General features: G+C 36.4%; 1 protein-coding gene and 1 pseudogene across 4 annotated transcripts, besides 5 other annotated features; both read right to left on the reverse strand.

Moving 5' to 3' along the window:
* Positions 15,752-16,252: an enhancer, noted in NCBI's record as "H3K4me1 hESC enhancer chr3:112590118-112590618 (GRCh37/hg19 assembly coordinates)". NCBI's record gives its function as "activates a minimal SCP1, AML or CMV promoter by ChIP-STARR-seq in primed H9 embryonic stem cells {active_cell/tissue: H9 hESC(primed)}" and the evidence as "EXISTENCE:reporter gene assay evidence [ECO:0000049][PMID:30033119]".
* Positions 29,068-29,658: an enhancer, noted in NCBI's record as "H3K27ac-H3K4me1 hESC enhancer chr3:112603434-112604024 (GRCh37/hg19 assembly coordinates)". NCBI's record gives its function as "activates a minimal SCP1, AML or CMV promoter by ChIP-STARR-seq in primed H9 embryonic stem cells {active_cell/tissue: H9 hESC(primed)}" and the evidence as "EXISTENCE:reporter gene assay evidence [ECO:0000049][PMID:30033119]".
* Positions 29,659-30,249: an enhancer, noted in NCBI's record as "H3K27ac-H3K4me1 hESC enhancer chr3:112604025-112604615 (GRCh37/hg19 assembly coordinates)". NCBI's record gives its function as "activates a minimal SCP1, AML or CMV promoter by ChIP-STARR-seq in primed H9 embryonic stem cells {active_cell/tissue: H9 hESC(primed)}" and the evidence as "EXISTENCE:reporter gene assay evidence [ECO:0000049][PMID:30033119]".
* Positions 38,475-39,674: an enhancer, noted in NCBI's record as "MED14-independent group 3 enhancer chr3:112612841-112614040 (GRCh37/hg19 assembly coordinates)". NCBI's record gives its function as "activates an origin of replication core promoter dependent on BRD2, BRD4, P300/CBP and CDK7 cofactors, and independent of MED14, by STARR-seq in HCT116 cells {active_cell/tissue: HCT116}" and the evidence as "EXISTENCE:reporter gene assay evidence [ECO:0000049][PMID:35650434]".
* On the reverse strand, positions 41,112-41,943 carry CD200R1P1 (CD200R1 pseudogene 1; annotated as a pseudogene).
* On the reverse strand, positions 65,686-119,584 carry CD200R1 (CD200 receptor 1). Of its 4 annotated transcripts, NM_138806.4 has the most exons (8): positions 119,272-119,584; positions 92,337-92,405; positions 75,587-75,652; positions 73,671-73,988; positions 73,297-73,545; positions 69,566-69,674; positions 68,971-69,016; positions 65,686-68,280 (listed from the first exon to the last, which is right to left on the reverse strand). In NM_138806.4, the coding sequence occupies exons 1-8, from the start codon at positions 119,336-119,338 to the stop codon at positions 68,158-68,160; spliced, it is 1,047 nt and encodes a 348-aa protein (NP_620161.1). In that variant the 5' UTR covers positions 119,339-119,584; the 3' UTR covers positions 65,686-68,157. The 4 variants fall into 4 exon arrangements, with proteins under 4 accessions (NP_620161.1, NP_740750.1, NP_620385.1 ...); NM_170780.3 differs by lacking the exon at positions 92,337-92,405; NM_138939.3 differs by lacking the exons at positions 65,686-68,280; positions 68,971-69,016; positions 69,566-69,674 and having other exon boundaries at positions 73,399-73,988.
* Positions 78,119-78,288: an enhancer, noted in NCBI's record as "experimental_64462 CRE fragment used in MPRA reporter constructs". NCBI's record gives its function as "activates a minimal promoter by MPRAs in K562 erythroleukemia cells, with activity observed for the non-introgressed 3:112652570 variant allele {active_cell/tissue: K562}" and the evidence as "EXISTENCE:reporter gene assay evidence [ECO:0000049][PMID:34662402]".
* Positions 119,585-121,896: the final 2,312 nt, after the last annotated feature.

Below are 121,896 nucleotides of genomic sequence, written 5' to 3' on the forward strand. Positions count from 1 at the left end.
AATAACTATTAAATATTAAGCTTAGTATCTGGATAATGAAATAATCTGCACAACACACCCTCATTGCATGAGTTTTCCTATATAACAAAACTGCACACATACTCCTTAGCCTAAAATAAAAGTTAAAAAGAAAGATTTTCAATCATATGGTCTGATTTGTGTGCACGTTTTTAATAGAGGACAGGTTGTTTGCTAATTAAAGTATCTGTGCCTGAGATTGGAGCTCCAGACTGTAGTGACACCCTTCCATTTAGCCAGTTACTGTGGGCCCTTTGCCTCAGTTTTCAGTTTGGTTGGTGATGGGCAAGCCGGTGAGGTTTTGGGGCTACAGGGTTTGCATTAGCCAAACTCAGTGGCATGTAGGCCTCAGTATTTGTCTTGTTTGGTTGAAACAATAGCTTACTTGAAGGGTTTAGGTCTTTTCATTACCAAAAGCACCAAACCAGTATTAACAGACCAACAGTCAACAGAATGGTGTGCAGCTGCCCTTGAAAGTCTTTTGTTGTCTGATTTTAATTTTTTCAGCATGTTTTATCATGAAGGAGGGGTTGTCTGGTTTTATAATTATAGGATATGGTTAATTTTATTACTATCTCCAGATGTGATTTTTATTTACTAACTAGAGTTTTCTATCTCCCTTCTTGGCAATGCACACTGTCAGAATGACCTTGGAAACTAGTATCAGTTCCCTGAAGGGAAAGAGACAAAGAGCCAAGATTAATTACCTCTTATGACCCAAATATTAAGGAAGGTTTTTTGGGTGATGGAAGTTCAGGCATAAATGGGTCCCCTATCAGATGCGTAGGTACCTGACCCTTGGGGCAATCTATGATTAATAGGCCCCAGGAGAGTATATGTCTTCCATCTGGCTTCCAGCCCTTATGGGATGTGGACAGGATCAAAAATCCCTAAAGACAGAGGCGGGGAAGACATTATTAAAGGGTCTCAGATATAATGAGTCATCATATACTAGGATATGAGACATAGCCCCATTAAATATAGGAAAGGGTGATTGAAAACTTTTTAAAAATTGGTATGAGGTATACATTGGCTAAGGAGACTTGAATTAAGGAAGATTAAAGTCTGAGGCAAGACAGACCCATCTAGGGGTTTATTTGCCAGAAAGGACTTTTAAAAAGTTGTTTAAGGAAACCATTATGTCTGTCAATTAAACAGACTGTCTGGGGAGATAATGGCCATGGATATGACAGCCCAGATAAAGGAAGTGGTTGAGGTTTGGCCTCATTTGGGTGCTCAAGAAGGGGAACTTTCTGGCATGTAGCCAACCAGGACCTCTAAACTGAATCAAGACAGCATTAAAAACAGCAATAACAACTATATTAACAGTTCTCAGAATGAACTAGCCCTGCTGATGCCTTGATCTTAGACTTCTAGCCTCCAAAACAGTGAAACAATACATTTATGTTGCTTAAGCCATTTAGTTTGGTAGCACTCTTTATTACAGTGGCCCTAGCAAACTAATACACTTCCAAACTAGCAATGCCATTTTTCATACCCATTAGTTGCAGAGGGCAGGTTTTACCACACTGTCACCACATCTCCCACCCCAGTTCTCCAAATTTCTGACTGCAGTTATGATTATCCTCATTTTAAGCGGTCAATAGCCCTTGTGATTAGTGCTAATATGTTAGTCACCACCATTCCATTAATAGAGCATAGTTCATTTGTATGGTCATTATGATGCTCTAAAATTTTCTGATAATATATATTTTTCAAAAGATAAAGTGTTTAATCCTTTCTCAGACCTTGAGAATATTACCAAAGGTTATTCTAAATTATTTTTCATCATTTAATTTTAAATGATATGCAACTTATAACACAGCCATCAAACTATACACAAGTTTCTCATTCTTCTGTATTATTTACTCAAATTTTCCAGTAGAGCTTAAATAAGCTGCTACACCGTAACTTTGATAACAACATGGAAAACAAAAGATGAAAATTTTATTATGTGATTTGTCAGTTTCCCTAATGATTATTCTTTTTTTTTCTCTCTTAAATGTTACAAGTCACTAAAATGCATTTATCAACTGCATAGAAAAATCATTTGACAAAATTCAACACCAATTTTCTTATTCTGCCCAGGCTGCCATAAAATACCACAAACTGTGTAGTTTATAAACAACAGAAGTTGATTTCTCACAGTTCTACAGGCCAGAAGATCAATATCAAGTTTCCACCAGGGGTGGTTTCTGGTGAGGTTCCTCTTCTTGGCTTATGAAGAGAGAAGGTGATCTCTAATGCCTCTTCCTTCTCTTATAAGAAAACCAGTCCTACAGAATTAGAGTTTCACCTTTATAACCTCATTTAATCTTAATTACTTCCTTAAAAGCTTTATCTCCCAAAATGGTTATGTTTGGGATTCAAGCTTTAACATATGGATTTTAAGAGGACACAATTCAGTCCATAACACCAATTCATAATGAAAACCCACAGAAAAATAGGAATAGAAAGGGAACATCTCCAACTTGATAAAGAGCACCTGTAAAAACCTATAGATGACATTGTACTTAATGGTGAAAAATTGAATGCTTTTCCCTTAAATAGTGAACAGGGCAAGAATGTCAGGTCTCACAACTCTTATTCAATGAAGTATTGAAGATTCTAGCCAGTGCAATAAAGTAAGAAAAGGAAATAAGAGACATACCAGTGAGAACAAAAGAAAGAAAACTGTTCCTACTTGGAGATTACATGATGGAAATGTTACCAGGAAGTGTGGGGGTGCTCGGTTCTTGTTTTACTTCAGAGAAAGAATTCAGCCAAGAGACAATTTAGCAAAGAGAGCAGAGAATTTACTGAAGGTAAATAAAGTACACTCCAAGGAAAAAGTGGGCTGGTCTGGCTGGAAAACAGCAGCAGTAGCAGCAAAGTTTAAGTAGTAACAGAGTTTATTTAAAGAGGCAGTACACCCTCAAATATGAGGCAGAGCAGGCTGCTGAAAGAGAATTGAGTCATCAGCCCCCAGACTTCTGCATTGTGGTTTTTATTATGTTGGACTCGCTTAAAGTTCCTCCTCTGTCTCAAGTCTCCACTTTTGTCTATATCCAGTTTTCCACTTCTGTGTTAAGTCTCCACCTTCCCCCTACCCCTCAATGCTGAGATCCTACCCCAGGTTTGTGGGATTCCCCCTTACAGTCAGTGGATGCACATGTGCAGGACTGATAATCAATACAAATCCTACCTAATGGTGCATTGCTCATGACTGCCACTCCAGGAAGGTTGTAGTGTGGTTAAATCTGAACTTACTGCATCTGCATATCTCTCAGGAATTTCCCCTTTGTGCTTTTTTTCTTCTTATTAGCATGGAGCTAGCTATATTCTGACAGTTTAACAGCAGAATGAGCAATTACTGGGTGTCTTAAGGGGCGTTTCTTTCTGCATAGGTATCTCTCTTCCTTTCTACTCACATTTGACTAATTGCCCACCCACTCCAGCATTAGAGATGTTATTAGTATGCAGATTTGTGGTAATCCCTGGATGGGTGAGGCTTCCTAGATCTCCCTTTCTCACAGGCTCCCCCTCCTGCTATCTGCCTACTCTAACAGAAATGTTTTCTATCTTAACTGTGTCAATGTCAGTATCTTGATTGTGTTATTGTTCTAAAGTTTTGCAAAATGTTAGCACTGGAGGAAACTGAGTGAAGGGTACATAGAATCACTCTATAGTACTTCTTACAATTACCTGTGACTCTACAATCATCTCAAAATAAAAAGCTTAATTTGAAAAATTAAAGTTAAAAACAAATTCCATTAGCTGTCACTTGTAAGTGTTCATAAAGATTTTTTTCCAACAACAAAAAAAAATTAACTAGGCATGGTGGTGTATGCCTGTATTCCCGGCTACTCAGGAGACTAAGGTGGGAAGATCACCTGAGCCCAGAAGTTTAAGGCTGCAGTGAGCTATCATCACACCACTGTACACTAGCCTGAGCAACAGAGCAAGGGCCTGTCTCTTAAAAAATAATAAGATTATTTTTCCACCCTAGATATTACAAATAACTAAGGTGTATTTTTTATTACAGAAAATACATGTAACAGAAACTTTACTATTTTACTCATTTTAAATAGTACGATTCACTGACATTTCATACATTCACAATGCTGTACAACCATCACCACTACCAAGTTCTAGAAGATTTTCATCACCCTGAAAAGAAAACTCGTACCCATTAGATAGTCACTCCCCATTCCTCCTAACCCAGGCCTTTGTAGACAGGAATCTGCTTTCTATCACTATGGATTTTCCTATTCTGGGTATTTCACACAAGTGGAATCATATACCACTTAGCTTTTCTGTCTGGTTTCTTTCACATGGCATAATGTTTTAAAGGTTCATCCATGTCGTAGTGAGTATCAGTATTTCATCCCTCTTCATGTTTGAATAAATTCAGTTGTGTGAATATATCACATTTTGTTTATACACATATCACCTGATGGATTTGGGGGTTGTTTCTGACTTTGGCTGTTGTAAACAGTGCTGCTATGAACATTAGTGTGCATATTTTCAATTATTTTGACTATATAGTGAACTTGCTATACCACGTTGTAATTCCATATTTAATTTATTGAAACTGTGATTCACAGTGGCTCCATCATTGTACATTCCCACCAGCAATATATGAGGTTTCCAATTTCTCCACATCCTTGCCAATACTTTTTATTTTTCAATTTAAAAATTATTATTATTGGATGGGCGCAGTGGCTCATGCCTGTAATCCCAGCACTTTGGGAGGCCAAGGCAGGTGGATCACCTAAGGTTGGGAGTTTGAGACCAGCCTGACCAACATGGAGAAATCCCGTATCTACTAAAAATACAAAATTAGCTCGGCGTGGTGGCGCATGCCTGTAATCCCAGCTACTTGGAAGGCTGAGGCAGGAGAATTGCTTGAACCCAGGAGGCGGAGGTTGCAATGAGCCAAGATGGCGCCATTGCACTCCAGCCTGGGCAACAAGAGTGAAACTTTGTCTCAAAAAAAAAAAAAAGTATTATTATGGCAACCCTCGTTGGTGTGAAGTTGTATTTCATTGTGGTTTGTTTTGCATTTCCCTAATGACTAATCACAATGACCATCTTATGCTTGTTGGCCATTTCTATGTCTTCTTTGGAGAAATGTCTATTCAAATCTTTTACCTATATTTTAACTGGATTGTTTGGTTTTGAATAGTATGAGTTCTTCATATATTCTGGACACTAGAACATTATTGGATATATAATTTGCAAATATATTTTCACATTAAATGTGTTGTCTTACACTCTCTTGGTGGGCACATTTTGATGTACAAATGCTTTAATTTTGATAAAGTCTATTTCTTTATGTTTTCTTTCGATGTAATATAGTTTGGATACTTGTCCCTGCTCACATTTCATGTTGAAATGTAATCCCCAGTGTTGGAAGTGGGGCCTGGTGGGAGGTGTTTGGATCATAGGAGCAGATCCCTTATGAATGCCTTGGGCCATCTGCTTGATGATAAGTGATCTCTCACTCTGAGTTCACATGAGATCTGGTCATTTAAAAGTGTGGGCCCCTCCCCCTCCACTCTCTCTTGCTTGCTTCTGCTTTTGCCATGTGAAGTGTGTCTGCTCCTGCTTCACCTTCTGCCATAATAAAATCTCCCTGGGGCCTCCCCAGAAGCTGAGCAGATGCCAGCACCACACCACCTTTACAGCCTGCAGAGCCATGAATCAATTAAACCTTTTTTATTTATAAATTACCCAGTCTCAGGTATTTCTGCATAGCAAAGCAAGAATGGCCTAATACTTTGATGCACAAATGGTTTAATTTTGATAAGCCCATTTCTTTATGTTTTCTTTGGATGCTTGTGCTTTGGGTGTCATTTAAAAATCACTGCTAAATCCAGAAAAGAGTAGATGTTTCCTTCTAAGAGTTTTATAGTTTTAGTTCTCATACTTAAGTCTTTAGTCCATTTTACATTAATTTTTGTATATGGTGTGAGGTAAGAATCTAACTTCCTTCCTTCACATATGGTGATCCATTTGTACCAGCACCACTTGTTGAAGAGACTGTTCTTCCCCGATTGAATGGTCTTAGCATATTTTTAGGAAATGAATGGGCCATACGTGTATAGGCTTATTGCTGAACTCTCGATTTTATCCCATTTGTCCATGTGCCTATTATTTTGCCAGTATCAAACTGTTTTGATTACTATAGCTTTGTAGGAAATTTTGAAATCAGGAATGTGAGTCTTCCAACTGTGTTCTTTTTTCTTAATTGATACCATAATACTTGTACATATTTATGGGGTATATGTGATATTTTGTTACATGCATAGAATGTGTAATGAATGATCAAGTCAGAGTATTAAAAATATTTATTATCTCAAACATTTATCATTCCTACTTGTTAGGAATATTTCAAATCCTCTCATAGCTATTTTGAAATATATAATATATTGTTGTTAACTATAGTCACCCTACTGTGCTGTCAACAATTAGAACTTACTCCTTCTGTCTAACTGTATGTTTATACCATTATCCTCCACCGCCACCCCCACCTTCCCACCATTCCCCCACCACACACAGACACATACACTTCCCAGCCTCTGGTAATTATCATTCTACTCTCTACCTCCATGAGAACAATTGTTTTTAGCTCTCACATTTGATTGAGAACATGTGTTATTTTTGTTTTACTATGCCTGGCTTATTTTACTTAACATAATATCCTCCATTTCCATCCATGTTGCTGAAAATGACAGTATTTTATTATTTTATGGCTGAACAGTATTCCATTGTGCATATATATCATATTATTTTTATCCATTCATTCACTGATTGACGTTTAGGTTGATTAGGTTATTGTGACTAGCGCTGCAATAAACATGGGGGGGTGCAGGTATCCCTTTGATACACTGATATCGTTTCCTGTGTATAAACACCTAGTAGTGGGATTGCTGGAGCATATAGTCCTATTTTTAGTTTTTTGAGAAATCTCTGTACTGTTGTCCATAATAGCTGTATTAATTTATATTCCCACCAGCAGTGTATAAGAGCTTCACTTTTGGCTGGGCATGGTGGCTCATGCCTGTACTCCCAGCACTTTGGGAGGCCAAGGCAGATGGATCACTTGAGGTCAGGAGTTCGAGACTAGCCTGGTCAACATAGTGAAACCCCATCTCTACTAAAAATACAAAAATTAGCCAAGTGTAGTGGCAGGCACCTGTAATCCCAGCTACTTGGGAGGCTGAGGCAGGAGAATTGCTTGAACCCGGGAGGCGGAGGTTGCAGTGAACCAAGATCATACCACTGTACTCCAGCCTGGGCAACAGAGCGAGACTCCATCTCAGAAAAAAAAAAAAAAGAGTTTTGCTTTCTCCTCATCTTCACCAACATCAATTATTTTTTGTCTTTTTGATAACAGCCATTCTAACTTGGGTAAGATAATACGTCTCTGTGATTTTGACTGGCATTTCCCCAATGATTAGTGATGTTGAACATTTTTATATGCCTATTGGCCATTTGTATGTCTTGTTTTCAGATATAAGTATTCAGATGCTTTACCCACTGTTTAATGGGATTCTTTGCTTTTTTTGCTCTTATCTGAGTTCCTTGTATATTCTGCATATTAGTCCCTTGTCAAATGGATATTTTGCAAATATTTTCTCCCATTCCATAGGTTGTCTTCATTCTGTTGATTGTTTCCTTTGCTATGCAGAAGCTTTTTAGTTTAATATAGTCCCATTTTTCTACTTTTGTTTGTGTTACTTGTGCTTTTGATGTCTTAGCCATAAAATCTTTGCCTAGACCAATGCCCTGGAGTGCTTCCTCTATGTTTTCTTCTAGTAATTTTATAGTTTCAGGTCTTACGTACAACTTTAATTTCAATCTATTTTGAGTTGATATTTTTAAATGATGAGAGTTAGGAACCTAGTTTCACTCCTCTGTATCCAGTTTTCCTAGCACCACTGATTAAAGAGAATGTCTTTTCCCCAGTGTATGTTCTTGACACCTTTGTCAGTTGGCTGTAAATATGTGTATTTATATCTGGGTTCCTTATTCTGTTCCAATTGGTATATATGTCTGTTTTCATACCAATAACACGCTGCTTTTGTTATTATAGCCTTGTAATAGATTTTCAAGTCAGGTAGAGTGATGCCTTCAGCTGTGTTTTTTTTTACTCAGGTTTGCCTTGACTCTTCAGGCTCTTCTTTTGGTCCATACAATTTTAAGATTGTTTCTATTTCTGTGAAAAATGTCATTGGTATTTTGAGAGAGATTGTGTTGAATCTGTGGATTTTGGGGGGTAATATGGTCATTTTAACAACATTAAATATTTCAGTCTACGAGCATACAATGTCTTTTTATTTGTTCCCTCTTCAATTTTTTTCATCAGTGTTTTGTACTTTTTCTCGTAAGGGTCTTTTACCTCCTTGGCTAAATTTATTCTTAGAGTTTTTTCTTTGTACAGATTTTAAATGAGATTGCTTTATTGGTTTCCTTTTTAGCTAGTTTGTTATTGGTATATAGAAATGCTACTAATTTTTGTATGTTGATTTTGTATCTTGCCACTCTACTGAATTTATCAGATCTAAGAGGCTTTTGGTGGAGTCTTCAGGTTTTTCTAGATATAACTTCACGTCCTCTGCAAAGAGGGACAATTTAAATTCCTCTTTATCAATTTGGGTACCTTTCATTTCTTTCTGTTGCCTGACTGCTCTGGCTAGGACTTCTAATACTAGACTGAATAAGAGTGGTGAAAATGGGCATTCTTATCTTATTTCAACTCTTCGAGAAAAGGCTTTCAGCTTTTTCCCATTCAGTATGATATTAGCTGGAGGTTTGTCATCTATGGCATTTATTACATTGAGTATGTTCTTTCTTTGCCTAGTTTGTTGAGTGTTTATCATGAAGAGATGCTGAATTTTATCAAATGATTTTTCTGCATCTATTGAAATGATCATGAAGTTTTAGTCCTTCATTCTGTTGATGTATGTATTACAGTTATTGATTTGCATACATTGAACCATTCATGTATTCCTGGGATAAATCCCACTAGATAAATCCCACCTGATCATAGTGTATTATCTTTGTATTGTTGGATTTAGTTTGCTAGTATTTTGTTGAGAATTTTTGTGTCTATGTTGATCAGTGATACTGGCCTGTAGTTTTCTCTTTTTGGTTTGTCCTTGTGTAGTTTTGGTATTAGGGCAGTTCTGGCATCATAAAATCAGTTAGGAATAATTCCTTCACCTTCAATTTTTTGAAATAGTTTGGTAAGAACTGGTGTTCGTTATTCCTTATAAGTTTGGCAACATTCAGCAATAAAGCCATATAGTCCTGGACTTTTTTTTTCCTATGAAACTTTTTATTACTGATTCAATCTCATTACTCATTATTGGTCACTTCAGGTTTTTTATTTTTTTCTGATCCAATCTTGGTAGGATGTGTGTGTTCAAGAATTCATTTATTTCCTCTAGGTAACCAAGTTTGTTAGCATATAGTTGTTCATAATAGTCTCTGATGATGTTTTGTATTTCTGTGGTATCAGTTATAACATCTCATTTTCTGTTCTTAATTTTGTTTATTTGGGTCTTCTCTCTTTTCTTTCGTGGTTAATATAACTAGCAGCTTATCAGCTTTATTTCTCTATTTAAGAAACAACTTTTCATTTCACTCATCATCTATATTTTTTGAGTCTCCATTTCATTCAGCTCTGCTTTGATCTTTATTATTTCCTTTCTTCTACTAATTTTGGCTGTGGCTTATTATTGCTTTTCTAGTTCCTTGAGGTGTATCATTAAGTTGCTTATTTGAAATCTTTCTGTTTTTTAAATTTCGGGGTTTTTTTTGAGGTAAAATATACATATTAATTTTATCATCTTTACCATGTTTTTAATGTTTAATTTTTGTGAGCACATATGAGGTGTATATGTTTATGGGGTATAAGGGATATTTTGATATAGGCATGCAATGTGTAACCATCACATCGGGGTAAGTGGGGTATCCATCATCTCAAGAATTATTCTGTGTGTTACAAACAATCTAATTATACTCTTGTAGTTACCTTTAAATGCACAACGGGTGACAACGGTCACCCTGTTATGCTATCAATTACTACATCTTATTCATTCTTTTTAACTTTGTACCCATTAACTATCCCCACTTCCCTTCCACCTCCCCCCACACTACCCTTGCCAGCCTGTGGTAACCATTATTCTACTCTCTATCATCTTGAGTTCAGTTATTTTAATTTTTAGCTCCAACAAATAAGTGAGAACATGAAAAGTTTGTCTTTTTGTGCCTGTCTTATTTCACTTAACATAATGACCTCCAGTTCCATTCATGTTGTTGCAAATGACAGGATATCATTTTTGGTGGCTGAATAGTATTCCATTGTTTATACATTCCACATTTTCTTTATTCATTATCTGTTGACAGATGTTTGGTTGCTTTCCAAATCTTGACTATTGTGAACAGTGCTTCAATAAACATGGGAGTGCAGATATCTCCTTGATATACTGACTTCCCTTTTTTAGGGTATATACCTAGCAGTGGGATGGCTGATCATATGGTAGCTCTATTTTTAGTTTTTTGAAGATCCTCCGAACCATTCTCCATATATACAAATTGACGTTCCCACCAACAGTGTATGAAGATTCTATTTGATCCACATCCTTGCCAGCATTTGCCTTTTTTTTTGGATAAAAGCCATTTTGACTGGGGTGAGATGATACCTCATTGTAGTTTTTATTTGCATTTGTCTGATGATCAATGCTGTTGAGCACATTTTCATATACCTATTTGCCATATGTATGCCTTCTTTTGAAAAATGTCTATTCAGATCTTTTGCCTATTTTTGAATTGAAATATTAGATTTTTCCTTTAGAATTGTTTGAGCTCCTTATGTATTCCAGTTATTAATCCTTTGTTAGATGAATAGTTTGTTAATATTTTCTCCCATTCTGTTAGGTGTCTTTTCACATTTTTCACTGTTTCTTTTGCTGTGCAGAAGCTTTTTAACTAGATATGATACCATTTGTCCATTTTTGCTTTGGTTGCCTGTGCTTATGAGGTATTACTCAAGAAATCATTGCCCAATCCAATGTCCTGGAGAGTTTCTCCAGTGTTTTAGTAGTTTTATATTTTAAGGTCTTAAAGTATTTAATCCATTTTGATTTGATTTTTGTATGTGGTGAGAGATAGGGATCTAGTTTCATTCTTCTATATATGGATATCCAGGTTTCCAGCACCATTTAGTGAAGAGGCTGTCTTTTCTTCGGTGTATGTTTTTGGCACCTTTGTGGAAAATGAGTTCACTCTATATGTTTAGATTTCTTTCCGCATTCTCTGTTCTGTTCCATTGGTCTATGTGTCTGCTTTTATGCCAGTACCATGCTGTTTTGGTTACTATAGCTCTGTAGTAAATTTTGAAGTCAGATTGTGTGATGCCTCCAGCTTTGTTCCTTTTGTTCAGTATTGCTTTGGCTATTCAGGGTCTTTTGAGGTTTTATATAAATTTTAGGATATTTTTCTATTTATGTGAAGAGTGTCATTGGATTTTGATAGGGATCATATTGAATCTTTTAATTGCTTTTGGTGGTATGGACATTTTGATTCTTCCAATCCATGAACATAAAATCTTTTTGTATTTCTGTGTGTGTCCTCTCAATTTCTTTTATCAGAGTTTTCTAGTTTTCCTTATATAGAATTTTCACTTCTTTGATTACATTGATAGCAGCATATTTTAGATTTTTTGTAGCTCTTATAAATGGAATTGCTCTCTTCATTTCTTTTTCAGATTGTTCACTGTTGTTCACTGTTGGCAAATGCTACTGATTTTTCTGTGTTGATTTTGTATCCTGCAACTTTACTCGATTTATTTATCAGTTCCAACAGTTTCTTGGTAGAGTCTTTAGTTTTTTCTAGTTATAAGATCATGTTGTCTGCAAACAAAGCTAATTTGACTACTTCCTTTCCTATCTCTATGTTATTTCTTTTTCTTTCCTAATTGCTTTCTACAGGACTTCCAGTGTTACAGCAAATAAAAATGTTGAAAATGGGCATCCTTGTCTTGGTCCACTCGAGAGAAAAAGCCTTCATTTTTTTCCCCATTCGGTACAATGTTAGCTGTGGTTTTGTCATATATAGCTTTTATTACTTTGAGGTATGTTTCTTCTGTACCTATTTTGATGGGGGTATTTATCATAAAGGGATGTTGAATTTTATCAAGTGCCTTCTCAACATCTATTGAAATAGTCATTTTTTTTTCCTTGGTTCTGTTAAGGCGATGTATCACATTTATTGATTTGTGTACGTTGAACCATCCCTGCTTCCCTAGGATGAATCTTACTTGATCACGGTGACTGATCTTTTTAATGTGGTGCTGAATCCAGTAATATTTTGTTGAGGATTTTTGCATCTATGCTCATCAGTGATGTTAGCCAATAGTTTTCTTTTTTGTGTTACATCTTTATGTGGTTTGGTATCAGGGTAATGCTGGCCTCATAAAATGGGTTAGGAAGGATTTCCTCGCCTTCAAGTTTTTGGAATAGTTTGATTAGAATTGGAGTTCATTCTTCTTCATAAGTTTGATAGAATTCAGCATCGAAGCCATCAAGGCCTGGGCTTTCCTTTGATAAAAGGGTTTTTGTTACAGTTTTGATCTCATTACTCATTATTGGCTTGTTTAAGTTTTCTATTTGTTCTCTCTTATTTAGCCTAGCTAAAGACTTGCTAATTTTATCTTTCAAAACACCAACTTTTCATTTCATTAATCTTTTGTATTTTTTTAGTCACTATTTTATTTAGTTATGCTCTCATCTTTATTCTTCTCTTCTACAAATTTTGGATTTGGTTTGTTCTTGCTTTTTTTTTGTTCCTTGAGGTTCATTGTTAGGTTGTTCATTTGAAGTCTTTTTACTTTGTTAATGTAGTCTTTATTGCTATAAACTTCTCTCTTAGCACAGCTTTTGATGTTTCTCAGAAGTTTTGGTAGGTCAGGTTTTCATTTTCATTTGTTTAAAGAAATTTTTTATTTCCTTCTTAATGCCTTCATTGATGGAATGGCCACGCAGGAATGTGTTGTTTCATTTTCATGTATTCGAAACTTTGCAAATTTCCTCATTATTGATTTCTAGTTTTATACCACTGTGGTTTCAGAAGTTAGTTAATATGATTTTGATTTTTAAAATTTGTTCAGACTTGTTTTGTGACCTAACACATGATCTATTCTGGAGAAGATTCCATGTGCTGATAAGAAAAATGTGTATTCTGAAGTTGTTGGATAAAATGTTCTGTAAATGTCTTTTAAGTCCATTTGGTCTGTGATATAGTTTAGATCCAATGTTTATTTGTTGATTTTTTGTGTAAATAATCTGTCTAAGTCTGAGAGTGGGGTTTGAAGTCCCAAATCTTTTTGTATTGTAGTTTATCTCTCTCTTTAGGTCTAATAATATTTGCCTTATATATCTGGGTGCTCTAGTTTTGGGTGCATATATATTTAGAATTGTTATATGCTCTTGCTGAATTGACTCCTTTATCTATAATTGTATAATGACATCTTTGTCTCTTTTTATTATTTTTGGCTTGAAGTCTGCTTTATCTGATATAAGAATAGTTATTCCCACTCACTTTTGGTTTCCATTTGCCTGGAAATGTTCTATTCATTCATTCTGTATCTTTTCAGGTGAAGTGATTTTTTTATAAGCAGCATAGATTTGTTTTTTTTAATTCAGTCAGTCCATATATTTTAAGTATTTAATCCATTTACATTCAAGATTACTATTCATATATGAGGACTTATTCCTGTCATTTTCTTTTTTTTTTTTTTTTTTTTTGAGACGGAGTCTCGCTCTGTCGCCCAGGCTGGAGTGCAGTGGCGGGATCTCGGCTCACTGCAAGCTCCGCCTCCCAGGTTCACGCCATTCTCCTGCCTCAGCCTCCCAAGTAGCTGGGACTACAGGCGCCCACCACTACGCCCGGCTAATTTTTTGTATTTTTAGTAGAGACGGGGTTTCACCGTTTTAGCCGGGATGGTCTCGATCTCCTGACCTCGTGATCCGCCCGCCTCGGCCTCCCAAAGTGCTGGGATTACAGGCGTGAGCCACCGCGCCCGGCCCCTGTCATTTTCTTAATTGTTTTCTGGTTCTTTTATATATCCTTTGTTCCTATCTTTCTCTTGTGTTGTTTATTATTGTGGTTTGGTGGTCTTCTATAGTGGTAACATTGGAGCTCTCTTTCTTATTTATGTGTGTGCTCTACCAGTGAGTTTTCTACTTTCACATGTTTTCATGTTGGTAAAAATCATTATTTTGCTTCCAGGTGTAAAACTGCCTTAAACATTTATTGTAGAGCTGATCTAGTGGTAATAAATTTTCTCAGTTTTTTGTGTGTCTGGGAAAAACTTTATTTTTTCTTCATTTCTAAAGGATAACTGCTGGGTATAATGTTCTTAATTGGCAGGGTTTTTTTCTTTAAGCCCTTTGAATATATCAGTCCAGTCTCACCTGGCCTGTAAGGTTCTACTGAGAAATTCACTGTTGGTCTAATGGGGATTACATTATATGTGACTTGACACTTTTTTCTTGCTGTTTTTACAATTCTCTTTCTCTTTGACTTTTGATAGTTTGAGTATAAGGTGCCTTGGAGGAAAACTTTTTGGGTTGTATTTATTTGGGAATCTAAGAGCCTACTGTATCTGGATGTCTAAATCTTGCAAGACTTGGGAAGTTTTCTCCTATTATTTTGTTAAGTGGGTTTTCTATAACTTTGCCTTTCTCTTCTTCTGGAACACCCACAATTCAAATTGTTTTTATGGTGTCCCATATACCACAAAGGCTTCCTTCATTTTTTTTTCTTTTCTTCTTTTTTGTCTGACTGAGTTATTCCAAAAGACCTGTTTTCAAGTTCTGAAATTGTTTCTTCTGCTTGGTATAATCTATTGTTGAAGCTCTTGATTGTATATTTCATTCATTGAATTCTTCAGTTCCAAGATTTCTGTTTTTATATCTATCAGTTTGCTGAACTTCTCATTCATATCCTGAATTGTTTTTCTGATTTCTTTGGGTTGCTTATTTGTGCTTTCTTGTATCTCACGGTGTTAGGTTGTTCATGCGTTGCTGTAAAGAAATACCTGAGGCTGGATAATTTATAAAAAAGAAACTTAATTGGCTCCTGGTTCTGCAGGCTGTACAGAAAGCATGGTGCTGACATCTGCTCAGCTTCTGGGGAAGTCTCAGGGAGCTTTTACTCATGGTGGAAGGTGAAAGGAGAGCAGTTACGAAGTGCCACACACTTTGTAACAACCAGATCTCACAAGAACTCACTCATTGTCACAAGGACAGCACCAAGGCGATGATGCTAAATCATCCACGAGAAATCTGTCCCTGTGATTTAATCACCACCCATGTGGCCCGATCTCCAACACTGGGGATTTCAATTAAACATGAGATTTAGAGGGGGTACATATCCAATTGTATCACTCACTGAGCTTCTTTACTATTATTTTTAATTTTTTTCAAGCATTTTATAATTTTTTCTTCACTGGAATCTATTGCTAGAGAATTATTTTTTCCTTTGGAGGTGTCACATTTCTTTCCTTTTTTATGTTTCTTGTGTCCTTGCATTGATATCTACGCCTCTGATATACTAGTTCCTTCTTCCAATATTTTGGATTGGCTTTTGTAGGGGAAGACTTTTTCCTGTAATTGTATCTATGGTGTCTGTTGGCATGTAAGCTTTTATTCTGAGTGTGTGCAGTAATGTAGTCTTCATATGATTTCTCTGGTTGTAAATGGTCTCAGTGGTGTCTGTGATTTCCTCAGTGGCTTAGGCTATGTTTGTTATGGAGGCTGTGCTTGGCATAAAGACACCAGGTGGGCCAATTCTCAGGCCTCATTGGTGGCAGCAGCTGGCTGAGTGTGCTTGTCCTTGGGCCCCCAGGCAGCCAGTATTACATGGACACCAATGTTAGTGGGTCCAGGCAGGCCAATTCACAGGGCTCCAAGTGGCTTGCTCCAGCATGTAGCAGTGGCAACATGGGATGGGTAGGTAGGCAGGCCCTTCGTCAACATGTGTGACATGGGCAACGATAGTATTCATCATAGGAAAACCCTCTGGCTCCCAGGAAGCTCCTGCTGGTGTTAGTGGTGGTAACAAAGGGCTGGGGAGGCCCATCCCCAGATACCCAGGTGGAACATGCAGGTGAATGTCAATGGTGGTGATGGTGACAGGCTGGGAAGGCTCATCCTCCGGCCCCCAGAACTGCATGGATGCCAGAAGTAGTGGATGATGTGCAGCAGACAACACAGCACAATCCCCAGGCCCCCAGGCAATGCGCTCAAGCACTAGGAGGGACAGCACCAGGCAGAACCTGCCTGTCCTTAGGCCTGCACAGATGCAGGCTGTAGTGGGTGGATCAGAGGAATCCCCATGACCCCTTTGGCATGCTCAAGTGGCAGCAGCAGTGTCAGCATTGGTTGGGGAGAGCCTGTTCTCAGGAGCATGTGAGTGTGCTGAGGCCCTGCTGTTAAGGAGAGTTTCTGTTTAGTGGCAGCTACCCCAGGCAGGCAGCTTTCAGGCTCTGGAGCGTATGCCCTTCCATTCCCTTTGTCCTGGAGGCAGCCTCTCTGGTGAGACCCAAGTAGCTGGGGATACTACTGGGGATCTCTCTGTTGCCTTTTTCTGCACAAGGAGTCTTTCTGGGATCCCTGCCTATCCCAGCCAGGCTGGCTGCTTCATTTCTCTCTTTTTTCATGCCTTATTTCTGTTACTTCCCTCCTAAGTTTCAGTGATCTCTCTTAGATTCTCTACTTGAAGTGTGATTATCTACTTGCTGCTTTGGTTCTTCTTAGTGGAGGAAAAGTGTCAGGTGCCTCTACCTAGCCATTGAAGATCATCTCCTGTCCTTCTTTTTCAATATTGTTTTAACTATTTGAAGTCTCTTGCAATTCCACATGCAGTTGAGGATTTCCCATTTCTGCAGAAAAGGCCATTGGGATTTTAATAAGGATTGCATTGAATATGTAGATCTCTTTGAGGAGTATTACCGTCTTGAGAATATTAAGTCTCTATTCCATGCACAGAGAATGTCTTTCCATTTATTTATACTTTCTTCAATTTCTTTTAGTACCATTTTGTAGTTTTCAGTGTAGAGGTCTTGCTCCTTACTTGAATTTATTCCTAAGTATTTTATTATTTTTGATGCTATTATAAATGTAATTGTTTCCTCAATTTCCTTTTAAGATTGTTCATTGCTGATATATAGAAATACAACTCATTTTTGCATGTTTTTGTATCCTGTAACTTTGCTGAATTTGTTTATTAGCCCTAAGGAGTTTGGGATCTTGTTGTGGTATGTTTAGGATGTACATCATATGTGAATAGAGATCATTTTACTTCTTTCTCTCCAGTTTGGATATTTTTTATTTATTTTTATTTTCCTTGACTAATTATCCTGGGTAAAACTTCCAGTATAATGGTGAATAGAAGTGGTGAAAGTGGGCATTCTTGCCTTGTTGTGCTAATAGAGGGGAGCTTCCAGTCTTCCAAAAATTAGCATGCTCTCAGCTTTGAGTTTTTTAATAAATTCCCTTTCTTGTGTTGAGGAAGTTCCCTTCCGTTCCTAGTTTTTTTGAGAATTTTTATCATGGCAGAATGTAAGATTTTTGTCAAATGCTTTTTCTCCATCAATTGAGATCATGTGACTTTTTTCTTCATTCTATTAATGTGGTTTATTACATAGATTGATTTTCATATGTGGAACCAATTTTGCATTCTTAGGATAAATCCCACTTTTACGTGATGTCTAATCCTTTTAATATGCTACTGGATTTAGTTTGCTGGTATTTTGTTGAGGATTTTTGCATCTATATTCAAAAGGAATATTGGTCTGTAGTTTTCTTTTCTTGTGATTTCTTTGTCTGGGTTTGGCATCAGGATAATGTTGGTCTCATAGAATGAGTTAGGAAGTGTTCCTTTTTCTTCTATTTATTGAAGAAACTTGAGAAGAATCAGTGTTAACCCTTGTTTAAATGTTTAATACACTGTATTCACCAATAAAGTCATCTGGTCCTGGGCCCTTTTTTGTTAGATTTTTTTATTACAGATTCAAACTCTTTACTAGTTATACACCTCTTCAGATTTTCTGTTTCTTCTTGGGTCAGTTTTGGTACTTTGTGTGTTTTAGGAACTTTTCCATTTTATCTAGGTTATCTAGTTTATTAGTGTACAAATGCTCATAGTGTTCTTTTATAATGCTTTTTATTTCTATAAGGTCAGTAATGTCCCCACTTTCATTTCTGATTTTAGTTTAGTAATTCAAGCTCTCTCTTGGGTTTCGTTTCCTCTTCTTTTTTAGTTCCTTAACTTAGGTTATTAATTTGAGACTTTGATCTTTTTAATGTAGGCACTAGCTGCTATAAATGTCCTTCTGAGCACCGCTTTTACTATATCCCATAAGTTTTGGTATGTTTGTTTTCATTTTCATTTATCTCAATGTATTTTCTAATTTCCTTGTGATTTTTTCTTTGACCCATTAGTTATTTAATGTCCATGTATTTGTGAACTTCTCAACTTTCCTTCTGTTGCTGATTTTTAGTTTTATTCCATTATGATTACAGAAGATGTTTCTTACAATTTTAATCTTTTTAAACATATAGGGACTTGTTTAGTCTATTCTGGAGAATGTACCATGTGCACTTAAGAATAATGTGTATTCTGCTGTTTTGGGGTGAAGGGTTCTGCATGCATCTGTTAGGTCTAGTTGGTTTATAATGTTATTCGAGTCTTTTGTATATAGATAGATAGATTATCTGTCTAGTTGTTCCACCTCATTATTGGAAGTGGGACATTAGGCCAGGTGTGCTGGCTCATGCCTGTAATCCCAGCACTTTCAGAGGCCGAGGCGGGCGGATCACCTGAAGTCAGGAGATCGAGTCCATAGTGAAAACCCCAACTCTACCAAAAATACAAAAATCAGCCAGGTATGGTGGCACATGCCTGTAATCCCAGCTACTCGGGCAGCTGAAGCAGGAGAATCACTTAAACTGGGGAGGCGAAGGTTACAGTCAGCCGAGATTGCACCACTGCACTCCAGCCTGGGCGACAGAATGAGATTCCATCTCAAAAAGAAAAAAAAAGAAAAAAAGAAAGTGGGACATTGAAGTCTCTAACTATTACCGTAGAACTGTTGATTTCTACTTTCATTTCTGGCAATTTTTGCTTCATATATTTTGATGCTCTGTAGTTAGTTGTGTATATTATCATTATATCATCTGTTGTATCCTCCAGATTGACTCTTTATCAATATGTAATGCACTTTTGTATTTTATAATAATTTTTACTTAAAGTTTATTTTGTCTGATATTGGTGTAGCCAACCTTGTGCTCTTTTGGTTTCTATTTACATGAATATCACTTCCCATCCTTTTACTTTCAACCTATGTGTCTTTAGATCTAAAGTTAGTCTCTCATAGGCAGTATATTGATGAATCATGTTTGTTTCCCCCTTTCTGCTAATCTTTGCCTTTTAATTGAAAGTTTAATCCATTTCCATATAACACAATAAAGAAGGACTAAACATTTTACCATTTGTTTTCTCTATGTCATTCATCTTTCTGTTCCTCAGTTCCTTATTAGTGCCTTCTTTTTTATTTGATTTTTCTAGTATAACGTTTGGTTTCTGTCTCATTTCTGTTTTGTATATATTTTGGTTATCTTCTTTGTGGTTATATTAGAGATTATAATTCAATCTATAAATTTATAACCACCTAGTTAAAAAGAAACTCTACCCTTCTACGATTTGAGCCTTTGGTGCTTTTCTCTTTAATTGCTATTGTCACAAATTACATCTTTAAATATGTGTGCCTATTTAACACAGATTCATAGTTGTTGTCTTATGAATGTGTCTTTTAAATCATATAGGGAAAAATTACAAATCAAAATAAAATAATACTGGCTTTTATATTTACCTATGTAGCTACCTTTACTGGCATTCCTTGTTTCTTCATATGGCTATGAGTTACTGTCTAGTGTTCTTTTATTTCAGTCTAAAGGATTTCCTTCAACATATCTTATAGGGCAGGTCTACAGAGAATAAACTCCCTCAGCTTTTGTTTATTTGGAAATGTCTTGATTTCTTCTTCCTTTTTGAAGGATACTTTTGTCAGATTGGAGATTATTGTTTACAATTTTTTTCAGCACTCTAAATATGTCATCCCACTACCTTCTGGGCTCTAAGGCTTCTGACGAGTAATTGGCCAATACTCTTATTAAGGAGCCCATGTATATGATGAGTCACTTCTTGCTGCTCTCAAAATTTTCTTTGGCTTTGTCTTTTGACAGTTTGATTGTAATGTGTGGATCTCTTTGAGTTTATCCTACTTGAAGTTCATTCAACTCTTGGGTGTGTAGATTAATGCCTTTCGTCCAACTTAGGGATTTTTCTTTTTTTTTTTTTTCTTTGCTGTTTTTGAGATGGACTCTTGCTCTGTCACCCAGGCTGGAGTGCAGTGGCGCAATCTCGGCTCACTGCAAACTTCACCTCCCAGGTTCAAGCAATTCTGCCTCAGTCCCCCAAGTAGCTGGGATTACAGGCACGTGCCACCATGCCCAGCTAATTTTTTGTATTTTTAGTAGAGATGGGATTTCACCATGCTGGCCAGGCTGGTCTCAAACTCCTGACCTCGTGATCCACCTGCCTTGGCCTTCCAAAGTGCTGAGATTACAGGTGTGAGCCACTACGCCTGGCCTAATTTAGGGATTTTTCAACCATTATTTCTTCAAATATTCTTTCTGCTTTCTCCCTCTCCTCTCCTCCTTGGACTCTCATTATACATAGTAGTATACTTGATAGTGTTTCACAAGCCTCTCTATTCATTTTACTTTATTCTTTTTTCTTTCTGGTCTTCAGACTGGATAATCTCATTGATCTATCTCAAGGTAGCTTTTTTTCTTCTTCTTACTGTTCAAATCTCCTGTTGAAACCCTATAGTAAATGTTTTATTTCAGTTTTTATATTTCTCAGCTCCATAATTTCCACTCAGTTTCTTTCTTACATTTTAATCTCTTTGTTGGTATTCTCTATTTGGTAAGATTGTGTTTGGGTTTTCTTTAGTTCTTTCCACATGGTTTTCCTTAGCTTTTGAGCTGGGGTGTAGGGGTTGGTAGCCAGGTATGTTAACATATGGTCAATAGATTGCAAAATTTTTCTCCCATTCTGTAGGTTGCCTGTTCACTCTGATGATAGTTTCTTTTGCTGTGCAGAAGCTCTTTAGTTGAATTAGATCCCATTTGTCAATTGCGGCTTTTGTTGCCATTGCTTTTGGTGTTTTAATCACAAAGTCTTTACCCATGCCTGTGTCCTGAATGGTATTGCCTAGGTTTTCTTCTAGGGTTTTTGTGGTTTTAGGTATTACATTTAAGTCTTTAATCCATCTTGAGTTAATTTTTGTATAACGTGTAAAGAAGGCGTCCAGTTTCAGTTTTCTGCATATGGCTAGCCAGTTTTCCCAACACCATTTTTTAAATAGGGAATCCTTTCCCCATTGGTTGCTTTTGTCAGATTTGTCAAAGATCAGATGTTGTAGATGTATTATTTCTGAGATGGCATTATTTCTGAGGCCTCTGTTCTGTTCCATTGGTCTACATATCTGTTTTGGTACCAGTACCATCTGTTTTGGTTACTGTAGCCTTGTAGTATAGTTTGAAGTCAGGCAGCACGATGGCTCCAGCTTTGTTCTTTTTGCTTAGGATTGTCTTGGCTGTACAGGCTCTTTTTTGGTTCCATATGAAATTTAAAGTACTTTTTCCTAATTCCATGAGAAAGTCAATGGTAGCTTGATGGGGATAGCATTGAATCTATAAATTACTTAGGGCAGTATGGCCATTTTCACAATATTGAGTCTTCCTATCCATGAGCATGGAATGTTTTTCCATTTGTTTGCGTCCTGTCTGATTTCCTTGAGCTGTAGTTTGTAGTTCTCCTTGAAGAGCTCCTTCACATCCATCTGACAAACGGCCAATATCGAGAATCTACAAGGAACTTAAGCAAATTTACAAGAAAAAAACAAACAACCCCATCAAAAAGTGGGCAAAGGATATAACAGACACTTCTCAAAAGAAGACATTTATGTGGCCAACAAACATATGAAAAAAAGCTCATCATCACTGGTCATTAGAGAAATGCAAATCAAAATACAATGAGATACCATCTCATGCCTATTAGAATGGCCATCATTAAAGTCAGGAAACAACAGATGCTGGAGAGGATGTGGAGAAATAGGAACGCTTTTACAATGTTGGTGGGAGTGTAAATTAGTTCAACCATTGTGGAAGACAGTGTGGTGATTCCTCAAGGATCTAGAACCAGAAATATCATTTGACCCAGCAGTCCCATTACTGGGTATATACCCAAAGGATTATAAATCATTCTACTATAAAGACACATGCACTCGTATGTTTATTGCAGCACTGTTCACAATAGCAAAGATTTGGAACCAACCCAAATGCCCATCAATGATAGACTGGATAAAGAAAATGTGGCACATATATACCATGGAATACTATGCAGCCATAAAAAAGGATGAGTTCATGTCCTTTGCAGGGACATGGAAGAAGCTGGAAACCATCATTCTCAGCAAACTAACACAAGAACAGAAAAACCAAACATCACATGTTCTTACTTATAAGTGGGAATTGAACAATGACAACAGATGGACACAGGGAGGGGAACATCACGCACCACCAGGGCCTGTTGGAGGGTAGGGGGCTAGGGGAGGGATAGCATTGGGAGAAATACCTAATGTAGATGACTGGTTGATGGGTGCAGCAAACCACCATGGCACATGTATACCTACATAACAAACCTGCACGTTCTGCACATGTACCCCAGAACTTAAAGTATATTAAAAAAAAAAATGCTGTGTTACTCTCCTGCTGAAGTTTAACAGCTTTTCTCTTCATAAGCATTCCCTTGGTGTCGTGAATTTTTAAAATTTGATTTCAGAGCTCCAAAAAAGTTGATTCTGACACTTTATGCCAGATTAATTCTTGCTTTAGTGGAAGAACAGAGCTTTGGAGTGCACTACTCTCTCATTTTTCATTGGTGTCACTAAATATATTTGCTTTTAAATGGTGTCTGACCATTTCTATGTGACAGTTTATAATTACTTTTCGCAGTTTCTGAACACTTGGAACCTTGTTCTCAAAAGTTATACATTTTCATTTTCATTAGAGATAGCCTAGTTCCTGTATGCCAAAATGTGTTTACTTGTATGGCCACTCTTAGAGATCTTACAGGCTTTCACTGAATATAGCTTCATCTGCTTCTGCTTGAACATGTTGGGGTGTACAGGAACACCATCTACAACTAGTTTGCTTCACCATCCCCAAGTGCTCCGGGTAGCCATTTTCCCACTTCTCCTCCATCTACCTCTCAAAAATGAATATTTAACACTGAAATGACTACCCAAAAAAAATTACCTGTTCAGACTGATGTTATCACAGACATTTCAACCATAATACAAATATTTTATTTAATAGCTTTAATTGAACAAATGCAAATATAGCCAATACACACAAACCAACATTAGGTTCTCACAATGTGGTCAATTGCGGTTGTTTTAAGCATCATAGCTTAGAATACACTGTCTTTTGTTTATGTCTCATCTAACCACAGGCAAGGTGGTTTGAATGCTACAGCTTTTATACTTGCTCTAACATTTTAGAAATATATTGTTCCATCATTGGTCTCCAAATAGATTTATTTTTTTCCTTCCATCTTCTATTTTAGGTTCAGAGGGTACATACACAAGTTTGTTACATTGGTAAATTGCATGTTGCTGGAGTTTGGTGTGCAAATTATTTCATCACCCATGTAGACAGCATATCAACTAATAGGTTGTTTATCCAGTCTCACCCTCCTCTCACTTTTCATCCTCAAGTAGGCCTCGGTATTTACTGTTCCCTTCTTTGTGTCCACATGTACGCAATGCTTAGGTCGCATTTATAAGTGAGAACATTTAAGTATTTGACTTTCTGTGCCTGCATTAATTTACTTAAGATAATGGCCTCCTAAGCTCCATCCATGTTGCTGCAAAGAAAATGATTTCATTCGGTTTTATGGCTGCATAGTATTTCATGATGTATATGTGCCACATTTTCTTTATCCAGTCCACCGTTGATGGGCACCTCTGCTCATTCCATGTCTTTGCTATAGTCAATAGTGCTGTGACGAACATACATGTAAATTTTTGGTAAAACGATCTCATTCCTTTGGACGTATAGCCAGTAATGGAATTGTTGGGTTGAATGGTGGTTCTAAGTTCTTTGAGAAATCTCCAAACTGCTTTCTAGAGTTGCTGAACTAACTTACATTCCCACCAGTGGTGTATAAGCATTCCCTTTTCTTCACAGCCTCACCAGTGTTCTTTTTTGTCTTTTTCTATTAATAGTCATTCTAATTGGTATGAAATGGTACCTCATTGTGGTTTTCATTCGCATTTCCCTAATGATTAGTGGTATTGACCATTTTTTTTCATATGCTTGCAGCCAGATGTATGTTTTCTTTTGAGAAGTGATTGTTCATGCTCTTTGCCCATTTTTAAACGGGATTGTTTGGTTTTGTGGTTGTTGACTTTTTAAAGTTCCTTATAGACTCGTATATTAGACCTTTGTCAGATGCATAGCTTGCAAATATTTTCTACCCATCTGTAGGTTGTCTGTTTACTCTGTTGATAGTTTTATTTGTTTGTTTTTTTGTTTTGTTTGTGTGTGTGTGTGTGTGTGTGTGTGTGTGTGCAGAAGCTCTTTAGTTTAATTAGGTCTCACTTGTCAATTTTTGATGTTGCTGCCATTGCTTTTGGCATCTTCATCAGGAAATTTGCCAGTTCTTAAGTCCAGAATGGCACTTTCTAAGTTTTATAGTTTGAGAGCTTACATATAAGTCATTAATTCACCTTGAGATAATGTTTATATATGGTGTAAGGAAGGGGTCTAGTTTTAATCTTCTGCATATGGCTAGCCAGTTATCCCAGCACTGCTTATTTAATAGGGGGTCCTTTCACAGTTGCCTGTAATTGTTGACTTTGCGAAAGATCAGGTGGTTGTAGGTGTTCAGCTTAATTTCTGGGTTCTCTAATCTGTTCCATTGGTTTATGTGTCTGTTTTTGTGCCAGCACAGTGCTGTTTTGTGTACTGTAATCTTGTAGTATAGTTTAAAGTGGTGCAGTGTGATGCCTCTAGCTTTGCTCTTTTTGCTTAGGATTGATTTGGCTATTCAGGCTCTTTAGTTGTTGTTGTTGTTCCATATGAATTTTAAAACAGCTTTTTTCTAATTCTATGAAGAATTGCATTGGTAGTTTGATAAAAATAAAATTGAATCCATAAATGTTTCTCCATTTGTTTGTGTCATCTCTCATTTCTTTCAGCAGTTTTTTTGTAATTCTCCTTGTAGAGATTTTTCACCTCCCTGAGTAGCTGTATTCCTAGGTATTTTATTCTCTTTGTGGCTATTCTGAATGGGATTGCATTCTTGGTTTGACTCTCAACTTGGACATGTTGGTGTATAGAAACACTCCTGATTTTTGTAAAATTATTTTGCATCCTGAAACTTTACTGAAGCTGTTTATCAGTTCTAGGAGCCTTTGGGCAGAGACTATGGTGTTTTCTAGGTATAGAATCAATTGAATCTGTGAAGAAAAATAGTTTGACTTCTCTTCCAATTTGAATACCTTTTATATGTTTCTCTTTCCTGATTGCTCTGCTTAGCACTTCCAGTACTATGTTGAACAGGAGTGGTGAGAGTGAGCATCTTTGTCTTGTTCCAGTTCTCAAAGGGAATGTTTCAAGCCTTTGCCCATCCAGTATGATGTTTGTTTTAAGTTTTTCATAGATGGCTCTTATTATTTTAAGATATGTTCCTTTGATGCCCAGTTTCCTTTGGGTTTTTAACATGAAGTGGTGTTGAATTGTATTGAAAGTCTTTTTTGCATCTATTGGGATGATCATGTACTTTTTGTTTTTAGTTCTGTTTCAGTGATAAATCACACTTACTGATTTATGTATGTTGAATCAACCTTGCATCCTAGGAATAAAGCCCACTTGATTATGGTAAGTCAGATGTTTTATGTGCTAAATTTGGTTTGCTAGTATTTTGTCCAGGAATTTTGCATTTATGTTCATCAAGGATACTGGCCTGAACTTTTCTTTTCTTATTTTATCTCTGCCAGGTTTTTGTATCAGAATGATGCTGGTCTCATAGAATGAGTTAGGGAGCAGCCCCTTTTCCTCAATTTTTTGGAATAGTTTCAATAGGATTGGTACCAGCTCTTCTTTACATGTCTGGTAGAAATAAGCTGTGAATCTTCTGGTCCAGAGCTTTTTCTGGTTAGTAGGCTTCTTAATACTGATTCAATTTCAGTGCTTGCTATTGGTCTGTTCAGGGTTTCGATTTCTTCCTAGTCTAATCCTAGAAGGTTTTATTTTTCCAGGAATTTATTCATCTTTTCTAGGTATTCTAATTTGTGTGCATAGAGGTGTTCATAATAGTCTCAGGGATTTTTGGTATTTCCGTGAGTTTGACGGTAATGTCCCCTTTGTCATTTCTGACTGTCTTTATTTGCATCTCTCTTTTCCTTTATTAGTCTGGCTAGCAGTCTGTCAATCTTATTTTTTCTTTCCAAAAACAAACTTCTGGTTTCATTGATCCATTGTACGAATTTTTGCATCTAATTTCATTCTGTTCACATCTGATTTTGGTTATTTCTTTTCTACTGCTGGTTTTGTGGGTGATTTGCTCTTGTTTTTTTTAACTCCTCTAGCTGTAATGTTAGATTGTGTTTTTTTTGTTTTTTGTTTTTTTTCGAGACAGAGTCTCATTCTGTCACCCAGGCTGGAGTGCAGTGGTGCAATCTTGGCTCACTGCAACCTCTGCCTCCCAGGTTCGAGCAGTTCTTGTGCCTCAGCCTCCTGAGTAGCTGGGACTACAGGGACCCACCACTACACGCAGCTAATTTTTGTATTTTTGGTAGGACAAGGTTTCACCATGTTGGCCAGACTGGTCTCGAATTCCTGATCTCAGATGATCCACCCGCCTTGGCCTCCCAAAGTGCTGGGATTACGGGTATGAGCCACTGCACCCAGCCTAGATTGTTAATTTGAGATCGTTATAACCTTTGTTGTGGGTATTTAGTGCTACAAACTTTCCTCCTAACACTGATTTAGCTGTGTTCCAGAGATTCTGATATGTTGTATCTGTGTTTTTATTAGTTTCAAATACTTCCTTGTTTTTTGCTTTAATTTCATTGTTTACCCAAAAGTCATTCAGAAGCAGATTGTTTGATTTCCATGTAATTGTATGGTTTTGAAGGATCTTCTTGGTATTGATTTCTATTTTTAGTGCACTATGTTTTGACAGTGTGGTGGATATGATTTTATTGCTTTTAAATTTATTATGAATTTCTTTATGGCTGAGCATGCAGTCAATTTTAGTGTATGTGCCATATGAAAATGAGAAAAATGCATATTCTGTTGTTGGCTAAAGTGCTCTGTTGATGTCTTTCAAGTCCATTTGGTCAAGCATTGAGTTTAGTTCCAAAATATCTTTGTTAGTTTTATGCTTTGATGATCTGTCTAATATTGTCAGTGGGGTGTTGAAGTATCCCACTATTATTATGTGGTTATCTACATCTCTTTGTAGGTCTCTAAGAACTTGTTTTATGAATCTGGGTGCTCCAGTGTTGGGTGCATATATATTTAGAATAGTTAAGACTTCTTGTTTAATTGAACCCTTAATCATTATGTAGTGCCCTTCTTTGTCCTTTTTAATCATTGTTGGTTTAAACTCTTTTTTGTTTGAAATTAGTACAACAACTCCTATTCTTTTTTGTTTTCTGATGCCTTATAGATTTTTCTCCATTCCTTTATTTTAAGACTATAACTGTCATTGCATGTGAGATGGCTCTCTTGAAGGCAGCATAGAGTTAGGTCTTTCTTCTTTATCCAACTTGCCATTCTGTGCCTTTTAAGTGGGGCATTTAGCCCATTTTACATTCAGTATTAATATTGATATTTAAGGATTTCATCCTGCCATTGTGTTGTTAGCTGGTTGTTATGTAGACTTGATTGTGTAATTGCTTTATGGTGTCAATGGTCTATGTACTTATGTGTGTTTTTGTGGTGGTCAGTAGTGGTCTTTTGTTTCCATGTTTAGCACTCCATTAAGGAGCTCTTTTAAGGAAGGTGGTAATAACTTCCCTTAACATTTGCTTGTCTGAAAAGGATTTTATTTCTCCTCTGCTCATGAAGCTTAGTTTGGCTGGATGTGAAATTATTGGTTGGAATTTATTATGTAAACATGCTGAACATAGGCCCTCAACCTCTTCTGGCTTGTAGGGTTTATGCTGAAACGTCCGCTGTTATCCTGACATGGTTCCATTTGTAGGTGATCTGCCTCTTCTCTATAGCTGCCTTTAATATTTTTTCTTTCACATTGACCTTTGAGAATCTGATGGCTTTTTGTTCTTGGGGATGGTAATCTTGTATAGCATCTCACAGGGTTTCTCTGCATTTCCTAAGTTTGAATATTGATCTCTCTAGCAAGGCTGGGAAAAATTTCATGGACAATATCCTCAACTTTGTTTTTCAAGCTTGTTCTCTTTCCCTGTCTTTCAGGGATGCCAATGGGTCATAGATTTGGCTCTTTACATAGTCCCATATTTCTCAGAAGTTTGGTTCATTTTTTAAAATTCTTTTTTCATTAACTTTGTCTGATTGAGTTGATTCAAAGAACTGGTATTCCAGCTCAGAGATTCTTTCTTAAGCTTGGCCTATCCTGCTAGCAATACGTCCAATAGTATTATGAAGTTTTTGTAGTGAGTTTTTCAGCACTATCAGATCAGTTTGGTTCTTTCTTAAAATGGCTATTTCATCTTTCAGTTCTTGAATAATTTTACTGGATTCCTTAGATTCCTTAGACTGGGTTCAACTTTCTCCTGAATCTCAGTGATCTGCATTGCTATCCAGATTCTGAATTCTATGTCAGTCATTTCAGCTCTTTCAGTCTGGTTAAGAACCATTGCTGGGAATCTAGTGCAGTCATTTGTAGGTAAGAAGACACCCTGTCTTTTAGAGTTATTGGAGTCCTTGCAATGGCTTTTTCTCATCTGTGTGACATGATGTTTCTTTCATCTTTGAAGTTGCTGTTCTTTGGATGGGTCTTTTTCCTTTTATATTCTTTGATGCCCTTGAGGGTTTCGCTGTGGCATAAGTTGTGTTTAGTCAACTGGCTTTGTTTCTGGATGATTTCAGGGGGCCAAACGTCAGCTTAGCACTCTTGGGCTACATGCTGTAACCCTGGGGATCCCCTTCAGGCCCATGACTTTTCTCTCTGGCTCCTTGAGGTTAAGCACCTGGTGCACTAAAGGGACTGAGGTATTCTCAGTCCATTGACAGCAACACTCTTATGTGGGGTCCTGGCAAAAGTACTTAATCAGGGTGGTGGGGTCCACACTTGCATGCACATGCTGGCAGCAGCAGGGCAGCAAGGTCTGCACTCACACAGAGGCTGGTCGGGTTGGGGGCAACATGAGCTCCACGCATGCATGCACCAGCAAAGTGGTGGGGGGTGGCTGCAGGCAGGTGTGTGCTGGCAGTGGCCCTCTGCAAAAAACTCTCTGATGGCTAGGCAGGGTCTGCCAGTGAAAGAGCTATGGAGGTGGCCACTGGGAAACACCCTAGTTGGGCATCTGAGGATGCACTGCCAGTGGGTGCAGGCAGGAAAGGATCCTGGGAGAAGATGGAAGACAGCGAGGCACTCAGATCTGAATGGTCCCATCCCACAGGCAAGATAGTTCTGGTCTGTCTAGATCCAACAATCAACAAAAGCCAAAGCCAGCTAAGGGAACATGGCAAGCTTTGAGGGATGGATGTCCCTTGCTGTGTTCCACTGCAGCCATTCCCATGCCAAACCCTCTGGGCTTCACACAGGCTGGAGTGTTGGGAACAGGCCCCCATATCTGGCCATAAACAGGCCCCCAAACTGGCCATAAACAAAATCTCTGCAGCACTGTGACATGCTCATGATAGCTACGATGCCCACGCTGAAGGTTGTTGGTTTACAGGAAAGAGGGTAAGGAACACCTGGCCCACCCAGGGCGGAAAACCACTTAAGGTGTTCCTGAACCACAAACAATAGATGAGTGATCTGTGCCTTAAGGACATGTTCCTGCTGCGGATAACTAGCCAGAGTCCATCCGTTTGTTTCCCGTTTTAATCTATAATCTATGGAAACAATGCTTATCACTGGCTTGCTGTCAATAAATATGTGGGTAAAACTCTGTTCATGGCTCTCAGCTCTGAAGGCTGTCAGCCCCTTGATTCCCACTCTGCACTCTATATTTCTGTGTGTGTGTCTTTAATTCCTCTAGTGCCACTGGGTTAGGGTCTCCACGACTGAGCTGGTCTCGGCACTGGAGTCCTAGTCCCTGCCAATTCTCCAAGCAGCTCTTCCTGCCAGCTCAAATGTTCATGAGGGTCATGGGGTGTCCTGCATCTAGGATTCTGGAGGTCCATGGTGAGAGTGGGCCACTCCATAGCTACTTAACTCACCCCTTCCTTACGAACCACTTGGGCCCAGGAATGAGTCCCAGTGCTCAACAACCCTGTGTAAAGTTCCCAGCTTCCTCTCTTCTTAGCCCAGGGTCTGCATCCTCCCTCCATCCACTCTCAAAGCCTTCCTTCCAGAGATCTGCTCAAAGTGTGCTGGTCTTCTTGATGGTTTTGTCTGTCAGTAAGAGAAGCTCTTCCTGGCTGCATCTATTCAACCATCTTGGCTCCTCTCCCAAATAACTTTAATAATAAGTTAGAATTTGTTTTGCTTTGCTCCTGAGGCCTTTTTTTTTTTATCTCTCAGAATGAAAACCTGTCCTGCTAAATAACTCGTATTTATATTGTCAGATAAATCCTACTACATATTCAATTCACAGAGAGAAATAGACATTCTGGACTAGAGTGAGCTATAATGGGTTGTATTTCATCTTACCTGTAGATCTGTAGCAAAGAAGACAAGAGATAATTAAAACACAGATATAAACCCTTGTCTTTTTTTTTTAACACGTTATCGTCCGTCTTATATTTCTCTAGTTGTAAAACAAATGACAAAGTACTAGATAGTGATATTCCATCAACCAAGAGATAAAATAAGAAACTATGATTGGACATTTAAATATATAGTTAAGACTAAACATGTGAAGGAATTATTACTAAAGAACAGAATGTAGATGCTTTAAACTTTCAAGATGTGAAAATAATATATAATTAAAATCAGAAAGTGATAAGAAAGGAGGTTTGGAGAAATATAAAATCATTACGATCTCTTATCTTTCATGACATAGAGTCAACATGTACTGTGTTACAGTGAAAATATTGTATCTAAAATGTACAGTTACATTATTCTGTTAATAGTGCTCACAATCTTTTTGTTTTTTACTTAGAAGACTCTTTTAGAGGTTAGTATCTCAACTGATAAGGACATCTTTTTTTCCTATGTGTAGGGGGCAATAGTCCAAACCCATTGGAATAGACACTTATGCAGATTTTCTTTTCCTCTTTGGCTTGTTTTTTTAAGTTGACATTTTTATGGAAAGCCAGAAAATGCAGCTGAACAGAAGCTCATTTTTCAATATAGACAGTTGACCCTTGAACGTGTGGTGGTTAGGGGCACTGAAACCCTGCTCAGCTAAAAATGTATGTATAACTTTCTATTCCTCCAAAACTTTACTAATAGTCTACCACTATTAACCAGAAGCCTTACTGATAACATAAACAGTTGATTAATATATATTTTGAATTTGTATTATATGTTTTATTCTTAAAGTAAGCTAGAGAAAAGAAAATGTTATTGAGAAAGTAATAAGGGAAAGAAAATATATTCACTATTCATTAAGTGGAAGTGGATCATCATGAAGTTCTTCATTCTTGTTGTCTTTGCATTGAATAGGCTGAGGAGGAGGAAGAAAAGGAAAGATTGGTCCCGCTGTCTCAAGGCTGGCAGAGACAGGAGAAAATTCACATATAAGGGACACTATTCAAACCTGCGTTGTTCAAGTGTCAACTGTACAGTCTTTTCTTTTTAGATAAGCTTTAGGTTCACAGCAAAATAGAGTAGAAAGTAGAAAGCATTCTCATATACCCCCTCCCCACACACATGCACAGCCTCCCCCACCATCAATGTTCTCCACCAGCATGGTACATTTGCTATAATCAATGAACCTACACTGACACATGATTGTCATTCAAAGTCTATAATTTACATTTGATTTCACTCTTGGTGTTGTATATGGTGAAGACATTTTTATCTCAAGTTCAGTAATTGTTTCAGTTTCTTTCTCTAATTTAAATCAAGTAACAATAATGTAATATTTTTATTTAAAGTAACATGTTTATATAAGAGCATTTTTGTGAAATGTCTTCTATCTTTTTTTTTTTTTTTTTTTTTTGAGATGGAGTCTCGCTTTGTCACCCAGGCTGGAGTGCAGTGGCACGATCTCAGCTCATTGCAAGCTCCGCCTCCCGGGTTCACACCATTTTCCTGCCTCAGCCTCCCGAGTAGCTGGGACTACAGGTGCCCGCCACTACGACTGGCTAATTTTTTTTTGTATTTTTAGTAGAGACACCAGAAGTGCCTTCTATCTTTACTTATTTTTATATATATTCATAGAAGAGTTTTTAGCTAATCCTAACAATGGTTGTTTCTGGGTGGTGGAATTTTAACCATTTATGTTATCCTGTATTGCCTGAACTTCTTAAAATAAATATGTTTCATTTTTATCAAAATAAATTGTCATAGTTTTTTCAAAAACTTAGAAGAAAAATATATGTCTAAGGGATCACTAATAAATATTTTCACAGTAAATGTTAATTCTGATGTATAACATTTGGCATAATCATCTTAGAAAGATAGCTTGGAAACCAGTAAGAGTCTTGACAAATCCTAAAAGAATCCTAAGCATGCAAAATTGAGAGCACAGGAGTGGGATAAGTGGAATAATTTAATTGTTTCAATTGTTTACTTAAGCCAAAATTAGTAAAGTATATCCATCAAATATGACACATATTTAAAGTAGGTTAGACAAAACTTCATCTTGTACTAGTCTTTTGCAGCTGCCATAACAAAATACCAGAGACTGGGTGGATTATGTACATGGTGTTTGTCCAAAAGGCAGATAGTGAAGGGTTGGAAGGTGTGTGAGTTAATAACCAACAAAAACCAAACGTTTTGTTGTATTAATTTTTTTTTAAGTCCCCACATTACTTTATAAAATAAGACAAAAACAGAACAAAAGAAAGCATACTCTGCAGCCAAAGAATGAGGCTGAGGCTTCACCACCAGAATTTGCATGCACCTTTTTATAACTCTAAAAGCAGAGACCCACAGGCGGGAACTTTATAGCCAATTAGGGTAAACCAAAGACACAATTTATAAATTTTTATTAATCTTTTCACATATAACAACATATTGTAACTTTATAAAATGTTTAATGTTTCCCAAAGTGAAAACTAATTCAATCCTTAGTAATCCTAACATGTTTTTCTTTTTTTTTTCCATTACGTTAGTGGGGTACAGGTGGTTTTTGGTTACATGAGTAAGTTCCTTAGTGGTGATTTTTGAGATTTTGGTGCACCCATTACCCGAACAGTTTACACTGCACCATATTTGTAGTCTTTTATCCCTCTCCCACCTCCTACTCTTCCCGCCCAAGTTCCCAAAGTCCATTGTATCATTCTCATGCCTTTGCATCCTCATAGCTTAGCTCCCACAAATCAGTGAGAACATCTGAAGTTTGGTTTTCCATTCCTGAGTTACTTCACTTAGAATAATAGTCTTCAATCTCACTCAGGTCACTGCAAATGCTGTTAATTCATTCCTTTTTATGGAGTCTGCACACCAGATTAGTGCCCTCCCCCGAGTTCTGGCCAGGAGGCTTCTCACTCCATTCAAATTATTACAAAGTTCAGCTAGAGATTTCCTTCTCCCTGTGGAGTTTTACCCCCTGCTCCTCTGGCCGCCCTCCCAGTGGATCCCTGTGGTGCTAGGCAGGAATGTGCTGCTGGGGGACCCAGTGAGCTTCCAGGGCCTTTTTCATTGCTTCTCTACCCCTGTGTTTCACTTGGCTCTCTAAATTGACTCAGCTCCAGGTAAAGTCGGAAACTTCTCCAGGAAACAGACCTTCAGTTTCTCCAGTGGGGGTGTGTGTTTGGGAGAGGAGGGTCTCTCCCACTTCCACAGTTGGGGCACTCACAGTATTTGGCTTGTCTCCGGAGTCCTACAGAAGCAGTCTGCTTCCTTCAGCGTGTCTATGGGTCCTCTTGGTATTTATTGCTGGTTTGTTCTTGCAGTTGATCTGGAGCTGAAATTCACAATGCGAGCCTCTGCATACTGCTCTGTCGGGTGCTGCAATCTAGTCTTGCCTCCCATCCACCATGATGATCCCGATCCCTAACATGTGTTTCTTATCAGCTAGAACAGCAATTCTCAGATTTTTTTGGTCTAAGGATCTTTTATACTGTTCAAATGTATTGACGATTCCAAAGAATGTACTTTAGAAAAATCTAGAAAACACAGAACTACACAAGTACTCATTCCACAAACCATCAAAGCAGTAATATAAACATCTGCAATGTAGCATCTAGAAAACTCCATTGTGCACTCATGAGAGAATGTAAATGCAAAAAGCATATCACATCTTAGTATTACTATGAAAATAAAAGTAACTTTGAAGACTTCCTGCAAAAATCACCCCAATTCCAATTATTGCACCCCACCCCACTTATAACAAAGGTGCTATAATTTTGCCAAATTCTAATTTTTTCTGTGTTTTTATTCATTTTTAATTACTTAATATATAATATTTTGTATCTGCTATTTTTTTTTTATTAATCTACTAGCATATCTCCATGTTTGGATCAGATCTTTGTAAATAGTAATGTAATTTTGCATAGGGTGGCATCATTAAGAAATAATCTGTTTACATATGTTTTTAGAGAAAACTGGCAGCTCAAGCAAGCTCAGCCCCACCTGGAAGAGATGATCAAAACTTGTGGGTTTGAATGAGTTTTCATGATAATTTTTTAAATATTACACCACATATACTTGTGACCCAAATAGGGATGATATTCATGGAATTTGGATGGAGACAATTATGTAAGAGGCTGAATTAGACATCTTTTGATGCCCTTTCCCACTCTAGAATTTTGTGATTCAATATTCATTGATTACCAATTTCATTTTACTTCTTCTGGTCTGCCCTTAAAGGAACTGCTATTTAAAATAATCGAAGAGCAAAAAATAAAACTCTTGAAACCAGACACCTTCTTTATAGGAATTTTTTCACTTTTTTCCAGCTTTATTGAGTATAGTTGACAAATAAAAATTGTATATATGTAAGGTGTACAACTTGATGTTTTGATATACATTGTGAAATGAAAACCACAATCAAGCTAATTAACATATCTATTACATCACATAGTTACCTTTATTTTTAATTTCTGGTGAGAACCCTTACAATCTACTCTTTTAACAAATTTCAAGTATAAAATATAGTATTGTTAGCTATAGTCACCATATTGTACATTAGATCTCAAAATGTATTCATCCTGTCTAACTGAAACTTTGTACCATTTAACCAAGATCTTCCCATTTCCCTCTCCCTGCAGTCCCTGGCAACCACCATTCTATTCTGCTTCAATGAGAATGACTATTTTAGATTCCACATATAAATGAGATCATGTCGTATTTGCCTCTCTGAGTCTGAATTATCACCATATGATTCAGCTATGCCACTTCTGGTTATATAACCAAAAAAAATGAAATCAGTGACTCAAAGAAACGTCTGCACTCCTATGTGCACTGCAGCATTATTCAAAATAGAGAAGCTATAGAAACAACCTATATATCTCTTGATGAATGAATGGATAAAGAGATAAAGAAAATGAATGTGGTGTGTGAAATATTATTCAGCTTTGAAAAGAAGAAAATCCTGCCATTTGAGAAAATGTGGATGAACGTAGGGGATATTATGCTAAATGAAATAATCCAGACTTCATGACAATTTGGGGTGACTCTGAGTCATTATGCTACAAGGACTTCTCTGATAAAACAGAGATGTTATTGTTTAATGGGTACAGAGTTTCAGTTCAAGAAGATAAAAAAATTCTTGAGATAGATGGTAATGGTTACAAAACAATGAAGATGTACTTAATGCCACTAACTGTATGCTCAAAATTTGTTAAAATGATCAATTTTATGTTACATATGTTTATGCAATAAAATTTGTAATTACTAAACAATCAAAGAAACCAGAAAATAAAATCCATAATGCAGGGGAAAACCAATCAATCAAAACAAACCTAGAATTGACACAAATGCAAGAATTAGCAGGCAAGAACCTTGAACAATCATTGTAATATAGTCAAGACATGGAAGACGGAAAATAAGACCCAAATCAAATTTCTAAAGATGAAAACCTGCAGAAAATGAGGTGAAAAATGCACTAAATGAAATTAACATCAGATTATACATTTCAGAAGAAAACATATATAGAACTTGATAAAGTAGAAACTATCCAAAAAAAGAAACAGAAAAAAGAGAACATTAAAATGTAATCATATTTAAAAACTAACAATAAAAAGATTATCTCAGTAGATACAGAACGAGCTTTGACAAAATCTAACATCCATTCCTGTTAAAAACCCTAAAAAATTTAGACTAAAAAGAGACCTCAGCAACCCAATGAAGGGCACCTACAAACAAACCAACAAAAAACAGCTAACATCATATTAATGGTGAAAGTCTGAATGTTTTCCTCCTAAGACCAGGAGTAAGACAAGGATGTCCATTTTCGCTAGTTCTAATCACCCATATACTAGAGGTTTTAGCCAATGCAATAAGTAAGTAAAACAAATAACAGTCATCCAAATTGGAAAGGAAAAACTAAAACTGTCTTCATTCACAGAGGTTGTGATCGTCTATGTAGAGAATCTGAGAGAGTCTTCAAAAAAAATTATTAGAATCAGTTAATCCGTTCAACAAAGTTGCAGGATATAAGGTCAATATGTAAAATGCAATTGTAGTTTTATATAATGTCAAGGAAAAAATAGAAATTGAAATTTTAAGAAATGAGACCAGACACAGTGGCTCATGCCTGTAATCCTAGCACTTTGAGAGGCTGAGGTAGGAGGATCACTTGTGGTCAAGGGTTCGAGGCCAGCCAGGCCAACATGGTGAAACCCCATCTCTACAAAAAATACAAAAATTTGCCAGGCATGGTGGCGGGAGCCTGTAATCCCAGCTATTTGGGAGGCTGAGGCATGAGAATCACTTGAACCCGGGAGGCAGAGGTTGCAGTGAGCCGATATCGTGCTGCTGCACTCCAGCCTCGGTGATAGAGTGAGACTGTCTCAAAAAACAAACAAAATGATACAATGTACAATAACATCAAAGAATATGAAATATAATATTTACGGATAAATCTGACAAAAGATGTGCAAGAGCTGTACATAAAAAGGTATAAAATAATATTACAGAGAGAAATTAAAGATCTAAGTAAATGGGAGATCTACTATGCTCATGGATTAGAAAACTCAATATCGCTAAGATATCAATTCCCCTCAAATTGATATATGCTTCAAGACACTTCAGTCAAAATACAAGCAGACATTCTTGCAGACATTGACAAACTGATTCTAGGATTCATGTGGAAATGCAAAGCCAGTATAGCCTAAACTATTTTGAAAAAGTATAAAGTTGAAGGGTTAACACTATCTAATTTTAAGACATATAAAGCTACAAAATGGTGTGACATTGGCATAAAAACAAACAAATTGTTCAATAAGACAAAGCAGAAAGTCCACAAATAGACCTATAAATAGAGGTACATGTAATTTTCAACAAAGACTAAAAGGTAATTTAGTGGTGTTGGGATATCCATATTGATACTTGTATGCAAAAAACCGTTAAATCCATATTTCATACCATGTATAAAGATTACTTCAAAATGGATCGTAGACCAAAGTGTATAACCTAAAACTATAAAACTTCTATAATAAAAACATAAGATTACATTCGTGATCTTGGGTTAGGGAAACATTTCTCAGATGTTATACTAAAAGCACAGTCCAAAAAAAGGAAAACAAAAGGATAAATTGCTCTTTATCAAAATCAAAAACATCTCTTCTTCAAAGGACACTCTATCTTGAATGAAAGGAACTTGTATTCAGAATATATGAAGAATTCTCAAAAGTCAATTAAGAAATAAACTAAACAATTCTTTAATTGACAGTTAAATTTTAATTTGTATGGCAAGATGGTCCACATCATTAGTCTTTTGGGACATACACATTAAAACCACAATGAGATAGTAACATATGTTTATCAAAATGTCTAAAATTAAAAACACTGACTATATCAAGGGTTGGTAAGAATATGAAAGAGCTAGAAGTCTCATAAACTGGTGGGGAGAATGTAAAATTGTACAACCACAGAGAAAAACAGTTAGGCAATTTCTTTAAAAGTTAAACATCCACTTACCGTATGATCCAGCCAATTCGCTCATCAGGATTGACAGAAGCATATGTCAAAAAACACTTACACAAGAATGTGTATAGCATCTTTTTCTTCCTAATAAAATCAAACTGGACACAACTCAAATGTCCATTAACAGGTGAACGAATAAACAAACTGGTTTATCTATACAATTAAATACTATTTAGCAATAAATCGAATGAAGTATTCATGTGTGAATGTATCTCAAGATAATTATACTGCTGCCTTGAAGAAAAGGACCCAGTCCTAGCAAGATTCATCGCCTGCTGACTAAACAGCTCTTGGGCCCTGAATAATTCACGATGGTAGCCAGGCAGTACTTGCTGTGGGGCCTGGGTGAGACTGAGAAGCACTGGCTTCAGGTGTGACTCAGCACATTCCCAGCTGTGGTGGCTACAAGGAGAGACTCCTTCTGCTTGAGAAAAGGAGAGGAAGAGTGACGGGGATTTTGTTTTGCAGTTTAGGTACCAGCTTGGCCGAAGTAGGTTAGAGTACCAAGCAGACTCTTGGGGTCCCCATTTCCTGGCCTTGGCACTTGGACAGCATTTCTAGACCTGCCCTAGGCCAGAAGGGAAACCATCCGCTCCTGAAGGGAGAGTTCCAGGTCTGGCAGCATTCACCTCAAGCTCAATAGTATAATTTGAAGTCTGGTAATGTGATTCTTCCAGTTTTGTTCTTTTTGCTCAGGTTAGCTTTGGCTATTCTGAGTCTTTCATGGTTCCATATAAATTTCAGGATCTTTTTTTCTACGTCTGTGAAGACTGTCATTGGTATTTTGATACGGATTGCTTTGAATCTGTAGATTGCTTTAGATAGTATGAACATTTTAATAATATTAATTATTCTAATCTATGAACACGGAATAGCTTTTCATTTTTTTGTATTCTCGTTCCATTTCTTTCATCAGTGTTTTAAAATTTTCATCATAGAGACCTTTCACTTCTTTGGATAAATTAATTCCTACAAATTTTATCTATAGTGATTGTATATGGAATAACAGTTTCTGTTATTTCTTTTTTCAGTTTGTTGATTTCTTTTTCAGTTGTTCACTGTTGGTGTATAGTGCAGTGGTACTAGCATAAAAACAGACACATAAACCAATGGAACCAAATAGAGACCCAGAAACAAAACCATACATCTGCAGTGAACTCATTTTCTACGAAGTTGCCAAGAACTCGCAATGAGGAAAGGATTGTCTCTTCAAAATAAATGGTGCTGGGAAAACTGGATGTCTATATGTAGAAGAATGAAACTAGATCCTTTTTTCTTGAGTGCCTCTTTGAGTGGTATGAAGTTAAAACCAGGTACTGTGATCACTCATTTGATTTTTGATTCTTATGAAGATGCTTTTTTGTGTGAATATTTGTTCCATTTGGTGTTCCTGCAGAGAGGATGATTAGTAAAGGCTTCTATTGGGCCATCTTGCTCCCAAATAATATAATTTTTATTTTAATCTTCTGTCATACTAGCTAACTGGTTAATTAAAAAGGAAAAACTGGAACTATGGAAGTGGGAATTGCACAAATATTAAAATAAGTGTACAGAGAAAGGCACATTCAAGCAATGCTGGAGGGAATGTAAACTGACACAATTTGACATATCTAAGATAATACACAAATGTATTTTTGTGCCTTTATTATCATAGATATGATAGTATCTGTGATATTATCATAGACATCATGATAATGTCATAATATTATCAAACCTGGCAATTCCTCTCAAGAAAATTATCCTAAAAATATACTTAAACAAATACAAAGAGACATGTCCACAAGAAACATTCTATGTGGTATTTTTTATACCACAAACAAAACTTACTGTAAATGTCCATCACTAGGGTTGTGTTAATTAAATTATGACACAAACATACAATAGAATTTTAAGTAGCCACTAAAAAGAATGATGTAGCACTGCTGTGTTGATACAAAAAGATCTATTATGTTATTAGGTATAAAATTAGGTATGAAATATATATATTTTTAATATCTTATCATAAGATGAAAATGTCTATTATATTATTAGCTTTTTATAAGGACTGAACAGCATTACAGGATGCTCCCATTGGTACCATGGCATATACATCATGGATAGATAGGTAGATAGATAGACAGATAGATAGACATATAAATGCACACATATACCATAGGCATATAGACATGTCAATATAAATATAATTTTTCTGTAAAGAAACATAAGAAACTGTTGATTGTTCCTTCTGCAGAGTTATTTCTTGAGGAAATTCTTTACCTTATATATTGTACTGCACAATTTAAGTACTTGATCATGAGCATGTATTTTCTTTGTTTTAATAATATCAGTTCTTCAGAGAACTAGCTGGTAGTGGCTAAGAATCCAAAATTTCAATTATGCAAGAATCTGAATGAAAATCCATTAGGATGTTTTTGGCTTCTAAGCACCTTTAAAAAACTAAATTCAATATGAGTCTTTCATTCTATAAATGTAAGAAAATCAAAGTAATAATTGTAATGTATCCTGATTCATTTCTCCTGGTGTTAGATTACAATAACTTATACAATATGGAGGTCTGTGCTATCAACTTCACTTTATAACGCCTGAGACATCTTCACCTTGTTTCTAGTATCATAGTGTACTGTTCTTCTCTGTGTAGCTGGTGTAGGGTTGCATTTCATCCTAAGAAAAAAAATCAAAGTCAAAATCAGTTCAAAAAGGGCAGAAATCATTATGGAAACTACCTGTTTTTTATAATAGGTGTCCACAGCTTTTGGTATCAACCAAGAGTGCTTATATTTGTGTTTCTGGGCTCACGTGAATATAAGAGCAAGGCTTTGTTCTAATATTTGTTAATTACTTAAGTCTCTGTGAGAGATGATGGTTGCATGAAAGTAGGAATAGAGATGAATGAAGTGGTATGAGAAGTATTCCAAAGGAGAGAGCCAAAGACATAGTAAGCTACTGGCATAAGAGATTCCAGGGCAGGATATGTTTTAAGCTAGGGTAAGAGGAAAACGATGATGGTATTGAAAAATAGAAGTCAAGGTTCAGAGATGCTTTCCTGTAAATGGAAATGCCAATTCAGTTTCTCCAAAGATTACAGTTCAAAAGAGATAAACATCACGTGTATTAGGACATGGTTCATGAAATGAAAATGTGGATCTGGGTGGTCTATACATAGTACTTGATAGGTAATTAACAAAATAATTGCATCTATTTGCATTGTAAATCAGAACTGTTTGTTTTTCAACTAAAACACTAATATTGCTACACATTACAAATTATGTTACTATATTTTCACACTATTGACTTAAAAGTTTGTAAATATTCTTTTTAATCTTATCTTACCTCCTCAACAACTAGAGTAGCTTCTGTTTTATTCAATTTATATTTTCTATAAAAATAAAATAAGCTGGAGTTGCTGGGTGCTGTGGCTCATGCCTGTAATGCCAGCACTCTGGGAGGCCAAGGCGGGCAGATTGCCTTAGCTCAGGAGTTTGTGACCAGCCTGGGCAACACGGTGAAACCCAGTCTTACTAAAATACAAAAAATTAGCCGGGCATGGTGGCATGTGCCTGTAGTCCCAGCCACTCGGGAGGCTGAGGCAGGCGAATTGCTTGAACCCAAGAGGTGTAGGTTGCAGTGACCTGAGATGACACCACTGCACTCCAGCCTGGGTGACAGAGCGAGACTCCGTCTCAAAAAAGAGAGAGGAAAAAAAAAAAGCTGGAGTAAGTGGAGGTAATATTATTTAGATTGAAAATTGAAAGAAGTGTACTATTGACAATTGTGGTTCATTTTGATAGAAGCCATAATAAATCAGAAAGAAACTACCAGAAATGAGTGAAGGATACTGCTTGTAGCTACTACACTCATAGAAGAAAAGTCTAGATTTTGAAAAAAGAAGTGAAATTATGCAATAGGAGCTTGATGCAATTGAACATATGTAACACCTCCTCTTTGGTACAAGAAAAGAATTGTAATTATCTATCCAAATTAAAAAATCAGCATGCACTATCTCTCCCAAGATCCTGCCCTAAATGGCCTAATTCGCCATGCTTGCATGCCAAAGCAACCTAGGAAAATCACTCACATCTGTCAAGGTAGTTCAAATCCAACATCTTCAGGATATTCTGTGATTATGAGAGATTTGATGTTAGAATTCTAATTGGTCAGTCAATTCCATATTTCTGGCCCTTTTCTAGTGCAATAAAGCTAAAGAAGAAAAAACATTCATCAATCAATACCTGCAGCCACTGATTTTCAAAACCCAAAGCAATCCCACAATGATCAAAATAAAACTCATAAAAATAATAGAGTGAATACATAGTTTTACTGATGTTTTGGTACCTGTAATTATAAACAAAAATATATGTTTCAAATGTGGTGTATTCCAACAATGAAATATTATTTGGTGCTAAAATAAAATGTCTGAACTATCAAGCTGTGAAAGGACATGAAGGAAACTTAAATGCATACTACTAAGTGAAAGAAGCCAATCTGAAGAGGCTACATACTGTGTGATGCCAACATATGATGTTATGAAAAAGGCAAAACTAAGGAGACAGTAAAAAGATCAGTGGTTGCCAACTGAGAAAGAGGGAGGGAAGGATGAATAGAGCATAGAGGATTTTTAGGGCAGTGATTCTATTCTGTGGGATACTATCATGGCACATGCATGTCATTATACACGTGTGAAAACTCATAGAATGTCTAACACCAGAGTGAATCCTGAAGTAAATTATGGCCTTTGGCTGACGATGATGTGTCAATGAAGGTTCATCAATAGTAACTAATTTAACACTGTGTTGCAGGATACGCAAGTGGGAGAGGTTGTACTTGGGTACAGGCAGGGATTATGTGGAAACTTTCTGTGCTTTGCACTTAATTTTGCCATGAACCTAAAACTGCTTTAAAACATAAAATCTATTAAAAATTAAAAGTTTTATATATATATATGTATATACATAAAATTCATTTCTATAATTTTACTTTAAACAATTCTGACCCATTAATAGTTTGAGAATTCTTAAAATAAAATTGCTTTATCCAGAAACTCTAAAGCTTTATCCAGACTTGAGAGTTTTCAGCAAGACATTACATTACTTCAAGATTTCATTGCTTTAAGCATTCATGAGCGGTGAATTCCTATACAAGAGATGTGAAACTTAGATCTCTCTATTACAGCAGAGTGTTTCTGACCTCCAACACTCACAAGTATATGAGTAATTATAAGGAAAGTTGTTGGAAAAGTAATCCTAATTCCAAAATAACCTTTCTTCCAAGGCACTGAAACTAAAATGAATGCATAGCAGCATCCTTATTTATTAGCTGCTGGAGCAATATAAAGCTCTATCTGATAACTGTGCAAATCAGCAAAGTAATTTCCAGCTGTAAGGGGAAACAGTTTACAAATGTGCTCCTGGTCTTGCATACGTATGGCTCAGGGGAAGCAGAAGGAGGTACTATAGAGACTGAGCAGACTAGCATCTGGTCCTTACACTATCCTCCCACAGTTGATGTTTTTAAATATTGGATTTCTCCATATGTTTGCTTGAAAAATAAAAATTTGTGTTTTTTCTTTAAAAAAATTTTTTTCAAAACTCTCCCTGTCAAACTAATGAGCTCTCTTGCACTGGACCTGTACTGGCAGAGGCTGAAGGTTCACTGTGCAAGGAAGACACAGAGGAGATCCCTGCACTAATGGGAATTTGGATGAGAAGATCCACTCAGTTCTAGATGCTATAAATAAGACATATTTTAATACCAGATGGTGAGATTTCATACATAATCAAGCACAATTATTATTTTTAGTAAATACTGCTTAACTCTTTTTTTCAAAAGACAATATCACTTTAAGAATGGATATTGAAAAATCTGTTGGAAACGGTGGTTTCAAAATATGAGATTTTCTCTTCTTTCTTAAAACTTACTAAAATGTTAGTAAAGCAATGTTTTAAAGTATAAGCCTGCAAAGATAAAGAGAATAGAGATGAAGACGAGAACAGATGAAAGACTTTTCAACTTCTTTGGGGTGAAAAATGAACTGTAGAATGGCAAATGATTTATAAACTAGAATAAGTAAAAATCTTAGTACCCACAAAACTCCAGGAAGACTCTAGAGTGGGAAGTATCCATAGAAAAAGGAGTATGTGGAGGGCTGAAGTGTAGGCGTAAAAGTTGGGAGCTTCCTTGAAAGTCTGTCTTGAAAACAGATAGTTTGCCAAGTCTCCCGCTCCACTCTGTGCAGCACAGCTTCCCCAGCCAGCAGAAAAAAATTATTGGCAGATTGGTCTAGGAAACATTTCTGGAGAGATGCTAGAGTCAAGGATTCAGACATCATGCAGGGTGGGAATAAAGTGCTACACTGAAGAGAGGTACTAAAGGAAACTCTCAGTTCTCAACAGCGGCACACTTACACACATACACACACTCCTCTTTCCCTTCCCAGAACACTGGTGATCAGGCTTATCTCTCCAAGGCAAGAGACTGGTGAGTTATTTGCTGCAGACTCTAAACATTCCCAGAGAACGGGCCTTTAGATACATGACAAATTCCCAATTATAAAAAATCACTTAGCTCCTTTTCACTATATTGAAGCTAACTAGTTGAAAACCTTCATCATCAGCAAGTAGAGCTTCTAATAAGTCCACTAGTGCTCACTTTAAAATGAATCCATACAACAACAGGAGTGTTAATATGCCTTCTGTTACTGGGTAAAGGGTGGAAGGGATCTGAACTCTTTATTCACTCACAGTGTTTTCTGTGATAGCTATTTCTCACTGTGTGTGCACTTTCTGTTCTTCGTGTCTTCACATCACATGCTGTTGCATCTTAAAGCATTTTCATAGTATGTGGTTTAAGGCAGTTTCATGGTAAAATATAAAATAAAATAAAATAAAATAAATTCATACCCAGGAATTACCAAAGAGTTAATAAAACTCTTACATATCCAAGAAAGAGACTAAAATAAACAAATGTCTGGAAAGCAGATGAAAGTCAGATTAAACAAGCACAGAATCAAGCAAAGGATAAAGGCAAAGAGAATGTCCATGACAATACTGTGTAGCAAGTATAGTGACCAACCAGGACAGATTAGACAAAAGCATGAAAAAGTGCAAGAAGTGATGTCTTAAGAAAATGGAACTCATAGATTATATAACAAATCTGACCATGTGAAAAATAATACTAAGGGGTTCTCCATTAACAAGTGGGTAAGGGACATGAACAGACATGTCTCAAAAGATATACATGCAGCCAACAAATACATGAAAAAAAAAAGCTCAACATCACTGATCACTAGAGAAAAGCAAATCAAAACCACAATGAGATACCATCTCATGCCAGTCAGAATAGCTATTATTAAAAAATAAAAAAGTAACAGAATCTGGTGAGGTTGCAGAGAAAAGGGAATGCTTATACACTGTTGATGAGATTGTAAATTAGTTCAATCATTACAGAAAGCAGTGTGGTGATTCATCAAAAAGCTAAAAACAGAATTACCATTCAAAGCAGCAATCCCATTACTGGGTATATACCAAGAGAAATATAAATTATTCTATTATAAAGATACATACATGCGTATGTTCATTGCAGCACTATTCACAACAGCAAAGACATGGAATCAACCCAAATGCCCATCAGTGATAGACTGGATAAAGAAAATGTGGTACATACACACCATGGGATACTATGCAGCCATAAAAAGGAACAAGAACATGTCATTTGCAGGGACATGGATGGAGCTGGAAATCATTATCCTCAGCAAACTAATCCAGGTACAGAAAACCATGCACCACATATTTTTACTTGTAAGTGGGAGCTTGTATGTAAATGATGAAAACACATGGACACATTGTGGGGAACAAAGTGCACTGGGGCCTGTCGGGGGTGGTAGTGGGATAGGGAGAGCATCAGGAAGAATAGCTAATGGATACTGGGTTTAATTCCTAGGTGATGTGTTGATCTGTGCAGCAAACCACCATGGCACATGTTTACTTATGTAACAAACCTGCACATCCTGCACATGTGGTACTTTTAAGTACCCCAGAACTTAAAAGTTGAAGAAAAAAATAGTAAGGGGTTCTCTAGTTTTGTCAATGAGCTTAGTGATAATTCACAATAGGTACATTCGTTTTTAAGGAAAAAAGAAATAAAGCAATTATAAAATCAAAAACTAAAAGATTATTCAAAAAAGAAAGTATGAATTTATTTATTGATTCAGTACTTAATAATACTTATAAGTATCAAGTAAAATGTATTTCAAATATTTATTTATTCAAAATAATGGGGAGACAGACTGTCTTGTGTAATGAAAAATTTCTGTGTCATAGCACATGAAGGATGAGGGAAGGAAAGAAGGATGAGGGAAGGAAAGAAGATAATGTAGAATCCTCATCCACCATAAAAGGAAGTAGGACCCAGTGGCGTGGGTTCGCGAGTGGAATCTTCTGATCTGTGGGTTGCACAGTTCCATGGAAAAAGCACGGTTTCCCCAGCTGGGTAGCATGCTCACTCACTGCCTCCCTTGGCTCGGGGGTGAGGGCTTCCCTCCCCCATGTGGCTCTCGGGTGGGCCGACAAACCACACAGCATGCTCTTCCTTCCTATCTGTAGATCACGCCAGCCTCCTAGTCAGTTCTGATGAGAGAACCTGGATATCTTGGTTGCCAGTGAAGGATTCACATGCTTATTACTGTTTTTTTTGATGGGAGGCTCAGATCATCGCTGTTTCTAGTCGACCATCTTCCCTTTGTTTTCTTATCTAGAAAACTCTACCTGAAGGGATGGACTAAATCAGTGGTTCTCAGAATTGTTCCAGATCAGCAGCATCTACACCAATCTCGTTCCTTTTTATGGCTGCATGGTATTCCATGGCATATATGTACCACATTTTCTTTATGTGGTCTATCATTGATGGACATTGGGGTTGATTCCATGTCTTTGCTATTGTGAATAGCGCTGCAATGAACATATGTGTGTATGTATCTTCATAATGGAATGATTTATATTCCTTTGAGTATATACCCAGTAAGGGGATTGCTGGGTCAGATGGTATTTCAGTTCTAAATCTTTGAGGAATAGCCACACTGTCTTCCACAATGGCTGAATTAATTTACACTCCCACCAACAGTGTAAAAGTGTTCCTATTTCTCTGCAACCTCATCAGCATCTTTTGTTTCTGGACTTTTTAATAATCACCATTCTGACTGGCATGAGATGGTATCTCATTGCAATTTTGATAAGCATTTTTTTAATGATCAGTGATGTTGAGCTTTTTTTCATATGTTTGTTGGCTACATGTATGCCTTCTTTGAGAAGCATCTGTTCATTTCCTTTGCCCACTTTTTAACGAGATTGTTTGCTTTTTCTTGTAAGTTTGCTCAAGTTCTTTGTAGATTCTGGATATTAGAACTTTGTCAAATGGATAGATCGCAAAACTTTTCTCTCATTCTGTAGGTTTTCTGATTGCTCTGATGATAGTTTCTTTTGCTGTGCGGAAGCTCTTTAGTATAATTATATCCCATTTGTCAATTTTGGCTCTTGTTGCAATTGCTTTGGGCAATTTCATCACAAAAGTTTGCCCATGCCTATGTCCTGAATGGTATTGCCTAGATTTTCTTCTAGGGTTCTTATAGTTTTGGGGGTTACATTTAAGTCTTTAATCTATCTTGAGTTAATTTTTGTATATGGTTAGCCAGTACTTCCAGCCCCATTTGCTAAATACAGAATCCTTTCCCCATTGCTTGTTTTTGTCAGGTTTGTTGAAGATCAGATGGTTGTAGATGTGTGGTTTTATCTCTGAGTTCTCTATTTTGTTCCATTGGTCTCTGTGCCTGTTTTTGTACCAGTACCATGTTGTTTTGGTTACTGTAGCTTTGTAGTATAGTTTCAAGTTGGGTAGCATGATGCTACCAGCTTTATTCTTTTTGTTTAGGATTGTCCTGGCTATATGAGCTTTTTTTAGGTTCCATATGAATTTTAAAATAGTCTTTTCTAATTCTTGAAGAATGTCAATGGTAGTTTAATGGGAATGGCATTGAATGTATAAATTGCTTTGGGGCAGTATGGCCATTTTCACAATGTTGATTCTTTCTATCCATGAGCATGGACTGTTTTTCCATCTACTTGTGCCCTCTCTGATTTCCTTGAGCAGTTCTCCTTGAAGAGGCCCTTCACTTCCTTGTTAGCTATATTCCTAGGTATTTTATTATTTTTGTGGCAATTGTGAATGGGAGTTCATTCATAATTTGATTCTCTGCTTGTCTGTTGTTGGTGTGTAGGAATGTTTATGACTCCTGCACATTGATTTTGTATATTTAAATTTTGCTGAAGTTCCTTATAAGTTTAAGAAGCTCTTGGGCTGAGTCAATGGGGTTTTCTAGATATAGGATCATGTCATCTGCAAACAAAGATAATTTGACTTCCTCTCTTACTATTTGAATACGCTTTATTTTTCTCTCTTGCCTGATTGCTCTGGCCAGAACTTCCAATATTATGTTGAATAAGAGTGGTGAGAGAGGGCACCCTTGTCTTGTGCCAGTTAAGGGGAACGCTTCCACCTTTTGCCCATTCAGTATGTTATTGGCTATGGGTTTGTCGTAAATGGCTCTTATTATTTTGAGGTATGTTCCTTCAATACCTAGTTTATTGAGAGTTTTTGACATAAAGAGATGTTGAATTTTATTGAAGGTCTTTTCTGCATCTTTTGAGATAATCATGTGGTTTTTGTCTTTAGTTCTGTTTAGGTGATGAATTACATTTATTGATTTGCATATGTTGAACCAGCCTCGCATCCTGGGAATGAAGCCAACGTCCTTTTTTCAGTGGTGCAGTGGAGCGAATTCAGTGGAGCGAATTCTTAATTCGCTCTAAGAATTATCACAAAGTCACAAGACTCTCTTTTCAAATAACAAGACTTCCTTAAAGTCTTGCTATTTCAAGTGTGCTTGGCAGATCATCAGTAGCAGCAACAGCATCACGTGGAAGCTTGTTAGAAATGCAGAACACTAGGCCCCCACCCAATGACTATTCTAAACTTCTTAGCCACGAAAACAAGAAAGAGAAGGATAAAATTGAGCATTTTATTTTTTTCTTTTTAAAATTTTTTATTTTCGTAGGTTTCTGAAAAAACAGGTGGTATTTGTTTACATGAGTAAGTTCTTTGGTGGTGACTTGTGGGATTTCAGTGCACCCATCACCTGAACAGTATACACTGAACCCAATTTGTAGTCTTTTATTCCTCACCCCCCTTCCCACACTTTCTCCCAAGTCCCCAAAGTCCATTGTATCATTCTTATGCCTTTGCATCCTGATAAATTAGCTCCCACTTATGAGTGAGAATATACGATGTTTGTTTTCCAATCCTGAGTTACTTCATTGAGGATAATAGTCTCCAGTTTCATCCAGATTACTGCAAATGCCATTAATTCATTCCTTTTTATGGCTGAGTAGTATTCCATGGTGTGTGTGTATATATATGTCACAGTTTCCTTATCCAATCATTGATTGATGTGCGTTTAGACTGGTTCCATATTTTTGCAATTGCAGTGTGAAGATTCCTTAAAGAACTAAAAGTAGAACTATGATTTGATCCAGGAATCTCACTACTGTGTATCTACCCAGAAAAAAGAAGTCATTCTTCGAAAAATTATTCTTACATGATATATGTACAACTAGCTTGTATAATTTTCCCTGTAGTTTACCATTTTCTATGTACTAACATCCCTAAACAAATTTTTAAAAATCAATTAAATATATATTGAGCAGCCACTTTGTTCAAGGACAGCTTTGCCATAAGGTACATAATAAAAGAACAGTTATAAGTCAATCAATGATTGAGTAAAATTTTAATTTTTCAGTATCAATTGCTTTATAGGAATGAGCATATATACACAGCTAATTTAAGCCCACTATGCATGAAACTAAACTAAAAAAGTATGAAAAGTGGAGCAAATTTAATGATGTTTATATATCACCAAGAGTTGATTCAGTGAAAAAACAAAATAGCAACAATTGTTTGGTATCTAAAACCTGAAATTTTGTCTATGTAAATAGTATATAGAGACAATCTATCTCTCTAAAATAATAGAAATATTGCCAAAGTACCACTATACTAGCTGTTGGTGTGTGGGAAATTCTTTTGGTTACTTGTTTCTGTGTTTAATTTTTTAAATATTAATTATTTCTATTATACATCAACTATTTATCATTACCTTATTTTTGTATCAACATGGTACCTTTTTTAAGGAACAAGGTCTCACTATGTCATCTAGGCTTTAGTGGAGTGGCACAATCATAGCTCATGTAACCTTCAACTCCTGGTTTCAAGCAATCCTCTCACCTCAGCCTCCCAAGTAACTAGGCTACAGGTATGGTAGCCATTATGCTCAGCTAATTCTTTTATTTTTATTTTTTTATTTTAATTCTTTTATTTTTATTTTTTATAAAGATGGGGTCTTGTTATGTTGCCCAGGCTGGTCTCAAACACCTGGCCTCAAGCAATCCATTGGTCCTGGCCTTCCAAAATGTTGAGATTACAGATGTGAGCCAATGTACCCAGCCCAATATGATACATCTTAATTAACACAATGTTATCTATCCTTTCTCCTTTCTTTGCTTCCTGTACTAGATGCAGACAAGTTCAGAGATGAAGGCAGGTATTCAAGTGGAGGATTTTAAAAGAAATTCACTATAAAATTCTGGGAGTTACAGGTACAAGAATTAGTAAGCTAATCATGGTCTTGTTTTTACTCTGACAGCTTTGCTACAGTCACTGCGTTCTCCACAAATGGAACTATGTACAGAATTTATGACAACTAAAGTGAATTTCCTGAGAAATGTAATTTTGGAGAAATTGAAGGATTTATGAAGAGATGATACTAACAGAGGCATAGCAATGTTGCATTTGAACTGATATAACAAGCTGATTATGAAGAGGCATAGTGGAAGAAAATGATATTCAGGGGAATAATAAAAAGTCATCTGTGACCAACTAAGTTGGTCTGAGTTCCACTTTAAATTTATTTCCAGAAATCTTTACTCTCCTGCTCCAATCCTGACTGGTTGCTTCCTATTTCCATTTTATGATTTCTTATTCTGGCACTTTCTTTTGATATTTACCTGGGAAATCTCCTCAGCTGTCTTCTCTATTGAAGCCCATGTTTCCAGAATCCTAGCTTCTTTACTGGTTTTCTCCTTATTTGAGAGTTTACATGCCTGAAATTTTCTTTGAATCTGTAGCATATTCGCAAGGGTCATTCAGTTTCTGCCTTGAAAGTTGCTCAAAATCTTGTCCCAAGAGGTATGTGTGCCTATCTGGGGTATTTGGGGACCTGGACAGGGAATGAGGGCTGGCAGGGATTGGGGGTGTATTTCTCTGGTAAATATATAGATTCCACTTAATCCACCTATTTTCAGCCCCATATCTCCTCTTGAATCTTTCTGTTCCCATTGTCTGTAAGACTAAATTCTTTGTGATTCATGTTCTATAGGGAATAAATCTAAAATCTGAGAATTTGGAAGGGAATGTTGAGACTTTTCAGGGTCTAACCACCTCTTACACAGAATTTCAAACAATTCTCTTAATTCCAGACCTGGGCTTTGCACTCACTTTCTGCAAAACCCAATTCTTGAGCCTTTGCAGCTTGGTTCTGTTTCCTCCTGAAGAAACACGTTCAGCTTCCTCTATTCTCCTGGGTGATCAAGCTTTCCATCCTCCAAAATACGTTAATGTTTCCTAACCCCCTGTGTCTTCTCTCCTGACATTTTGATTCCTTTAGGCCTATATGTTTTAAATATTATTATTGTCATATTAATAGCCATTCAGGAGAGAATAGACACGATACATCTATTCAATTCACCATGTCAAACTAGAAATCTCCATTTTTATTTAAAATCCTGTGGCATTTTTTTATTTTTTTATTAAGAAATGTTTTTTCAAAGATAATTTTGGCAGAAATATAAGTAATTAAGACATTATCTTTCTTTTTTAAAACATAGTGATTAAAATAAAGTAGCATTTTCACTCTTTGAGCTATTTTAAACTGAGCATTTTAAAGGACTAGTGGAAAAGCTCTAGTGGAAAAATATTCTAATGTATTTTTCTAATTATGGTTTCCTCTCTACTTCGCCCAATACCCCTCAGCATCCCCGCAACTTGGCCAACAGACTCACCAGCTATGAAAAAAAATGTGAACAGTATCCCAAAAGCTGAAGCCATCTTCCAAAGGGAGTTATTTCTATTTTTTTTTTCTTATCTTTGCCTCTATGTTTTCTTCCACTGTATAATAGGCCTAGTTATGGTATTTTACTTCTCTTGCTCTGCTCCATTAGCACTGGTGAGAAATCCCCTGCTCTCTTAGATGGTTGTATTTTTGGCTCATGAGCAACTTAAATAGAAGCATTTCCTGTTTGCACAGTTGAGGTGATAATGACTGAATTTTCTGGTTTGTGCTTTTATACATTTACTTATTTCAAGAGAAGCATGTATATTTGACCCAGGATTCAGATCCAATTGTAATTGATTGAGCTATGTCCCAGATACTGTCAGAATGATTCTTATGAGGCATGTATAGTTATATTTATTTTTATAGATAAGGAAGTAGAGATTCGAAAAGGTTAAGAAACTTATCCTAAGTCAATTAATGATACGGTAGAAGAATAACCAGCATAGAAAGAAAGACCTTTTCATAAGTAATTTTCCTTATCTTCTACTGCATTTTGTATGTGTGTCTATGTATATTTTTTGGTATTTTGTTGTGTGGCTTATGAGAGGAGTTACACACAATCTCTCCTTCCAGGGATATGCACTTTAACATAGAAATCACTGAGGCAGAAAGTATTTAAAAGTAACATGCTCAAAAAGATCATAATACAAATAATTCTTCACCTAAATTATTGTATTAGCCTCTTCTACTTCATAATATTTACTTAATATCTCTTTTCATCTCTGTTCAGTTTGTTTTTTTTGGCTAAAGCAATTTAGGATATGCTCTTTCCTTCTGCAAACTCAGGGTTGCTACATGGGTTGCAAAGGTAAAGATAAAGAGTGCTGACCAGTAGGCTGAAGTTTCTGCCCATAAATTCTCCTTACATCTTCCTGACCACACAATAATCCTGCCCTTGGATTTTCCTGTGCGTTCTCCCCACCCACTTCCAGTGGTTCATACTGGTTTCAGTTTGGCTAGACAAAAAGAATGGTTAGTGATAACTTTGTATGAAAAAGATGGATATAATTGTGCACATTTGTTAACTTTCTATACTACAGAGTTATCACCAGGATCAGATTCTTGTCTCCAGATAGATAATTCCTCAACACATTTGAAGGTGAATTTGGGATTTTTAGTGAAATAACAAAGAAATTCTATCCTCTATTTCTTGCCCACCCTCTATTTTGAGTTGATTTTTGTGTAGGCCATAAGATAGGGCCCAATTTTATTCTTTTGCCTAGGGTTATTCAGTTTCCCCAATATCAATTGTCAAAGAGACTGTTCTGTCCCCATTGTGTATTTTTGGAATCCTAGTTGAAGATCAGTTGACTATATATGCATGAATTTATTTCTGGGATCTCTATTCTGTTATGCTGGTCTATAGATGTCTTTATGCCAGTAGCATACTGTTTTAATTACTGTAGCCTGGTAGTATATTTTGATATAAGGAAGTGTAATGCCTCCAAGTTTATTCTTGGCTGTTTAAGGTCTTTTATGGTTTCATATGAATTTTATAATTGATTTTCTATTTCTGTAAAAATGTCATGGAATTTTGATAAGAATTGAATTGAATCTGTAGATCTTTGTAGTGTCTTAGCCTATTTTGCTGCTATGACAAAATACCACAGACTGAGTAATTTGCAAACAAAAGAAATTTATTTCTCACAGCTCTGAAGGCTGAGAACTTCAAGATCAAGGCACCAGTAGACTCAGTGTCTTATGAGTGCTACTATTTGCTTCAAAGACGATGCCTTCTTGCTAAATCCTCTGCAGAGTAAGTATGTTGTGTCTTCACATGACAGAAGGGACAAAGGGGGTCCCTGTCTGCCTCTTTATTAAGTCAGTAGTTCATTCATGAGGGTGAAGCCTTTATAGCTTAATCACTTCTGAGGGGCCCCCCTCTTAATGCTGTTGCATTGAGCATTAAGTTTCAACAAGAATTTTGGAGGGAACACAAACATGAAAACCATAACAGGTAGTATAAACATTGTAACAATATTAAGCCTTCCAATCCATGAACACAGAATGTCTTTCCATTTGTTTGTGTCTTCATTAATTTCTTTCATCAATGTTTTGTAATTTTCAGTGAACAAGTATTTCACTTGCTTAGTTAAGCTTATTCACAAGTATTTTTTGATGCTAATGTAAATAGGATTGTTTTCCTCATTTCCTTTACAGATAGTTTATTAGTATATAGAAATGCAACTGATTTTTGTATGTTGATGAAAATTCATAAATATGTGGAAATTAAATAATGCATTTTCAAACAAGTGGGTCAAAAAAAAATCAAAAGGGGATATAAAAAACACCTGACACAAACAACAATGAAAGTACAGCATACCAAAACTCCTGAGATACAGCAAAAATAGTGGTAAAAGGGAAGTTTATAGCAATGAATGCCTACATTAAAAAGAAGAAAAACCACAAATAAAAAACCTAACTCTATACCACAAGGAACTAGAATAATAAAAACAAATTAAACCCACAGTTATCAGAAGAAGGAAATAATACAGATTACAGCAGAAGGAAACAAGATAGAGAATAAAATAACAATAGAAAAACATCAATGAAACTCAGGTTGGCTTTTTGAAAGACAAAATTGACAAACCTTTAGCTAGACTAAGAAAAAAAGGAGAAAAGACAAATAAATAAATAAAATCAGAAATTAAAGGGGAAACATTCCAACTGTTGCCACAGAAATAAAAAGGTTACAGGAGACTACTGCAAACAATTTTATGCCAACAAGTTAGATAACTTATAAGAAATGGATACATTCTTAGAAACATATCACCTCCCAAGACTCAATCATGAAGAAATAGAAAGACTTATAACTAACAATAAGATTGAAACCAGAATCAGAAAACTCCCAACAAAGAAAGGCCCAGGACCTGATGCCTTCACTGGAAAGATTTACCTAACATCTAATAAATAATTTGTACCAATTGCTCTCAAATTCTTTCAAAATACTCAATAAGAAGGAACACTTTCAAACTCATTTTATGAGGCAAGCATTACCTTGATATCAAAACCAGAACAAGACACCACAAGAAAACAAAACTATAAGCCAATATCCTTGATAAAGATAGATGCAAAAATCTTCAATAAAATACTAACAAACTGGATTCAACAGCACATTAAAAGAATCATATACCATAACCATTTGGGATTTAACCCTGTGGTGCAAGGATGGTTCAACATACAAAAACCAATGTAATATACCAAATTAACAGTATGAAGGGTAAAAAAAAATCTCATGATTATCTCAATGGAGGCAAACAAAATTATTTGATGAAATTCCATGCTCTTTCACAATAAAAAGCTCTCAAGATTTTGTCACCACCAGGCCTGCCTTAAAAGAGCTCCTGAAGGAAGCACTAAACATGGAAAGAACAACCAGTACCAGCCACTGTAAAAACAGGCCAAATTGTAAAGACCATCAAGGCTAGGAAGAAACTGCATCAACTAACGAGCAAAATAACCAGCTAACATCATAATGACAGGACCAAATTCACACATAACAATACTAACCTTAAATGTAAATGGGCTAAATGCTCCAATTAAAAGGCACAGACTGGCAAATTGGATAAAGAGTCAAGACCCATCAGTGTGCTGTATTCAGGAAACACATCTCACGTGCAGAGACACACATAGGCTCAAAATAAAGGAATGGAGGAAGATCTATCAAGCAAATGGAAAACAAAAAAAAGGCAGGGGTTGCAATCCTAGTCTCGGATAAAACAGACGTTAAACCAACAAAGATCAAAAGAGACAAAGACGGCCATTACATAATGGTAAAGGGATCAATTCAACAAGAAGAACTAACTATCCTAAATATATATGCACCCAATACAGCAGCACCCAGATTCATAAAGCAAGTCCTGAGTGACCTACAAAGAGACTTAGACTGCCAGACAATAATAATGGGAGAAATTAACACCCTACCGTCAACATTAGGCAGATCAACAAGACAGAAAGTTAACAAGGATATCCAGGAATTGAACTCAGCTCTGCACCAAGCAGACCTAATAGACATCTACAGAGCTCTCCACCCCAAATCAACAGAATATACATTCTTCTCAGCACCACACCACACCTATTCCAAAATTGACCACATAGTTGGAAGTAAAGCTCTCCTCAGCAAATGTAAAAGAACAGAAATTATAACAAACTGTCTCTCAGACCACAGTGCAATCAAACTAGAACTCAGGATTAAGAAACTCACTCAAAACCGCTCAACTACACGGAAACTGAACAACCTGCTCCTGAATGACTACTGGGTACGTAACGAAATGAAGGCAGAAATAAAGATGTTCTTTGAAACCAACGAGAAGAAAGACACGACATACCAGAATCTCTGGGACACACTCAAAGCAGTGTGTAGAGGGAAATTTATAGCACTAAATGCCCACAAGAGAAAGCAGGAAAGATCTAAAATTGACACCCTAACATCACAATTAAAAGAACTAGAGAAGTGAGAGCAAACACATTCAAAAGCTAGCAGAAGGCAAGAAATAAATAAGATCAGAGCAGAACTGAAGGGGATAGAGACACAAAAAACCCTTCAAAAAATCAATGAATCCAGGAGCTGGTTTTTTGAAACGATCAACAAAATTGATAGAATGCTAGCAAGAATAATAAAGAAGAAAAGAGAGAAGAATCAAATAGATGCAATAAAAAATGATAAAGGGGATATCACCACCGATCCCACAGAAATACAAACTACCCTCAGAGAATACTGTAAACACCTCTAAGGAAATAAACTAGAAAATCTAGAAGAAATGGATAAATTCCTTGACACATACACCCTCCCAAGACTAAACCAGGAAGAAGTTGAATCTCTGAATAGACCAATAGCAGGCGCTGAAATTGAGGCAATAATCAATAGCTTACCAACCAAAAAGAGTCCAGGACCAGATGGCTTCACAGCCGAATTCTACCAGAGGTACAAGGAGGAGCTGGTACCATTCCTTCTGAAACTATTCCAATCAATGGAAAAAGAGGGAATCCTCCCTAACTCATTTTATGAGGCCAGCATCATCCTGATACCAAAGCCGGGCAGAGACACAACCAAAAAAGAGAATTTTAGACCAATATCCTTGATGAACATTGATGCAAAAATCCTCAATAAAATACTGGCAAACCGAATCCAGCAACACATCAAAAAGCTTATCCACCATGATCAAGTGGGCTTCATCCATGGGATGCAAGGCTGGTTCAACATACACAAATCAATAAACATAATCCAGCATATAAACAGAACCAAAAACAAAAATCACATGATTATCTCAATAGATGCAGAAAAGGCCTTTCACAAAATTCAACAACGCTTTATGCTAAAAACTCTCAATAAATTAGGTATTGATGGGATGTATCTCAAAATAATAAGAGCTATCTATGACAAACCCACAGCCAATATCATACTGAATGGGCAAAAACTGGAAGCATTCCCTTTGAAAACTGGCACAAGATAGGGATGCCCTCTCTCACCACTCCTATTCAACATAGTGTTGGAAGTCCTGGCCAGGGCAATTAGGCAGGAGAAGGAAATAAAGGGCAGTCAATTAGGAAAAGAGGAAGTCAAATTGTCCCTGTTTGTAGATGACATGATTATATATCTAGAAAACCCCATTGTCTCAGCCCAAAATCTCCTTAAGCTGATAAGCAACTTCAGCAAAGTCTCAGGATACAAAATCAATGTGCAAAAATCACAAGCATTCTTATACACCAATAACAGACAAACAGAGAGCCAAATCATGAGTGAACTCCCATTCACAATTGCTTCAAAGAGAATAAAATACCTAGGAATCCAACTACAAGGGATGTGAAGGACCTCTTCAAGGAGAACTACAAACCTCTGCTCAATGAAATAAAAGAGGATACAAACAAATGGAAGAACATTCCATGCTCTTGGATAGGAAGAATCAATATCGTGAAAATGGCCATACTGCCCAAGGTAATTTAGAGATTCAATGCCATCCCCATCAAGCTACCAATGAATTTCTTCACAGAATTGGAAAAAACTACTTTAAAGTTCATATGGAACCAAAAAAGAGCCCACATCGCCAAGTCAATCCTAAGCCAAAAGAACAAAGCTGGAGGCATCACACTACCTGACTTCAAACTATACTACAAGGCTACAGTAACCAAAACAGCATGGTACTGGTACCAAAACAGAGATATAGACCAATGGAACAGAACAGAGCCCGCAGAAATAATGCCGCATATCTACAACTATCTGATCTTTGACAAACCTGACAAAAACAAGCAATGGGAAAAGGATTCCCTATTTAATAAATGGTGCTGGGAAAACTGGCTAGCCATATGTAGAAAGCTGAAACTGGATCCCTTCCTTACACCTTATACAAAAATTAATTCAAGATGGATTAAAGACTTCAATGTTAGACCTAAAACCATAAAAACCCTAGAAGAAAACCTAGGCAATACCATTCAGGACATAGGCATGGGCAAGGACTTCATGTCTAAAACACCAACAGCAATGGCAACAAAAGCCAAAAATGACAAATGGGATCTCATTAAACTAAAGAGCTTCTGCACAGCAAAAGAAACTACAATCAGAGTGAACAGGCAACCTACAGAATGGGAGAAAATCTTTGCAACCTACTCAACTGACAAAGGGCTAATATCCAGAATCTACAATGAACTCAAACAAATTTACAAGAAAAAAACAAACAACCCCATCAAAAAGTGGGCAAAGGACATGAACAGACACTTCTCAAAAGAAGACATTTATGCAGCCAAAAGACACATGAAAAAATGCTCATCATCACTGGCCATCAGAGAAATGCAAATCAAAACCACAATGAGATACCATCTCACACCAGTTAGAATGGTGATCATTAAAAAGTCAGGAAACAACAGGTGCTGGAGAGGATGTGGAGAAATAGGAACACTTTTACAATGTTGGTGGGACTGTAAACTAGTTCCGCCATTGTGGAAATTGGTGTGGCGATTCCTCAGGGATCTAGAACTAGAAATACCATTTGACCCAGCCATCCCATTACTGGGTATATACCCAAAGGATTATAAATCATGCTGCTATAAAGACACATGCACATTATGTTTATTGTGGCACTATTCACAGCAGCAAAGACTTGGAACCAACTCAAATGTCCAACAAGAATAGACTGGATTAAGAAAATGTGGCACATATACACCATGGAATACTATGCAGCCATAAAAAATGATGAGTTCATGTCCTTTGTAGGGGCATGGATGAAGCTGGAAACCATCATTCTCAGCAAACTATCGCAAGGACAAAAAAAACAAACACTGCATGTTCTCACTCATAGGTGGGAATTGAACAATGAGAACACATGGACACAGGAAGGGGAACATCACACACCGGGGACTGTTGTGGGGTGGCGGGAGGGTGGAGGGATAGCATTAGGAGATATACCTAATGCTAAATGATGAGGTAATGGGTGCAGCACACCAATATGGCACATATATACATATGTAACAAACCTGCACATTGTGAACATGCACCCTAAAACTTAAAGTATAATAATAATAAAATAAAAAATAAAAAAATTTAAAAAATCTCTCAACAAATTAGGTATAGAAGGAATGTACCTCAACATAATAAAGATCATAAAGAAAAGTCCTGAGCTAACATCATACTTAACAGTGATTAACTGAAGTCTTTTCCACTAAGATCGGGAAGAAGACGAGAATGTCCACACTCATTGCTTCTATACAGTGTAATACTAGAAGTCCTAGCCTGAGTAATTAGGCAAGAAAAAGAAATAAAAGACATATGAATCAGAAAGGAAGAAGTAAAATTGTACCTGTTTGCAGATGACATGATTTTATATATTTAAAAAAACTCTAGAGATTACACACGTACCAAAAAAAACCTGTTAGAGCTAATAAATGAATAGAATAAAGTTGCAGGATACAAAATCAGCATACCTCCTCCACCCTCAAATGCATGAATTGTGACTTTTAGTAATATTTGCTCCAAACCAATAGTCATAGTGATAATCTCTTTACATAAAACGGGATCTGTGATGGTAAATTTATAGCTGGGAGAAAAGTGTTAGCTGCTATAACGAATTAAAAGAAATGGAAAGGCAATACATTTGTTATGGATTGAATTGTGTTCCCCTAAAATTTACATGTTGAAGTCTTAGCCCCTAATACTTCAGACAGGGTCACTTCAGGGAAAATCAAGTTAAAATGAAGTCACTAGGGTGGGCCGTAGTCCAGTATGACTGGAATCCTTATATAAAGAGGGAATTTGGAGACAGACATAAACACAAGACAACTTCTCCAACCTAGCAAGACAGGCCAACATTCAAATTCAGGAAATACAGAGAATACCACAAAGATACTTCTCAAGAAGAGCAACCTCAAGCCTCAAGACACATAATCATCAGATTCACCAAGGTTGAAATGAAGGAAAAAATGTTAAGGGCAACCAGAGAGAAAGGTCAGGTTACCCACAAACGGAAGCCCATCAGACTAACAGTGGCTCTTTTGGCAGAAATCCTAAAAGCCAGACGAGATTCAGGGTCAATATTTAACATTCTTAAAGAAAAGAATTTTCAACTCAGAATTTCATGTCCAGCCAAACTAAGCTTCATAAGTGAAGGAGAAATAAAATCCTTTACAGACAAGCAAATGCTGAGAGATTTTATCACCACCAGGCCTGCCTTACAAGAGTTCCTGAAGGAAGCACTAAATATGGAAAGAAAAACTGGGACCAGCCACTGCAAAAACATACCAAATTGTAAAGACACAACATATTAGTATCTCTGGGACACAGCTAAAGCAGTGTTAAGAGGGAAATTAATAGCACTAAATGTCCACAGGAAGAAAGCAGGAAAGGTCTAAAATCAACACCCTAACACCACAATTAAATAACTAGAGAAGCAAGAGCAAACAAATTCAAGAGCTAGCAGAAGACAAGAAATAACTAAGATCAGAGCAGAACTGAAGGACATAGAGACACAAAAAACCCTTCAGAAAATCAATGAATCCAGGCCAGGCACACTGGCTCATCCCTGTAATCTCAGCACTTTGGGAGGCCAAGGTAGGCAGATCATGAGGTCAAGAGATCAAGACCATCCTGGCCAACATGGTGAAACCCTGTCTCTACTAAAAATACAAAAATTAACTGGGCATGGTGGTGTGTGCCTGTAGTCCCAGCTACTCAGGAGGCTGAGACAGGAGAATCGCTGTAACCCAGGAGGTGGAGGTTGCAGTGAGCCAATATCATGCCACTGCATTCCAGCCTGGTGAGAGAGTGAGACTGTCAAAAAAAAAAAAAAAAAAAAAAAAAGAATCCAGGAGCTGGTTTTTTGAAAAGATTAACAAAATAAAGAATAAAAGAGAGAAGACTCAAATACATACACAAAAAAAAAATGATAAAGGGGATATCACCATTGATTCCACAGAAATACAAACTACCATCAGAGAATACTATAAACACCTCCACACAAATAAACTAGAATATCTAGAAGAAATAGATAAATTCCTGGACACATAGACCCTCCCAAGACTAAACCAGAAAGAAGTCGAATCCCTGAATAAACCAATAACAAGTTCTGAAATTGAGGCAGTAATTAATATCCTACCAACCAAAACATGCCCAGGACCAGCCAGATTCACAGCCAAATTCTACCAAAGGCACAAAGAGGAGCTGGAACCATTCCTTCTGAAACTATTCCAAACAATAAAAAAAAGAGCAACTCCTCCCTAACTCATTTTATGAGGCCAGCATCATCCTGACACCAAAACCTGGCAGAGACACAACAAAAATGAAAATTCCAGGCCAATATCCCTGATTAACATCGGTGCTAAAAATCCTCAATAAAATACTGGCAAACTGAATCCAGCAGCAGCACATCAAAAAGCTTATCCACCACGATCAAGTCAGCTTCATCCCTGGGATGCAAGGTTGGTTCAACATAAGCAAATCAATAAACGTAATCCATCACATAAACAGAACCAATGACAAAAACCACATGATTATCTCAATAGATGCAGAAAAGGCCTTTGATAAAATTCAATACCCCTTCATGCTAAAAACTCTCAATAAACTAGGTATTAATGGAACGTATCTCAAAATAATAAAAGCTATTTATGACAAACCCACAGCCAATATCATACTGAATGGGAAAAAGCTGGGAGCATTCCCTTTGAAAACCAGCACAAGACAAGGATGCCCTCTCTCATCACTCCTATTCAACATAGTATTGGAAGTTCGGGCCAGGACAATCAGGCAAGAGAAAGAAATAAACCGTATTCAAATAGGAAGAGAGGAAGTCTAATTGTCTCCATTTGCAGATGACATGATTGTCTATTTAGAAAACTCCCATCGTCCCAGCCGAAAATCTCCTTAAGCTGATAAGCAACTTCAGCAAAGTCTTAGGATACAAAATCAATGTGCAAAAATCACAAGCATTCCTATACATCAATAATAGACAAACACAGAGCCAAATCATGAGTGAACTCCTATTCACAATTGCTACAAAGAGAATAAAATACCTAGGAATACAACTTACAAGGGATGTGAAGGACCTCTTCAAGGAGAACTATAAACGACTGCTCAAGGAAATAAGAGAGGACACAAACATATGGAAAAAGATTCCACGCTCATGGATAGGAAGAATCAATAGCATGAAAATGGCCATACTGCCCAAAGTAATTTATAGATTCAATGCTATCTCCCTCAGGCTACCATTGACTTTCTTCACAGAATTGGAAAAAAGCTACTTTAAATTTCATATGGAACCAAAAAAGAGCCCATACAACGAAGACAATCCTAAGCAAAAAGAACAAAGCTGGAGTCATCACGCTACCTGAATTCAAACTATACTATAAGGCTACAGTAACCAAAACAGCATGGTACTGGTACTAAAACAGATATATAGACCAATGGAACAGAACAGAGGCCTCAGAAATAATGCCTCACATCTACAACCATCTGATTTTTGACAAACCTGACAAAAACAAGCAATGGGGAAAGGATTCCCTATTTAATAAATGGTGCTAGGAAAACTGGCCAGCCATATGCAGAAAACTGAAACGGGACCCCTTTCCTACACCTTATACAAAAATTAACTCAAGATGGATTAAAGACTTAAACCTAAGACCTAAAACCATAAAACCCTAGAAGAAAACCTACACAATAACATTCAGGACATAGGCATGGGCAAAGACTTCATGACTAGAATACCAAAAACAAGGGCAACAAAAGCCAAAATTGACAAATGGGATCTAATTCAACTAAAGAACTTCTGCACAGCAAAAGAAACTATCATAAGGGTGAACAGGCAACCTACAGAATGGGAGAAAATTTTTGCAATCTACTCATCTGACAAAGGGCTAATATCCAGAATCTACAAGGAACTTAAACAAATTTACAAGAAAAAAAAAACCCATCGAAAAGTGGGCAAAGGATATGAACAGATGCTTCTCAAAAGAAGACATTTATGCTGCCAACAAACATATGAAAAAAAGCTCATCGTCACTCGTCATCAGAAAAATGCAAATCAAAACCACAATGAGATACCATCTCACGCCAGTTAGAATGGCGATCATTAAAGTCAGGAAACAACAGGTGCTGGAGAGGATGTGGAGAAATAGGAATGCTTTTACACTGTTGGTGGGAGTGTAAATTAGTTCAACCATTGTGGAAGACAGTGTGGCAATTCCTCAAGGATCTAGAACTACAAATACCATTTGACCCAGCAATCCCATTACTGGGTATACACCCAAAGGATTATAAATCATTCTACTTTAAAGACACATGCGCTCGTATGTTTATTGCAGCACTGTTCACAATAGCAAAGACTTGGAACCAACTCAAGTGCCTATCAATGATAGACTGGATAAAGAAAATGTAGCACATATACACCATGGAATACTATGCAGCCATAAAAAATGAGTTCATGTCCTTTGCAGGGACATGGATGAAGCTGGAAACCATCATTCTCAGCAAACTAACACAGGAACAGAAAACCAAACACCGCATGTTCTCACTCATAAGTAGGAGTTGAACAATGAGAACATATGGGCACAGGGAGGGGAACATCACACACTGGGGCCTTTTGGTGGGTGGGGAGCTAGGGGAGGGAGAGCATTAGGAGAAACACCTAATGTAGATGATGGGTTGATGGGTGCAGCAAACCACCATGGCACGTGTATACCTATGTAACAAACCTGCACCTTCTCCACATGTATCCCAGGACTTAATATACCTAATGCTAGATGACGAGTTAGTGGGTGCAGCGCACCAGCATGGCACATGTATACATATGTAACTAACCTGCACAATGTGCACATGTACCCTAAAACTTAAAGTATAATTAAAAAAAAAAAAATAAATAAATAAATAAAATAAAGTATAATAATAATAAATGAAACTAATCTGAAATTAAAAGTTTACTTTAAAAAAAATTAAAAAAAGAAAAGAAACAAAGATTGGCAAGTTCTTTAAAAGTGAAACATCTACATATCATCTGATCTAGCCAATCCACTCATCAGTATTTGCTCAGGAAAAATAAAAATATATGTCAACAAAAATACTTGCAAAATAATGTGTATAGCAGCTTTATTTCTAATAACCCAAAACTGGAAACAACACAAATGTCCACCAACAGGCAAACAGATAAACAAACTGGTATAGCTATAAAATTAAATACTATTTGGAATAAAAAGAATGCAGTATCATTGTGTGGATGTGGATGTATCTCAAAATAATTATAATGAGAAAAAAAGTCCAACCAAAAAAATAAAAGAGTGTCTATTGTGATGATATTTACATGATTTTATTTATGGAAAATTCTAAAAAATGCTAACTAATACATAGTTACAGAAAGCAGATCAGAGGTTGCCTGGGGAGCGGGGGATGAGGAGGAACAAGAAGTTTGTAGGGATAGGCTCACAAAGAAACAAGAAAATTTTGGGGGGTGATGGACAAGTTTATTATCTTGATTATGCTGATGGTTTCACAGATGTAAAACTATGTCAACATTTACCAAAGTCCACATTTTAAATATGTGCAAAATTTAACAAACTGTACACTTAAATATATCAATTATATCTCAGTAAAGCCGTTTTCAGAAGTTTGTAAGTGAAGCATAACCCCAATAGATATTTAGTTATGATGAATTACTTTCAAATTATTAGAGATATTGAAAGAGAGAGAGACAGAGAAAGAGAGAGAAAATTGACAAATCTAGCAAAGCAAAGGAAAAGATACAAAATGGGATGGGGAGAAAGCACAGTAAATGAGACATATAAAATGTTATTTGTAAAATGTAATCGACTATGTAAGTAATCACACCTAACTCCGTCTCAGCCTCTGCTTCCTGGATGACCTTGCTGACACGCCAGGTCTAATCTCTAGATTCTCTAATTTGACAGGTCTAGCGTGGATTTGGAGAATATATATAATTTTTTATATCATTCTAATGTTCAACCATGTTCCAGCCCCATAGTAGAGATTTTCATACAATTATTTTCTGTACAATATAATTTAACTTCTATAAATTATCTTGAAGTCTTTTCTATGATGTCATTTAACATGCCTGTTTTGACATTATCAAGTTAAGAGGTAAGCATAGTACTGTCTTACTTTGTTTTTCAGTAATATTTAAACAGATAGTCTTGAACCTAACTATGAGCCTCAGCTCAACCAGGGTTGGATGAAGAATTAATAAATTTCAAGGACAGTGTAATGATGTCTATTGTGAACATTGCTTGGTAATATTTATATGCAGAAACCTAATGGACACTGCTTTTTGGTCAAGTCAAAATGGCTTGATCAAAATATCATGTGCCAAGTGTCATTAGATTAGCTTTACATCCAAAATAGACTAAAAGTCCCTTTGAGGACAAAATCCATAGTAACTGAAATGTCTAGAGGGAGAAAAATATACTTATAAGACAAAATAGCTGTCTTAAAAATCTCAGATGGTATGATTGAAGAATGAATATATTTTGTTTCAATTTCTATCATGATGAAAAAACTTCTCATGTTTTTTCTGCTATGGAGCAAATAGACTTATGTTTTTAATTAAAAATAATTTCATGATATTAACAATGATTTACATAAACATTGCCAATATTTTGCTCCACAAAAATATGGAGGGGAGGGTCATGCCATCCCATGGCCACTTGCTTATTATGTAGCTCATAGTTTGTAAATAAATACCCCATGTCCTCTATGGTGCATTTTTCGCCACTTATATGGTCAATAGACATTAATTATTCAATAAATATATCACAATAGAATGTACACCATAAAAATACACAATTCCAATGTAGCACATCTGCAAAACTGTTAGGCATCAAGTATCAACACCTCTGTGGAGATATAATGAGTTCAGAAGAAGCTAATGTTCTCACACGTGCATTCACTCTCTTACAAACATGACCAAAAATATAAATCCATTTTTATTAAATAGTATAATTCTTATTATAATCTCACATCATATTTAATCTGGTTGATTAAAAAGAGAAAGTGGCAACTGTAGAAGCAGGAATAGTACAGTTATTAAAATAGAAATTTAGGGAAAGGCACATTTAAACAATGTTGGAGGGAATTTGACATATATATTTGACACAATTTAACATATATATCAATAGTAAAATGCACAAACCCTTTGACCTGACAATTCCACTCAAGAAAGTTATCCTACAGATATACTCAAAAACAAAGAGATATATGCACAAGAAACATTCTATGTGGTATTGTTTATACCACAAACAAAACTTAAAAGAAATAAACAAAACTTAAAAGAATCTAAATATCCATCATTAGGGTTGTTTTTAATTAAATAATGATATAACTATACAATGGAATTTTATATAACCATTAAAAAGAATGAGGTAGCTCTACTTGTCATGATATAAAATGATCTCTAAGACTTATATTATTAGGTTTTCATATGTATAGAACAGTAATGCAGTGTATTGTTCCCACTGGTGCCTTGACAAAGATATGTGCATGTATATGTAAGGGGACACATAAATTGACACATATACCATAGGCATATACACATGTCATATGTACATTAAAATATTCTGAAAGGATACACAAGAAACTGTTCACACTTGCTCCTTCTTCAGTTATTTCTTGAGGAAATTTGGTTTTCATTATTTACTGTCCTGCACAATTTGAATATTTGGTCATGGGCATGTATTTTCTTTGTAATAACATCAGTTCTTCAGAGAACTAGCTGGTAGCAGCTAAGAATCAAAAATTCCAATTATACAAGGGTATGAATGAGAATCCATTAAAATGTCTTCTAAGAACCTTGGAAAACCTAATTTCAATATAAGTCTTCATTCTAGAACTGTAAGAAAATCAGACAGTAATTATAATGTATCTCGTTTGTTGTTGTTTCTTGGTACTAGAGTCCAACAACTTATAAAGTATGGAGGTCTGTGTCAACTTCACTTTGTAATGCCTCAGATGCCTTCACCTTGTTTGTAGTATCATAGAGAGGATTGTTCTTCTCTGTGTAGCTGGCATAGGGCTGCATTTCATCCTAAGAAAGAACTCAAAGTTAAAATCAATTCAAAAAATCATCATAGAGACTATCTGTATTTTTGTAACAGTTGCCCATAGCTTTAGTATTTCTAACAGGTGCTCAAGAGTGCTTATAATTGTGTTTCTGGGCCTATATAAACATAAGAGCAGGATTTGTTCTAACATTTTATCAAAAAGTATTTGTTAACTACATAAGTCTCTGTGTGGAGATAATGGCTCTGTGCAAGTAGGAATGGAGATGAATGAAGTGATATGAGTACTCCAAAGGAGAGCTTTGGAGACTTAGTAAGCTACTTATAATAAGAGATGAAGGAGCAGGATATGTTTTAAGTTTGTGTAAGAGAAAAATAATGATAGTATTGAAAAGGAAAAGTCAGGAATTAGAGATGCTTTCAAATTGGTGACAAGAAACACCAATTCATTTCCTCAAAAGATTACAGTCTAAAGGAGCCAAACATCATATGTGTTAGGATATAGTTCATGAAGTGAAAATGTGGTTCAGAGTGATGATGTATAAATAGTATTTGATAGATAATTAACAAAGTAATCACACATATAAGCACTGCAAGTCAGAACTGTTTTAGTTTTTCAACTGAAACACTAATATTGATACAAACTACAAATTATGTTGCTAGATTTTCAGACTATTGGCTTAAGTTTGCAATTAGTCTTTTTTATCTTATCTTACCTCCTCAACAACTGGAGTAGATTCTGTTTTATTCAATTTATATTTTCTATAAAAATAAAATAAATTGAAGTGAATGGAGGAAACATCATTGTTTAGATCGAAAATGGGAAAATAAGACAGTATACTATTGACAATTGTGTTTAATTTTGATAGAAGCCATAATAAATCAGAAAGAAACTACTAGAAATAAGTGAAGAATACTGCTCGTGGTTAATATCCCCAACTAAGAATATTCCGGATTTTGAAAAAGTGAAATTATGCAATAGAAGCTTGATGCAATTGAATGCATGTAACATCTCCTCTTTGGTGCATGAAGGAATTGTAATTATTTACCCAAATGTGAAAATTAACATGCACTTTCTCTCCCAAGATCCTACCCTAAATGGCCTAATTTTCCATGCTTCTATGCCAAAGCAACCTAGCAAAGTCTCTCTCATCATTCAAAGTAGTCCAAGTCTATCTAACACCTTCAAGATTTGATTATGGGAGATTTGATGTTAACATCCTAATATACCCAATACGGTCAGTTCCATATTTCTGACTCTTTTCTAGCCTAATAAAGCTGAAGAAGAAAAAAACATTCATTAGTCAATACCTGCAGCCATTGACTTTCAACAACCAAATGAATCCCACGATGGTCAAAATAATAATAGTAAGGATGATATATGGAATATATAATTTTGCTGATTTTTTGGCACCTGGAACTATAGACACAAAAATATATGGTTCAAATGTGGTACAATCCAAATAATGTACTATCTTATTATTCAATGTTAAAAAGAAATGAGCTATCAAACCATAAAAAGACATAGAGGAATTTCAAATGTATGTTACTAAGTGAAACATGCCAATCTGGAAATGTTACATATTGTATGATTCCAATTGTAAGACATTACGGAAAAGATAAAACTAGGGGAATAGTCAATAAATTATTGATTATCTGGTGGTGAGGAAGGAGGGAGGAATAGAAAGAGCAAGGAGGATTGTGTAGGACAATAAAACTGTTCCATATAATACTGTACTGGTGGATACATGTCATTACACATTTGTCCAAACCCATGGAATGTACAACACCAAGAATGAACTCTAATGTAAAGTATGGACTTTGGGTGGTAATGTTGTATCAATGGAGGTTCAACAGTTCTAATAAATGTAACACTCTGGTGCAGGTGTAGGTGGGAGAGGTTGGACATGGGCGAAGGCAGGGCTTATATGGGAAATTTCTGTACTTTCCACTCAATTTTGCGGTGAACCTAAAACTGCTCTAAAAATTAATGTCTACTAAAAATAAAGTTATCTATATTTATATCCATATCTATCTATATAGATCATTCAATAATGTCTCACAATACATGAAATTCATATCTGTAGTTTCATTTTCAACACTTCTGCCCCATTAATAGTTTGAGAATTATTAAAATAAAACTGCTTTTTCAATACAGACTCCAGAGTTTTCAGCAAGACATCACCTTATATCAGGGTTTTGTTGCTTTAAAGATTCATTGGTGGTGAATTCCTACCACTCTGTTATAGCAGAGTGTTTCTCCCCTCCAACTAAATGGGCAATTGTAAGGAAGATACTTGGAAAAGTAACCCTAATTCTGAAGTCATCTTTCTCCCAGGGCATTGAAACTGAAATGAATACACAGCAGGAACTTTATTTATTAGCTGCTGGCAGCAATACAAAACTCTATCTGACAAGCGTGCAAATCAACCAAGGAATTGCCAGCCTGAGAGGCAACGATTTGCAAACTATGCTCCTGGTGTTGCATGAATATAGCTCAGGGGCAGCAGAGGAGATGAAGTGGAGACTGAGCAGGCTGGCCTCTGGTCCTTCCACCTTTCTTCCACAGTTGATGTTTTTAAATACTGAATTTCTCCATATGTTATATGAAAATTAAATGTTTGGTTACATTGTTTAAAACAACATTTTTTAAAACCCTTGCTTTCAAACTACTAAGCTCTCTCTCATTAAATTTGTACTAGCAGAAGCTGAAGATCCACCGTGCAAGGAAGACATCAAGGAGATCCCTGCTGTACATAGGAATTTGAATGAGAATTTCCCTTCAATTCTGAGACACTATAAATCTGACATCATATAGTAATATGAAAGGTGATATTTCACACATAACCAAGGCACAACTTCTCTTTTCAGTAAATATTGCTAAACTCAAAAAAACCTACACATATGACTTAAATGATAGATATAAATAAAGGTGGTTTCAACACATGAGATTTTCTCTTCTCCCTCATTAAAACTTACTAAAATGTTGGTAAAAATAATTTTTTTTTTAGTGTAGATCTGCAAAGACAAAGAGAAGAGGATGAAGACAAGAACAGATGAAAGATTTCGAACTGTTTTTAAGTGAGAAATGAATAGAAAACTCGCTAATGATTTACAACATAGAATAAATACAAACCTTAGTATACACAAAACTCCAGGAAAACTCTAGAGTAGGAAGCATCAAATATAGAAGAAGAAGTATGTGGAGGGGTGAAGTGTGGGGCTAAAAGTTGAGAGCTTCTTTGAAATTTTGTCTTGAGAACAGGCAGGTTCCCTTGTCTCCTGCTCCATTTTATGTAGCACACCTTTCCCAACTAGCAGAAAAAGGGGAGATTGGCAGATTGGTCCAAAGAAGATGAACTGGAGAGACTCCAAAGTCAAGGATCCAGACATCAGGGAGGGTGAGAATGAAATACCAGACTGAAGAGAGGTATAAAAGGAAGTCTGATTCTCAACAGTGGCACACTCACATGCACACTCACACACATACACATATTGCTCCCTCCTTTCCCAAACACTGGTAGTCAGGCTTATCTCTCCAAGGCCAGAAACTGCTGAGTTAATTTCTGCAGAGCCTGAACAGCCCCAGAGAAAAGGCCTTCAGATACATAACAAATCTCTAGTTATTAAAAAATCACAGCTTCTTTTCACTGAACTGAAGCTAACTAGTTGACAAATCCAACCATTAACTAGTTGAGCTTCCAAGTAGCTCATATAGTACTCACTTCAAAATGAATCCATACCCAAGGATTACCAAAGAGTGAAGAAAAGTCTCATATATGAAAGAAAGAGTTAAAAACAAACAAATGTATAGAAGACAGAAGAAACTCAGATTAAATAGACACAGGCTAAGTAGAGGACTGAGGCAATGAGAGTGTCCAGGACAATAGCTGTACAGCAGATCTAGAGGCCAATCAGGAGAGATTAGACCAAACACATACCAAAACTCAAGAAGGAATGACTTTGAGAAAAAATAGAACTAACAGATTACCTAATAAATCTGACCATGTAGAAAATATTACTAAGGGGTTCTCTAGTTTTGTCAATAGGCTTAGTGATAGTTCACGATAGGTACATACATTCTTAAGGAAACAAAAAAGGTAAAGCACTTATGAAGTCCAAGGAAAAAAAGTCATTTGAAAGAGAAAGCATGAGTGTATTTCTTGATTCAGCACTTAACAGTACTTAAATATTCAAATTGATGGGAACATAGGCTATTTAATGAAAAATTGCATTACCTCAACTAAAGTTTGAAGGAAAGGAAGAAGGTAATGTGAAATCCTCATCTACCATAAGAAGTTGTGATTACATAATGTCTAAATTTGATACAGTAAGAAATAGCAGTATGAGCATGTTGTATAAAAATGGCACTAATTACCAGAAGAAACACTGGAAAATTTGAAAGTACCTACCTGTGGGGAGTTTAATGGAGATGGCAATTGGGTTGGAAAGACAGGGGTAGAGCTAATGTTTTTCAGGAAGCCTTACAGAACAATTGCACTTTAAATATGTTTGTTGATATTTAATAGTTTTTAAATAACAAGAAATGAGAGTAGGATGAGAGCAGAGAGTAAATAAACTAAACAGTGATTAAATGAATCATAGATGTTATTATAAGACATTTAAGAAATTCAATGATGAAAAGTCCAGAAAACAAAATTACAACAAACTAAAAATTCATAAAAGCAACTTTGAGTAAATGTATCCTTCTAATAGAACCATAATTACATGCTTCAAAGTATACTTTATCTTTCAATAAGCCATAAGTATTATTTTTAAAAGTATACTACTCATGCTAATTAACTACTAGCATAGAAGTGAACATTAATAGTAGAATTAAACTGCATTCTAAAAAAGGGCTTTTTACAACAAATGTCTGTACTATTCTCCTCAACTCATCTCTTTATTTTGGTCAGGGAAGAGATAAAAATGAAGAGTGGGGAGAGCATCCTCGAACAAAATATATTTGCACATCTTTTTTTTTCTTAACTCTTTTAAAAGAATGGAAAAAAATAAAAAATAAAACTAAAAGAATTACTGACCAGGAAGTAGCTCTATGTACAGACTCTTGTTGCCAGTCAAATGGGAGACGTGGCAGGTCACGGTAGACACATTGTGGACCTCCCAGTGGCATGTACTCTTAACAGTCACTGTGCCATTGCTCCAGTATTCTTGCTTAGTGGCACAATCGCCCTCTGGGATCCAGGAGATATGCGCAGCTGGCTTCCCTGCAACTGCCTTGCATACTGCAGTTCTATTCCTGTTTTGAAACAGGGTCACTTCAGGTGTAACTGCAGAGAGGAAAGAGGGAAAAAAATGCTTCGGTTTTCACATAAAGCATATGGAATTCAGAGAGACATTTGTTTCCGTCACAAATCTGGTGATGTGAAATACCTCAATATATGATGCTCCTTACCTAACACTTGGAGGTGATATCCACGATGGAAATTCCCATCAGGTGTTACCATTATGCATCTGTAATACCCGTCATGAGTGATGGCCACGGTACGAATCTGAAGGTCCGAATTCTGATCAGGTCTGGAGACCCAGGTTATTCTCTCATCAGTACAGTTGGTTTCCTTGGTCTCATTTGTTTCTTTCTTGTAGGCTTTTGTGCAGGAAGGCTGGCCTCTCAGGATTATTTCCCATGTTATTATGATCAAATTTCTTAATGCGATAGGAGGGCAACAAAGCACAGCATTTGTAGCCATCTTTACAGGCCATGAAGTGTTAACTGGACATGAAAAGAGAATGATAAAAGAAAAGCTTGATAAAGAACTTCATGTGTTACATTTATCCACAACATATGAAGTTACACTAGAACATAACTTTGTTGGTGATCTTATTCCAAAAATATTAGACCTTCATAAAAAATTAAAATTCTCAAAATATAAATAATATATTGAACCCAATCTAGAGATTAACCAATTTTCTCCTGTATTATGTATTATTAGAAATATGATATATAATAAAGTATTTTTTATATTAATGGAGAAGTTTTAATATCTAGAAACAAAGAGAATTGTAAATTAAACAACAAAGGCAATGTTCTACATCTAATCTTTAGGTGGTGGAGACTATTGCCTTTATCATACAATGTATGTGCCACAGGAAAGAAAATGGAACAATTAGTGATGTGGCTGTCTCCTCCTCAGCTTTGGTGAGCACAAAAAAGTCTATCTCTAAGGTTTTTGTTTCAGACAAACATAAATGTGGTATGTATTAATATATAGTGCTTTCTTTTAAAGTAACTAATATGGCATTTGGGTTGAACTAGCTAGAAATTTTTTTAAGTTCTTTTTTTTAAAAAGAATCACAAAGTCAGTGAAACCCACAGATCTTTAAAAAAAAAAAAACTATTATTCCACCAGTTGAGCCATCCCATAAAAATGAAAAATGATAATGCCCTGTGATAAGAGATGCTTAGAAATATTTATTTCTTGTGAAAATATAGTGTGATATATAATTTTTAAAAAACGATTTATTTCCCTTTAGACATTTTTTATTAAAAATATTTTATTGCAAATTTATGACATTATCAAATGTAGCCTTTGGATGAGTTTTCATTCCTTCCTATTTAGTCACACATACACTTTCAGATAGTTCAGCTGTGAACTTAGCTCACAGATTTTATTTCTGTATATTCAATCCAATTATCAACACTAAAGGCGTAAGTTGATCCCTGTTGTCCATCATTTAAAGGAAAAATTAAGCCCTGCATCCTACAAGCATCTTCCAACGTAGAACCTCATGCATCCCATAAATCGACACAATGTGTCAGTGACTTGGTAAGGGTTTACTGAGAGGTGATTAGTCCACCAAAGTATTTGTCACTACTCACCTCTAACAAAGGTAAGTGTCAGTGATTTCATCACTATAGCATAAGCAGAATCAGCTATAGAGGGGCAAACCTTTATGTGGGTGAAGGATGTTTTTGCTAAACCCTGCATTTAACATCTTTCCTATCCTGTTTTGGTGTCACCTGTCTCTTACATGGTTTGTACTCTAGCCCTTGCATTTCACAGCAAATTAATAAGTACATAACTAGATGAAGAAAGAGGTAATACTTTAACATAGATCTGAGAGGTAGTTAAATCCATGCTCCTTCCGCCACTCCACCTTAGCAAAGGTTCAGAGACAAGCAAGAACATGGCTTGTTTGGAGAACAACTAGAGGTTGGGTCATTCAGGATCCCTCATACCACAGTACTCAGATCACCAAGTTCTTCAAGTAGTCATAAGGCTGGCTTCCAGTCAGGTCATTAGCTAATATTTCTAAGGAAGTTCAACTTTCCATCCCTAGGTGCTGGCCACTAGTAAGGAAGCATATTACCTTCTGCGAGTACTTTCGAGTAGTTCTGTGTAATCTGTTTTTCATCCATACATAAACTGCTTGAAGCTAGAAAATATTTAGAGAAGAATAAATGAAATCAATTTTATGTACTCAGAGTGGAAGCCAGTATCCCTCCACAAAGTCTTATCCAACATGATAGGCAATCAGTTAACCATAATTAAAATTACACAAAAATCATTGTAAAACAGAAATTAGAAGTCATGCCATCATTAGGGGACTAAATGTGTTAATATCCTGAAAATTATACTTAAGTAATCAATAATTTCTCTTTCGTGATACACCTTGTTTTGAAATATTTTGAAAAAGATAAACCTGCCTCTACTGCATCCTTCTTCCTCAGCCAGGGAGATTGGTCTACGTGAGCATCTCACATGAGCTGGTCCAATTATATCCCTTTCTTCAGCTACCACTTCCCAATCAAAGTTATTTGGTCCAATGTTGGGCACTTCACCCAGGTTAATACAGCAGTGCCCTTTCTCAAGAATTTTAGAAGCAAAACTGAGAAGGGGCCATCCATCTCTGTTGCTTTCTCATTTTGTTTTCTACTTATTAGAGTACAAAGGGAAAAATATAGCAGAAGCAAATGTCAGCAAGATGGCTGACTAGAGGCCCCTGGTGCACATCTCCTCCAAAAGAAAGGACCAAGCAATAGACAGCTAAGATTCTACTGGAGTATCAAAGGGAGAGTGCAGGAGTGCAGAAAAGTAGTGGAGAGGAGCTCGTGGTCATCAGAAGCTCAGGAGGGAAGCATAAAAGCACCCTGCCTCTGGCACCCCATCCTTCCACATCCTCTTCCTGGATTGGCCCAGGCTCAGGAGGGACTTCCTCTTGCAGGGAAAACATAAGCAGAAGAACCCCACCAGCCCCTATAGCTACTGAAAAGAGTTATTTCAAGAGAATTTCACAGTCCTCACAAGCCCTGAGCCCAGTGTGGAGTGCTACCAGGAATTCATACAGCTGCACTGCTCCAGATAAGGGGCACAATGTGTACACCTGCTACCTCCCACCCACCCTCTGTGAGCCAAGCTGCTGCAGCAAGGGGCCACCATGGACTAGAGCCACTTTTGAAGTACACCGTGTCCTGGGGACTAGTAGCCACTGTACCTCTCCAGCCCACCAGCTGGCTATACATTTGCTGCATGGAGCCTGGGCTCAGGATTGGCTGTGACTCTGGTCCTGCACAGTAGGGAAACCAATCCCCTCTCCCCACACTTCCAGCCAGAGAAACAGTCTGGCAGTCCTACCCGGGACAAACCTGCCATTGAGCTGGCCAAACCACTGCATGCCCTCTCCTGAAGGGGAGAGGACCCAGCAGCTGACATAACCCTAGGCCAGCTGAGTGTACATGCATCCTCACCCAGGGCCTGGGAAACAGTCCTGTGCCTCCTCCCCAACAAACATGGCCACAGACATGTCCCCAGGCCTCCCCAGCAGCCCCATGCCCTCACTCAAGGCCTGAGAAATAGCCCTGTGAGCCCTCCATGTGGCAGATACACCCCCATGACTAATCAGCAGCCCACACCAACACTCAGGATCTGGGAAACTGTCAAGGGTGTCGCTCCCAGAGGACACATCCCCAGACCTACATATCAGTTCCATACCCACAACTGGGGCCTGAGAAACAGCAGGGCAGATCCACTCCCAGTGGACATCCCCCCCAGGCCAGCCCAGCAGTCACATCCACGGCTGAGAAACAGCCCCACAAGCTCACTGTTGGCAAATATAACCCCAGGCCTACCAAGTGGCCCCGTGCCTGTAACCAGAGCCTAAGAAACAACCCAGTGGATCCACCACTAGTGGAAACTCAGCCAGGCCAGCTGAGTGTCTGCATGATTATGTCCTGGGCCTGAGAAACAGCCAGCGGGCCCCTACTGTGAACAACCCTAGACTGACAGATTGTGCATTCACCCCCAGGAACTGAGAAACAGCACAGCAGGCATGCCCCTGGTGGACATACCTACAGACCAGCTGAGCAGGTGGGGACCTGTACCCAGGGCCTAAGAAATAATCTGGTGGGCCCACTCTCAGCAGACATGCCCCCAGACTGGCCGAGTGGCTGCCCACCCACTCCAGAACCTAAGAAACAGCCCAGTGGGTCCACCCCTAGCAGACATGCCCTGAGGATAGCCAAACAACCATGTGCTTGTGCCCAGGGCCAGAGTAAGAGCCCCATAGTCCCAAACCCAGCAAGCCAGATGCCAAGTTGAGTAACCCACCATGTGCACACAAGCACCCATAACCTGAAAAGCAGGCTGGCAAACCAACTCCCAGCAAAGCTGTGCCACTGCTGCCACAAACTCACCACCTAGGTCATAGGGACACTTGCAAACATCACTAGAATGGATTACATATAAATAAGCTTTTTCTTAAGAAGCCTACACCATAAAATTAGAAGAGGCGACAATTGCACCAGATATGTAGGTATCAACATAGAAACACATCAAACATGAAAAAGCAAGAAAATATGATAGACCCCCCAAATCAACCCAGTAATTCTCCAGTAACATAACCAATTATAAGGCAATATATGAAATGCCAGAAGAAGAATTCAAAATAATAATCTTAAGGAAACTCAATGAGATAAAAGAGAATACAGATAAACAATTCAATAAAATCAGGAAAACAATTTGTGATTTAAATGAAAAATTCAACAAAAAGATAGCTATCATAAAAAAAGAGATTTTAGAGCTGAAGAAGTCAATGAATGAAATAAAAAATACGATTTTTCAACAACAGCATAGAAAACGTAGAGGAAAGGATTTCTGAACTTGAAGACAAGTCTTTTGAAATAATACATGAGGATTTTAAAAACAAAAAGAAAAAGAATTTTAAAAAAATAAAGTTTACAGGATTTAGGAGACATCAGTAAGCAAAAAACATTCACATTATAAAAATTCTGGAAGGAGAAAAGAAAGAAAAAGGCACAGAAAACATATTTAATAAAATAATAGCAGAAAACTTTCCAAGTTTTGGGAGAGAGAGAGAGATTCAGATCCAAGAAGTTCAAAATTTCCCAAATAGATTTAACCCAAATACATCCTCTCTAAGGAATGTTATAGTCAAATTATCAAAAGGCAAAGACAAAGGAAGAATGATAAAAACACGCAAGAGAAAAGCATCAAGCCAAATATAAGGGAATCCCCCTTATACTGATAGCAGATTTCTCATCAGAAACCTTATGGGCCAAGAGAAAATGGAGTGATACATTCAAAGTACTGAAAGAAAATAACTGTCAGTGAATATTATATCCAGAAAAACTATCCTTCAGAAATAAAGGCAAGACTGTCACCAAGCAGAAAAAAAAAATCAATAAAATGACAGATGTAAGTTCTCATCTATCAAATAATCTTGAATGTAAATGGATTCAATTTCCCAATTAAAAGATATAGACTGGCCAAGTGGATTTAAAAATATAAGACCCAGCTGGGCATGGTGGCTCACGCCTGTAATCCTAGCACTTTGGGAGGCCAAGGAGGGTGCATTACCTGAAGTCAAGAGTTTGAGACTAGCCCGGCCAACATGATGAAACCCCATCCCTACTAAAAATACAAAAATTAGCTGGACATGGTGGCGGGCACCTGTAATCCCAGCTACTCAGGAGGCTGAGGCAGGAGAATTGCTTGAACCGGGGAAGCAGAGGTTGCAGTGAACCAAGATCATGCCATTGCACTCCAGCCTGGGTGACAAGAGCGAAACTCCATCTCAAAAAACCAACTATATGCCACCTACAGGAAACTCATCTCACCTGTAAAGACACACATAAACTGAAAGTGGAGTGGAAAAAAGACATGCAAACAGAATCCAAATACAAGCAGGAGTAGCTATACTTACATTAGATAAAACAGACTTTAAGACAAAGGCTATATAAAAAAGAACATTATGTAAAAATAAAGGAATTTATTCAGCAAGACGACATAACAATTGGAAATATATATGGACCCAATGTTGGAGCACCCAGATATATAAAGCTAATATTATTAAAGCTAAAGGGAGAGATAAACCTCAAAGCAATAATAGGTGGGGACTTCAACACCCTACTTTCAGCATTAGGCAGATGATCTAGACAGAAAATCAAGAAACATTGGATCTAAACCACACCATAAATCAAACAGACCTAACAGACCTTTACAGAACATTTTATATAACAGCTGCAAAATACACATTATTTTCACCAGCACATGGAACATTCTCCAGAATTGACAATATGTTAGGTCACAAAACAAGTCTCAAATAATTTTTAAAAATTACAATCATATCATCTTATGTGACCACAATGGAATAAAATTAGAAATCAATAACAAGAGGAACATTTGAAACTATACAAATACATGAAAGTTAAACAGCATGTTCCTGAATGACAAATGAGTAAAGAAAGAAATTAAGAAGTTTAAGAATTTCTTGAAACAAATGAAAATAGAAACACAAAATACCAAAACCTAAGGGATACAGCAAAAGCAGCATTAAGAGGCAAATCCATAGCAATAAATCCCTACATCAAAAAAGTAGTAATATTTCAAATTAACATCCTAACAGCACATATTAAGGAAGAAAACCAGGAATAAACTGAACCCAAAATTAGTAGGAGGAATAAAGATCAGAGCAGAACTCAATGAAACTGAACCTAAAAAGAAATGCAAAAAACCAACAACAAAAAAGTTTTGTTTTTTCTGTTTGCAATATTTTAACTTCAGGGGTATATAGGTAGGATGTGCAGGTTTATTAGGTAAATGTATGCCATGGTGATTTGCTGCACAGATCATTCCATCACCGAGGTATTAAGCCCAGCATCCATCAGCTATTCTTTCTGATGCTCTCCCTCCTCCCACTCCCCACCCTCTGACAGGCTCCAGTGTGTGTTTCCACCCTCCATATGTCCATGTGTTCTTATCATTCAGCTCCCACTTATAAGTGAGAAAATGCACTGTTTGGTTTTCTGTTTCTGCATTAGTTTGCTGAGGATAATCTAATCACCTCCACCTGCATCCATGTCCCTGCAAAGGACATGAACTCATCTATACATGGCTGCATAATATTTCATGGTATATATGTACCACATTTTCTTTATTCAGTCTATCACTGATGGGCATTTAGGTTGACTTCATGTCTTTGCTATTGTGAATAGTGCTGCAATGAACATACACGTGCATGTATCCTTAAAATGGAATTATTTATATTCCTTTGGGTATATACCCAGTAATCAGATTGCCGAGTCAAACAGTATTTCTGCCTCTATGTCTTTGATGAATCACCACATTGTCTTCCACAATGGTTGCACTAATTTACACTCCCACCAACAGTGTAAAAGTGTTCCTTTTTCTCCATAACCTCGCTAGCATCTGTTGTTTCTGGACTTTTTAGTAATCACCATTCTGACTGGTGTGAGATAGTATCTCATTGTAGTTTTGATTTGCATTTCTCTAATGATCAGTGATGTTGAGCTTTTTTTCATATGTTTCTTGGTTGCATGTATGTCTTCTTTTGAGAATTATCTATTCATGTTCCTTACCCACTTTTTAATGGGGTTCTTTTTTTCTTATACATTTGTTTAAGTTCCTTGTAGATGCTGGACATTAGGCCTTTGTTAGATGAATAGATTATAAAACTTTTCTCCCATTCTGTAGGTTGTCTGTTTACTCTGTTGATAGTTTCTTTGGCTGTGCAGAAGCTCTTTAGTTTAATCAGATCCCATTTGTCAATTTTTGTTTTTGTTGAAGTTGCTTTTGGCATCTTTGTCATGAAATCATGAAATCTTTGCCTGAGCCTATGTCCTGAATGATATTGTCTTGATTTTCTTCTAGGGTTTTTAGAGTTTGGGGTTTTACGTTTAAGTCTTTAATCCATCTTGAGTTGATTTTTGTACATGATGTAAGGAAGGTGTTTTACTCTGCTCTCATGCTGCTAATAAAGACATACCCAAGACTGGATAATTTATAAAAGAAAGAGGTTTAATTGACTCATAGTTCAGCATGGCTTGGGAGGCCTCAGAAAATTTACAATCACGACAGAAGGGGAAGCAGACATGTCCTTTTTCACATGGCAGCAGCATGGAGAAGTGCCAAGCAAAAGGAGGAAAAGCCCCTTATAAAACCGTCAAATCTCATGAGAATTCACTCACTATCATGAGAACAGCATGAGAGTAACTGCCCCCCATGATTAAATTACCTCCCAGCAGGTCCCTCCCATGACACATGGAGATTATAGAAACTACATTTCAAGATGAGATTTGGGTGGGGACACAGCCAAACCATATCAGAAGGGGTCCACTTTCAATTTTCTTCATATGGCTAGCCAGCTGTCCCAGCACCATTTATTAAATAGGGAATCCTTTCCCCATTGCTTGTTTCTGTCAGGTTTGTCAAAGATAAGATAGTTGTAGGTGTGCGGTGTTATTTCTGGGTTCTCTATTCTGTTCCATTGGTCTATGTGTCTGTTCTCGTACAACTACCATGCTGTTTTGATTACTGTAGCCCTATAGTATAGTTTGAAGTCAGGTAGCATGATGCTTCCAGCTTTGTTCTTTTTGCTGAGAATTGCCTTTGCTATTTGGGTTATGTTTTGGTTCCATATGAATTTTAAAACTGTTTTTTCTAATTCTGTGAACAATGTCAATTGTAGCTTAATGGGAATAGCACTGAATCTATAAACTATTTTGGGCAGTATGGTCATTTTCACAATATTGATTCTTCCTATCCATGAGCATGGACTGTTTTTCCATTTGTTTGTGTCATCTCTGATTTCTTTGAGCAGCAGTTTATAGTTTTTCTTAAAGAGGTCCTTCACTTCCCTTGTTAGTTGTTTTCCTAGGTATTTTATTCTTTTGTGGCAATTGTGAATGGGCGTTCATTTATGATTTGGCTCTTGTCTTGTCTGTTGTTGGTGTATAGGAATACTAGCAATTTTTGCACAATGATTTTGGATCCTGAAACTTTGCAGAAGTTACTTATCAGCTTAAGAAGCTTTTGGGCTGAGATGATGGGGTTTTCTAGATATAGAATCATGTTATCTGCAAACAAAGATAACTTGAGTTCCTCTCCTCCTATTTGAATTTTCTTTGTTTCTTTCTCTTGCATGATTACCCTGGCCACAACTTCCAATACCATGTTAAATAGAAGTGGTGAGAGAGGGCATCCTTGTCTTGTGCCAGTTTTCAAGGGGAATGCTTCTAGTTTTTGCCCATTCAGTATGATATGAGCTGTGGGTTTGTAAAAAGATTAACATAATTGACAAGCCATTAGCTAGATGAATAAAGAAAAAAAGAGAAAAAACCAAATTAATAAAATCAGAAACAAAAAGGAGACATAATAACAGAGACTACATAAATACAAAAGACCATTAGAAACTATTATGAACAACTACACATGAATAAATTCAAAAGATTAGAGAAAACTGAAAAATTCCCGGATACAGACAACCTAACAACTTTAAACCAACAAGAAATGGAAAACCTCAGTCCAATAATGAGTAATGAGATTGAATTAGTAATGAAAAGTCTCCCAACAAAGAAAAGTCCAGGAACAAATGGCTTCACAGCTGAATTCTACCAAACTTTTAAAGAACTAATACCAGTCCTTGATACACAGATGAAATACTTCAAACTATTCCAAAAAATTGAATGTAAAACTCATTTGAATGTCATCGAATGTCAAAACTCATTTGACAAGCCCAGCATGATTGTGATACAAAAACCAGATAAGACACAGCAAAAAAGAAAAGCACAAGCCAATACTACTAATAAACATATATATAAAATACTAGCAAATGAATTCAACAGAACATCAAAAACATCAGGCACCATAATCAAGTGAGATTCACCTCAGATATGCAAGGATGGTTCAACATATGCAAATCGATATTTGTGATACATTGCATCAACAAAATGAAGAACAAAAACTAGGTGATTATTTTAATATCATATGATCAGAAAAAGCATTTTATAAAATTCAACATCCCTTCATCACTAAAAACTTTCAATAAATTAGGTACAGAAGAAAGTACTTCAACACAATAAAGGCCATCTATAGGCCATGTAGCTAATATTATACTAAATGGGGAAAAGCTTTCAGCTTTTAAGAATTAGAAGAAGAATTAGAAGAAAAAGTGCCTACTCTCACCCTTGTTATTCAAGATAGTACTGGAAGTCTGGCCCAGAGAAATTAGGCAAGAAAAATAAATAAGTAAAGTACATCCAATTTAGAAAGGAGGAAGTCAAATTGTCCATGTTTCCAGATAAAATTATCTTATATAGAGAAACCCTAAAGACTGCACCAAAAAACTGTTAACACTGATAAACAAATTCAATAAAGTTGCAGCATACAAAATCAATAGACAAAACTTAGTAGCATTTCTATACACAAACAACAAACCAGATGAAAAGGAAATCATGAAAGCAATCCCATTTACAATAGCTACAAAAATATATAAATGAATGAATAAAATATCTACGAATGAATTTAACCAAGGAGATGAAAGATCTCTGCAAGTAAAGCCATACAACACTGCAGAAAGAAATTTAAGAAGACACAAAAAATAGAAAGACATCCCATATTCATGGACTAGAATAACTAATATTGTTAAAATGCCCATACTACCCAAAGTAGTCTACAGAATAAATGTAATTACTATCAAGATACCAATGAAGTGTCATTTCATTTAACAAAAATAGAAAAAAAATCCTGAAATTTACATGGAACCACAAAAGACCCGAAACAGCCAAAGCCCATACTGAGCAAAAAACAAACAAACCAAAAAAAAAAAAAAAACAAGCTGCGGCATCACACTAACAGACTTCAAAATATACCATAAAGCTGTACTAATCAAAACAGCATGGTACTGGCATAAAAACCGACACATAGAAAAATGGAACAGCATAGAGAACCCAGAAATTAGTCCACATATATACAGTCAACTGCTTTGACAAAGATGTCAAGAACATACATTTGGGAAAGGACACCTTCTTTAATAAATGGCGCTGGGTAAACTGAATATTCATATGCAGAAGAATGAAACTAGACCTCCTGCCTCTCACCCCATACAAAAATCAACTCAAAATTCATTGAAGACCTAAATATAAGACCAGAAACTATAAAACTGCTAGAAGAAAACACCGATGAAATACTTCAGGACATTGATCTGAGAAATAATTTTAAGAATAAGACCTCAATAGCATAGGTAACTAAAGCAAAAATAAACACATGGGATTATATAAAACTAAAAACCTTCTGCACAGCAAAACAATAAACAGAATGAATAAACTTACAGAATGGGATAAAATATTTGTAAAATATTCATCCAACAAAAGAGTAATATCCAGATATACAAGGAATTCAAATATCTCCACAATAACAGAAAAACTAACTTAAAAATGGGTAATTGATACAGATATTTCTGAACAGAAGACATACATATGGTTAACAAATACATGAAAAAGTGCTCAACATCACTAATCATCAAGGAAATGTCAATTAAAATCACAAGGAGATATCATTCACCCCAGTTAGAATGGCTATTATCAAAAAGACACAAATAAATGTTGGTGAGGATGCAAAGAAAAGGGAATTCTTATAAATCACTGATAGGAATGTAAACTAATACAGTCTCTATGAAGAATAGTATGGAAGTTCCTAAAAAAATTAGAAATAGAAATGTCATATGATCCAGCAATCTTGCTCGTAAACATTTATTCAAAGGAAAGGAAATAAATATGTTAAAGAAATATCTATCTGCACCCCTATGTTTATTACAGCAATATTCACAATAGCCAAGACAGGAAATCAACCCAAACGCCCAATAACAAATGAATGGATAAAGAAAATGTGGTATATATACACAATGGAATACTATTCAGCCATAAAAAATGAAATCTTGTCATTCACAGCAACATGGATGGAACCGGAGGATATTATGTTGAGTGAAATAAGCCAAGAACAAAAAGCCAAACATCACATGTTCTCATTCTATGCAGAAGTTTAAAAAAAGTTGGTCTCATAGAAGTAAAAGGCAGAACACAGGCTTCTATAGACTACAAAGGGTAAGGGAAAGGGGGGAATAGAGGAAATTTGTTAAAGGGCACAAAATTATAGCTAGGTAGGATGAGCAAGTTCTATTGTTTTATAGTACTGTAGGATGACTATAGTTCACAATAATATATTACATATTTTCAAAGAGCTAGAAGAAGATATTGAATGTTCCCAACACAAGGAAATGTTTGAAGTGAAGGATATGCCAATTACCATGATCTGATTACTACAAATTGTATGTATCAAAATATTACTATGTACCCCATAAATATGTGCAATTATTATGTGTCAGTTAAAATTAATATAAATAAGTAACTAAAGCAGAAGCAGGAGAGGAACAGAGATGAGAGCCCTCATCTAGTTCAACTTTCTAATTCCATAATTTCTGAGATCAACATGCATTCCTTCCCTTGAGCTCTGTAGAGTTTTTCACAATCACAATAGTTTTAATCTATTTCAAATTTTGTTTTTGAAAAGTTGCTATATTGTAGTTAAAAAAATGAAAAAAATAAGAAATACTTTAAATAATAATGACTAAGAATTTTCTCCAAATTAATTTCAGACACTAAATCACAGATCCAGGAAACTCAGAGAACGCCAAGCAGAATAAATGCCAAAAATAACCTACACCTAGATGTATTATTTTCAAATTACAGAAAATCAAATGTAAAGAAATACTTCAGAAAGAAGCCAGAAGGGAAAAACACCTTACCTACCAAGAAGAAAAGAAAAGAATTATACCCAACTTCTCCTCAGAGACCATGCAAGCAAGAAGACAGCAAAGTAAAATATTTGAGGTGTTGAGGGAAAAAAACTACCAACCTAGAATTTCATGTCCTGCAAAAACTATCCTCCAAAACTGAAGGAGAAATAAAGATGTTCTCAGACAAACAAAAATTGTGGGAATTTGTTGTCTGTAGGCCTGCCTTCCAAAAAATGTTGAGAGAAATTTTTTTAGAGAGAAGTAAAATAATATCAGTCAAAAACTCAGATCTATATCAAGAAGAACACTGGAAAACAAACAAGTGAAGGTAAAATTAAAACTTGCATTTTTCTTATTCTTAATTAATCTAACAGATAACACTTTGTCCAAAATAATGATAGTAACAATGTATTTGATTATGTATGTGTTATGTATAAGAAGAATGAATAAAATAATGATACAAGGAAAGGAAGGAAGGAACTAGGACTATTTTGTTATTGCAAGGTATTCACACTACCCATGAAACAGTATATAGTAGTATTTGAAAGTTAATTTGGATTCATTATAAATGTATATTGCAAGCTCAAGTGATGACTAAAAAAGTAAAAATAGAAATATAACTAATATGCTAAGGAGGATAGAAAATGGCATCATATAAAATACTCAGGTAAAATCATAAGAGGCAGGAAAAGAGTAGAAGACAAAAATAGGAACAAAGAACAGAGGCACTAAAAGAAAACAGTAACAACTGTGGTAGATATTAATCTAACAGTATCAGTAATCACTTTGAACATCAATGGTCTGAATGCACCAAATAAAAGACGGAGATTGTCAGAGTAGATCAAAAAGCAAGACCAATTATATGTTGTCTACAAAAAACCTTGAAATCTAAAGAGATATATATATATATGTAGTTTGAAAGAAAAGGGATGAATAAAGATAAGTCATGCTAATACTAATCAAAAGGAAATGGAAGTAGCTATATTAATTTTACACAGCAATGACTTCAGAGCAAGAAAAGTTATTACATAATGATGTGTTATCATTACATAATAATATATGAGTCAATTCTCCAAAAAGAAATAATAATCCTTAACATATGTGCACCTAGCAAAAGAGGATCAAAATATATGAGGCAAAAACTGATAGAACAGCAAGGAGAAATAAATGAATCTGCTATAATAGTTGGAGACTTCAATACCCCTCTATTAGAAACAGACAGATCCAGCAGGCAGAAATTCAGTAACAAAATAGCTGAATTCAACAATACCATCAATTAACTAGTATAACTGACATCTATAGATGACTTTTTCTAACAAGAGCAGCATACACATTCTTCTCCAGCTCATATGAAACTTGTACCAAAATAGACCACATTCTGAGCCATAAAACACATCCTAACAAATATAAAAAATAGAAATTACATAATGCCTGCTTTTAGACCATGATGGAATTAAACTGGAAATGAAAAACAAAAAGGTAGTGGAAAGTTCCAAAATATTTGGAGATTATACCACAGACTTCTAAATAATGCATAGGTGAAAAAAGAAACCTAAAGAGAAATTTTAAAATATTTTTAAATAAATGAAAATGAAAACACAATTTATCAAAATTTGTGGATGCAGCAGGAGTAGTTCTTAGAGGGAAATTTATAGCATTGAATGCACATATTAGAAAATTAGAAAGGTCTAAAATCAATCACCCAGACTCCAACTTTACGAAACTAGAAAATAGAAGAGCAAATTAAATCCAAATTAAGCAGAAGAAAATATAAATTAGAACAGAAGACAATAAAATTGAAAATGAGAAAATCAATAAAACCAAAACCTGGTTCTTTGAAAAGATCAATAAAATTGATAAGTCACTGGCCAGACCAAGAAAAAAAGAGAGAAGATACAAGTTGCTAATATCTGATATGAAAGAGGGTATATTAACACAGATGCCATTTACATTAAAATGATAATAACAGAATACTATGAAGAATTCTATGCCCACAAATTTGACAACACAGATGAAATAAACCAATTCTTGAAAAGATACAACCTGCCAAAACAATTTGGCAGTTTAAACAGGACTATATCTAGTAAATAAATTAAAGGAGAAACAGGCAAATTGAACAGGACTGTATCTATTAAATAAATTGAATCAATAATTAATAACCTTTCAGGACACACAGTACGAGGCCTAGATGGGTTCACTGATAAATTCTGTTAAATATTTAAGGAAGAAATCATACCAGCTCTCCTTAATCTCTTTCAGAAACAGAAGCAGAGGGAATGCTTCCTAACTCATTCTATCAGGTTAGCATTATCCTAATAACCAAACCAGACAAAAACATTACAAAAAAGAAAACCACAGACCAATATCTCTCATAAACATACATTTTTAAATCCTCAGTAAAATATTAGTAAATCAAATTCAAGAATGTAGTAAAAGAATTATATTCCATGAACAACTGGGGTTTATTCCAGATATGCAAGCCTGGCTCAAAATTCAAAAATGAATTAATATCTTCCATCACATCAATAAGCTAAATAATATGATCATTTCCATAGATACATAAAAAGCATTTGACAAAATTTAACATTCATTTATGATTTTTTAAAAACTCTCAGTAAACTGGGATAAAGAGAAATTTCTCAACTTAAAAAACATCTACAAAAAACTCTACAGCTAGCATCATAATTAATGGTGAGAAAGCAAAGCATCAGGAGCAAAGCAAGATGACTCTTTTCACCACTGCTTTTCTAACTAATGCTTTTCTAACTAATTCACCACTGGAATTTCTAACTAATGCAATAAGACAAGAAAAAATAAATAAAAGGGATCAAGATCAGTAACGAAGAAATAAAACTGTCTTTGTTCATACATGACATAATTATCTATGTAAAGCATCTGAAAGAATTGACCAAAAAAACTCCTAGAACTAATAAGAAATTGCAGCAAGGTTGCAAAATACAAGGTTAACATACAAAAGTCAATTTTTTGTATTGTATTGACTCATTGATGTGATGGAAGATATTAATTCAAGGTTAACATACAAAAGTCAATGTTTGTATGACAATTTCCAATAAGTCACCAGTGAACAAGTGGAATTTGAAGTTAAAAACACAATACCATTTATATTAGCATCCCCAAAAATGAAATACTTAGGTATAAGTCTAACAAAATATGTGCAACATCTATATGAGGAAAACTATAAAACTCTGATGGAAAAGAATCAAAGAAAATCTAAGTAAATGGAGTGAGACCTCATGTTCACAGATAGGGTGAATGAATATTACCAAAGTCCCAGTTTTTCCCAACTTGATCTATGTATTCAACACAATCCCAACCAAAATCTCAGCAAGTTATTTTATGGACATAAACAAACTGATTTTTAAGTTTATCTAGAGAGGCAAAAGACTCAGAATAGTCAACACATTATTGAAGAAGAACAAAGTTTGAGGCCTGACACTATTCGACTTCAAGATTTACTATAAAGCTACAATAATCAAGTCAGTATTTTATTAGCAAAAGAAGAGCTAAATAAGTAAATGAAACCAAATAGAGAGCCCAGAAATAGGCTCACATAAATATTGTATTTGGAAATTAGCAAAGGCAATACATTGGAGTCTTTTGAACAAATGGTGTTGGAACGACTGGACATCCAGATGCAAAAATAAATTAAATCTAGATACAGACCTCACACCTTTCACAAAAATAAACTCAAAATGGATCAGTGTCCTAAATATAAAAATGCAAAACTAAAAACACTCCTAGAAGGTAACATAAGAGAAAGTCCAAATGATCTTTGGTTTGGCAGTGACATTTTAGCTACCACAGTAAAGGCACAATCCATAAAATAAAGAATCTATAAACTGGACTTCAGTAAAATTAAAAATTTCTACTCTGTGAAAAATTTCTAAGAGCAGTGGCTCACGCCTGTAATCACAGCACTTTGGAAGGCCGAGGCGGGCGGATCACGAGGTCAGGAAATCGAGACCATCTTGGCTAACACGGTGAAACCCCGTCTCTACTAAAAATACAAAAATTAGCAGGGCGTGGTAGCTGGCGCCTGTAGTCCCAGCTACTCTACTCCGGAGGCTGAGGCAGAAGAATGGCGTGAACCCGGGAGGCGGAGCTTGCAGTGAGCCAAGATCGCGCCACTGCACTCCAGCCTGGGCGACAAAGCGAGACTCCGTCTCAAAAAAAAAAAAAAAAAAAAGGAGAACGAAAAGATAAGCCACATACTAAAAAAAAAATACAGTCATCCCTTGTTGCCTCTGAGGGATTCCATCACCCCATGGATACCAAAATCCACAGATGCTCATATCCCTTGTATAAAATGGCTTAGTATTTGCATATAACCACCTGTATTTTTTAAATCGTCTCTAGATTACTTATAATACCTAATACAATGCCTGTATATCACTACATCCTGTGGACTCAATGTAGTAAGGCAAATTCAAGTTTTGCTTTTTGGAACTTTGTGGAATTTTTTCCAAATATTTCCAATCCATGGTTGGTTGGATCCACAGATTTGAAACCCATGGATACAGAGGGCCAACTGTATTTTCAAAAGACATATCCGATAAAAGACTGTTATCCAAAACACACAAAGGAACCTTAAAACTCAGCAATATGCAAGCAAACAACCAGATTAAAAAACAGGTCAAAAATCTTAACAGGCACTTTACCAAAGAAGATATATATGGAAAATGTACATATTTATGGAAAATAAGCATATGAAAAGATGCTCTACATCATATGTCATCAAAGAAAGGCAAATTAAAACAACAATGAGAACCACTACACACCAAAGGCGAGGAGTGGAGCAACAGGAACTTAATTGGTAGCAGGAATGCAAAGTGGTACATCTACTTTGAAAGACAGTTTGGCAGTTTCTTACAAAACTAAGCAATCTCCTACCATGCAATCCAACAATCATGCTTTTTGGTATTTACCCTAAGAGTTGAAAACTTACATCCATACAAAAACCCGTGCATGGGTGTTAATTGCAGCTTTTTTCCTAATTGCCAAAACTTGGAAGCAGCCAAGATGTCTTTTACCAGGCAAATGAATAAACTGTGGTATAGTCAAACAATGGAATATTATTCAGTACTAAAAAAAAAGAGCCATTAAGACATGGAAAGTCATGGGGGAACACTTAAATGCATATTATTAAGTGAAAAAAGCCAGTCTGAAAATGCTGCATACTGTAACGTTCCAATTATATGACACTCTGGAAAAGACAAAACTATGGAGACAGTATACCAGGATTGCCTGGGGTTAGTGGGCAGGGAAGGATGAATAGGTAGAATAGAGACGATTTTTAGGTCAGTGAAATTACTCTATAAAATATTATCATGGTGGAGACATGTCATTATGCATTTGCCTGAAAACATTCATATTCAACCCTAAAAGTGACCTCTAATGCAAACTTTGGACTTTGATAATGTGATAATGATGATGTTTCAATGTAGGTTCATTAATTGAAACAAATGTACCACTCTAGTCAGGTATGTTGATAATGGGGAGGCTTTGCACATGTGGGGGCAGAGGTCATAGGGGAAATTTCTGTACTTTCCACTCAATTGTGCTACGATCCTAAAACTTCTCTAAAAAAATAAAGTCTGTTAACTTTTCTTTTCTGTTTCAATGTTAATTAAAATGGCAAACAAAAATTTTGGAGAAAATAGGGTTGAGAGAGGATATAGAAAATAAATCATTAACACCTATTAAGATCTGCTTATTAAAAAGTGCTCTGGGATAATAATCTAGGTTTCAAAAGTTGAATAACAAATTTTTTGAATAGGCCATTGGTTTTGTTTAGTGATCCCATTCTTAAAATAGGTACTAAATAAGCATAGAAATAATTTCAGAATGAAAAATTTATTAACACTCTTAAATATAATATCATTTAGATAATACAGATAATGCATGAGACAATTCAAGATCCAAAAATGTAAAACCTATATGGACATCAAGCACTCCCCTACTAGAATTATTGTTAAAAGATGCACATTACCTAAAGCATGATTCTCCTTGCTAGTTTGCAGCATTAATGAGTTGTTTGGTTGAGCAGCACCCTCCGCTTCTGAATTTTGAAAAAGACATAGGGGGTAGAGAGAGAAATATGCATTAATAGATCTGACTCCTAGTTAAAATCATATTTTTTCACATTCTTCAGACTATTTTTGTATTGCAGTTGCCAATGAATATCTAAATTATGACAGCCAAGCAAAAGTCTTGGCAAAATTTGTCCCAGTATAAACTTTTGACTTTCTCTTCCTGACTCTGGCATAGTCCTGCTTTAAGCCCAGAGTGCCCATCACCCCCCTCTTGCTTTATATTCAAGTCTTCTTCCAGGCTTTTAGTCTATCTCTGAGTGTGGAAGAAATTATTTTACTAGGCTTTTCAAGCACCAATGAGGAGGTAAAAAAAGTTTAGTGGGGACTATTGATTGGCTGCTGGTATGGAATAAAAGGATTTTCCTAAGCATTGTTGAAGTCACATCATAGAATCTATGATGGGAAAACGGTCCCCAACCTTTTTGGCACCAGGGACCCATTTCGAGGAAGATAATTTTTCCACCACGGACAAGGAGGAAGGGAGCACGATAGTTCTCGGATGAAACTGTTACACCTCAGATCATCAGGCATTAGTTCAATTCTCATAAGGAATGCACAGCCTAGATTCCTGGCATGCACAGTTCACAATAGGGTTCATGCTCCTGTGAGCATCTAATGCCTCCAACTGATCTGACAAGAGGTGGAGCTCAGGCCGCAATTCTCACTCACCTGCCGCTCACCCCCTGCTGTGCGGCCCAATCCCTAATAGGCCAAGGACTGGTACCAGTCTGCAGCCCCAGGGTTGGGGACCCGTGATATAGACAATGGCCTATTAAGTTCACATTTCTGCAAGGCAAGCTCTTAGTGAGAATTGGTAGTACACATCTTTTAAGCAGCAATTATTGGCAAAGTACTCTGCTAGGCACAGAGATATCATAATAAACAATATCCCCTTTTTTCCAAGAGCTTAAGATCCAGGAGAGGCAGTAGCTAGGGAAACAATTATAATGCAAAGTTTTCAGTGCAATGATCGAAGTTGCCTGTGATGTATAGAAGTTTAAAAGAAGAGATGTTTAAATTCCAGGAAAACAGGAGTAAGAGATTAGGCATGCTTTCCTATAATAAGTAATTTTTTAGCTGGATCTAAGTACATGAGGAGTTTTCCAGGAAGACAGAAGGGAAAATGCAAACAAAAATAATGGCATTTAAAGGAGGTACAAAGCCAAATAAAAATTTACAAGAGTTATAAATAGTTTAGTATTGCCATGAAGTGAGAAAACCTGGATGTGTAATTGGAGTTGAGGCTGGATATCGGCAGGCTCTAACTGTGCAAGGCACAAAGCTCCTGGAATGTGTTCACAAGGAAAAGATACACTCGTAGCTTATCTATAGTGAGTGTATCTGACTGGCAAAGAGACACCTTTTAGAGTAAAATTTAATGCTCAGTGTTTTTCTGGAAAAAGTTTTAATCTACTGCCCCTTTCAGCTGCCATTTTCTTTAGCAAACTGTTCTTTTAAGATAATTTATGGAATGAGTATAACAGGAATAGATTTTGGGTAATTTGCCTATGTTCTTTATTTCCATCTCTCTATAACTAGCAGATATGATTATTTTCATTTTACAGATAAAGAAATGTAGATTAAGTGATTAAGCAATTTGACCAAGACTACCTGGCTAGTAAGCTGCTTCAGTTACCCAATTATGAATCTTAGTGCAAGTAAGTCTTACTGCTATGAGTAGAAATCAATGGTTAGAGCCTAAGAAATATGCTAGGATAGATACACAACCCAAATTAACCCAAACTGAAGTGAGTTTAAGCCATGTTATTGCAAGAGCACTGAGAGACAAACTTTTAAAAAAGCAGATCGCATGGCAAGTCCATAAAATCAGGATTACAAAGGCATCTGGACACAGACACTATGAATTCTAGATCTGAACGGGAATAGTTAAGTTCGGGAAGAGACAATTGTCAGAATTCATGGGCTTAGAACAGTGGCCTGCACAGCTCCCTGGCACGTGGCTAGATGAAGCTGGATTAAAAATAAAGATCAACCCAAACCTATAGCAAACCAGACTAAACATATGGACAGAAATTTTATGGAAAAAGAAGTAAAAATATCTCTTAGTCATATGAAAATATATTTCACATCAGTCATGGTAAGAGGAATCCAAATTAAAAGTATTTGGAAATACCATTTCTCATCTATAACTGGCAAAATCCAAAAGTTTGACAACATACACTGTTGGGTGAGGTTGTGGAGAGATAGGTATGTCTGTATGTTGGTATTGTTCAATTTTATAGTGAGGAAGAAAGAAGATAATAGATGTAAAATAAGTAAGTTTAATACAAAAATTAGCCGGATGTGGTGGCAGATGCCTGTAATCCCAGCTACTTGGGAGGCTGATGCAGAGAATTGCTTGAACCCGGGAGGCAGAGGTTGCAGTGAGCTGAGATCACACCACTGCACTCCAGCCTGGGTGACAGAGTGACACTCCGTCAAAGAAAAAAAAAAAAAGGAAAAAAAAATCCTCAGTCCTAAATTTTAATGAAAAGTATCAATATCAACTTAAGATGTATTTTTATCTTTCAAAATACATATTTCTTATCTGCTGCTAAGTTGTGGGGTAATTCATTACATAGTTATAAACAACTAATATAGTTATCAACCACACTGACCTAATTCATATTTTTAGTACCCTAACCCAGCATCTGCAGAATACATTCTTTGCAAGTGCACATCGTATATTCGCTGAGTTTGGCCACATTCTGTGCCACAAGTCTCAAAAACATTAAAAAAAACTGAAGTCATATAAAAGATGTCCTCCAACCAAAACAGAATTGAATTAGAAATCAATTACAATGAGATTTTTAAGAAAATACCAAATATTTAGAAATCAAACACACGTCTAAGCAACCCTTTGCTCAAAGAAGAAATTCATGAAGAAATTAAAGTTTTCACTGGATGATAATGAAAATACAACATGCCAAAATTTGAAATAAGCAGCTAACACAGTGGTTTTAGGAAAAGTAATACCTTTAAGTGCTAATTTTAAAGGAAGAAATGTGTAAAATTCACCCATAGAAGCAAGAAACAAAAGAGAGAAAACACAATAATAAATATAAGAGCAGAAATCAATAAAAGAGGAAACAAGCAATGCAAAAAATTAAGGAAATCAAAAGCTAGTTCTTTAAAAAGATAATCAACATTTATAAACTAACAACTAGACTGATAAGGAAAAAAATAGAACACAAATCTCTAATATCAGGAAGGAAGGAAGGGTCATTCATATAGATTTACATTCGTGAAAGGAAAAATGAGGGAATATTATTAACAATATTACGCTAATCAAATTCAGTAACAGTTGAAATGGACAAATTCATTGAAGACAAAGCTTTTGAAACCTACTTAAGAATAAAAAAACTGAAAAGCCTTATATCTTTAAAAAACTGAATTTGTTGATAAAAAGCCTTCTATCAAATTGGCTACACTGACAAATTTAAGCAAACATGTAAGAAAGAAGTAATATTAATTTTACACAAAAACCCTTTTAGAAAATCAAGGAGAGAACACTAACTCATTTTATGAAGGTAGAATTAACCATATATCAAAACTATACAAACACCTTACAAATTAAAAAACACATTATGAAATTTTTTCACAAAATATTAACATCAAATCTTGCACTATGTAAGAAGTAAAATATTAGGCATAGAATTTTCAAAGATGCACTTTAACAGTTTGAGGAAGTTTTCTTCTCTTCCTAGAACTAAATGAACTTAGTAAAGTAATAATATAAAATACTAATAATATTTTAAAACAATTACATTTTTCTATACTAGCACAAACAATTGGAAAATGAAATTTTAAAAATGTTTACAATAATGCAAAAAAAAAAGCCTAGGAAAAAAAGGTAATAAAAGTTGTGTAAGACCTGTATACTGAAAACTGTAAAATATTGCTGAGGTAAATTAGATAAACCCTATATAATGGAAAGTCCCAATATTATTAAGATGTCAATTCTCCTCAAGAACAGTCTCAATCAAAATGTAGTAGTCTTTTCTGTGTAAATTGAGAAGATAATTCTAAAATTTATATATGAATGCAAACCTAGAATAGCCAAGCTGTTTGTTTAAAAAGAATAACAAAAAAAAAAAAAGAGAGAAAAATTTACTTAAGTTTAAGCTACACTCTGAAGCTACAGTAATCAAAACAATCTGGTCTTGGCTAAAAGATAATCACATATGTCAATGGAATATAATACATAATCCAGAAATAGACACACATATATATACTTTATTGATTTTTATCTCCTTGGTTAAATTTATCTCTTAGTATTTTATTTTCTGTAGCTATTAAAAATAGGATTTTCTTTCTTTCTTTCTCAGATAGTTCACTGTTAGTGTATAGAAAAGCTACTAATTTTTAATGTTGATTTTGTATCCTGCAACTTTACTAAATTCATTTTTTAGTTCTAAGAATCAACCCAAATGTCCAACAATGATAGACTGGATTAAGAAAATGTGGCACATGTACACCATGGAATACTATGCAGCCATTAAAAATGATGAGTTCATGTCCTTTGCAGGGACATGGATGAAATTGGAAATCATCATTCTCAGTAAACTATCGCAAGAACAAAAAACCAAACACCGCATATTCTCACTCATAGGTGGGAATTGAACAATGAGAACACATGGACACAGGAAGGGGAACATCACACACCAGGGCCTGTTGTGGGGTGGGAGGAGGGGGGAGGGATAGCATTGGGAGATATACCTAATGCTACATGACGAGTTAGTGGGTGCAGCGCACCAGTGTGGCACATGTATACATATGTAACTAACCTGCACATTGTGCACATGTACCATAAAACTTAAAGTATAATAATAATAATAAATAAATAAATAAATAATTTTTCGTGGAGTCTTTGAGTTTCCCATATATAAGACCATGTTGTCTGCAAACAGGAACAATTTGACTTCTTTATTTTCTATCTGGATCCCTTTATTTGTTTCTCTTGCCTAATTCCTCCAGCTAGAACTTCCAGCATTATGAGGAAATATTATTAACAACTTTATGCTTCCAGTACCATGTTGAATACAAGCGGCAAGAGTGGGCATCCTTGTCTTGTTTCTGATCTTAGAGGAAAGGCTTTCCATTTTCCCCCATAAAGTGTGAAGCTAGCTGTGAGTTTTTCATGTATAATCATTATTGCACTGAAGTACTTTCCTTCTATACCTAATTTATTGAGAATTTTTATCATGAAAGGATGTTGAATTTTTAAAGGCTTTTTTGCATCTATGGAAATGATCATCTGGTTTCTATTCTTCATTCTGTTCCTGTGATGTCTCATGTTTATTGATTTGTGTATGTTGATCCTTACATCCCTGGGATGGAAGTCCACTTGATCATGATGAATGGTCTTTTTAATCTGCTATTTATTTTGGCTTGCTAGCATCTTGTTAAAGATTTTTTGCATTTATGTTTACCAGGGATATTGGCCTGTAGTTTTCTTTTTATCTGGCGTCCTTGTCTTATTTGGGTGTGAGGGTAATTCTGGCCTCGTAAAATGACTTTGGAAGTATTCCTTCGTCTTCAATTTTTGGAAGAATGAAAATAATTGGTGTTCTTCTTTACATGCTTGGTAGAATTCAGCAGTGAAGCCAACAGCTGCTGGACTTCTCTGATGGATGATTTTTTATTACTGATTTAATCTCTTGACTCATTACTGGGCTGTTCAATTTTTTTATTTCTTCATAATTAAATCTTGGTAGGTTGTCTATGTCCAGGAATTTATCCATTTCTCCTAGCTTATCCAATTTGTTGGCATATAATTGTGTTTATAACAGTCTCTTGTGATCCTTTGTGTTTCTACAGTATAAGTTGTAATGTCTCCTTTTTCATTCTCATTTTATGGATGTGAGTCTCTCTCTTTTTTTCTCAATTTATCAGCTATAGGTTTGTTGATTTTATTTATCTTTTTAAAAAGCAACTCATTTCATTAGTTTTTTTCTCATGATTTTTCTAGTCTCTATTTTATTTATTTATGTTCTGATATTTATTCTTTGCCTCCTTCTACTAATTTTGGGCTCAGTTTAACTTAAGGGTCAACATTCGGTTGTTTATTTGAGATTTTTCTTCTTTCTTAATGTAGGCACTTATTGCTATAAATCTTCCTCTTATAGCTGCTTTTGCTGTATCCCATAGGTCTTAGTATGTTGTATTTCCATTTTCATTTGTCTCAAGAAATGTCCTTAATTTCTCTTTTAATTTTATTGGCCAATTGGTTGTTCAGGAGTATGTTGTTTAATTTCCATGTATTTGTGAAGTTCCTCCTGTTATTGATTTCAGGCTTTATATCCATAATGATATATCCCCTCCAACCATAATGTTGGAGGGGATACTTGATATGATACCAATTTTCTTAAATTTGTTAAAAACTTGCTTTGTGCCTGTCATATTGTAAAATATACATTTGGGTTTTGACCCTGTTTCCTGACACACAACTCCTAAAATCCTTAAAGTCTCCAAAGTGATGTCTTTTGTGTATGCTCATTAGTTGACTGGTGGTTAGTAACTTCAGGATGGTGGCTGGTCACTGGGAAGACCAAGGCATGACTAGAGGGTTGACTTTCAGCCCCACCCTTCAACCTCTGGGGAGGGTAAACGTGCTGAAGGTTATGTTGATCACCAATGGCCAATGGCTAATAAATAATGCTTATCTAATGAAGCCTCCATAAAAACCCAAAGGACTGCATTCAGAGAGTTTCCAGATAGCTAAACATATGGAGGTTACTAGAAGGTGGTGTACCCGGAAAGAGCATGGGAATTCTGCACCCCTTCCCACATGCCTTGCCCTATGCACTTTTTCATCTGTATCCTTTGTAATATCTTTCATAATAAACTAGTAAACATAAGTAAGTATTTCGCTGAGTTCTGTGAGTTGTTCTAGAAAATTAATCGAACCAAAGGAGGGGGTCATGGGAACCGAGTCTTATAGCCAGTCAGTCAGAAGCACAGGAAAAATAACCTGAGGCTTGGGATCTAATGTTTCCTTCAAGTATATAGCATCAGAATTGAATTGAATCAGGATACAACCAGCTGGTGTCCACTGAAGAATTCATTGTTTGGTGTGTAGAAAAAAACAGACAAACAAACTTTTGGTCACAGAACTCATCAGTGTTAATTGTTATGGTGTGAGAGCAAAGGAAAACCAATTTGAGTTGTTTTTCCACTCACAAAGTGGTCTAACATATGATCTATCCTAGAGAATGTTTCATGTGTAGTTGAGAAAAACGTGAATTCTGTAGCTGAAGGATGGAATGTTCTGTGTATGTCTGGTAGGCCCGTTTGGTCTACAATGTAGTTTAAATGTGATGTCTCACTGAACTTTTCGCCTGGATGGTCTGTCCATTGCTAAAAGTGGGGTACTAAAGTCCCCTAATGTTATTGTCTTGCAGTCTATCTCTGCCTTCAGATCTATTAATACTTGATTTTTATATTTAGGTGCTTCAATGTTGGGTACATATATATATTTACAATTGTTATATGCTCTTACTAAATTGACCTCTTTATCAATATATAAAGACCTTTTTGGTCTCTCTTCACATTTTTTTTTTTTTTTTGAGACGGAGTTTCGCTCTGTCACCCAGGCTGGAGTGCAGTGGCATGATCTCGGCTCACTGCAACCTCCACCTCCTGGGTTCAAGTGATCCTCCTGCCTCAGCCTCCCGAGTAGCTGGGATTACAGGTGCCCACCACTACTGATGAGTCAGGTCTGGTGGTGAGAAATTCCCTCATCTTCTGTTTATCTGAGAAAGTCTCTCTCTCCTTCATTTCTTAAGGACAGTTTTGCTAGTTAAAGTATTCATGATTGGTAGGGTTTTTCATTTTTTTTTTTTTTCAGTACTTTAAATATATGATCCTACTCTTTTCTGGCCCATAAGGTTTCGGCTGAGAAGTCCACTTCTAGGTACATTTGAGCCCGTTTTTATGTTATGTTATTGCTTCTTTTCTTTTGCTGCCTTCAGGATCCTCTCTCTGCCTCTGATTTTTGACAGTTTGATTATAATATGTCTTGGGGTAGTCTTACTTGGATTGAATCTGATTGTAGAGTTTTGATTTTCCTTTACCTGAATATTTTTATCTTTCTTCAGGTTTGGAAAGTTTTTTGCTATTACTTCCTTAAGTAAGTCTTCTATCTATTTATCTTTCTCTTCTCCCTCTTGAACTCCAATGACTCAAACATTTTGTTGTTTTGATGCTGTCTCACAAATCCTGTGAGCCTTCTTCATTTCTTTTCATTCTTTTTTTTCTCCTATGACTACATATTTTCAAATAACTTGTTTCAAGTTCACAGATTCTTCCTTTTGCTTGATAATTCTACTGTTGATACTCTACATTGTATTTTTCATTTTTTTCATTGTATTTTTCAGCACTAGGATTTCTGGTTTTTTTTTAAATTATTTCAATCTCTCTATTAGATTTCCTTTTCTGGCCACTTAATATTTTCCTAATTTCATTGAATTGTTTCTCTGTGTTTTCTTGAACTTTGCTGAGCTTCCTTAAAAAGTTATTTTGAGCTCTCTGTCAGGCTATTCATACATCTCCATGTCTTTGTGGTTGGTCACTATCACTTTGTTTTGTCTCTCTGGTGATGTCATGTTTCCCTGATGGTTCTTGATCCTTGTGGCCATGCTCAATGTCTGTGCATTTGAAGAAGTAGGCACTTCATAGATTGACTCTGTGTGGGAATGCTTTCCAACAGTAAGCTTTTCCAGAGATCCTGGGAAGACCTACTGGCATGATCCCTATGCCCCAGATCACTGTGGCCATTGGAGCACTAGGAGCATCCTAAGCCTAGTACTACTATGGCCAGGCTGGAATCCCTTGGCCACGAGATTGGTTTAGTGTTGGAATGCACCCAATGCCAAGTAGCCACTGAGGCATGCCTACCTCTGAGGTTTGTTCAGAGACCAAGGACACTCTAGTCAGCTGGCAGTGATGCAAGGTGCTGACTGAGTTTGCCTCACATGGGTTATAGGTTCCCACCTCGTGCTGGGGTGAGTCTGATGTCCATAGGCACCAGCCTGCAGTCAGGGGTCATTGGAGTCTTCCCAGTGCTGGATTTTACTCTGGTGGGCCCAGAGTTGGGGTCCAAGGCAAAGTTCTATGTTTATTTCCCCTCTTTCCCCCAAGTACACAGTATTTCTCATCACACTGTGCTGTCTAGAATGGGGTAAGAGGTGACACAAGTAATTTAAAACTGACGTCCTCTTCAATATATCTTTTCTTATTAATATACTTATAACTAGGCACTGTGTTCTCTCACTTGGTTTCTTTAGCTCTTGTTAAGGTATTTTCATGTGCAAATAGTTGTTCAAATTGATGTTTATATGGGGGAATGATTGCTAAAGAGTCCTATTCCACCTTTGTGCTCCACCCTCCAACCAATCTATTGATTTAAAATAAAAGTGTTAAGGCAATTTTATAAAGAACTACAAGTTATTCAACAACACATGATGGAACAACTGGTTATACATATGCAAAAAAAATGAACTTCAACCCTTTACACATACACAAAAAAAATTACCTATAATTGGATTATTGGCTTAAATGTAAAAGCTAAAACTGTAATACCCCTAGAAGAATATATATAAGAGCATCTCTGACTTTGACATAGGCAAAGATTTATTGGGACATAAGTAGAACAAGCCATGAAAGAAAATCTGATAAATTGGACATTAACAAAATTTAAATATTTTGCTTTTAGAAAGATATCATCAAGATAATGAAAGACACACCATACAGTAAAAGAAAATGTTTGCAATATACATATCTAACAAAAGACTGCTATGTAGAATATGTAAAGAACGGTTACAATTCAATAACTTTAAAAGTCAATTAAAATCTGGGCAAATGATTTGAACAGACCCCTCATGAAAAATAAAAAGATATTAAAATGGCCAATAGAGTCATGCAAAGATGTTCAATATTAGTAACCATAAAATAAATGCAGATATAAAACATAGTGAGATAATGATTACACACCTATAAGTATGGCTAAAATTAAAAAGACCAATAATAAATCCTGGCAAGAATGTGGAGAAATTAAAACTCTCATACATTACTAGTGGGAATGTAAAATAATGTAAACTACACTGGTATATTTCTGGCAGATTTTTTTTCAAAATTCAAACATGTGCCCACCATATTACCTGTTCATTCCAACTGTATTTATCTAAGAGAAATGAAAACATATCCACAGAAGACTTATGCATAAATGTTCACAGTGGCCTTATTTGCAAATATGTATTCAAAATTGCCAAAAAAACTGGAAACAACTGAAAGGTCAATTAACAGTTAAATCAATCAATTATCCACACAAAGGAATACGACTCAATAGCAAAAAGGAAAACACAACATTGACAAATCTCAGAATCATTCTACTAATTGAAAGTACAAGATGGGCACAAAAGAATACTACATACTACAAAAAATACTGCTACTAATATAAAATGCTAAGTAATCTCTGGTGACAAAGAACAGATCAGTGATTGCCCGCAAATGAGGATGAAGGAAGGGATGGACTAAAGATACATGAGAAATATTTTGGAAATGGTGAAAATGTTTTGTATCTTGTTTGTGGTGATGATTCACAGGTATATACAACTGCCATAATTTATTAAATTACATGTTTTAAACTGATGCAATTAATTGTACATAAATTATTCTTCCATAAAGCTGAAAGGAGATAACTAAAAACAGCATCAGAAACATTGGGTTTTAACACACATAACATTAGAATATGCATCCACACAAATAAACACAAAACAAAATATAAACAGAGATCTTTCACACTGAAAATAATGTTTTTTAAAAAATACTTCTATCTAAGTCAAAATCATCAGTAGAAAGAAGAATGTTTTCGTGATTTTACTACTAGCGAAACCTCTTACTCACTTTGAGCACCAGAAGTTTCCTTTCCCAAATCATTATTGTCATATGCCTGAGCAAGCATATACACCCACACATAAAAACAGGCATGACCCTGCAGACCCATACTTCATGGAGGTTTCCTCCAGTGAGACAAAAAAAAAGGCTCTCAGAAACAGCACATGATTTTCTTGTCATGTTAAGCAGTTTTTATTTAATGTAAAATGCTGTGCTCTGCATGCTCTACTCTCTAAAAAAAACTTAGAGATAGACATTTCTGCAACGTCACCATTCCTGTTAAAAACCCCTAATTCGGTAACTATTACTAACCAAAAGAGAGCAAGTATTATACCATACTTAAATAGTTAACATTGTTGCTAATATTCATGTATTATTTCTAATGATGGAGATGGAAAATAAAAAAGAAGTTCTGCCCTTTCCTTCAGTTGCAGGTCTTCCGGAGGAATACAAACAGATAAGTTAGGAGTCTGATAAATGAACTTCAAACTGAAACTCAACTTGGGGCAAAACTGTGGACTAACGAATGTGGCTATGACTTTATCAGATAACCATATTAGCTGCAAAAGAGAACAGTGTATAATGGTTTATTTTGACATTTCTATGGACATTTCTTTATAGGACTTGGGGCCTCTGTGCTGGTACTGAGCTAAGTAGAATTCATTCTAATTGCTTATTGTAAACTTTACTGTGATTTAAATTTTAATGAATTTACTACAGTACTTCAAAAAATAGAACATAAAATAAATATACATTGAAATCTAAAAATATCCTGGCATTTTACCTGAGGAAAACCAAATAAAATTATTTCACTCTACATTTGGTGAGTCAAGCTTTTAACCCTTGAAGTCTATTTTCTTTCAAACTTCAATAAGTCTCAAAGTTTCAAAGTTTCTTTCAAACTTTAATAGATCTTCAAAGTTATTATAATGAATGTAGAGATGAACCACTATGAATTATGCATGGATTAAGCATTAAACAATTTCTAATGGCTTGAAAATATGACTTTTACTTCTTCCTTTCTTGCTTCTTTCTTGAATCTTTTTAGATAACTAAACGAATTATATGCTCTCATTTTCCCTTCAGCAAAACATGTACTATCTTTCTTACTTTAAAAATAAGGAATTACTCATGAAAGGTATGCAAAGTACATTACAAACTGAAGCTTTAAGCCCACTGTAATTACACAGTATATATTTCTCCTAAAGATTCAGGGTTTCATTTTAAATGAATGCAACTTTGTAACTGAGATCTTATTCACAAACAGATTCAGAAATTCAAATTAGGCTGACAGAGCAACTTTTCTGTAGCTACACTAAGCATATGGCTTTTTCCTCATCACCAGTATGGTAAAGTCAATAGAACACAGAAACTTTTACTATGAATTTCCTGGAAAATTAATGTTTGCCATTGTAACAATATGAAATGCAACATGGTTTTCAAATGAAAACTCTCTCCTTCACATGTCTCACAGCATATTATCTTAATTGTTCTTCCTTCCAACAAGGAAATAAGTTGAAATCGTAAATATGAGATTTGTTTTGTAAAATCATGTTTGTTACTTATGAACCAGAATTTTTCTAGGGAACAAACTATTTTGCAGACATTTGAAATTTTAGGATAAAAGTTATTTATATTAAGGAACAACAAATACAAACTTAAACATGGATAAATCTCTAAAATAATGAATAAATGAAAGAAGTTATAAAATCATATACACAGTATGATTCCGTTTCTGCACCAATACCAAAAAAAGACAATATAAATGTTATTGTTTGGGATTCCACAAACACATGATAAAATGTAAAGAAAAGCAGGGAGTAACTATACCTCAAAGGGAATAACTATACCTCAAAAGATAATGACTACGTTTAACGCAGAGGTTGGGGGATATAACTGGGGAGGAAATGGCAGTAGTCTGTTCTTAACTGACATAAGTATTCACAGTATAATTATTATTTAAAATGTATGTAAATCAAATGCAATATATATTTTATGTTAATATAAAAGAAAACTAAAGTACAAAGAAATACAAAAAGTACAGATTAGTACTTACTTTTTTATTTTTAGCATTTTAAAACACAATTTGAAGAATTGATTATGCTGTATGTTTCATGTTCCGACACTTTATGAAACTGATTTTAATTTTTAAACACATCTAGTTAGTAGCAGATGTGAACACCAAATTAGATGTTCAGCAAAAAAAAGAAAGGCGGGCGGTGAAAACTCAAAGTTCTGGCAGAGACAATTATAGAAAAAAATTTCAAAATTAAAATAAGAAAAGTGACTAATATTTTGGCCCTTTCATTTATTACCCCTGGAATCTCGCAGGGGTTACTTTCTAAACCCTAGTTGCTTCATCTACATATATGAGAATGTAGTATCTGATACCACTTGCCACTCAAATTCCTGGAGGGAAAGATGATTATATATGTCATTGATAAATACTATTATAAGAACTAGCTAGCCATGTGGGAAAATAAAACAAAATCAGATTCTTATTTCACTTCTCATACCAAAATAAAATAAATAAAAGATTTAAATATAAGAAACAAAAACAAAAGTACTGGAAGAAAATATAAGTAATTTTGTTGTTTTTGTTTTTTTTAATCTTAAGAGACAGCCTGACTAACATCGTTGTTTGCCAGACTGAGAGGTTTCCTGGGATGCAGGACATTCCATGCTAAAACTAGGAAAAAAGTTCCAGGCAAACTGATGCAGTTTTTCACCTTCAATTAAGAAATCTTTCTAATCCTGATATAAAACATGGAAACCATAAAGAAAAATATTGAGAAGTCTGACTCTAGAGAGAATTTGAAACTTCTGTATGACAAAAAAGAAAAAGAAAAATACATAAAACAATGTTGCCAAGCAAAAACCTGGGGAATGTTTGCAACATTTAAAACAAAGAAAGATTAATTTTCTTCAAAAAATATGCTGAAAACACATGAACCAATAAAAAAAGAGATGGACAACTCAACTGAAAAAATGGGCAAAGGTATGAACAGGCTGACAAAAGATTAAATATGTTAAAGGTGACACAGTAATTATAATTCTACTCTTTAGGTACAACATAGGGATAAAAATAAAACATACAGATGGGTTATAAAAAGAAAGGTGAGAAGTGTTTAGAAAAGTAGGAAGTTTCAAAACAACAATTCAATAATGAATTTGATGGAAGGACAAAATTTAGAAAGCAGTAAGTATTATGCTAATAAATTTGGCCCTACTTTTTAAGGCAATATAAAGTCTGTGGCAGTTATTAGGGTGTATTGCTAATAAAAGCCATCTTACTGGCCTGTTTTGTTTTTTGGGTTTTAATTTTTGGTTTTGGGAGTATTTTTTTGAGGCAATTACTGTCACAAACTCCAAAACTACTTAATGAAGACAAACATGTTCCCTAACCTAAGGCAGATGTTGTGTAAATGTGTATCACTGATCACAAAGGACAATACATTCAATGGATATGTAGACACTGAATACATATGCATATTAACATATGCAAAGATATGTGTACCAGGATACTAATTCTAGCATTGTTTTCCAAAAAATCTGACACAGTTTTGAAACTGTAATTTAAAAAAACTGAAAACAACCAAAAAGCTGGTCTGTAGGGGGCTAATTAAATGTTATCAAATAATATACAAGAAGAGCTTTGAAAACCACAAAATATCATTAAATTGTCATTTTTGAATGCTTATAAATGAAGATGCAGCACTAAGTACTTTACCTGCATCATTGGGCTTAATCCTTATTGCCACCCCAGACACTAGGTCAGGGATTATAGGTAAAATGTCCAAATTTTATTATTAATTGGCAGCTAACTTTTTAAAAAAAATTACATGTATCAGCTAAAGTGTCTGCAAGCCAGATATAACCCATGAGCTGCCAAATTGCAGTCTCTGATGTTAGAGAAAAGGCCAAAACTAGAGCCTTGAAAACATTTATAATTAGAGATCTCTTGGAGGCATTGCACTTTACAAAAACAGTGAAGAAAAGTAGGATATAAATGCAATGCCACAAAGCCAAGTGATATGGTTTGGCTGTGTCCCCACCCAAATCTCATCTTGAATTCCCATGTGTTGTGGGAGGGACCTAGTAGGAGGCACTTGAATCATGGGGGCAGGTCTTTCCCATGCTGTTCTCATGATAGTGATTAAGTCTCACAAGATCTGACGGTTTTAAAAACAGGAGTTTCCTGCACAAGCTCTCTTCTCTTGTCTGCTGCCATGTAAGATGTGCCTTTCACCTTCCACCATTATTGTGAGGCCTTCCCAGTCACATAGAACTCTAAGTCCATTAAAACTCTTTCTTTTGTAAATTGCCCAGTCTCAAGTATGTCTTTATCAGAAGTGTGAAAACAGACTAATACAGCAAATTGGTACCAGAAGAGTGGGGCACTGCTGAAAAGATACCCAAAAATGTTGAACTGACTTTGGAGGGTAGCAGGTAGAGGTTGGAACAGTTTGGAGGGCTCAGAAGAAGAAAGGAAAATGTGGGAAAGTTAGGAACATCCTAGAGACTTGTTGAATGGCTTTGGCCAAAATGCTGATAATGATACGGACAATGAAATCCAGGCTTAGGTGGTCTCAGATGGGGATGAGGATCTTGTTGGGAACTGGAGCAAAGGTGACTCTTGTTATGTTTTAACAAAGATACTGCCAGCATTTTGCTCCTGCCCTAGAGATGTGTGGAACTTTGAACTTGAGAGAGATGATTTAGGGTATCTGGTAGAAGAAATTTCTAAGCAGCAAAGTATTCAAGATGCGACTTGGGTGCTGTTAAAGGCATTCAGTTTTATAAGTGAAGCAGAGCACAAAAGTTGATAAAATTTGCAGCCTGACAGTGTCATAGAAAAAAAAAATCCCACTTTCTGAGGAGAAATTCAAGCCAGCTGCAGAAATTTGCCTAGGTAACAAGGAGCTGAATGTTAATCCCCAAGACAAGGTGGAAAATGTCTCCAGGGCATGTCAGAGGCCTTCACAGCAGCCCCTCCCATCACAGGCCTGGAGGGTTAGGAGAAAAAAATGGTTTTGTGGGCCAGGTCAGGAGTCCATATGCTGTGTGCAGCCTAGGGACTTGGTTCCCTGTGTGCCAGCTGCTCCAGCCATGGCTGAAAGGGGCCAACATACAGCTCAGGCCATGGCTTCAGAGGGTGCAAGCCTCAAGCTGTGGCAGCTTCCATGTGGTGTTGAGCCTGCCAGTGCATGGAAGTCAAGAATGGGGGTTTGGGAACCTCTGCCTAGATTTCAGAGGATGTACAGTAATACCTGGATGTCCAGGCAGAAGTTTGCTGCAGGGGCAGGACTCTCATGGAGAACCTCTGCTAGGGCAGTATGGAATGGAAATGTGGGGTTGGAGCCCCCACACAGAGTCCCTACTGAGGCACTGCCTAGTGGAGCTGTGAGAAGAGGGCCACCATACTCCAGACCCCAGAATGGTAGATCCATTGACAACTTGCACTCTGCCCCTGTAAAGGTCACAGACACTCAATGCCAGCTCATGAAAGCAGCCAGGAGGGTGGCTGTACCCTGCAAAGCCACAGGGGCAGAGCTACCCAAGACCATGGGGACCCTCCTCTTGCATCAGCATGACCTGGATGTGAGACATGGAATCAAAGGAGGTCATTTTGGAGCTTTAAGATTTGACTGCCCTGCTGGATTTTGGACTTGCATGGGGCCTGTAGCCCCTTTGTTTTGACCAATTTCTCCCATTTGGAATGACTGTATTTCACAATGCCTGTACCCCCATTGTATCTAGGAAGTAACTAACTTGCTTTTGATTTTACAGGCTCATAGGCAGAAGAGACTTGCCTTGTCTCTGATGTGACTTTAAACTGTGGACTTTTGAGTTAATGCTGAAATGAATCAAGACTTTGGGGAACTGTTGGGAAGGGATGATTGGTCTTGAAATGTGAGGACATGAGATTTGGGAGGGTCCAGGGGCAGAATGATATGGTTTGGCTGTGTCCACATCCAAATCTCATCTTAAATTCCCACGTGTTGTGGGAGGTATTTGAACCATGGGGGCAGGTCTTTCCCATGCTGTTCTTGTGATAGTGAATAAATCTCATGAGATCTGATGGTTTTAAAAATGGGAGTTTCCCTGCACAAGCTCTCTTCTCTTGTCTGCAGCCATGTGAGATGTGCCTTTCACCTTCTACCATTATTATAAGACCTTCCCAGCCATGTGGAACTGTAAGTCCATTAAACCTCTTTCTTTTGTAAATTGCCCAGTTTCAGGTATGTCTTTATCAGCAGTGTGAAAATGGACTATTATACCAAGTAAAGAGGAGGTTTCAAGACAGGAAGAATCAAGATTAAATCATATGCAGAACAGTCTTAACCTAAGAATTAAGAAGCTTTGTGATTTGGTAACAAGAAGATCATCAGTGACCTTAAGATCTGAAAGAGAGTAAGTTTAACAAAGAAGTACAAGTGGAAACCAGATTGAAAGGGGCTGATCAGAGGTAATGGAGTCAACAAATGTAGACTTAAGTCTTTCAAGAATGCTGACCTTGAAAGAATGGGAGAAATGAGACTGGTTTCATCCTTTCATGTTAAACTTGAAAGAGAGAGAGATGGGGCAACATCAGGAGCTATGAGGGATCAAGAAGATATTTAACAGGCCAGGCATGGTGGCTCATGCCTGTAATCCCAGCACTCTGGGATGCCGAGGCAGGTGGATCACGAGGTCAACAGATGGAGACCATCCTGGACAACATGATGAAACTCCGTCTCTACTAAAAATACAAAAATTAGCTGGGCACAGTGGCGCACGCCTGTAGTCCCAGCTCCTCGGGAGGCTAAGGCAGGAGAATTGCTTGAACCCAGGAGGCAGAGGTTGCAGTTAGCCGAGATCGCACCACTGCACTCGAGCCTGGCGACAGAGTGAGACTCCATCTCAAAAGAAAAAAAAAAGATATTTAATAATAAAGGGGAACACAGCATGTTTGTAGACAGAAAGAGGGAGAGCCAGAAGTTACTAGAATGAGGAAGCTAACTGGTCAGGCAGGATCCCAGAGGTACTAGAAGGAATGAGACAAAAAGCAGGTTTGCTTTTAAAGAGATTGATATTTCATCTCTGAGAGGCGAACAAAAAGGTTAAGAATTATTACAGACACAAGAAACATTTTGAGGAAGCAGGTTAACAAACACTTGTTAGTACCTACTTAGTGGCAAGTAGCTCGGCAGAGCTCAGGGAATGGCAGCTTGAATGAGGCAAGGTTCCTGCTCTCAGAAACCTTACCATCTGTGGACATTAAAGAAGTCCACACTGGACAATGGTAAATCAGGAGGTGAGCAGCTGTCTGCAAAGGAAATGAGGATAGTTGGGGTGATGAGGAAACTAGGAAAGACCTAGAGCAGTGTTCTGAACCCTGGCACCCATCAGAAAACCCTGAAAAGACTTGTGAAAGTCTAGATCCCTATACACTGGAAAAGTCTGATTAAGCAGGCTTAAGCTCTATAGGCAATTTTAGGCTCTATAGGGAGTTCTGTCTGGCAACTACCTTAAAATCACTGGTTTAGAACCATCCCTGGGGAACAACTAGGGAAGAGCCAATTAAAGATAAGTAGGATAATTTTGTGAAGAATAAAAATAGCTAGATTTTATTATTGGGGATCTGTAAACATTTACCATTTGGACATTTTTTTCAAGGAATTATCAGCACCACAAAATGAATCATATAACCAGATATTCTCATATTATGTAATGGATAAACCTTTAGGAAAAGGTAGCATTCATGGTAAGGTAACAAAATGGCAGAGAAAAAGAAAAGAAATTACTGAACACCTTAAAACTACATAAACACATACTGGTTGGAAAAATATTTCTTCCAAATCACTGAATTTTCTCAAATAATATCCTTTGAACACATTCAGGTTTCCCCTATGTTGGTAGAAAAAAAAAAACTTTATTAGATGCTTACTTCCCCTTCTAGCTAGGATCCCTTCTCCTTTCTTTGCTGCCTAACTTCTTGAATGAGTGGTCTGTGCCCACAGCCTCAATTTCCTTCCCACTCACTCCCTCCTCAATACCAGCAATCTCGCTGCTCCCACGTCTATCTACTCAAACTGCAATTTTCAAGGTCACCAGCCCTTTTATAGTCAAGCTTTTGGCCTCTTTTCAGTGCTGGTGTTCCTAAGTTGTTGATGGATTTTAACACAATTAACCACTTTCTTCTCCTTCTAAAACCCCTTTCCTAGCCTTCCCACTACACCCATGCATTCCCTTCTCTGTCTCTTTCCCTATCTTCACTGCCTCCTCTCATATATTTTCTACAAGCTATCTTTCTCCTTGGGCATCGTAATGTCAGTATTCACCAAAGTCTCAGCTGCTTTTTCTCTTTACACTTTCTCTCCTCTTGCTCCTTAACCCCTTGAACTTCAACTAGATCTCTATACAGGTGATTTCCTCTTGTTTTCACCACTCCAGTCATAGTTTAGCTCCCTCTGTCCTTCATTAAGCCTGTTTGACCTGCCTGGAATGTTTATCCCTCAACTCTTCTTACCTCGCTGTTTCTGTTCATCTTCATCTTAAACATCACTTCCTTGGAGGAGCCTAACTTGATCCTCAAACCAGATTAGACTCACCAGTTACACATTTCTATGTCACCCTATATTTATCCTTATGCACTTGCGCATTGTTTAATTATTTGCAGTAATTGATTTAATATCTATCTTTCCCACCAGATTTAAATTCCATGAGAGCAGGACCTATGTCTGTCTTGATCAAATGTCCACAGCATGAAGCACAGTGACTGATACATGACAGACACTCTAAATTACTGGCTGACAGAATAACCCACCCACATTTTTGCTTTGACTTATTTTTCCTAAGCAAGAATCTCAAACATTTAGCTGAAATTTGTCCCCACTTGAATACTTGCTGTCATTTCAAGTGTATCACATCTAAAAGACATAGATTTTTCTCCCACACACTTGCCCCATCCCTTTCCCCTCTAATTTTTGTACTATGAAGGTGTTCAAAACTCAGCTCACACCCCAGAAAGCTGTTTGATATGATTAGCAATCCCACATACACACTTGGGCTTTATTTGCCCCATGTATAAAATGAAAGATTTTTAATTTGAAGGTTCCTAAAGTACTTCCTTTGTGAAGGCTTTATACTTCTTAATAGTGTCATACATCTTCATTTCACAAATGAGGAAATTACTGTCAAAAGAAGTTAAGCAATTTCTAAAGATGAAACAGCTAGTGGTTAGAATTACATAACTGATCTTTAGACCCAACACAGAGTTATATTTGTATTTAGAAATTGGTATCTATTGGTATCTAAATTAGTGTCTAGAAATTTTACTAGAAATTATGGGAAAGAAGAACGAAATTTTACTGAGAAAAGTGAAATGTACCAAAACATTCAATGCATGGGTAACATTTAGAAAGCAAAAAAGCATAATAATATATTCAATCTTAACATCCAAGACAATATAACCACTAAGTCAATATTAGTTGTAAAAATACAATAATATTTTAAAATATGTATATTTGAAGAAAGTTTCACTTCTTTATGGGCCAGTGAGTTTCCACAGGTAAGAACTATAAATTGTGGACAAAATATAAAAACAACTACCTGAGGTTACTGGAAAGTGGAGGAAGCAGAAAAATTCTTGAAGGGTGTCAATGCTTGGAAGAAGGAAATAGGGGATCAGAGTTGTGGGTGTAGGTTCCCATTATTTCCCCATTTTTACCGATGTTAGTCCCAGAGAGGGCTGCAGATGATACCACATTAGGCAGCTACTCTAATGGAAAGCCCACAGTTTTCTGAAGAACCAGCAGGCAGATTTTAGGGCAACTTTACTCTCTGAAAAGTGACAGAGTCAGAGTAAAAGAGTTCCAAATTCTGCATACACTCTACCCATATCTCTGATGACTCTAAACCACACATTGCAGGTCACAGTCAAAGCAGATTAGCTACCAGTAAAAGAACTCAGATTTGAGATGCTGTCCAAGGGGTAGAGTTTGCAGTTTGGGTCCAACCAAGTAAAATATCAACACAGCAATATAACAGAATCTGTGCAACATTCAAAACCCAAATAAAACTATTTAATTTACAAAGAACCAAGAAAATGTGGCCTATGCTTAGGAGAAAATACATTAAGGGAGACTAACAACTTCAAGTTGACCCAGACACTCGCATTCTCAGACAAGAGTCTTACAGCAACATTCAGCTATGCTTAGTGACATAAAGAAATATATACTCACAATGAATGAATAAAAACACAGAAAAATCTCAGCAGAGAAAAAAAACTTTTAACAAATAAATGGAAATCTTAAAATTGAAAAATACAATATCTAAAATAATATATTAACTAGGGCTTTACAGAAGAATGAAGAGGAGAAAGGAAATTGTAATTGTCAGTGAACTTGAATATATAGCAATAGAAATTATTCAATCAAAAGAACAGAGAGACAAGATATTGGGGAAAATATGTATAAAAAGGGAACTAAGAACTAAGAGAACTCCTCACTAGCAGACCTACACTACTAGAAACAATAACAGAAATTATTCAGGATGAAAGAAAATAATACCAGGTAGAAACTTGGAAATTCAAGAAGGAATTAAGAGTATTAGAAATGACAACTAGAGTGGACATAGTATGTGCCACCAACAGTTGCCTCTGACTTTTTGTTCCTGCCACTAGGATCACTGTCAACAGACAGTCTTCAGTTTTCAGCCTCTCCAGGGATGACTTCAGTTACTTAGACCAAAGTCAGACCCTTTCCAGGGGAGCCCATATCCAACGACTGATTTAGATGGAGTTATAAAGGAACAGCCATTTTTATTCAATGCAGGGCCTCTCTAAGGCCAATCTAGCTCCTGAGCTCCCTGTGGGGTCAGTGAGGGTGTCAGTTGGTTGAGATTGCAGGTAGACTTCTCCCTCTGCTCACAAGCATACTGTACACAAAACTCTATCTCAGAGTCTAACTTCCAAGAGAACCTGCAACAGCAACAATAACTCAAAGTAACAGACATTTTTGAAGAAAATTATTTCTTCAAAAGTGGAAAAACTGGCCAGGTACAGTGACTCACGCCTGTAATTCCAACACTTTGGGAGGCCAAGGCAGGAGGATTGCTTGAACCCAGGAGTTCAAGACCAGCCTGGGCAACATGGGAAAACCCTGTCTCTACAAAAAATACAAAAAAAAAAATTAGCCTGGCGTGGTGGTGCACACCTGTAGTCCCAGCTACTTGGGAGTCTGAAACAGGAGGATAACCTGAGACTGGGAGGTCAAGGCTGCAGTAAGCCATGATTGCACCACTGCACTCCAGCCTGAGTGATAGATAGAGTAAGACCCTGTCTCAAAAAAGAAATAGAAAAACTTTTAGCCCTGCTTTAATCCTGGAACTTTTTGGTATTGCTTTCCTTAAAGATTTTGGTCCTAGAATGGGGTCTAGGCATATAAATTCTATGTAGAAAAACTCTGAAGTTGTTGCTTAGTGTTAATGCATGAACAATATCATTTCTTCCTGGGGGGAAAAAGGGCTGATTGTGACTGTGTCTATTATATGAATTATATAAATCAGTGATATTTATTACCATTATTATTATTTAAAAAGTAATGATTGTTGACTTGATTCTTAGGGCCTACTAGCATCACATAGTCCAAAGGTATTTTATAACCACAGATCTGCTCCCAAATCCCAGTCAGCAATTGACAAATGTATGTGAGTGATAATAAGGCAGAAGAGGTAAAAACATGTTGATGGCTACTACATTTTTCAGACACAAATGGTTTTTCAGACACAAATGGTTAATTTTTCAGACACAACATAAAATCAAACAACAACTGGGTCATTTTATTAACTAAATGCCATTAACTGAAATATTCATGACCTTATTGGGAGGAAATTTATCTACGGTAAACTCTCTCATTTGTTCCCATTACCTTATTGCCATCCTCAAGCTACTAGCATCCCTCTATCTAATGTCTCATCTTAATCCTCAATTTCAGAAGAGTATCTCCTCCTACATGAGGTTAAGCACTCAATTGATACTCCACTTTGGCTCCCTTCCTGTCTCTTCTCAGATCTTCCTATCTTTTATAGACTGGAAAGAGATAAGTATGGTTCTTAGAGCCCAAATCCAAATATCTCTAGTGCTTATTCTATTGTTTTTGTCCATATGTTTATTCTGTTCGTGGGATGGATCATCTACTTCATGAATGATTCACAAACACTAGAGTTTTCTATACAGTCATCCCTCAGTGTCCTTGGGGGATTAGTTCTAGACCCCCAGAGATGGCAAAATTCAAGGATGCTCAAATCCCTAATATAAAATGGTGTAGTATTTCATATAACCTATGTACAATCTCTCACATACTTTCAATCATCTCTAGATTGCTATAAAACCTAATACAATGTAAATAATACATAAGTAGCTATTATATTGAATTATTTAGGAAATGACAAGAACAAAATCTGTACATGTTCAGTACTAATGAAATCATCTATTTTTTCCCTTTATATTTTCAACTGAAGTTGGTTGAATCCAGGGATGCAATACAGAGGGCTGACTGTATTTCCAAGTATCTGTAGGAATTTTCCTCCTACTTGTCCTCCCTTCCTATACTGAATTTAATATCTTCCTCCACAACGAAACTCCCTTCTCAGTCACATATATACCTCAGCGGCATCACAGAACTTTTTTCAAATGAGAACCCCAGGGCAGAAGCTCTTGACTCATGTTTCAAAATAAATATTTTACCTAGTGCCACCGCCACTCAATGGGACACTGTTACCACATTATTCTCCAAAAAATCCTACTTAATTATAAATTTTCCTGTTCACCAAAGAACAGGTGGTTCCTCATTGTCTACTGACTAATACCCAGGTTCTTTAATTTAGCTATTAAGGACCCCCAAAATCCAGCCTTATTTCCTACTATTATTTAACACACAACCTCTGTTCCTGCAAGCTACAGCTCTTTCTCTCTCTGAAGCACCTTGCATTTGCACATGCTACACATCCCATCCTTCCAATTCCTTTCTCTGCATTTCCCCATTTATCCAAACCTGTCATTCAAAGCCTAGCTCAAGACCCATCTCCATAAAATCCTCCACAACTCCAACCCACTGTAATTTCTCCCTCCTTTAGATTTGTACTAGTTTCATATACAATTTCAAGATTTACTGATTTTAAATGTTCACCAATTGTTTCATCTTACCTTTGTCTTTCTAATTTAGATTACTAATAACTTTTAGGCACTATTCTACACACACACACAGACATTAATAAGGACTTTTAATTAATTTATTAATTGCTTAAGCATGAACATTTAGAGAAAAACACACCTATAAATTATTATAACATGTAAATTCACAAATATGCAAACTAGAAAAGGAAGATAGGACTAAAGTTATTAATAAGGACAAAACCCTTCTTTTGCACAATTGTTTTGAATCTTTTTCCACTGTTTGCAAATCTGCCAAAGCTACCTTAGAGCCCTGTCTTGATTTTTATCTCCTCTTCTTGTTACTGCCTGTCCTCTAGTGGAAGACAACAATAAATGAATAAAAATTAGCCCAAAGAAGGAAAGAAGTGAAGGGTTCCTTTTTAGTAACTCATAATCACAAAATCAGTAACTTTTATAAAAGATGGAATAATTTTAATTGGAACACCAAAATATAATTTGAACACACACACAAAAATCTAGAAGACAATAGGGCTAAAAAAAAGGAGGAAGAAGTGGCACAGGGTACGGGGAGTGTCCGGGAAGGGGACCAGGTACAAGGCTGGGAATATAGCTCTGATGTACACAATTTAGGTTGTTTTTATTTTTCCCCTTAGGTTTTTTCTGGATAAATCTTGTTTACTAACTGCCAAGCTGCTTGAAGTTATAAGCAAATAAGTAGACAAAAAGAAAATAGGGAAACCAAATGAATACTATGTTTTACATTTAAGTCATTAGCTCCCTTGTTCCTTTGTGAATTTACCTTGTACAAAGCGAGTTCTTTCTGTTTGGCAGTATTAATAACATAGCAGTTTTAGCAATAAAGACATAAAGTCATATTTCCCCAAGTGGTATGCTTCTCATTATTCTAAATCATGTCATGGTTAACCTATCACACCAAATCACTACATGTAAAGTAATATGCTTTTTTAAATCCTGATTTTAAACATTTAATAACTTTACAATAACATAAGCATAGACTTCATAGATCTGCTATATGTAGTCTTTCCTAGTTGTGTTCAGAAATAGTTTTAAAATTTAAACCTTTCAACCTTTAAAATTGAAAATTACAAATTATGTTTTAATCATTTTTTTTCCTTTTCCCAGGAGTAACAGTGCAATTTGACATAAACAGCTCCTTGCCTATCTGGCTGCCCCAGCCAAGCTGGGTCCTACACAAGTTGCTATAAGAGCTTTCTACAACAAGATCTGAACTACTGAAAGATTCAGATCACTTGACTTTTTAGGTGAGTAACAGTCTATTAAGGCTAAAACTAAGTATTGGCTTGACTTTTTTCACTGATGCTCTTCAGTGAAAAGCACAATGGTTAAATAATGAGGAAAATTGCCCACTCAAATGTTTAGTGGTGCTTACTGATGTATATCATTACTGATTGTGATTCTGGCACATACTAGTCATATCTAACCTTGGCCAAATCATTTCACCTCTCTACGCCTCCATTTCTACCTTTGTAAAATGGAGAGGTGTCTTCCATGTCTACTTCACTGGGTTGCTGTGCAGATCAAAGGGAAAAAAGCATGTGAAAATTCTCAATAGAAAGGTGCAGTCAAAGAGTGTAGTTATTTTGCATGTGTTCACTAGTAAGATTAACATGTGGAAAGAAGATTTTTTGTGGAAGATAAGCAGCATTTTAAAGTCATTCAGAAATGAGGAAAAATACCTTTTCTTCTTTCAATTATCAAATTATAACATTTAAAACCAACTACACTCTTCCCTTGCAGCTGCTCTGTCTACCAAAAGTGAAACCTGAAAACTCCCTCCCACACCAACTCCTACCAACCTTCTACAGTGAAACCAGGACACCCCCACAGTGGCCCAAGTTCTCTATAACTTCTATAGGAACCTAGATGTTGAAGAGTCTGTTCTCTAACTCGTAGTGTCTCTTACAGCCCACACATCTTGAAGATAAATACAGACATACATCACAGACGCACCACTGTAACTGTAGGCATATTATATTTTTGAAGTGCCTAATCATCGAAAGTGACAGAAAGCAATAAACTGTCCTAATCTATGCCACTGGCAATGTGGACCTAAATGAGTTAGCGTTCTTATCTTAAAAAAAAAAATTAAGAGAGAAGAGGCTGGGTGCAGTGGCTCATGCCTGTAATCCCAATGCTTTGGGAGTCTGAGGTGGGAGAATTGCTTGAAGACAGGAGCTCAAGACCAGCATGGACAATATAGCAAGACTCTATCTCTACCAAAAATTTTAAAAATTAGCCAAGCATAGTGGCGCATATCTGTAGTCCTAGACACTCAGGAGGCTGAGTGGGAGGACTGCTTGAGACCTGGAGTTACAGGCTGCAGTGAGCTACGATTGCACCACTGCACTCCAGCCTGGGCAACAGAGCAAGACCCTGTCTCAAAAAAGGGGGTTGGGGAAGAGAATAAGATAAAGAGAACCTAACTGACTTTGATTGCTGCTAGTATGTATTTGATTTATCCTGCCTTGTTCAAAAAACAGGAGGAAATAAGGAAATGGACAGTAAGACAAATTATAGAGATCTGTATATTGTAGTAGGATACAAAGTACAACAAGCAAGACACCGGAAAAAAGGATAATAAAGTAAACTAGATATGGGAGTAACCCATATTTAGCAACCCCCTATATTTATTATTGCAATTGATTTGTATTGCCCCAGAAGAAAGACAAAAAATAAACTCAGGAAGAGCTGAGACCAGGTTTCTCACTGTTCTCCCAAAGAGAATTCAAACTTACCGGCCACTAAGAAGATAGTCAAAATCAACAGTAGCCCTAGGTTAGCAGTTCTCCAAGGGCAGAGCATTTCTGTTTTCTCTTTTTCTGCCCTTCACTCAGTACTTTTCCTCCACACAGGTACAGAAGGAACTGTGCGCATGGTGAGACCCTCTCTGGTCAACTTCTCAGTACAGGATCCTCTTACCCCATCAACAGTGGGGCACTCCCTTCCTTCTAGCCCCTTCCTTCACGTCTATGTGGTTTAGCCTGGTTAGTAACTTGGACGAACAGAAGCTTTTCTCTGGAACTTGACACAGCAATAGATTTCCTGTATGAAGCCCTGAAGCAAAGACGGAGGAAGCAGATTGATTGAATTATCTCTCAGCTCATTGGTTCTCCTCTCACTTCTGCTGTACACAGACAAACTTTACAGTAAGGCATTGAACGTGTCCAAGATAAACAGATTTGTCTAAACTTGCACCAAAAAGTAAAACAGAATATTGATCTACTTTGGCCCATCCTTGTAAATTTCCCAATTATGATGACTTTTAGAGGCTTTCTCCAGGTTGAAGAGCTTTACGGCCTTAGTATTTGAGTCTGGAATACAATATGTTTTCTTGAAAATTATTGTGTGAAATTCCTGTCTATAATGGGAGTCAACACACAACCCTGTAAACATCATATGTGTATTAGTTTCCTATTGCTACTGTAAGAAATTACCACAAACTCAGTGGCTTAACACAACACAACATTTATTATCTTACAGTTCTGGTGATCAGAAGTCTGAAATGGATCTTAGGGGACTAAAATCAAGGTGTTGGAAGGGCTGCACTCCATCTGGAGGCTCGGGCAGAATTTGCTCCCTGCCTTTTCCAGCGATTTGAGAATGCCTGCATTTCTTGGCTTGCAGCTACATCATTCGGACCTCTGGTCCACTGTCACATCTTCTCTGACTGTGACCCTTATGCCTCCCTTTTATAAAGACCTTGTGATTATTTTTGGTCCACCCAAATAATCCAACATGATCTAATTTCAAGATCTTAATTTAATCACATCTGCAAAGTCCTTTTTGCCACACAAGGTAACATTCACAGGTTTCGGTAATTCGGACATAGGTATCTACCTTGTTGGGGGTGAGGGCATTCTGTTTATCAGAACTCAGTACTTATTGCCATTCAGTTTCACCTTTGGAAAATTAGACTGATCATTTTAACCAAATTACAAATAATCACCCATCTCTTAGTTGCCACACATCTGGAATTCAGACTCCCCCTAACCAAAAAAAAAAAACAACAACAACAACAAAAAAACCTCTTCCTTACTGTTGCTAGTTACTATGTTACTATGCTTTTAAGTTATGTCTGAGAGAGGGAAAAATCTTCTATGTGCTGAGAATTTTCTGCCCCAAGGCAAAACTGTACAGGAAGGGGAAGAAAACATTGCAAACAGGAAAAAGATTAAACAGCATGCATTTTTTTTCTCAGTTAGCAGTTTCATCTTCCTTCTTGCCAAACATTATAAATATTTCCCCCCTTCCCCTTCTCAAGCTTTTTTTTCCAGTTAATTAATTTGATGAAGACAGTGAAACCAGATCCTTGAGGGCATGGAACACTTAAGGGTATGAGCTGTGACAATGGGAAGACCAAAACAAAAATGTCTTCTCTTCTGTCTAATGTTTCACCAGGTGTCGGAAAATTAGTGAGAATACATCATTTAAAATACAGATAATATTCTGGTTTTCCACTACATAGAAGTGAAAGTTGGCCGGGAGTAGTGGCTCATGTCTGTAATCTTAGGACACTGGGAGGCCGAGGCGGGCAGATTGCCTGAGCTCAGGAGTTCGAGACCAGCCTGGGCAACATGACAAAACTCCAAACTCCATCTCTACTTAAAAAAAAAAAAAAAAATTAGCCAGGTGTGATGGCACTCATCTGTAGTCCCAGCTACTTGGGAGGCTGAGGCATGAGAATCGCTTGAACCCAGGAGGCAGAGGTTGCAGTGAGCAGAGAGAAGTTAAAGTTAAAATTCACACTCGCTTAGGATACAGATAGACATAGGGTTAAGTCTCTGTTGTGCAATTACTAGTCCAGTGATACTGGGAAAGTTTCTTACTCAAGTCTGTATCTGTTTATATTATATTGACATTAGCTTTTTCTCATGTCATCAAAAATTCTTGGAGATCATTTATTTTAATATCTGCTCAATGACATAGCCAAAACTAAACCACAGAAGGGCTAAATGGCCTGTGGCCTCAAAACAACTTATTGGCACGGCTGGGAATAAAATGTGTTATATTTCGTAGCCCTGTGTTCTTTTCACTCAACTCCTCTACTTTGAAATTTCAGGCAACAACTTTCATAGACACACTCCAATGCACTCACCTGAGGTCAGACCACAATCTGCAATCAGCAGTTTAAGAATCAAGTGATGGGTATCAAAAACCATAAAATTCACTAAATAGATTTGGCAGGATGACAGTTTCTCTCCCTGGTCCCTCATCCTCTCCACCCCCAAATCACATGCCTGTAACCTCTCAACTCCCACCTTCTACCTTTTATGGACCATGAATGTTTAAAACAATAAAGGGACTAAAAGTTTGTTAACATAATCATCCACTAAAGACATGCCATGAAAGTCAGTATAATA

The sequence above is a fragment of the Homo sapiens genome, chromosome 3 (genome assembly GCF_000001405.40).
Source record: "Homo sapiens chromosome 3, GRCh38.p14 Primary Assembly".
Classification (NCBI taxonomy): Eukaryota; Metazoa; Chordata; class Mammalia; order Primates; family Hominidae; genus Homo; species Homo sapiens.

Excerpts from the sequence above, each read along its gene's own strand:
- CD200R1 (NM_138806.4), bottom strand. The coding sequence starts at position 119,338 with ATGCTCTGCCCTTGGAGAACTGCTAACCTAGGGCTACTGTTGATTTTG. Across the intron at positions 69,675-73,296 it reads GTACATAGAGCTACTTCCTG|TTCCAGGTGCCAAAAAATCA; the intron begins GTCAGTAATTCT and ends TTGTGTCTATAG. Across the intron at positions 69,017-69,565 it reads TTGAAAGTCAATGGCTGCAG|AAAATATAAATTGAATAAAA; the intron begins GTATTGACTAAT and ends TTATTTTTATAG.